Source organism: Medicago sativa, chromosome 2, assembly GCF_051527215.1.
Source record: "Medicago sativa cultivar Bolivia chromosome 2, Bolivia_mono, whole genome shotgun sequence".
Taxonomy (NCBI): Eukaryota; Viridiplantae; Streptophyta; class Magnoliopsida; order Fabales; family Fabaceae; genus Medicago; species Medicago sativa.
Genome location: NC_140750.1, coordinates 84,705,331 through 84,849,509, shown reverse-complemented (window position 1 = coordinate 84,849,509; position 144,179 = coordinate 84,705,331).

The following is a 144,179-nucleotide window of genomic DNA, read 5'->3' as shown; positions in this document are numbered from 1 at the left end:
AAAATCTCCCCGTTAATTTGGGACATTACTCGTTTTCGACCCTTTTTTACTAGGAAGGCCATAATGTGGCCGATTTGCATTGAATCTTAGCGTGTGACAATTCGTTGGATAGGTAAACAACATAAATACGACTTCCATGGGATATTTTTGCATTCTCTAAAAAATCAGCCAAAATGGGGGTTAAGAAAATATCCTCGTTAATTTGGGACATTACTGGTTTTCGACCCTTTTTTAGTAGGAAGGCCATAATGGGGCCGAGTTGCATTGAATCTTAGCGTGTGACAATTCGTTGGATAGGTAAACAACATAACTACGACTCCATGGGATATTTTTGCATTCTCTAAAAATTCGGCCGAAATGGAGGTTAAGAAAATCTCCTCGTTAATTTAGGACATTACTCGTTTTCGACCCATTTTTACTAGGAAGGCCATAAAGTGGCCGATTTGTATTGAATCTTAGCATGTGACAATTCGTTGGATAGGTAAACAACATAACTACGACTTCCATGGGATATTTTTGCATTCTCTAAAAATTCGGCCAAAATGGAGGTTAAGAAAATCTCCTCGTTAATTTAGGACATTACTCGTTTTCGACCCATTTTTACTAGGAAGGCCATAAAGTGGCCGATTTGTATTGAATCTTAGCGTGTGACAATTTGTTGGATAGGTAAACAACATAACTACGACTTCCATGGGATATTTTTGCATTCTCTAAAAATTCAGCCAAAATGGGGGTTAAGAAAATATCCCGTTAATTTTTGACATTACTCGTTTTCGACCCTTTTTTAGTAGGAAGGCCATAATGTGGCCGATTTGCATTGAATCTTAGCGTGTGACAATTCGTTGGATAGGTAAACAACATAACTATGACTTCCATGGGATATTTTTGCATTCTCTAAAAATTCAGCCAAAATGGGGGTTAAGAAAATATCCTCGTTAATTTGGGACATTACTCGTTTTCGACCCTTTTTTAGTAGGAAGGCCATAATGTGGCCGATTTGCATTGAATCTTAGCGTGTGACAATTCGTTGGATAGGTAAACAACATAACTACGACTTCCATGGGATATTTTTGCATTCTCTAAAAAATCGGCCAAAATGGGGGTTAAGAAAATATCCTCGTTAATTTGGGACATTACTGGTTTTCGACCCTTTTTTAGTAGGAAGGCCATAATGTGGCCGAGTTGCATTGAATCTTAGCGTGTGACAATTCGTTGGATAGGTAAACAACATAACTACGACTTCCATGGGATATTTTTGCAATCTCTAAAAATTCAGCCAAAATGGAGGTTAAGAAAATCCCCTCGTTAATTTAGGACATTACTCGTTTTCGACCCTTTTTTACAAGGAAGGTCATAAAGTGGCCGGTTTGTATTGAATCTTAGTATGGGACAATTCGTTGGATAGGTAAACAACATAGCTACGACTTCCATGGGATATTTTTGCATTTTTTAAAAATTCAGCCAAAATGGAGGTTAAGAAAATCTCCCCGTTAATTTGGGACATTACTCGTTTTCGACCCTTTTTTACTAGGAAGGCCATAATGTGGCCGATTTGCATTGAATCTTAGCGTGTGACAATTCGTTGGATAGGTAAACAACATAAATACGACTTCCATGGGATATTTTTGCATTCTCTAAAAAATCAGCCAAAATGGGGGTTAAGAAAATATCCTCGTTAATTTGGGACATTACTGGTTTTCGACCCTTTTTTAGTAGGAAGGCCATAATGGGGCCGAGTTGCATTGAATCTTAGCGTGTGACAATTCGTTGGATAGGTAAACAACATAACTACGACTCCATGGGATATTTTTGCATTCTCTAAAAATTCGGCCGAAATGGAGGTTAAGAAAATCTCCTCGTTAATTTAGGACATTACTCGTTTTCGACCCATTTTTACTAGGAAGGCCATAAAGTGGCCGATTTGTATTGAATCTTAGCATGTGACAATTCGTTGGATAGGTAAACAACATAACTACGACTTCCATGGGATATTTTTGCATTCTCTAAAAATTCGGCCAAAATGGAGGTTAAGAAAATCTCCTCGTTAATTTAGGACATTACTCGTTTTCGACCCATTTTTACTAGGAAGGCCATAAAGTGGCCGATTTGTATTGAATCTTAGCGTGTGACAATTTGTTGGATAGGTAAACAACATAACTACGACTTCCATGGGATATTTTTGCATTCTCTAAAAATTCAGCCAAAATGGGGGTTAAGAAAATATCCCGTTAATTTTTGACATTACTCGTTTTCGACCCTTTTTTAGTAGGAAGGCCATAATGTGGCCGATTTGCATTGAATCTTAGCGTGTGACAATTCGTTGGATAGGTAAACAACATAACTATGACTTCCATGGGATATTTTTGCATTCTCTAAAAATTCAGCCAAAATGGGGGTTAAGAAAATATCCTCGTTAATTTGGGACATTACTCGTTTTCGACCCTTTTTTAGTAGGAAGGCCATAATGTGGCCGATTTGCATTGAATCTTAGCGTGTGACAATTCGTTGGATAGGTAAACAACATAACTACGACTTCCATGGGATATTTTTGCATTCTCTAAAAAATCGGCCAAAATGGGGGTTAAGAAAATATCCTCGTTAATTTGGGACATTACTGGTTTTCGACCCTTTTTTAGTAGGAAGGCCATAATGTGGCCGAGTTGCATTGAATCTTAGCGTGTGACAATTCGTTGGATAGGTAAACAACATAACTACGACTTCCATGGGATATTTTTGCAATCTCTAAAAATTCAGCCAAAATGGAGGTTAAGAAAATCCCCTCGTTAATTTAGGACATTACTCGTTTTCGACCCTTTTTTACAAGGAAGGTCATAAAGTGGCCGGTTTGTATTGAATCTTAGTATGGGACAATTCGTTGGATAGGTAAACAACATAGCTACGACTTCCATGGGATATTTTTGCATTTTTTAAAAATTCAGCCAAAATGGAGGTTAAGAAAATCTCCCCGTTAATTTGGGACATTACTCGTTTTCGACCCTTTTTTACTAGGAAGGCCATAATGTGGCCGATTTGCATTGAATCTTAGCGTGTGACAATTCGTTGGATAGGTAAACAACATAAATACGACTTCCATGGGATATTTTTGCATTCTCTAAAAAATCAGCCAAAATGGGGGTTAAGAAAATATCCTCGTTAATTTGGGACATTACTGGTTTTCGACCCTTTTTTAGTAGGAAGGCCATAATGGGGCCGAGTTGCATTGAATCTTAGCGTGTGACAATTCGTTGGATAGGTAAACAACATAACAATGACTTCCATGGGATATTTTTGCATTCTTTAAAAATTCAGCCAAAATGGGGGTTAAGAAAATATCCTCGTTAATTTGGGACATTACTCGTTTTCGACCCTTTTTTAGTAGGAAGGCCATAATGTGGCCGATTTGCATTGAATCTTAGCGTGTGACAATTCGTTGGATAGGTAAACAACATAACTACGACTTCCATGGGATATTTTTGCATTCTCTAAAAATTCAGCCAAATTGGGGGTTAAGAAAATCTCCTCGTTAATTTGGGACATTACTCGTTTTCGACCCTTTTTTAGTAGGAAGGCCATAATGTGGCCGATTTGCATTGAATCTTAGCGTGTGACAATTCGTTGGATAGGTAAACAACATAACTACGACTTCCATGGGATATTTTTGCATTCTCTAAAAATTCAGCCAAAATGGGGGTTAAGAAAATATCCTCGTTAATTTTTGACATTACTCGTTTTCGACCCTTTTTTAGTAGGAAGGCCATAATGTGGCCGATTTGCATTGAATCTTAGCGTGTGACAATTCGTTGGATAGGTAAACAACATAACTATGACTTCCATGGGATATTTTTGCATTCTCTAAAAATTCAGCCAAAATGGGGGTTAAGAAAATATCCTCGTTAATTTGGGACATTACTTGTTTTCGACCCTTTTTTAGTAGGAAGGCCATAATGTGGCCGATTTGCATTGAATCTTAGCGTGTGACAATTCGTTGGATAGGTAAACAACATAACTACGACTTCCATGGGATATTTTTGCATTCTCTAAAAAATCAGCCAAAATGGGGGTTAAGAAAATATCCTCGTTAATTTGGGACATTACTGGTTTTCGACCCTTTTTTAGTAGGAAGGCCATAATGTGGCCGAGTTGCATTGAATCTTAGCGTGTGACAATTCGTTGGATAGGTAAACAACATAACTACGACTTCCATGGGATATTTTTGCATTCTCTAAAAATTCAGCCAAAATGGAGGTTAAGAAAATCCCCTCGTTAATTTAGGACATTACTCGTTTTCGACCCTTTTTTATAAGGAAGGTCATAAAGTGGCCGGTTTGTATTGAATCTTAGTATGAGACAATTCGTTGGATAGGTAAACAACATAGCTACGACTTCCATCGGATATTTTTGCATTTTTTAAAAATTCAGCCAAAATGGAGGTTAAGAAAATCTCCTCGTTAATTTGGGACATTACTCGTTTTCGACCCTTTTTTACTAGGAAGGCCATAATGTGGCCGATTTGCATTGAATCTTAGCGTGTGACAATTCGTTGGATAGGTAAACAACATAACAATGACTTCCATGGGATATTTTTGCATTCTTTAAAAATTCAGCCAAAATGGGGGTTAAGAAAATATCCTCGTTAATTTGGGACATTACTCGTTTTCGACCCTTTTTTAGTAGGAAGGCCATAATGTGGCCGATTTGCATTGAATCTTAGCGTGTGACAATTCGTTGGATAGGTAAACAACATAACTATGACTTCCATGGGATATTTTTGCATTCTCTAAAAATTCAGCCAAAATGGGGGTTAAGAAAATCTCCTCGTTAATTTGGGACATTACTCGTTTTCGACCCTTTTTTAGTAGGAAGGCCATAATGTGGCCGATTTGCATTGAATCTTAGCGTGTGACAATTCGTTGGATAGGTAAACAACATAACTACGACTTCCATGGGATATTTTTGCATTCTCTAAAAATTCAGCCAAAATGGGGGTTAAGAAAATATCCTCGTTAATTTTTGACATTACTCGTTTTCGACCCTTTTTTAGTAGGAAGGCCATAATGTGGCCGATTTGCATTGAATCTTAGCGTGTGACAATTCGTTGGATAGGTAAACAACATAACTATGACTTCCATGGGATATTTTTGCATTCTCTAAAAATTCAGCCAAAATGGGGGTTAAGAAAATATCCTCGTTAATTTGGGACATTACTCGTTTTCGACCCTTTTTTAGTAGGAAGGCCATAATGTGGCCGATTTGCATTGAATCTTAGCGTGTGACAATTCGTTGGATAGGTAAACAACATAACTACGACTTCCATGGGATATTTTTGCATTCTCTAAAAAATCAGCCAAAATGGGGGTTAAGAAAATATCCTCGTTAATTTGGGACATTACTGGTTTTCGACCCTTTTTTAGTAGGAAGGCCATAATGTGGCCGAGTTGCATTGAATCTTAGCGTGTGACAATTCGTTGGATAGGTAAACAACATAACTACGACTTCCATGGGATATTTTTGCATTCTCTAAAAATTCAGCCAAAATGGAGGTTAAGAAAATCCCCTCGTTAATTTAGGACATTACTCGTTTTCGACCCTTTTTTATAAGGAAGGTCATAAAGTGGCCGGTTTGTATTGAATCTTAGTATGGGACAATTCGTTGGATAGGTAAACAACATAGCTACGACTTCCATCGGATATTTTTGCATTTTTTAAAAATTCAGCCAAAATGGAGGTTAAGAAAATCTCCTCGTTAATTTGGGACATTACTCGTTTTCGACCCTTTTTTACTAGGAAGGCCATAATGTGGCCGATTTGCATTGAATCTTAGCGTGTGACAATTCGTTGGATAGGTAAACAACATAACAATGACTTCCATGGGATATTTTTGCATTCTTTAAAAATTCAGCCAAAATGGGGGTTAAGAAAATATCCTCGTTAATTTGGGACATTACTCGTTTTCGACCCTTTTTTAGTAGGAAGGCCATAATGTGGCCGATTTGCATTGAATCTTAGCGTGTGACAATTCGTTGGATAGGTAAACAACATAACTATGACTTCCATGGGATATTTTTGCATTCTCTAAAAATTCAGCCAAAATGGGGGTTAAGAAAATCTCCTCGTTAATTTGGGACATTACTCGTTTTCGACCCTTTTTTAGTAGGAAGGCCATAATGTGGCCGATTTGCATTGAATCTTAGCGTGTGACAATTCGTTGGATAGGTAAACAACATAACTACGACTTCCATGGGATATTTTTGCATTCTCTAAAAATTCAGCCAAAATGGGGGTTAAGAAAATATCCTCGTTAATTTTTGACATTACTCGTTTTCGACCCTTTTTTAGTAGGAAGGCCATAATGTGGCCGATTTGCATTGAATCTTAGCGTGTGACAATTCGTTGGATAGGTAAACAACATAACTATGACTTCCATGGGATATTTTTGCATTCTCTAAAAAATCAGCCAAAATGGGGGTTAAGAAAATATCCTCGTTAATTTGGGACATTACTGGTTTTCGACCCTTTTTTAGTAGGAAGGCCATAATGTGGCCGAGTTGCATTGAATCTTAGCGTGTGACAATTCGTTGGATAGGTAAACAACATAACTACGACTTCCATGGGATATTTTTGCATTCTCTAAAAATTCAGCCAAAATGGAGGTTAAGAAAATCCCCTCGTTAATTTAGGACATTACTCGTTTTCGACCCTTTTTTATAAGGAAGGTCATAAAGTGGCCGGTTTGTATTGAATCTTAGTATGGGACAATTCGTTGGATAGGTAAACAACATAGCTACGACTTCCATGGGATATTTTTGCATTTTTTAAAAATTCAGCCAAAATGGAGGTTAAGAAAATCTCCCCGTTAATTTGGGACATTACTCGTTTTCGACCCTTTTTTACTAGGAAGGCCATAATGTGGCCGATTTGCATTGAATCTTAGCGTGTGACAATTCGTTGGATAGGTAAACAACATAACTACGACTTCCATGGGATATTTTTGCATTCTCTAAAAAATCAGCCAAAATGGGGGTTAAGAAAATATCCTCGTTAATTTGGGACATTACTGGTTTTCGACCCTTTTTTAGTAGGAAGGCCATAATGTGGCCGAGTTGCATTGAATCTTAGCGTGTGACAATTCGTTGGATAGGTAAACAACATAACAATGACTTCCATGGGATATTTTTGCATTCTTTAAAAATTCAGCCAAAATGGGGGTTAAGAAAATATCCTCGTTAATTTGGGACATTACTCGTTTCGACCCTTTTTTAGTAGGAAGGCCATAATGTGGCCGATTTGCATTAAATCTTAGCGTGTGACAATTCGTTGGATAGGTAAACAACATAACTATGACTTCCATGGGATATTTTTGCATTCTCTAAAAATTCAGCCAAAATGGGGGTTAAGAAAATCTCCTCGTTAATTTGGGACATTACTCGTTTTCGACCCTTTTTTAGTAGGAAGGCCATAATGTGGCCGATTTGCATTGAATCTTAGCGTGTGACAATTCGTTGGATAGGTAAACAACATAACTACGACTTCCATGGGATATTTTTGCATTCTCTAAAAATTCAGCCAAAATGGGGGTTAAGAAAATATCCTCGTTAATTTTTGACATTACTCGTTTTCGACCCTTTTTTAGTAGGAAGGCCATAATGTGGCCGATTTGCATTGAATCTTAGCGTGTGACAATTCGTTGGATAGGTAAACAACATAACTATGACTTCCATGGGATATTTTTGCATTCTCTAAAAATTCAGCCAAAATGGGGGTTAAGAAAATATCCTCGTTAATTTGGGACATTACTCGTTTTCGACCCTTTTTTAGTAGGAAGGCCATAATGTGGCCGATTTGCATTGAATCTTAGCGTGTGACAATTCGTTGGATAGGTAAACAACATAACTACGACTTCCATGGGATATTTTTGCATTCTCTAAAAAATCAGCCAAAATGGGGGTTAAGAAAATATCCTCGTTAATTTGGGACATTACTGGTTTTCGACCCTTTTTTAGTAGGAAGGCCATAATGTGGCCGAGTTGCATTGAATCTTAGCGTGTGACAATTCGTTGGATAGGTAAACAACATAACTACGACTTCCATGGGATATTTTTGCATTCTCTAAAAATTCAGCCAAAATGGAGGTTAAGAAAATCCCCTCGTTAATTTAGGACATTACTCGTTTTCGACCCTTTTTTATAAGGAAGGTCATAAAGTGGCCGGTTTGTATTGAATCTTAGTATGGGACAATTCGTTGGATAGGTAAACAACATAGCTACGACTTCCATCGGATATTTTTGCATTTTTTAAAAATTCAGCCAAAATGGAGGTTAAGAAAATCTCCTCGTTAATTTGGGACATTACTCGTTTTCGACCCTTTTTTACTAGGAAGGCCATAATGTGGCCGATTTGCATTGAATCTTAGCGTGTGACAATTCGTTGGATAGGTAAACAACATAACAATGACTTCCATGGGATATTTTTGCATTCTTTAAAAATTCAGCCAAAATGGGGGTTAAGAAAATATCCTCGTTAATTTGGGACATTACTCGTTTTCGACCCTTTTTTAGTAGGAAGGCCATAATGTGGCCGATTTGCATTGAATCTTAGCGTGTGACAATTCGTTGGATAGGTAAACAACATAACTATGACTTCCATGGGATATTTTTGCATTCTCTAAAAATTCAGCCAAAATGGGGGTTAAGAAAATCTCCTCGTTAATTTGGGACATTACTCGTTTTCGACCCTTTTTTAGTAGGAAGGCCATAATGTGGCCGATTTGCATTGAATCTTAGCGTGTGACAATTCGTTGGATAGGTAAACAACATAGCTACGACTTCCATGGGATATTTTTGCATTTTTTAAAAATTCAGCCAAAATGGAGGTTAAGAAAATCTCCCCGTTAATTTGGGACATTACTCGTTTTCGACCCTTTTTTACTAGGAAGGCCATAATGTGGCCGATTTGCATTGAATCTTAGCGTGTGACAATTCGTTGGATAGGTAAACAACATAACTACGACTTCCATGGGATATTTTTGCATTCTCTAAAAAATCAGCCAAAATGGGGGTTAAGAAAATATCCTCGTTAATTTGGGACATTACTGGTTTTCGACCCTTTTTTAGTAGGAAGGCCATAATGTGGCCGAGTTGCATTGAATCTTAGCGTGTGACAATTCGTTGGATAGGTAAACAACATAACAATGACTTCCATGGGATATTTTTGCATTCTTTAAAAATTCAGCCAAAATGGGGGTTAAGAAAATATCCTCGTTAATTTGGGACATTACTCGTTTCGACCCTTTTTTAGTAGGAAGGCCATAATGTGGCCGATTTGCATTAAATCTTAGCGTGTGACAATTCGTTGGATAGGTAAACAACATAACTATGACTTCCATGGGATATTTTTGCATTCTCTAAAAATTCAGCCAAAATGGGGGTTAAGAAAATCTCCTCGTTAATTTGGGACATTACTCGTTTTCGACCCTTTTTTAGTAGGAAGGCCATAATGTGGCCGATTTGCATTGAATCTTAGCGTGTGACAATTCGTTGGATAGGTAAACAACATAACTACGACTTCCATGGGATATTTTTGCATTCTCTAAAAAATCAGCCAAAATGGGGGTTAAGAAAATATCCTCGTTAATTTGGGACATTACTGGTTTTCGACGATTTTTTAGTAGGAAGGCCATAATGTGGCCGAGTTGCATTGAATCTTAGCGTGTGACAATTCGTTGGATAGGTAAACAACATAACTACGACTTCCATGGGATATTTTTGCATTCTCTAAAAATTCAGCCAAAATGGAGGTTAAGAAAATCCCCTCGTTAATTTAGGACATTACTCGTTTTCGACCCTTTTTTATAAGGAAGGTCATAAAGTGGCCGGTTTGTATTGAATCTTAGTATGGGACAATTCGTTGGATAGGTAAACAACATAGCTACGACTTCCATGGGATATTTTTGCATTTTTTAAAAATTCAGCCAAAATGGAGGTTAAGAAAATCTCCCCGTTAATTTGGGACATTACTCGTTTTCGACCCTTTTTTACTAGGAAGGCCATAATGTGGCCGATTTGCATTGAATCTTAGCGTGTGACAATTCGTTGGATAGGTAAACAACATAGCTACGACTTCCATGGGATATTTTTGCATTCTCTAAAAATTCAGCCAAAATGGAGGTTAAGAAAATCCCCTCGTTAATTTAGGACATTACTCGTTTTCGACCCTTTTTTATAAGGAAGGTCATAAAGTGGCCGGTTTGTATTGAATCTTAGTATGGGACAATTCGTTGGATAGGTAAACAACATAGCTACGACTTCCATGGGATATTTTTGCATTTTTTAAAAATTCAGCCAAAATGGAGGTTAAGAAAATCTCCCCGTTAATTTGGGACATTACTCGTTTTCGACCCTTTTTTACTAGGAAGGCCATAATGTGGCCGATTTGCATTGAATCTTAGCGTGTGACAATTCGTTGGATAGGTAAACAACATAACTACGACTTCCATGGGATATTTTTGCATTCTCTAAAAAATCAGCCAAAATGGGGGTTAAGAAAATATCCTCGTTAATTTGGGACATTACTGGTTTTCGACCCTTTTTTAGTAGGAAGGCCATAATGTGGCCGAGTTGCATTGAATCTTAGCGTGTGACAATTCGTTGGATAGGTAAACAACATAACAATGACTTCCATGGGATATTTTTGCATTCTTTAAAAATTCAGCCAAAATGGGGGTTAAGAAAATATCCTCGTTAATTTGGGACATTACTCGTTTCGACCCTTTTTTAGTAGGAAGGCCATAATGTGGCCGATTTGCATTAAATCTTAGCGTGTGACAATTCGTTGGATAGGTAAACAACATAACTATGACTTCCATGGGATATTTTTGCATTCTCTAAAAATTCAGCCAAAATGGGGGTTAAGAAAATCTCCTCGTTAATTTGGGACATTACTCGTTTTCGACCCTTTTTTAGTAGGAAGGCCATAATGTGGCCGATTTGCATTGAATCTTAGCGTGTGACAATTCGTTGGATAGGTAAACAACATAACTACGACTTCCATGGGATATTTTTGCATTCTCTAAAAAATCAGCCAAAATGGGGGTTAAGAAAATATCCTCGTTAATTTGGGACATTACTGGTTTTCGACGATTTTTTAGTAGGAAGGCCATAATGTGGCCGAGTTGCATTGAATCTTAGCGTGTGACAATTCGTTGGATAGGTAAACAACATAACTACGACTTCCATGGGATATTTTTGCATTCTCTAAAAATTCAGCCAAAATGGAGGTTAAGAAAATCCCCTCGTTAATTTAGGACATTACTCGTTTTCGACCCTTTTTTATAAGGAAGGTCATAAAGTGGCCGGTTTGTATTGAATCTTAGTATGGGACAATTCGTTGGATAGGTAAACAACATAGCTACGACTTCCATGGGATATTTTTGCATTTTTTAAAAATTCAGCCAAAATAGAGGTTAAGAAAATCTCCCCGTTAATTTGGGACATTACTCGTTTTCGACCCTTTTTTACTAGGAAGGCCATAATGTGGCCGATTTGCATTGAATCTTAGCGTGTGACAATTCGTTGGATAGGTAAACAACATAACTACGACTTCCATGGGATATTTTTGCATTCTCTAAAAAATCAGCCAAAATGGGGGTTAAGAAAATATCCTCGTTAATTTGGGACATTACTGGTTTTCGACCCTTTTTTAGTAGGAAGGCCATAATGTGGCCGAGTTGCATTGAATCTTAGCGTGTGACAATTCGTTGGATAGGTAAACAACATAACAATGACTTCCATGGGATATTTTTGCATTCTTTAAAAATTCAGCCAAAATGGGGGTTAAGAAAATATCCTCGTTAATTTGGGACATTACTCGTTTTCGACCCTTTTTTAGTAGGAAGGCCATAATGTGGCCGATTTGCATTGAATCTTAGCGTGTGACAATTCGTTGGATAGGTAAACAACATAACTATGACTTCCATGGGATATTTTTGCATTCTCTAAAAATTCAGCCAAAATGGGGGTTAAGAAAATCTCCTCGTTAATTTGGGACATTACTCGTTTTCGACCCTTTTTTAGTAGGAAGGCCATAATGTGGCCGATTTGCATTGAATCTTAGCGTGTGACAATTCGTTGGATAGGTAAACAACATAACTACGACTTCCATGGGATATTTTTGCATTCTCTAAAAATTCAGCCAAAATGGGGGTTAAGAAAATATCCTCGTTAATTTTTGACATTACTCGTTTTCGACCCTTTTTTAGTAGGAAGGCCATAATGTGGCCGATTTGCATTGAATCTTAGCGTGTGACAATTTGTTGGATAGGTAAACAACATAACTATGACTTCCATGGGATATTTTTGCATTCTCTAAAAATTCAGCCAAAATGGGGGTTAAGAAAATATCCTCGTTAATTTGGGACATTACTCGTTTTCGACCCTTTTTTAGTAGGAAGGCCATAATGTGGCCGATTTGCATTGAATCTTAGGGTGTGACAATTCGTTGGATAGGTAAACAACATAACTACGACTTCCATGGGATATTTTTCCGTTCTCTAAAAAATCAGCCAAAATGGGGGTTAAGAAAATATCCTCGTTAATTTGGGACATTACTGGTTTTCGACCCTTTTTTAGTATGAAGGCCATAATGTGGCCGAGTTGAATTGAATCTTAGCGTGTGACAATTCGTTGGATAGGTAAACAACATAACTACGACTTCCATGGGATATTTTTGCATTCTCTAAAAATTCAGCCAAAATGGAGGTTAAGAAAATCCCCTCGTTAATTTAGGACATTACTCGTTTTCGACCCTTTTTTATAAGGAAGGTCATAAAGTGGCCGGTTTGTATTGAATCTTAGTATGGGACAATTCGTTGGATAGGTAAACAACATAGCTACGACTTCCATCGGATATTTTTGCATTTTTTAAAAATTCAGCCAAAATGGAGGTTAAGAAAATCTCCTCGTTAATTTGGGACATTACTCGTTTTCGACCCTTTTATACTAGGAAGGCCATAATGTGGCCGATTTGCATTGAATCTTAGCGTGTGACAATTCGTTGGATAGGTAAACAACATAACAATGACTTCCATGGGATATTTTTGCATTCTTTAAAAATTCAGCCAAAATGGGGGTTAAGAAAATATCCTCGTTAATTTGGGACATTACTCGTTTTCGACCCTTTTTTAGTAGGAAGGCCATAATGTGGCCGATTTGCATTGAATCTTAGCATGTGACAATTCGTTGGATAGGTAAACAACATAACTACGACTTCCATGGGATATTTTTGCATTCTCTAAAAATTCAGCCAAAATGGGGGTTAAGAAAATATCCTCGTTAATTTTTGACATTACTCGTTTTCGACCCTTTTTTAGTAGGAAGGCCATAATGTGGCCGATTTGCATTGAATCTTAGCGTGTGACAATTCGTTGGATAGGTAAACAACATAACTACGACTTCCATGGGATATTTTTGCATTCTCTAAAAATTCAGCCAAAATGGGGGTTAAGAAAATATCCTCGTTAATTTGGGACATTACTCGTTTTCGACCCTTTTTTAGTAGGAAGGCCATAATGTGGCCGATTTGCATTGAATCTTAGCGTGTGACAATTCGTTGGATAGGTAAACAACATAACTACGACTTCCATGGGATATTTTTGCATTCTCTAAAAAATCAGCCAAAATGGGGGTTAAGAAAATATCCTCGTTAATTTGGGACATTACTGGTTTTCGACCCTTTTTTAGTAGGAAGGCCATAATGTGGCCGAGTTGCATTGAATCTTAGCGTGTGACAATTCGTTGGATAGGTAAACAACATAACTACGACTTCCATGGGATATTTTTGCATTCTCTAAAAATTCAGCCAAAATGGAGGTTAAGAAAATCCCCTCGTTAATTTAGGACATTACTCGTTTTCGACCCTTTTTTATAAGGAAGGTCATAAAGTGGCCGGTTTGTATTGAATCTTAGTATGGGACAATTCGTTGGATAGGTAAACAACATAGCTACGACTTCCATGGGATATTTTTGCATTTTTTAAAAATTCAGCCAAAATGGAGGTTAAGAAAATCTCCCCGTTAATTTGGGACATTACTCGTTTTCGACCCTTTTTTACTAGGAAGGCCATAATGTGGCCGATTTGCATTGAATCTTAGCGTGTGACAATTCGTTGGATAGGTAAACAACATAACTACGACTTCCATGGGATATTTTTGCATTCTCTAAAAAATCAGCCAAAATGGGGGTTAAGAAAATATCCTCGTTAATTTGGGACATTACTGGTTTTCGACCCTTTTTTAGTAGGAAGGCCATAATGTGGCCGAGTTGCATTGAATCTTAGCGTGTGACAATTCGTTGGATAGGTAAACAACATAACTACGACTTCCATGGGATATTTTTGCATTCTCTAAAAATTCAGCCAATATGGAGGTTAAGAAAATCCCCTCGTTAATTTAGGACATTACTCGTTTTCGACCCTTTTTTATAAGGAAGGTCATAAAGTGGCCGGTTTGTATTGAATCTTAGTATGGGACAATTCGTTGGATAGGTAAACAACATAGCTACGACTTCCATCGGATATTTTTGCATTTTTTAAAAATTCAGCCAAAATGGAGGTTAAGAAAATCTCTTCGTTAATTTGGGACATTACTCGTTTTCGACCCTTTTTTCCTAGGAAGGCCATAATGTGGCCGATTTGCATTGAATCTTAGCGTGTGACAATTCGTTGGATAGGTAAACAACATAACAATGACTTCCATGGGATATTTTTGCATTCTCTAAAAATTCAGCCAAAATGGGGGTTAAGAAAATATCCTCGTTAATTTGGGACATTACTCGTTTTCGACCCTTTTTTAGTAGGAAGGCCATAATGTGGCCGATTTGCATTGAATCTTAGCGTGTGACAATTCGTTGGATAGGTAAACAACATAACTACGACTTCCATGGGATATTTTTGCATTCTCTAAAAATTCAGCCAAAATGGGTTAAGAAAATATCCTCGTTAATTTTTGACATTACTCGTTTTCGACCCTTTTTTAGTAGGAAGGCCATAATGTGGCCGATTTGCATTGAATCTTAGCGTGTGACAATTCGTTGGATAGGTAAACAACATAACTATGACTTCCATGGGATATTTTTGCATTCTCTAAAAATTCAGCCAAAATGGGGGTTAAGAAAATATCCTCGTTAATTTGGGACATTACTCGTTTTCGACCCTTTTTTAGTAGGAAGGCCATAATGTGGCCGATTTGCATTGAATCTTAGCGTGTGACAATTCGTTGGATAGGTAAACAACATAACTACGACTTCCATGGGATATTTTTGCATTCTCTAAAAAATCAGCCAAAATGGGGGTTAAGAAAATATCCTCGTTAATTTGGGACATTACTGGTTTTCGACCCTTTTTTAGTAGGAAGGCCATAATGTGGCCGAGTTGCATTGAATCTTAGCGTGTGACAATTCGTTGGATAGGTAAACAACATAACTACGACTTCCATGGGATATTTTTGCATTTTTTAAAAATTCAGCCAAAATGGAGGTTAAGAAAATCTCCCCGTTAATTTGGGACATTACTCGTTTTCGACCCTTTTTTACTAGGAAGGCCATAATGTGGCCGATTTGCATTGAATCTTAGCGTGTGACAATTCGTTGGATAGGTAAACAACATAACTACGACTTCCATGGGATATTTTTGCATTCTCTAAAAAATCAGCCAAAATGGGGGTTAAGAAAATATCCTCGTTAATTTGGGACATTACTGGTTTTCGACCCTTTTTTAGTAGGAAGGCCATAATGTGGCCGAGTTGCATTGAATCTTAGCGTGTGACAATTCGTTGGATAGGTAAACAACATAACTACGACTTCCATGGGATATTTTTGCATTCTCTAAAAATTCAGCCAAAATGGAGGTTAAGAAAATCCCCTCGTTAATTTAGGACATTACTCGTTTTCGACCCTTTTTTATAAGGAAGGTCATAAAGTGGCCGGTTTGTATTGAATCTTAGTATGGGACAATTCGTTGGATAGGTAAACAACATAGCTACGACTTCCATCGGATATTTTTGCATTTTTTAAAAATTCAGCCAAAATGGAGGTTAAGAAAATCTCCTCGTTAATTTGGGACATTACTCGTTTTCGACCCTTTTTTCCTAGGAAGGCCATAATGTGGCCGATTTGCATTGAATCTTAGCGTGTGACAATTCGTTGGATAGGTAAACAACATAACAATGACTTCCATGGGATATTTTTGGATTCTCTAAAAATTCAGCCAAAATGGGGGTTAAGAAAATATCCTCGTTAATTTGGGACATTACTCGTTTTCGACCCTTTTTTAGTAGGAAGGCCATAATGTGGCCGATTTGCATTGAATCTTAGCGTGTGACAATTCGTTGGATAGGTAAACAACATAACTACGACTTCCATGGGATATTTTTGCATTCTCTAAAAATTCAGCCAAAATGGGGGTTAAGAAAATATCCTCGTTAATTTTTGACATTACTCGTTTTCGACCCTTTTTTAGTAGGAAGGCCATAATGTGGCCGATTTGCATTGAATCTTAGCGTGTGACAATTCGTTGGATAGGTAAACAACATAACTATGACTTCCATGGGATATTTTTGCATTCTCTAAAAATTCAGCCAAAATGGGGGTTAAGAAAATATCCTCGTTAATTTGGGACATTACTCGTTTTCGACCCTTTTTTAGTAGGAAGGCCATAATGTGGCCGATTTGCATTGAATCTTAGCGTGTGACAATTCGTTGGATAGGTAAACAACATAACTACGACTTCCATGGGATATTTTTGCATTCTCTAAAAATTCAGCCAAAATGGGGGTTAAGAAAATATCCTCGTTAATTTTTGACATTACTCGTTTTCGACCCTTTTTTAGTAGGAAGGCCATAATGTGGCCGATTTGCATTGAATCTCAGCGTGTGACAATTCGTTGGATAGGTAAACAAGATAACTATGACTTCCATGGGATATTTTTGCATTCTCTAAAAATTCAGCCAAAATGGGGGTTAAGAAAATATCCTCGTTAATTTGGGACATTACTCGTTTTCGACCCTTTTTTAGTAGGAAGGCCATAATGTGGCCGATTTGCATTGAATCTTAGCGTGTGACAATTCGTTGGATAGGTAAACAACATAACTACGACTTCCATGGGATATTTTTGCATTCTCTAAAAAATCAGCCAAAATGGGGGTTAAGAAAATATCCTCGTTAATTTGGGACATTACTGGTTTTCGACCCTTTTTTAGTAGGAAGGCCATAATGTGGCCGAGTTGCATTGAATCTTAGCGTGTGACAATTCGTTGGATAGGTAAACAACATAACTGCGACTTCCATGGGATATTTTTGCATTCTCTAAAAATTCAGCCAAAATGGAGGTTAAGAAAATCCCCTCGTTAATTTAGGACATTACTCGTTTTCGACCCTTTTTTATAAGGAAGGTCATAAAGTGGCCGGTTTGTATTGAATCTTAGTATGGGACAATTCGTTGGATAGGTAAACAACATAGCTACGACTTCCATGGGATATTTTTGCATTTTTTAAAAATTCAGCCAAAATGGAGGTTAAGAAAATCTCCCCGTTAATTTGGGACATTACTCGTTTTCGACCCTTTTTTACTAGGAAGGCCATAATGTGGCCGATTTGCATTGAATCTTAGCGTGTGACAATTCGTTGGATAGGTAAACAACATAACAATGACTTCCATGGGATATTTTTGCATTCTTTAAAAATTCAGCCAAAATGGGGGTTAAGAAAATATCCTCGTTAATTTGGGACATTACTCGTTTTCGACCCTTTTTTAGTAGGAAGGCCATAATGTGGCCGATTTGCATTGAATCTTAGCGTGTGACAATTCGTTGGATAGGTAAACAACATAACTATGACTTCCATGGGATATTTTTGCATTCTCTAAAAATTCAGCCAAAATGGGGGTTAAGAAAATCTCCTCGTTAATTTGGGACATTACTCGTTTTCGACCCTTTTTTAGTAGGAAGGCCATAATGTGGCCGATTTGCATTGAATCTTAGCGTGTGACAATTCGTTGGATAGGTAAACAACATAACTACGACTTCCATGGGATATTTTTGCATTCTCTAAAAATTCAGCCAAAATGGGGGTTAAGAAAATATCCTCGTTAATTTTTGACATTACTCGTTTTCGACCCTTTTTTAGTAGGAAGGCCATAATGTGGCCGATTTGCATTGAATCTTAGCGTGTGACAATTCGTTGGATAGGTAAACAACATAACTATGACTTCCATGGGATATTTTTGCATTCTCTAAAAATTCAGCCAAAATGGGGGTTAAGAAAATATCCTCGTTAATTTGGGACATTACTCGTTTTCGACCCTTTTTTAGTAGGAAGGCCATAATGTGGCCGATTTGCATTGAATCTTAGCGTGTGACAATTCGTTGGATAGGTAAACAACATAACTACGACTTCCATGGGATATTTTTGCATTCTCTAAAAAATCAGCCAAAATGGGGGTTAAGAAAATATCCTCGTTAATTTGGGACATTACTGGTTTTCGACCCTTTTTTAGTAGGAAGGCCATAATGTGGCCGAGTTGCATTGAATCTTAGCGTGTGACAATTCGTTGGATAGGTAAACAACATAACTACGACTTCCATGGGATATTTTTGCATTCTCTAAAAATTCAGCCAAAATGGAGGTTAAGAAAATCCCCTCGTTAATTTAGGACATTACTCGTTTTCGACCCTTTTTTATAAGGAAGGTCATAAAGTGGCCGGTTTGTATTGAATCTTAGTATGGGACAATTCTTTGGATAGGTAAACAACATAGCTACGACTTCCATCGGATATTTTTGCATTTTTTAAAAATTCAGCCAAAATGGAGGTTAAGAAAATCTCCTCGTTAATTTGGGACATTACTCGTTTTCGACCCTTTTTTCCTAGGAAGGCCATAATGTGGCCGATTTGCATTGAATCTTAGCGTGTGACAATTCGTTGGATAGGTAAACAACATAACAATGACTTCCATGGGATATTTTTGCATTCTCTAAAAATTCAGCCAAAATGGGGGTTAAGAAAATATCCTCGTTAATTTGGGACATTACTCGTTTTCGACCCTTTTTTAGTAGGAAGGCCATAATGTGGCCGATTTGCATTGAATCTTAGCGTGTGACAATTCGTTGGATAGGTAAACAACATAACTACGACTTCCATGGGATATTTTTGCATTCTCTAAAAATTCAGCCAAAATGGGGGTTAAGAAAATATCCTCGTTAATTTTTGACATTACTCGTTTTCGACCCTTTTTTAGTAGGAAGGCCATAATGTGGCCGATTTGCATTGAATCTTAGCGTGTGACAATTCGTTGGATAGGTAAACAACATAACTACGACTTCCATGGGATATTTTTGCATTCTCTAAAAATTCAGCCAAAATGGAGGTTAAGAAAATCCCCTCGTTAATTTAGGACATTACTCGTTTTCGACCCTTTTTTATAAGGAAGGTCATAAAGTGGCCGGTTTGTATTGAATCTTAGTATGGGACAATTCGTTGGATAGGTAAACAACATAGCTACGACTTCCATGGGATATTTTTGCATTTTTTAAAAATTCAGCCAAAATGGAGGTTAAGAAAATCTCCCCGTTAATTTGGGACATTACTCGTTTTCGACCAATTTTTACTAGGAAGGCCATAATGTGGCCGATTTGCATTGAATCTTAGCGTGTGACAATTCGTTGGATAGGTAAACAACATAACTACGACTTCCATGGGATATTTTTGCATTCTCTAAAAAATCAGCCAAAATGGGGGTTAAGAAAATATCCTCGTTAATTTGGGACATTACTGGTTTTCGACCCTTTTTTAGTAGGAAGGCCATAATGTGGCCGAGTTGCATTGAATCTTAGCGTGTGACAATTCGTTGGATAGGTAAACAACATAACTACGACTTCCATGGGATATTTTTGCATTCTCTAAAAATGCAGCCAAAATGGAGGTTAAGAAAATCCCCTCGTTAATTTAGGACATTACTCGTTTTCGACCCTTTTTTATAAGGAAGGTCATAAAGTGGCCGGTTTGTATTGAATCTTAGTATGGGACAATTCGTTGGATAGGTAAACAATATAGCTACGACTTCCATCGGATATTTTTGCATTTTTTAAAAATTCAGCCAAAATGGAGGTTAAGAAAATCTCCTCGTTAATTTGGGACATTACTCGTTTTCGACCCTTTTTTCCTAGGAAGGCCATAATGTGGCCGATTTGCATTGAATCTTAGCGTGTGACAATTCGTTGGATAGGTAAACAACATAACAATAACTTCCATGGGATATTTTTGCATTCTCTAAAAATTCAGCCAAAATGGGGGTTAAGAAAATATCCTCGTTAATTTGGGACATTACTCGTTTTCGACCCTTTTTTAGTAGGAAGGCCATAATGTGGCCGATTTGCATTGAATCTTAGCGTGTGACAATTCGTTGGATAGGTAAACAACATAACTACGACTTCCATGGGATATTTTTGCATTCTCTAAAAATTCAGCCAAAATGGGGGTTAAGAAAATATCCTCGTTAATTTTTGACATTACTCGTTTTCGACCCTTTTTTAGTAGGAAGGCCATAATGTGGCCGATTTGCATTGAATCTTAGCGTGTGACAATTCGTTGGATAGGTAAACAACATAACTACGACTTCCATGGGATATTTTTGCATTCTCTAAAAATTCAGCCAAAATGGAGGTTAAGAAAATCCCCTCGTTAATTTAGGACATTACTCGTTTTCGACCCTTTTTTATAAGGAAGGACATAAAGTGGCCGGTTTGTATTGAATCTTAGTATGGGACAATTCGTTGGATAGGTAAACAACATAGCTACGACTTCCATGGGATATTTTTGCATTTTTTAAAAATTCAGCCAAAATGGAGGTTAAGAAAATCTCCCCGTTAATTTGGGACATTACTCGTTTTCGACCAATTTTTACTAGGAAGGCCATAATGTGGCCGATTTGCATTGAATCTTAGCGTGTGACAATTCGTTGGATAGGTAAACAACATAACTACGACTTCCATGGGATATTTTTGCATTCTCTAAAAAATCAGCCAAAATGGGGGTTAAGAAAATATCCTCGTTAATTTGGGACATTACTGGTTTTCGACCCTTTTTTAGTAGGAAGGCCATAATGTGGCCGAGTTGCATTGAATCTTAGCGTGTGACAATTCGTTGGATAGGTAAACAACATAACTACGACTTCCATGGGATATTTTTGCATTCTCTAAAAATTCAGCCAAAATGGAGGTTAAGAAAATCCCCTCGTTAATTTAGGACATTACTCGTTTTCGACCCTTTTTTATAAGGAAGGTCATAAAGTGGCCGGTTTGTATTGAATCTTAGTATGGGACAATTCTTTGGATAGGTAAACAACATAGCTACGACTTCCATCGGATATTTTTGCATTTTTTAAAAATTCAGCCAAAATGGAGGTTAAGAAAATCTCCTCGTTAATTTGGGACATTACTCGTTTTCGACCCTTTTTTCCTAGGAAGGCCATAATGTGGCCGATTTGCATTGAATCTTAGCGTGTGACAATTCGTTGGATAGGTAAACAACATAACAATGACTTCCATGGGATATTTTTGCATTCTCTAAAAATTCAGCCAAAATGGGGGTTAAGAAAATATCCTCGTTAATTTGGGACATTACTCGTTTTCGACCCTTTTTTAGTAGGAAGGCCATAATGTGGCCGATTTGCATTGAATCTTAGCGTGTGACAATTCGTTGGATAGGTAAACAACATAACTACGACTTCCATGGGATATTTTTGCATTCTCTAAAAATTCAGCCAAAATGGGGGTTAAGAAAATATCCTCGTTAATTTTTGACATTACTCGTTTTCGACCCTTTTTTAGTAGGAAGGCCATAATGTGGCCGATTTGCATTGAATCTTAGCGTGTGACAATTCGTTGGATAGGTAAACAACATAACTACGACTTCCATGGGATATTTTTGCATTCTCTAAAAATTCAGCCAAAATGGAGGTTAAGAAAATCCCCTCGTTAATTTAGGACATTACTCGTTTTCGACCCTTTTTTATAAGGAAGGTCATAAAGTGGCCGGTTTGTATTGAATCTTAGTATGGGACAATTCGTTGGATAGGTAAACAACATAGCTACGACTTCCATGGGATATTTTTGCATTTTTTAAAAATTCAGCCAAAATGGAGGTTAAGAAAATCTCCCCGTTAATTTGGGACATTACTCGTTTTCGACCAATTTTTACTAGGAAGGCCATAATGTGGCCGATTTGCATTGAATCTTAGCGTGTGACAATTCGTTGGATAGGTAAACAACATAACTACGACTTCCATGGGATATTTTTGCATTCTCTAAAAAATCAGCCAAAATGGGGGTTAAGAAAATATCCTCGTTAATTTGGGACATTACTGGTTTTCGACCCTTTTTTAGTAGGAAGGCCATAATGTGGCCGAGTTGCATTGAATCTTAGCGTGTGACAATTCGTTGGATAGGTAAACAACATAACTACGACTTCCATGGGATATTTTTGCATTCTCTAAAAATGCAGCCAAAATGGAGGTTAAGAAAATCCCCTCGTTAATTTAGGACATTACTCGTTTTCGACCCTTTTTTATAAGGAAGGTCATAAAGTGGCCGGTTTGTATTGAATCTTAGTATGGGACAATTCGTTGGATAGGTAAACAACATAGCTACGACTTCCATCGGATATTTTTGCATTTTTTAAAAATTCAGCCAAAATGGAGGTTAAGAAAATCTCCTCGTTAATTTGGGACATTACTCGTTTTCGACCCTTTTTTCCTAGGAAGGCCATAATGTGGCCGATTTGCATTGAATCTTAGCGTGTGACAATTCGTTGGATAGGTAAACAACATAACAATAACTTCCATGGGATATTTTTGCATTCTCTAAAAATTCAGCCAAAATGGGGGTTAAGAAAATATCCTCGTTAATTTGGGACATTACTCGTTTTCGACCCTTTTTTAGTAGGAAGGCCATAATGTGGCCGATTTGCATTGAATCTTAGCGTGTGACAATTCGTTGGATAGGTAAACAACATAACTACGACTTCCATGGGATATTTTTGCATTCTCTAAAAATTCAGCCAAAATGGGGGTTAAGAAAATATCCTCGTTAATTTTTGACATTACTCGTTTTCGACCCTTTTTTAGTAGGAAGGCCATAATGTGGCCGATTTGCATTGAATCTTAGCGTGTGACAATTCGTTGGATAGGTAAACAACATAACTACGACTTCCATGGGATATTTTTGCATTCTCTAAAAATTCAGCCAAAATGGAGGTTAAGAAAATCCCCTCGTTAATTTAGGACATTACTCGTTTTCGACCCTTTTTTATAAGGAAGGACATAAAGTGGCCGGTTTGTATTGAATCTTAGTATGGGACAATTCGTTGGATAGGTAAACAACATAGCTACGACTTCCATGGGATATTTTTGCATTTTTTAAAAATTCAGCCAAAATGGAGGTTAAGAAAATCTCCCCGTTAATTTGGGACATTACTCGTTTTCGACCAATTTTTACTAGGAAGGCCATAATGTGGCCGATTTGCATTGAATCTTAGCGTGTGACAATTCGTTGGATAGGTAAACAACATAACTACGACTTCCATGGGATATTTTTGCATTCTCTAAAAAATCAGCCAAAATGGGGGTTAAGAAAATATCCTCGTTAATTTGGGACATTACTGGTTTTCGACCCTTTTTTAGTAGGAAGGCCATAATGTGGCCGAGTTGCATTGAATCTTAGCGTGTGACAATTCGTTGGATAGGTAAACAACATAACTACGACTTCCATGGGATATTTTTGCATTCTCTAAAAATTCAGCCAAAATGGAGGTTAAGAAAATCCCCTCGTTAATTTAGGACATTACTCGTTTTCGACCCTTTTTTATAAGGAAGGTCATAAAGTGGCCGGTTTGTATTGAATCTTAGTATGGGACAATTCGTTGGATAGGTAAACAACATAGCTACGACTTCCATCGGATATTTTTGCATTTTTTAAAAATTCAGCCAAAATGGAGGTTAAGAAAATCTCCTCGTTAATTTGGGACATTACTCGTTTTCGACCCTTTTTTCCTAGGAAGGCCATAATGTGGCCGATTTGCATTGAATCTTAGCGTGTGACAATTCGTTGGATAGGTAAACAACATAACAATGACTTCCATGGGATATTTTTGCATTCTCTAAAAATTCAGCCAAAATGGGGGTTAAGAAAATATCCTCGTTAATTTGGGACATTACTCGTTTTCGACCCTTTTTTAGTAGGAAGGCCATAATGTGGCCGATTTGCATTGAATCTTAGCGTGTGACAATTCGTTGGATAGGTAAACAACATAACTACGACTTCCATGGGATATTTTTGCATTCTCTAAAAATTCAGCCAAAATGGGGGTTAAGAAAATATCCTCGTTAATTTTTGACATTACTCGTTTTCGACCCTTTTTTAGTAGGAAGGCCATAATGTGGCCGATTTGCATTGAATCTTAGCGTGTGACAATTCGTTGGATAGGTAAACAACATAACTACGACTTCCATGGGATATTTTTGCATTCTCTAAAAATCAGCCAAAATGGGGGTTAAGAAAATATCCTCGTTAATTTGGGACATTACTGGTTTTCGACCCTTTTTTAGTAGGAAGGCCATAATGTGGCCGATTTGCATTGAATCTTAGCGTGTGACAATTCGTTGGATAGGTAAACAACATAACTACGACTTCCATGGGATATTTTTGCATTCTCTAAAAAATCAGCCAAAATGGGGGTTAAGAAAATATCCTCGTTAATTTGGGACATTACTGGTTTTCGACCCTTTTTTAGTAGGAAGGCCATAATGTGGCCGAGTTGCATTGAATCTTAGCGTGTGACAATTCGTTGGATAGGTAAACAACATAACTATGACTTCCATGGGATATTTTTGCATTCTCTAAAAATTCAGCCAAAATGGAGGTTAAGAAAATCCCCTCGTTAATTTAGGACATTACTCGTTTTCGACCCTTTTTTATAAGGAAGGTCATAAAGTGGCCGGTTTGTATTGAATCTTAGTATGGGACAATTCGTTGGATAGGTAAACAACATAGCTACGACTTCCATGGGATATTTTTGCATTTTTTAAAAATTCAGCCAAAATGGAGGTTAAGAAAATCTCCCCGTTAATTTGGGACATTACTCGTTTTCGACCCTTTTTTACTAGGAAGGCCATAATGTGGCCGATTTGCATTGAATCTTAGCGTGTGACAATTCGTTGGATAGGTAAACAACATAACTACGACTTCCATGGGATATTTTTGCATTCTCTAAAAAATCAGCCAAAATGGGGGTTAAGAAAATATCCTCGTTAATTTGGGACATTACTGGTTTTCGACCCTTTTTTAGTAGGAAGGCCATAATGTGGCCGAGTTGCATTGAATCTTAGCGTGTGACAATTCGTTGGATAGGTAAACAACATAACTACGACTTCCATGGGATATTTTTGCATTCTCTAAAAATTCAGCCAAAATGGAGGTTAAGAAAATCCCCTCGTTAATTTAGGACATTACTCGTTTTCGACCCTTTTTTATAAGGAAGGTCATAAAGTGGCCGGTTTGTATTGAATCTTAGTATGGGACAATTCGTTGGATAGGTAAACAACATAGCTACGACTTCCATCGGATATTTTTGCATTTTTTAAAAATTCAGCCAAAATGGAGGTTAAGAAAATCTCCTCGTTAATTTGGGACATTACTCGTTTTCGACCCTTTTTTACTAGGAAGGCCATAATGTGGCCGATTTGCATTGAATCTTAGCGTGTGACAATTCGTTGGATAGGTAAACAACATAACAATGACTTCCATGGGATATCTTTGCATTCTCTAAAAATTCAGCCAAAATGGGGGTTAAGAAAATATCCTCGTTAATTTGGGACATTACTCGTTTTCGACCCTTTTTTAGTAGGAAGGCCATAATGTGGCCGATTTGCATTGAATCTTAGCGTGTGACAATTCGTTGGATAGGTAAACAACATAACTATGACTTCCATGGGATATTTTTGCATTCTCTAAAAATTCAGCCAAAATGGGGGTTAAGAAAATCTCCTCGTTAATTTGGGACATTACTCGTTTTCGACCCTTTTTTAGTAGGAAGGCCATAATGTGGCCGATTTGCATTGAATCTTAGCGTGTGACAATTCGTTGGATAGGTAAACAACATAACTACGACTTCCATGGGATATTTTTGCATTCTCTAAAAATTCAGCCAAAATGGGGGTTAAGAAAATATCCTCGTTAATTTTTGACATTACTCGTTTTCGACCCTTTTTTAGTAGGAAGGCCATAATGTGGCCGATTTGCATTGAATCTTAGCGTGTGACAATACGTTGGATAGGAAAACAACATAACAATGACTTCCATGGGATATTTTTGCATTCTCTAAAAATTCAGCCAAAATGGGGGTTAAGAAAATATCCTCGTTAATTTGGGACATTACTCGTTTTCGACCCTTTTTTAGTAGGAAGGCCATAATGTGGCCGATTTGCATTGAATCTTAGCGTGTGACAATTCGTTGGATAGGTAAACAACATAACTATGACTTCCATGGGATATTTTTGCATTCTCTAAAAATTCAGCCAAAATGGGGGTTAAGAAAATCTCCTCGTTAATTTGGGACATTACTCGTTTTCGACCCTTTTTTAGTAGGAAGGCCATAATGTGGCCGATTTGCATTGAATCTTAGCGTGTGACAATTCGTTGGATAGGTAAACAACATAACTACGACTTCCATGGGATATTTTTGCATTCTCTAAAAATTCAGCCAAAATGGGGGTTAAGAAAATATCCTCGTTAATTTTTGACATTACTCGTTTTCGACCCTTTTTTAGTAGGAAGGCCATAATGTGGCCGATTTGCATTGAATCTTAGCGTGTGACAATTCGTTGGATAGGAAAACAACATAACAATGACTTCCATGGGATATTTTTGCATTCTCTAAAAATTCAGCCAAAATGGGGTTAAGAAAATATCCTCGTTAATTTGGGACATTACTCGTTTTCGACCCTTTTTTAGTAGGAAGGCCATAATGTGGCCGATTTGCATTGAATCTTAGCGTGTGACAATTCGTTGGATAGGTAAACAACATAACTATGACTTCCATGGGATATTTTTGCATTCTCTAAAAATTCAGCCAAAATGGGGGTTAAGAAAATCTCCTCGTTAATTTGGGACATTAATCGTTTTCGACCCTTTTTTAGTAGGAAGGCCATAATGTGGCCGATTTGCATTGAATCTTAGCGTGTGACAATTCGTTGGATAGGTAAACAACATAACTATGACTTCCATGGGATATTTTTGCATTCTCTAAAAATTCAGCCAAAATGGGGGTTAAGAAAATCTCCTCGTTAATTTGGGACATTACTCGTTTTCGACCCTTTTTTAGTAGGAAGGCCATAATGTGGCCGATTTGCATTGAATCTTAGCGTGTGACAATTCGTTGGATAGGTAAACAACATAACTACGACTTCCATGGGATATTTTTGCATTCTCTAAAAATTCAGCCAAAATGGGGGTTAAGAAAATATCCTCGTTAATTTTTGACATTACTCGTTTTCGACCCTTTTTTAGTAGGAAGGCCATAATGTGGCCGATTTGCATTGAATCTTAGCGTGTGACAATTCGTTGGATAGGAAAACAACATAACAATGACTTCCATGGGATATTTTTGCATTCTCTAAAAATTCAGCCAAAATGGGGTTAAGAAAATATCCTCGTTAATTTGGGACATTACTCGTTTTCGACCCTTTTTTAGTAGGAAGGCCATAATGTGGCCGATTTGCATTGAATCTTAGCGTGTGACAATTCGTTGGATAGGTAAACAACATAACTATGACTTCCATGGGATATTTTTGCATTCTCTAAAAATTCAGCCAAAATGGGGGTTAAGAAAATCTCCTCGTTAATTTGGGACATTAATCGTTTTCGACCCTTTTTTAGTAGGAAGGCCATAATGTGGCCGATTTGCATTGAATCTTAGCGTGTGACAATTCGTTGGATAGGTAAACAACATAACTACGACTTCCATGGGATATTTTTGCATTCTCTAAAAATTCAGCCAAAATGGGGGTTAAGAAAATATCCTCGTTAATATTTGACATTACTCGTTTTCGACCCTTTTTTAGTAGGAAGGCCATAATGTGGCCGATTTGCATTGAATCTTAGCGTGTGACAATTCGTTGGATAGGTAAACAACATAACTACGACTTCCATGGGATATTTTTGCATTCTCTAAAAATTCAGCCAAAATGGGGGTTAAGAAAATATCCTCGTTAATTTTTGACATTACTCGTTTTCGACCCTTTTTTAGTAGGAAGGCCATAATGTGGCCGATTTGCATTGAATCTTAGCGTGTGACAATTCGTTGGATAGGAAAACAACATAACAATGACTTCCATGGGATATTTTTGCATTCTCTAAAAATTCAGCAAAAATGGGGGTTAAGAAAATATCCTCGTTAATTTGGGACATTACTCGTTTTCGACCCTTTTTTAGTAGGAAGGCCATAATGTGGCCGATTTGCATTGAATCTTAGCGTGTGACAATTCGTTGGATAGGTAAACAACATAACTATGACTTCCATGGGATATTTTTGCATTCTCTAAAAATTCAGCCAAAATGGGGGTTAAGAAAATCTCCTCGTTAATTTGGGACATTACTCGTTTTCGACCCTTTTTTACTAGGAAGGCCATAATGTGGCCGATTTGCATTGAATCTTAGCGTGTGACAATTCGTTGGATAGGTAAACAACATAACTACGACTTCCATGGGATATTTTTGCATTCTCTAAAAATTCAGCCAAAATGGAGGTTAAGAAAATCCCCTCGTTAACTTAGGACATTACTCGTTTTCGACCCTTTTTTATAAGGAAGGCCATAAAGTGGCCGGTTTGTATTGAATCTTAGCATGGGACAATTCGTTGGATAGGTAAACAACATAGCTACGACTTCCATGGGATATTTTTGCATTTTTTAAAAATTCAGCCAAAATGGAGGTTAAGAAAATCTCCTCGTTAATTTGGGACATTACTCGTCTTCGACCCTTTTTTACTAGGAAGGCCATAATGTGGCCGAGTTGCATTGAATCTTAGCGTGTGACAATTCGTTGGATAGGTAAACAACATAACTACGACTTCCATGGGATATTTTTGCATTCTCTAAAAATTCAGCCAAAATGGAGGTTAAGAAAATCCCCTCGTTAATTTAGGACATTACTCGTTTTCGACCCTTTTTTACTAGGAAGGCCATAATGTGGCCGATTTGCATTGAATCTTAGCGTGTGACAATTCGTTGGATAGGTAAACAACATAACTACGACTTCCATGGGATATTTTTGTATTCTCTAAAAATTCAGCCAAAATGGGGGTTAAGAAAATATCCTCGTTAATTTGGGACATTACTCGTTTTCGACCCTTTTTTAGTAGGAAGGCCATAATGTGGCCGAGTTGCATTGAATCTTAGCGTGTGACAATTCGTTGGATAGGTAAACAACATAACTACGACTTCCATGGGATATTTTTGCATTCTCTAAAAATTCAGCCAAAATGGAGGTTAAGAAAATCCCCTCGTTAATTTAGGACATTATTCGTTTTCGACCCTTTTTTATAAGGAAGGCCATAAAGTGGCCGGTTTGTATTGAATCTTAGCATGGGACAATTCGTTGGATAGGTAAACAACATAGCTACGACTTCCATGGGATATTTTTGCATTTTTTAAAAATTCAGCCAAAATGGAGGTTAAGAAAATCTCCTCGTTAATTTGGGACATTACTCGTTTTCGACCCTTTTTTACTAGGAAGGCCATAATGTGGCCGATTTGCTTTGAATCTTAGCGTGTGACAATTCGTTGGATAGGTAAACAACATAACTACGACTTCCATGGGATATTTTTGCATTCTCTAAAAATTCAGCCAAAATGGGGGTTAAGAAAATATCCTCGTTAATTTGGGACATTACTCGTTTTCGACCCTTTTTTAGTAGGAAGGCCATAATGTGGCCGATTTGCATTGAATCTTAGCGTGTGACAATTCGTTGGATAGGTAAACAACATAACTACGACTTCCATGGGATATTTTTGCATTCTCTAAAAATTCAGCCAAAATGGAGGTTAAGAAAATCCCCTCGTTAACTTAGGACATTACTCGTTTTTGCCCCTTTTTTATAAGGATGGCCATAAAGTGGCCGGTTTGTATTGAATCTTAGCGTGGGACAATTCGTTGGATAGGTAAACAACATAGCTACGACTTCCATGGGATATTTTTGCATTTTTTAAAAATTCAGCCAAAATGGAGGTTAAGAAAATGTCCTCGTTAATTTGGGACATTACTCGTTTTCGACCCTTTTTTACTAGGAAGGCCATAATGTGGCCGATTTGCATTGAATCTTAGCGTGTGACAATTCGTTGGATAGGTAAACAACATAACTATGACTTCCATGGGATATTTTTGCATTCTCTAAAAATTCAGCCAAAATGGGGGTTAAGAAAATCTCCTCGTTAATTTGGGACATTACTCGTTTTCGACCCTTTTTTAGTAGGAAGGCCATAATGTGGCCGATTTGCATTGAATCTTAGCGTGTGACAATTCGTTGGATAGGTAAACAACATAACTACGACTTCCATGGGATATTTTTGCATTCTCTAAAAATTCAGCCAAAATGGGGGTTAAGAAAATATCCTCGTTAATTTGGGACATTACTCGTTTTCGACCCTTTTTTAGTTGGAAGGCCATAATGTGGCCGAGTTGCATTGAATCGTAGCGTGTGACAATTCGTTGGATAGGTAATCAACATAACTATGACTTCCATGGGATATTTTTGCATTCTCTAGAAATTCAGCCAAAATGGGGGTTAAGAAAATATCCTCGTTAATTTGGGACATTACTCGTTTTCGACCCTTTTTTAGTAGGAAGGCCATAATGTGGCCGATTTGCATTGAATCTTAGCGTGTGACAATTCGTTGGATAGGTAAACAACATAACTACGACTTCCATGGGATATTTTTGCATTCTCTAAAAATTCAGCCAAAATGGGGGTTAAGAAAATATCGTCGTTAATTTTTGACATTACTCGTTTTCGACCCTTTTTTAGTAGGAAGGCCATAATGTGGCCGATTTGCATTGAATCTTAGCGTGTGACAATTCGTTGGATAGGAAAACAACATAACAATGACTTCCATGGGATATTTTTGCATTCTCTAAAAATTCAGCCAAAATGGGGTTTAAGAAAATATCCTCGTTAATTTGGGACATTACTCGTTTTCGACCCTTTTTTAGTAGGAAGGCCATAATGTGGCCGATTTGCATTGAATCTTAGCGTGTGACAATTCGTTGGATAGGTAAACAACATAACTATGACTTCCATGGGATATTTTTGCATTCTCTAAAAATTCAGCCAAAATGGGGGTTAAGAAAATCTCCTCGTTAATTTGGGACATTACTCGTTTTCGACCCTTTTTTAGTAGGAAGGCCATAATGTGGCCGATTTGCATTGAATCTTAGCGTGTGACAATTCGTTGGATAGGTAAACAACATAACTATGACTTCCATGGGATATTTTTGCATTCTCTAAAAATTCAGCCAAAATGGGGGTTAAGAAAATCTCCTCGTTAATTTGGGACATTACTCGTTTTCGACCCTTTTTTAGTAGGAAGGCCATAATGTGGCCGATTTGCATTGAATCTTAGCGTGTGACAATTCGTTGGATAGGTAAACAACATAACTACGACTTCCATGGGATATTTTTGCATTCTCTAAAATTTCAGCCAAAATGGGGGTTAAGAAAATATCCTCGTTAATTTTTGACATTACTCGTTTTCGACCCTTTTTTAGTAGGAAGGCCATAATGTGGCCGATTTGCATTGAATCTTAGCGTGTGACAATTCGTTGGATAGGAAAACAACATAACAATGACTTCCATGGGATATTTTTGCATTCTCTAAAAATTCAGCCAAAATGGGGGTTAAGAAAATATCCTCGTTAATTTGGGACATTACTCGTTTTCGACCCTTTTTTAGTAGGAAGGCCATAATGTGGCCGATTTGCTTTGAATCTTAGCGTGTGACAATTCGTTGGATAGGTAAACAACATAACTATGACTTCCGTGGGATATTTTTGCATTCTCTAAAAATTCAGCCAAAATGGGGGTTAAGAAAATCCCCTCGTTAATTTAGGACATTACTCGTTTTCGACCCTTTTTTACTAGGAAGGCCATAATGTGGCCGATTTGCATTGAATCTTAGCGTGTGACAATTCGTTGGATAGGTAAACAACATAACTACGACTTCCATGGGATATTTTTGTATTCTCTAAAAATTCAGCCAAAATGGGGGTTAAGAAAATATCCTCGTTAATTTGGGACATTACTCGTTTTCGACCCTTTTTTAGTAGGAAGGCCATAATGTGGCCGAGTTGCATTGAATCTTAGCGTGTGACAATTCGTTGGATAGGTAAACAACATAACTACGACTTCCATGGGATATTTTTGCATTCTCTAAAAATTCAGCCAAAATGGAGGTTAAGAAAATCCCCTCGTTAATTTAGGACATTACTCGTTTTCGACCCTTTTTTACTAGGAAGGCCATAATGTGGCCGATTTGCATTGAATCTTAGCGTGTGACAATTCGTTGGATAGGTAAACAACATAACTACGACTTCCATGGGATATTTTTGTATTCTCTAAAAATTCAGCCAAAATGGGGGTTAAGAAAATATCCTCGTTAATTTGGGACATTACTCGTTTTCGACCCTTTTTTAGTAGGAAGGCCATAATGTGGCCGAGTTGCATTGAATCTTAGCGTGTGACAATTCGTTGGATAGGTAAACAACATAACTACGACTTCCATGGGATATTTTTGCATTCTCTAAAAATTCAGCCAAAATGGAGGTTAAGAAAATCCCCTCGTTAATTTAGGACATTACTCGTTTTCGACCCTTTTTTATAAGGAAGGCCATAAAGTGGCCGGTTTGTATTGAATCTTAGCATGGGACAATTCGTTGGATAGGTAAACAACATAGCTACGACTTCCATGGGATATTTTTGCATTTTTTAAAAATTCAGCCAAAATGGAGGTTAAGAAAATCTCCTCGTTAATTTGGGACATTACTCGTTTTCGACCCTTTTTTACTAGGAAGGCCATAATGTGGCCGATTTGCTTTGAATCTTAGCGTGTGACAATTCGTTGGATAGGTAAACAACATAACTACGACTTCCATGGGATATTTTTGCATTCTCTAAAAATTCAGCCAAAATGGGGGTTAAGAAAATATCCTCGTTAATTTGGGACATTACTCGTTTTCGACCCTTTTTTAGTAGGAAGGCCATAATGTGGCCGATTTGCATTGAATCTTAGCGTGTGACAATTCGTTGGATAGGTAAACAACATAACTACGACTTCCATGGGATATTTTTGCATTCTCTAAAAATTCAGCCAAAATGGAGGTTAAGAAAATCCCCTCGTTAACTTAGGACATTACTCGTTTTTGCCCCTTTTTTATAAGGATGGCCATAAAGTGGCCGGTTTGTATTGAATCTTAGCGTGGGACAATTCGTTGGATAGGTAAACAACATAGCTACGACTTCCATGGGATATTTTTGCATTTTTTAAAAATTCAGCCAAAATGGAGGTTAAGAAAATGTCCTCGTTAATTTGGGACATTACTCGTTTTCGACCCTTTTTTACTAGGAAGGCCATAATGTGGCCGATTTGCATTGAATCTTAGCGTGTGACAATTCGTTGGATAGGTAAACAACATAACTATGACTTCCATGGGATATTTTTGCATTCTCTAAAAATTCAGCCAAAATGGGGGTTAAGAAAATCTCCTCGTTAATTTGGGACATTACTCGTTTTCGACCCTTTTTTAGTAGGAAGGCCATAATGTGGCCGATTTGCATTGAATCTTAGCGTGTGACAATTCGTTGGATAGGTAAACAACATAACTACGACTTCCATGGGATATTTTTGCATTCTCTAAAAATTCAGCCAAAATGGGGGTTAAGAAAATATCCTCGTTAATTTGGGACATTACTCGTTTTCGACCCTTTTTTAGTTGGAAGGCCATAATGTGGCCGAGTTGCATTGAATCGTAGCGTGTGACAATTCGTTGGATAGGTAATCAACATAACTATGACTTCCATGGGATATTTTTGCATTCTCTAGAAATTCAGCCAAAATGGGGGTTAAGAAAATATCCTCGTTAATTTGGGACATTACTCGTTTTCGACCCTTTTTTAGTAGGAAGGCCATAATGTGGCCGATTTGCATTGAATCTTAGCGTGTGACAATTCGTTGGATAGGTAAACAACATAACTACGACTTCCATGGGATATTTTTGCATTCTCTAAAAATTCAGCCAAAATGGGGGTTAAGAAAATATCCTCGTTAATTTTTGACATTACTCGTTTTCGACCCTTTTTTAGTAGGAAGGCCATAATGTGGCCGATTTGCATTGAATCTTAGCGTGTGACAATTCGTTGGATAGGAAAACAACATAACAATGACTTCCATGGGATATTTTTGCATTCTCTAAAAATTCAGCCAAAATGGGGTTTAAGAAAATATCCTCGTTAATTTGGGACATTACTCGTTTTCGACCCTTTTTTAGTAGGAAGGCCATAATGTGGCCGATTTGCTTTGAATCTTAGCGTGTGACAATTCGTTGGATAGGTAAACAACATAACTATGACTTCCGTGGGATATTTTTGCATTCTCTAAAAATTCAGCCAAAATGGGGGTTAAGAAAATCCCCTCGTTAATTTAGGACATTACTCGTTTTCGACCCTTTTTTACTAGGAAGGCCATAATGTGGCCGATTTGCATTGAATCTTAGCGTGTGACAATTCGTTGGATAGGTAAACAACATAACTACGACTTCCATGGGATATTTTTGTATTCTCTAAAAATTCAGCCAAAATGGGGGTTAAGAAAATATCCTCGTTAATTTGGGACATTACTCGTTTTCGACCCTTTTTTAGTAGGAAGGCCATAATGTGGCCGAGTTGCATTGAATCTTAGCGTGTGACAATTCGTTGGATAGGTAAACAACATAACTACGACTTCCATGGGATATTTTTGCATTCTCTAAAAATTCAGCCAAAATGGAGGTTAAGAAAATCCCCTCGTTAATTTAGGACATTACTCGTTTTCGACCCTTTTTTACTAGGAAGGCCATAATGTGGCCGATTTGCATTGAATCTTAGCGTGTGACAATTCGTTGGATAGGTAAACAACATAACTACGACTTCCATGGGATATTTTTGTATTCTCTAAAAATTCAGCCAAAATGGGGGTTAAGAAAATATCCTCGTTAATTTTTGACATTACTCGTTTTCGACCCTTTTTTAGTAGGAAGGCCATAATGTGGCCGATTTGCATTGAATCTTAGCGTGTGACAATTCGTTGGATAGGAAAACAACATAACAATGACTTCCATGGGATATTTTTGCATTCTCTAAAAATTCAGCCAAAATGGGGTTTAAGAAAATATCCTCGTTAATTTGGGACATTACTCGTTTTCGACCCTTTTTTAGTAGGAAGGCCATAATGTGGCCGATTTGCTTTGAATCTTAGCGTGTGACAATTCGTTGGATAGGTAAACAACATAACTATGACTTCCGTGGGATATTTTTGCATTCTCTAAAAATTCAGCCAAAATGGGGGTTAAGAAAATCCCCTCGTTAATTTAGGACATTACTCGTTTTCGACCCTTTTTTACTAGGAAGGCCATAATGTGGCCGATTTGCATTGAATCTTAGCGTGTGACAATTCGTTGGATAGGTAAACAACATAACTACGACTTCCATGGGATATTTTTGTATTCTCTAAAATTTCAGCCAAAATGGGGGTTAAGAAAATATCCTCGTTAATTTGGGACATTACTCGTTTTCGACCCTTTTTTAGTAGGAAGGCCATAATGTGGCCGAGTTGCATTGAATCTTAGCGTGTGACAATTCGTTGGATAGGTAAACAACATAACTACGACTTCCATGGGATATTTTTGCATTCTCTAAAAATTCAGCCAAAATGGAGGTTAAGAAAATCCCCTCGTTAATTTAGGACATTACTCGTTTTCGACCCTTTTTTACTAGGAAGGCCATAATGTGGCCGATTTGCATTGAATCTTAGCGTGTGACAATTCGTTGGATAGGTAAACAACATAACTACGACTTCCATGGGATATTTTTGTATTCTCTAAAAATTCAGCCAAAATGGGGGTTAAGAAAATATCCTCGTTAATTTGGGACATTACTCGTTTTCGACCCTTTTTTAGTAGGAAGGCCATAATGTGGCCGAGTTGCATTGAATCTTAGCGTGTGACAATTCGTTGGATAGGTAAACAACATAACTACGACTTCCATGGGATATTTTTGCATTCTCTAAAAATTCAGCCAAAATGGAGGTTAAGAAAATCCCCTCGTTAATTTAGGACATTACTCGTTTTCGACCCTTTTTTATAAGGAAGGCCATAAAGTGGCCGGTTTGTATTGAATCTTAGCATGGGACAATTCGTTGGATAGGTAAACAACATAGCTACGACTTCCATGGGATATTTTTGCATTTTTTAAAAATTCAGCCAAAATGGAGGTTAAGAAAATCTCCTCGTTAATTTGGGACATTACTCGTTTTCGACCCTTTTTTACTAGGAAGGCCATAATGTGGCCGATTTGCTTTGAATCTTAGCGTGTGACAATTCGTTGGATAGGTAAACAACATAACTACGACTTCCATGGGATATTTTTGCATTCTCTAAAAATTCAGCCAAAATGGGGGTTAAGAAAATATCCTCGTTAATTTGGGACATTACTCGTTTTCGACCCTTTTTTAGTAGGAAGGCCATAATGTGGCCGATTTGCATTGAATCTTAGCGTGTGACAATTCGTTGGATAGGTAAACAACATAACTATGACTTCCATGGGATATTTTTGCATTCTCTAAAAATTCAGCCAAAATGGGGGTTAAGAAAATCTCCTCGTTAATTTGGGACATTACTCGTTTTCGACCCTTTTTTAGTAGGAAGGCCATAATGTGGCCGATTTGCATTGAATCTTAGCGTGTGACAATTCGTTGGATAGGTAAACAACATAACTACGACTTCCATGGGATATTTTTGCATTCTCTAAAAATTCAGCCAAAATGGGGGTTAAGAAAATATCCTCGTTAATTTGGGACATTACTCGTTTTCGACCCTTTTTTAGTTGGAAGGCCATAATGTGGCCGAGTTGCATTGAATCGTAGCGTGTGACAATTCGTTGGATAGGTAATCAACATAACTATGACTTCCATGGGATATTTTTGCATTCTCTAGAAATTCAGCCAAAATGGGGGTTAAGAAAATATCCTCGTTAATTTGGGACATTACTCGTTTTCGACCCTTTTTTAGTAGGAAGGCCATAATGTGGCCGATTTGCATTGAATCTTAGCGTGTGACAATTCGTTGGATAGGTAAACAACATAACTACGACTTCCATGGGATATTTTTGCATTCTCTAAAAATTCAGCCAAAATGGGGGTTAAGAAAATATCCTCGTTAATTTTTGACATTACTCGTTTTCGACCCTTTTTTAGTAGGAAGGCCATAATGTGGCCGATTTGCATTGAATCTTAGCGTGTGACAATTCGTTGGATAGGAAAACAACATAACAATGACTTCCATGGGATATTTTTGCATTCTCTAAAAATTCAGCCAAAATGGGGCTTAAGAAAATATCCTCGTTAATTTGGGACATTACTCGTTTTCGACCCTTTTTTAGTAGGAAGGCCATAATGTGGCCGATTTGCATTGAATCTTAGCGTGTGACAATTCGTTGGATAGGTAAACAACATAACTATGACTTCCATGGGATATTTTTGCATTCTCTAAAAATTCAGCCAAAATGGGGGTTAAGAAAATCTCCTCGTTAATTTGGGACATTACTCGTTTTCGACCCTTTTTTAGTAGGAAGGCCATAATGTGGCCGATTTGCATTGAATCTTAGCGTGTGACAATTCGTTGGATAGGTAAACAACATAACTACGACTTCCATGGGATATTTTTGCATTCTCTAAAATTTCAGCCAAAATGGGGGTTAAGAAAATATCCTCGTTAATTTTTGACATTGCTCGTTTTCGACCCTTTTTTAGTAGGAAGGCCATAATGTGGCCGATTTGCATTGAATCTTAGCGTGTGACAATTCGTTGGATAGGAAAACAACATAACAATGACTTCCATGGGATATTTTTGCATTCTCTAAAAATTCAGCCAAAATGGGGGTTAAGAAAATATCCTCGTTAATTTGGGACATTACTCGTTTTCGACCCTTTTTTAGTAGGAAGGCCATAATGTGGCCGATTTGCTTTGAATCTTAGCGTGTGACAATTCGTTGGATAGGTAAACAACATAACTATGACTTCCGTGGGATATTTTTGCATTCTCTAAAAATTCAGCCAAAATGGGGGTTAAGAAAATCTCCTCGTTAATTTGGGACATTACTCGTTTTCGACCCTTTTTTAGTAGGAAGGCCATAATGTGGCCGATTTGCATTGAATCTTAGCGTGTGACAATTCGTTGGATAGGTAAACAACATAACTACGACTTCCATGGGATATTTTTGCATTCTCTAAAAATTCAGCCAAAATGGGGGTTAAAAAAATATCCTCGTTAATTTTTGACATTACTCGTTTTCGACCCTTTTTTAGTAGGAAGGCCATAATGTGGCCGATTTGCATTGAATCTTAGCGTGTGACAATTCGTTGGATAGGTAAACAACATAACTATGACTTCCATGGGATATTTTTGCATTCTCTAAAAATTCAGCCAAAATGGGGGTTAAGAAAATATCCTCGTTAATTTGGGACATTACTCGTTTTCGACCCTTTTTTAGTAGGAAGGCCATAATGTGGCCGATTTGCATTGAATCTTAGCGTGTGACAATTCGTTGGATAGGTAAACAACATAACTACGACTTCCATGGGATATTTTTGCATTCTCTAAAATTTCAGCCAAAATGGGGGTTAAGAAAATATCCTCGTTAATTTTTGACATTACTCGTTTTCGACCCTTTTTTAGTAGGAAGGCCATAATGTGGCCGATTTGCATTGAATCTTAGCGTGTGACAATTCGTTGGATAGGAAAACAACATAACAATGACTTCCATGGGATATTTTTGCATTCTCTAAAAATTCAGCCAAAATGGGGGTTAAGAAAATATCCTCGTTAATTTGGGACATTACTCGTTTTCGACCCTTTTTTAGTAGGAAGGCCATAATGTGGCCGATTTGCTTTGAATCTTAGCGTGTGACAATTCGTTGGATAGGTAAACAACATAACTACGACTTCCATGGGATATTTTTGCATTCTCTAAAAATTCAGCCAAAATGGGGGTTAAGAAAATATCCTCGTTAATTTGGGACATTACTCGTTTTCGACCCTTTTTTAGTAGGAAGGCCATAATGTGGCCGATTTGCATTGAATCTTAGCGTGTGACAATTCGTTGGATAGGTAAACAACATAACTATGACTTCCATGGGATATTTTTGCATTCTCTAAAAATTCAGCCAAAATGGGGGTTAAGAAAATCTCCTCGTTAATTTGGGACATTACTCGTTTTCGACCCTTTTTTAGTAGGAAGGCCATAATGTGGCCGATTTGCATTGAATCTTAGCGTGTGACAATTCGTTGGATAGGTAAACAACATAACTACGACTTCCATGGGATATTTTTGCATTCTCTAAAAATTCAGCCAAAATGGGGGTTAAGAAAATATCCTCGTTAATTTGGGACATTACTCGTTTTCGACCCTTTTTTAGTTGGAAGGCCATAATGTGGCCGAGTTGCATTGAATCGTAGCGTGTGACAATTCGTTGGATAGGTAATCAACATAACTATGACTTCCATGGGATATTTTTGCATTCTCTAGAAATTCAGCCAAAATGGGGGTTAAGAAAATATCCTCGTTAATTTGGGACATTACTCGTTTTCGACCCTTTTTTAGTAGGAAGGCCATAATGTGGCCGATTTGCATTGAATCTTAGCGTGTGACAATTCGTTGGATAGGTAAACAACATAACTACGACTTCCATGGGATATTTTTGCATTCTCTAAAAATTCAGCCAAAATGGGGGTTAAGAAAATATCCTCGTTAATTTTTGACATTACTCGTTTTCGACCCTTTTTTAGTAGGAAGGCCATAATGTGGCCGATTTGCATTGAATCTTAGCGTGTGACAATTCGTTGGATAGGAAAACAACATAACAATGACTTCCATGGGATATTTTTGCATTCTCTAAAAATTCAGCCAAAATGGGGCTTAAGAAAATATCCTCGTTAATTTGGGACATTACTCGTTTTCGACCCTTTTTTAGTAGGAAGGCCATAATGTGGCCGATTTGCATTGAATCTTAGCGTGTGACAATTCGTTGGATAGGTAAACAACATAACTATGACTTCCATGGGATATTTTTGCATTCTCTAAAAATTCAGCCAAAATGGGGGTTAAGAAAATCTCCTCGTTAATTTGGGACATTACTCGTTTTCGACCCTTTTTTAGTAGGAAGGCCATAATGTGGCCGATTTGCATTGAATCTTAGCGTGTGACAATTCGTTGGATAGGTAAACAACATAACTACGACTTCCATGGGATATTTTTGCATTCTCTAAAATTTCAGCCAAAATGGGGGTTAAGAAAATATCCTCGTTAATTTTTGACATTGCTCGTTTTCGACCCTTTTTTAGTAGGAAGGCCATAATGTGGCCGATTTGCATTGAATCTTAGCGTGTGACAATTCGTTGGATAGGAAAACAACATAACAATGACTTCCATGGGATATTTTTGCATTCTCTAAAAATTCAGCCAAAATGGGGGTTAAGAAAATATCCTCGTTAATTTGGGACATTACTCGTTTTCGACCCTTTTTTAGTAGGAAGGCCATAATGTGGCCGATTTGCTTTGAATCTTAGCGTGTGACAATTCGTTGGATAGGTAAACAACATAACTATGACTTCCGTGGGATATTTTTGCATTCTCTAAAAATTCAGCCAAAATGGGGGTTAAGAAAATCTCCTCGTTAATTTGGGACATTACTCGTTTTCGACCCTTTTTTAGTAGGAAGGCCATAATGTGGCCGATTTGCATTGAATCTTAGCGTGTGACAATTCGTTGGATAGGTAAACAACATAACTACGACTTCCATGGGATATTTTTGCATTCTCTAAAAATTCAGCCAAAATGGGGGTTAAAAAAATATCCTCGTTAATTTTTGACATTACTCGTTTTCGACCCTTTTTTAGTAGGAAGGCCATAATGTGGCCGATTTGCATTGAATCTTAGCGTGTGACAATTCGTTGGATAGGTAAACAACATAACTATGACTTCCATGGGATATTTTTGCATTCTCTAAAAATTCAGCCAAAATGGGGGTTAAGAAAATATCCTCGTTAATTTGGGACATTACTCGTTTTCGACCCTTTTTTAGTAGGAAGGCCATAATGTGGCCGATTTGCATTGAATCTTAGCGTGTGACAATTCGTTGGATAGGTAAACAACATAACTACGACTTCCATGGGATATTTTTGCATTCTCTAAAATTTCAGCCAAAATGGGGGTTAAGAAAATATCCTCGTTAATTTTTGACATTACTCGTTTTCGACCCTTTTTTAGTAGGAAGGCCATAATGTGGCCGATTTGCATTGAATCTTAGCGTGTGACAATTCGTTGGATAGGAAAACAACATAACAATGACTTCCATGGGATATTTTTGCATTCTCTAAAAATTCAGCCAAAATGGGGGTTAAGAAAATATCCTCGTTAATTTGGGACATTACTCGTTTTCGACCCTTTTTTAGTAGGAAGGCCATAATGTGGCCGATTTGCTTTGAATCTTAGCGTGTGACAATTCGTTGGATAGGTAAACAACATAACTATGACTTCCGTGGGATATTTTTGCATTCTCTAAAAATTCAGCCAAAATGGGGGTTAAGAAAATCTCCTCGTTAATTTGGGACATTACTCGTTTTCGACCCTTTTTTAGTAGGAAGGCCATAATGTGGCCGATTTGCATTGAATCTTAGCGTGTGACAATTCGTTGGATAGGTAAACAACATAACTACGACTTCCATGGGATATTTTTGCATTCTCTAAAAATTCAGCCAAAATGGGGGTTAAGAAAATATCCTCGTTAATTTTTGACATTACTCGTTTTCGACCCTTTTTTAGTAGGAAGGCCATAATGTGGCCGATTTGCATTGAATCTTAGCGTGTGACAATTCGTTGGATAGGTAAACAACATAACTATGACTTCCATGGGATATTTTTGCATTCTCTAAAAATTCAGCCAAAATGGGGGTTAAGAAAATATCCTCGTTAATTTGGGACATTACTCGTTTTCGACCCTTTTTTAGTAGGAAGGCCATAATGTGGCCGATTTGCATTGAATCTTAGCGTGTGACAATTCGTTGGATAGGTAAACAACATAACTACGACTTCCATGGGATATTTTTGCATTCTCTAAAAATTCAGCCAAAATGGGGGTTAAGAAAATATCCTCGTTAATTTTTGACATTACTCGTTTTCGACCCTTTTTTAGTAGGAAGGCCATAATGTGGCCGATTTGCATTGAATCTTAGCGTGTGACAATTCGTTGGATAGGTAAACAACATAACTACGACTTCCATGGGATATTTTTGCATTCTCTAAAAATTCAGCCAAAATGGGGGTTAAGAAAATCTCCTCGTTAATTTGGGACATTACTCGTTTTCGACCCTTTTTTAGTAGGAAGGCCATAATGTGGCCGATTTGCATTGAATCTTAGCGTGTGACAATTCGTTGGATAGGTAAACAACATAACTACGACTTCCATGGGATATTTTTGCATTCTCTAAAAATTCAGCCAAAATGGGGGTTAAGAAAATCTCCTCGTTAATTTGGGACATTACTCGTTTTCGACCCTTTTTTAGTAGGAAGGCCATAATGTGGCCGATTTGCATTGAATCTTAGCGTGTGACAATTCGTTGGATAGGTAAACAACATAACTATGACTTCCGTGGGATATTTTTGCATTCTCTAAAAATTCAGCCAAAATGGGGGTTAAGAAAATCTCCTCGTTAATTTGGGACATTACTCGTTTTCGACCCTTTTTTAGTAGGAAGGCCATAATGTGGCCGATTTGCATTGAATCTTAGCGTGTGACAATTCGTTGGATAGGTAAACAACATAACTACGACTTCCATGGGATATTTTTGCATTCTCTAAAAATTCAGCCAAAATGGGGGTTAAAAAAATATCCTCGTTAATTTTTGACATTACTCGTTTTCGACCCTTTTTTAGTAGGAAGGCCATAATGTGGCCGATTTGCATTGAATCTTAGCGTGTGACAATTCGTTGGATAGGTAAACAACATAACTATGACTTCCATGGGATATTTTTGCATTCTCTAAAAATTCAGCCAAAATGGGGGTTAAGAAAATATCCTCGTTAATTTGGGACATTACTCGTTTTCGACCCTTTTTTAGTAGGAAGGCCATAATGTGGCCGATTTGCATTGAATCTTAGCGTGTGACAATTCGTTGGATAGGTAAACAACATAACTACGACTTCCATGGGATATTTTTGCATTCTCTAAAATTTCAGCCAAAATGGGGGTTAAGAAAATATCCTCGTTAATTTTTGACATTACTCGTTTTCGACCCTTTTTTAGTAGGAAGGCCATAATGTGGCCGATTTGCATTGAATCTTAGCGTGTGACAATTCGTTGGATAGGAAAACAACATAACAATGACTTCCATGGGATATTTTTGCATTCTCTAAAAATTCAGCCAAAATGGGGGTTAAGAAAATATCCTCGTTAATTTGGGACATTACTCGTTTTCGACCCTTTTTTAGTAGGAAGGCCATAATGTGGCCGATTTGCTTTGAATCTTAGCGTGTGACAATTCGTTGGATAGGTAAACAACATAACTATGACTTCCGTGGGATATTTTTGCATTCTCTAAAAATTCAGCCAAAATGGGGGTTAAGAAAATCTCCTCGTTAATTTGGGACATTACTCGTTTTCGACCCTTTTTTAGTAGGAAGGCCATAATGTGGCCGATTTGCATTGAATCTTAGCGTGTGACAATTCGTTGGATAGGTAAACAACATAACTACGACTTCCATGGGATATTTTTGCATTCTCTAAAAATTCAGCCAAAATGGGGGTTAAGAAAATATCCTCGTTAATTTTTGACATTACTCGTTTTCGACCCTTTTTTAGTAGGAAGGCCATAATGTGGCCGATTTGCATTGAATCTTAGCGTGTGACAATTCGTTGGATAGGTAAACAACATAACTATGACTTCCATGGGATATTTTTGCATTCTCTAAAAATTCAGCCAAAATGGGGGTTAAGAAAATATCCTCGTTAATTTGGGACATTACTCGTTTTCGACCCTTTTTTAGTAGGAAGGCCATAATGTGGCCGATTTGCATTGAATCTTAGCGTGTGACAATTCGTTGGATAGGTAAACAACATAACTACGACTTCCATGGGATATTTTTGCATTCTCTAAAAATTCAGCCAAAATGGGGGTTAAGAAAATATCCTCGTTAATTTTTGACATTACTCGTTTTCGACCCTTTTTTAGTAGGAAGGCCATAATGTGGCCGATTTGCATTGAATCTTAGCGTGTGACAATTCGTTGGATAGGTAAACAACATAACTATGACTTCCATGGGATATTTTTGCATTCTCTAAAAATTCAGCCAAAATGGGGGTTAAGAAAATATCCTCGTTAATTTGGGACATTACTCGTTTTCGACCCTTTTTTAGTAGGAAGGCCATAATGTGGCCGATTTGCATTGAATCTTAGCGTGTGACAATTCGTTGGATAGGTAAACAACATAACTACGACTTCCATGGGATATTTTTGCATTCTCTAAAAATTCAACCAAAATGGGGGTTAAGAAAATATCCTCGTTAATTTTTGACATTACTCGTTTTCGACCCTTTTTTAGTAGGAAGGCCATAATGTGGCCGATTTGCATTGAATCTTAGCGTGTGACAATTCGTTGGATAGGTAAACAACATAACTATGACTTCCATGGGATATTTTTGCATTCTCTAAAAATTCAGCCAAAATGGGGGTTAAGAAAATATCCTCGTTAATTTGGGACATTACTCGTTTTCGACCCTTTTTTAGTAGGAAGGCCATAATGTGGCCGATTTGCATTGAATCTTAGCGTTTGACAATTCGTTGGATAGGTAAACAACATAACTACGACTTCCATGGGATATTTTTGCATTCTCTAAAAATTCAGCCAAAATGGGGGTTAAGAAAATATCCTCGTTAATTTTTGACATTACTCGTTTTCGACCCTTTTTTAGTAGGAAGGCCATAATGTGGCCGATTTGCATTGAATCTTAGCGTGTGACAATTCGTTGGATAGGTAAACAACATAACTATGTCTTCCATGGGATATTTTTGCATTCTCTAAAAATTCAGCCAAAATGGGGGTTAAGAAAATCTCCTCGTTAATTTGGGACATTACTCGTTTTCGACCCTTTTTTAGTAGGAAGGCCATAATGTGGCCGATTTGCATTGAATCTTAGCGTGTGACAATTCGTTGGATAGGTAAACAACATAACTACGACTTCCATGGGATATTTTTGCATTCTCTAAAAATTCAGCCAAAATGGGGGTTAAGAAAATATCCTCGTTAATTTGGGACATTACTCGTTTTCGACCCTTTTTTAGTAGGAAGGCCATAATGTGGCCGAGTTGCATTGAATCGTAGCGTGTGACAATTCGTTGGATAGGTAAACAACATAACTACGACTTCCATGGGATATTTTTGCATTCTCTAAAAATTCAGCGAAAATGGAGGTTAAGAAAATCCCCTCGTTAACTTAGGACATTACTCGTTTTTGCCCCTTTTTTATAAGGATGGCCATAAAGTGGCCGGTTTGTATTGAATCTTAGCGTGGGACAATTCGTTGGATAGGTAAACAACATAGCTACGACTTCCATGGGATATTTTTGCATTTTTTAAAAATTCAGCCAAAATGGAGGTTAAGAAAATGTCCTCGTTAATTTGGGACATTACTCGTTTTCGACCCTTTTTTACTAGGAAGGCCATAATGTGGCCGATTTGCATTGAATCTTAGCGTGTGACAATTCGTTGGATAGGTAAACAACATAACTATGACTTCCATGGGATATTTTTGCATTCTCTAAAAATTCAGCCAAAATGGGGGTTAAGAAAATCTCCTCGTTAATTTGGGACATTACTCGTTTTCGACCCTTTTTTAGTAGGAAGGCCATAATGTGGCCGATTTGCATTGAATCTTAGCGTGTGACAATTCGTTGGATAGGTAAACAACATAACTACGACTTCCATGGGATATTTTTGCATTCTCTAAAAATTCAGCCAAAATGGGGGTTAAGAAAATATCCTCCTTAATTTGGGACATTACTCGTTTTCGACCCTTTTTTAGTTGGAAGGCCATAATGTGGCCGAGTTGCATTGAATCGTAGCGTGTGACAATTCGTTGGATAGGTAAACAACGTAACTATGACTTCCATGGGATATTTTTGCATTCTCTAAAAATTCAGCCAAAATGGGGGTTAAGAAAATCTCCTCGTTAATTTGGGACATTACTCGTTTTCGACCCTTTTTTAGTAGGAAGGCCATAATGTGGCCGATTTGCATTGAATCTTAGCGTGTGACAATTCGTTGGATAGGTAAACAACATAACTACGACTTCCATGGGATATTTTTGCATTCTCTAAAAATTCAGCCAAAATGGGGGTTAAGAAAATATCCTCGTTAATTTTTGACATTACTCGTTTTCGACCCTTTTTTAGTAGGAAGGCCATAATGTGGCCGATTTGCATTGAATCTTAGCGTGTGACAATTCGTTGGATAGGTAAACAACATAACTATGACTTCCATGGGATATTTTTGCATTCTCTAAAAATTCAGCCAAAATGGGGGTTAAGAAAATATCCTCGTTAATTTGGGACATTACTCGTTTTCGACCCTTTTTTAGTAGGAAGGCCATAATGTGGCCGATTTGCATTGAATCTTAGCGTGTGACAATTCGTTGGATAGGTAAACAACATAACTACGACTTCCATGGGATATTTTTGCATTCTCTAAAAATTCAGCCAAAATGGGGGTTAAGAAAATATCCTCGTTAATTTTTGACATTACTCGTTTTCGACCCTTTTTTAGTAGGAAGGCCATAATGTGGCCGATTTGCATTGAATCTTAGCGTGTGACAATTCGTTGGATAGGTAAACAACATAACTATGACTTCCATGGGATATTTTTGCATTCTCTAAAAATTCAGCCAAAATGGGGGTTAAGAAAATATCCTCGTTAATTTGGGACATTACTCGTTTTCGACCCTTTTTTAGTAGGAAGGCCATAATGTGGCCGATTTGCATTGAATCTTAGCGTGTGACAATTCGTTGGATAGGTAAACAACATAACTACGACTTCCATGGGATATTTTTGCATTCTCTAAAAATTCAACCAAAATGGGGGTTAAGAAAATATCCTCGTTAATTTTTGACATTACTCGTTTTCGACCCTTTTTTAGTAGGAAGGCCATAATGTGGCCGATTTGCATTGAATCTTAGCGTGTGACAATTCGTTGGATAGGTAAACAACATAACTATGACTTCCATGGGATATTTTTGCATTCTCTAAAAATTCAGCCAAAATGGGGGTTAAGAAAATATCCTCGTTAATTTGGGACATTACTCGTTTTCGACCCTTTTTTAGTAGGAAGGCCATAATGTGGCCGATTTGCATTGAATCTTAGCGTTTAACAATTCGTTGGATAGGTAAACAACATAACTACGACTTCCATGGGATATTTTTGCATTCTCTAAAAATTCAGCCAAAATGGGGGTTAAGAAAATATCCTCGTTAATTTTTGACATTACTCGTTTTCGACCCTTTTTTAGTAGGAAGGCCATAATGTGGCCGATTTGCATTGAATCTTAGCGTGTGACAATTCGTTGGATAGGTAAACAACATAACTATGACTTCCATGGGATATTTTTGCATTCTCTAAAAATTCAGCCAAAATGGGGGTTAAGAAAATCTCCTCGTTAATTTGGGACATTACTCGTTTTCGACCCTTTTTTAGTAGGAAGGCCATAATGTGGCCGATTTGCATTGAATCTTAGCGTGTGACAATTCGTTGGATAGGTAAACAACATAACTACGACTTCCATGGGATATTTTTGCATTCTCTAAAAATTCAGCCAAAATGGGGGTTAAGAAAATATCCTCGTTAATTTTTGACATTACTCGTTTTCGACCCTTTTTTAGTAGGAAGGCCATAATGTGGCCGATTTGCATTGAATCTTAGCGTGTGACAATTCGTTGGATAGGTAAACAACATAACTATGACTTCCATGGGATATTTTTGCATTCTCTAAAAATTCAGCCAAAATGGGGGTTAAGAAAATATCCTCGTTAATTTGGGACATTACTCGTTTTCGACCCTTTTTTAGTAGGAAGGCCATAATGTGGCCGATTTGCATTGAATCTTAGCGTGTGACAATTCGTTGGATAGGTAAACAACATAACTACGACTTCCATGGGATATTTTTGCATTCTCTAAAAATTCAGCCAAAATGGGGGTTAAGAAAATATCCTCGTTAATTTTTGACATTACTCGTTTTCGACCCTTTTTTAGTAGGAAGGCCATAATGTGGCCGATTTGCATTGAATCTTAGCGTGTGACAATTCGTTGGATAGGTAAACAACATAACTATGACTTCCATGGGATATTTTTGCATTCTCTAAAAATTCAGCCAAAATGGGGGTTAAGAAAATATCCTCGTTAATTTGGGACATTACTCGTTTTCGACCCTTTTTTAGTAGGAAGGCCATAATGTGGCCGATTTGCATTGAATCTTAGCGTGTGACAATTCGTTGGATAGGTAAACAACATAACTACGACTTCCATGGGATATTTTTGCATTCTCTAAAAATTCAACCAAAATGGGGGTTAAGAAAATATCCTCGTTAATTTTTGACATTACTCGTTTTCGACCCTTTTTTAGTAGGAAGGCCATAATGTGGCCGATTTGCATTGAATCTTAGCGTGTGACAATTCGTTGGATAGGTAAACAACATAACTATGACTTCCATGGGATATTTTTGCATTCTCTAAAAATTCAGCCAAAATGGGGGTTAAGAAAATATCCTCGTTAATTTGGGACATTACTCGTTTTCGACCCTTTTTTAGTAGGAAGGCCATAATGTGGCCGATTTGCATTGAATCTTAGCGTTTAACAATTCGTTGGATAGGTAAACAACATAACTACGACTTCCATGGGATATTTTTGCATTCTCTAAAAATTCAGCCAAAATGGGGGTTAAGAAAATATCCTCGTTAATTTTTGACATTACTCGTTTTCGACCCTTTTTTAGTAGGAAGGCCATAATGTGGCCGATTTGCATTGAATCTTAGCGTGTGACAATTCGTTGGATAGGTAAACAACATAACTATGACTTCCATGGGATATTTTTGCATTCTCTAAAAATTCAGCCAAAATGGGGGTTAAGAAAATCTCCTCGTTAATTTGGGACATTACTCGTTTTCGACCCTTTTTTAGTAGGAAGGCCATAATGTGGCCGATTTGCATTGAATCTTAGCGTGTGACAATTCGTTGGATAGGTAAACAACATAACTACGACTTCCATGGGATATTTTTGCATTCTCTAAAAATTCAGCCAAAATGGGGGTTAAGAAAATATCCTCGTTAATTTGGGACATTACTCGTTTTCGACCCTTTTTTAGTAGGAAGGCCATAATGTGGCCGAGTTGCATTGAATCGTAGCGTGTGACAATTCGTTGGATAGGTAAACAACATAACTACGACTTCCATGGGATATTTTTGCATTCTCTAAAAATTCAGCGAAAATGGAGGTTAAGAAAATCCCCTCGTTAACTTAGGACATTACTCGTTTTTGCCCCTTTTTTATAAGGATGGCCATAAAGTGGCCGGTTTGTATTGAATCTTAGCGTGGGACAATTCGTTGGATAGGTAAACAACATAGCTACGACTTCCATGGGATATTTTTGCATTTTTTAAAAATTCAGCCAAAATGGAGGTTAAGAAAATGTCCTCGTTAATTTGGGACATTACTCGTTTTCGACCCTTTTTTACTAGGAAGGCCATAATGTGGCCGATTTGCATTGAATCTTAGCGTGTGACAATTCGTTGGATAGGTAAACAACATAACTATGACTTCCATGGGATATTTTTGCATTCTCTAAAAATTCAGCCAAAATGGGGGTTAAGAAAATCTCCTCGTTAATTTGGGACATTACTCGTTTTCGACCCTTTTTTAGTAGGAAGGCCATAATGTGGCCGATTTGCATTGAATCTTAGCGTGTGACAATTCGTTGGATAGGTAAACAACATAACTACGACTTCCATGGGATATTTTTGCATTCTCTAAAAATTCAGCCAAAATGGGGGTTAAGAAAATATCCTCGTTAATTTGGGACATTACTCGTTTTCGACCCTTTTTTAGTTGGAAGGCCATAATGTGGCCGAGTTGCATTGAATCGTAGCGTGTGACAATTCGTTGGATAGGTAAACAACATAACTATGACTTCCATGGGATATTTTTGCATTCTCTAGAAATTCAGCCAAAATGGGGGTTAAGAAAATATCCTCGTTAATTTGGGACATTACTCGTTTTCGACCCTTTTTTAGTAGGAAGGCCATAATGTGGCCGATTTGCATTGAATCTTAGCGTGTGACAATTCGTTGGATAGGTAAACAACATAACTATGACTTCCATGGGATATTTTTGCATTCTCTAAAAATTCAGCCAAAATGGGGGTTAAGAAAATATCCTCGTTAATTTGGGACATTACTCGTTTTCGACCCTTTTTTAGTAGGAAGGCCATAATGTGGCCGATTTGCATTGAATCTTAGCGTTTGACAATTCGTTGGATAGGTAAACAACATAACTACGACTTCCATGGGATATTTTTGCATTCTCTAAAAATTCAGCCAAAATGGGGGTTAAGAAAATATCCTCGTTAATTTTTGACATTACTCGTTTTCGACCCTTTTTTAGTAGGAAGGCCATAATGTGGCCGATTTGCATTGAATCTTAGCGTGTGACAATTCGTTTGATAGGTAAACAACATAACTATGACTTCCATGGGATATTTTTGCATTCTCTAAAAATTCAGCCAAAATGGGGGTTAAGAAAATCTCCTCGTTAATTTGGGACATTACTCGTTTTCGACCCTTTTTTAGTAGGAAGGCCATAATGTGGCCGATTTGCATTGAATCTTAGCGTGTGACAATTCGTTGGATAGGTAAACAACATAACTACGACTTCCATGGGATATTTTTGCATTCTCTAAAAATTCAGCCAAAATGGGGGTTAAGAAAATATCCTCGTTAATTTGGGACATTACTCGTTTTCGACCCTTTTTTAGTAGGAAGGCCATAATGTGGCCGAGTTGCATTGAATCGTAGCGTGTGACAATTCGTTGGATAGGTAAACAACATAACTACGACTTCCATGGGATATTTTTGCATTCTCTAAAAATTCAGCGAAAATGGAGGTTAAGAAAATCCCCTCGTTAACTTAGGACATTACTCGTTTTTGCCCCTTTTTTATAAGGATGGCCATAAAGTGGCCGGTTTGTATTGAATCTTAGCGTGGGACAATTCGTTGGATAGGTAAACAACATAGCTACGACTTCCATGGGATATTTTTGCATTTTTTAAAAATTCAGCCAAAATGGAGGTTAAGAAAATGTCCTCGTTAATTTGGGACATTACTCGTTTTCGACCCTTTTTTACTAGGAAGGCCATAATGTGGCCGATTTGCATTGAATCTTAGCGTGTGACAATTCGTTGGATAGGTAAACAACATAACTATGACTTCCATGGGATATTTTTGCATTCTCTAAAAATTCAGCCAAAATGGGGGTTAAGAAAATCTCCTCGTTAATTTGGGACATTACTCGTTTTCGACCCTTTTTTAGTAGGAAGGCCATAATGTGGCCGATTTGCATTGAATCTTAGCGTGTGACAATTCGTTGGATAGGTAAACAACATAACTACGACTTCCATGGGATATTTTTGCATTCTCTAAAAATTCAGCCAAAATGGGGGTTAAGAAAATATCCTCGTTAATTTGGGACATTACTCGTTTTCGACCCTTTTTTAGTTGGAAGGCCATAATGTGGCCGAGTTGCATTGAATCGTAGCGTGTGACAATTCGTTGGATAGGTAAACAACATAACTATGACTTCCATGGGATATTTTTGCATTCTCTAGAAATTCAGCCAAAATGGGGGTTAAGAAAATATCCTCGTTAATTTGGGACATTACTCGTTTTCGACCCTTTTTTAGTAGGAAGGCCATAATGTGGCCGATTTGCATTGAATCTTAGCGTGTGACAATTCGTTGGATAGGTAAACAACATAACTATGACTTCCATGGGATATTTTTGCATTCTCTAAAAATTCAGCCAAAATGGGGGTTAAGAAAATATCCTCGTTAATTTGGGACATTACTCGTTTTCGACCCTTTTTTAGTAGGAAGGCCATAATGTGGCCGATTTGCATTGAATCTTAGCGTTTGACAATTCGTTGGATAGGTAAACAACATAACTACGACTTCCATGGGATATTTTTGCATTCTCTAAAAATTCAGCCAAAATGGGGGTTAAGAAAATATCCTCGTTAATTTTTGACATTACTCGTTTTCGACCCTTTTTTAGTAGGAAGGCCATAATGTGGCCGATTTGCATTGAATCTTAGCGTGTGACAATTCGTTGGATAGGTAAACAACATAACTATGACTTCCATGGGATATTTTTGCATTCTCTAAAAATTCAGCCAAAATGGGGGTTAAGAAAATCTCCTCGTTAATTTGGGACATTACTCGTTTTCGACCCTTTTTTAGTAGGAAGGCCATAATGTGGCCGATTTGCATTGAATCTTAGCGTGTGACAATTCGTTGGATAGGTAAACAACATAACTACGACTTCCATGGGATATTTTTGCATTCTCTAAAAATTCAGCCAAAATGGGGGTTAAGAAAATATCCTCGTTAATTTGGGACATTACTCGTTTTCGACCCTTTTTTAGTAGGAAGGCCATAATGTGGCCGAGTTGCATTGAATCGTAGCGTGTGACAATTCGTTGGATAGGTAAACAACATAACTACGACTTCCATGGGATATTTTTGCATTCTCTAAAAATTCAGCCAAAATGGAGGTTAAGAAAATCCCCTCGTTAACTTAGGACATTACTCGTTTTTGCCCCTTTTTTATAAGGATGGCCATAAAGTGGCCGGTTTGTATTGAATCTTAGCGTGGGACAATTCGTTGGATAGGTAAACAACATAGCTACGACTTCCATGGGATATTTTTGCATTTTTTAAAAATTCAGCCAAAATGGAGGTTAAGAAAATGTCCTCGTTAATTTGGGACATTACTCGTTTTCGACCCTTTTTTACTAGGAAGGCCATAATGTGGCCGATTTGCATTGAATCTTAGCGTGTGACAATTCGTTGGATAGGTAAACAACATAACTATGACTTCCATGGGATATTTTTGCATTCTCTAAAAATTCAGCCAAAATGGGGGTTAAGAAAATCTCCTCGTTAATTTGGGACATTACACGTTTTCGACCCTTTTTTAGTAGGAAGGCCATAATGTGGCCGATTTGCATTGAATCTTAGCGTGTGACAATTCGTTGGATAGGTAAACAACATAACTACGACTTCCATGGGATATTTTTGCATTCTCTAAAAATTCAGCCAAAATGGGGGTTAAGAAAATATCCTCGTTAATTTGGGACATTACTCGTTTTCGACCCTTTTTTAGTTGGAAGGCCATAATGTGGCCGAGTTGCATTGAATCGTAGCGTGTGACAATTCGTTGGATAGGTAAACAACATAACTATGACTTCCATGGGATATTTTTGCATTCTCTAGAAATTCAGCCAAAATGGGGGTTAAGAAAATATCCTCGTTAATTTGGGACATTACTCGTTTTCGACCCTTTTTTAGTAGGAAGGCCATAATGTGGCCGATTTGCATTGAATCTTAGCGTGTGACAATTCGTTGGATAGGTAAACAACATAACTACGACTTCCATGGGATATTTTTGCATTCTCTAAAAATTCAGCCAAAATGGGGGTTAAGAAAATATCCTCGTTAATTTTTGACATTACTCGTTTTCGACCCTTTTTTAGTAGGAAGGCCATAATGTGGCCGATTTGCATTGAATCTTAGCGTGTGACAATTCGTTGGATAGGAAAACAACATAACAATGACTTCCATGGGATATTTTTGCATTCTCTAAAAATTCAGCCAAAATGGGGTTTAAGAAAATATCCTCGTTAATTTGGGACATTACTCGTTTTCGACCCTTTTTTAGTAGGAAGGCCATAATGTGGCCGATTTGCATTGAATCTTAGCGTGTGACAATTCGTTGGATAGGTAAACAACATAACTATGACTTCCATGGGATATTTTTGCATTCTCTAAAAATTCAGCCAAAATGGGGGTTAAGAAAATCTCCTCGTTAATTTGGGACATTACTCGTTTTCGACCCTTTTTTAGTAGGAAGGCCATAATGTGGCCGATTTGCATTGAATCTTAGCGTGTGACAATTCGTTGGATAGGTAAACAACATAACTACGACTTCCATGGGATATTTTTGCATTCTCTAAAATTTCAGCCAAAATGGGGGTTAAGAAAATATCCTCGTTAATTTTTGACATTACTCGTTTTCGACCCTTTTTTAGTAGGAAGGCCATAATGTGGCCGATTTGCATTGAATCTTAGCGTGTGACAATTCGTTGGATAGGAAAACAACATAACAATGACTTCCATGGGATATTTTTGCATTCTCTAAAAATTCAGCCAAAATGGGGGTTAAGAAAATATCCTCGTTAATTTGGGACATTACTCGTTTTCGACCCTTTTTTAGTAGGAAGGCCATAATGTGGCCGATTTGCTTTGAATCTTAGCGTGTGACAATTCGTTGGATAGGTAAACAACATAACTATGACTTCCGTGGGATATTTTTGCATTCTCTAAAAATTCAGCCAAAATGGGGGTTAAGAAAATCTCCTCGTTAATTTGGGACATTACTCGTTTTCGACCCTTTTTTAGTAGGAAGGCCATAATGTGGCCGATTTGCATTGAATCTTAGCGTGTGACAATTCGTTGGATAGGTAAACAACATAACTACGACTTCCATGGGATATTTTTGCATTCTCTAAAAATTCAGCCAAAATGGGGGTTAAGAAAATATCCTCGTTAATTTTTGACATTACTCGTTTTCGACCCTTTTTTAGTAGGAAGGCCATAATGTGGCCGATTTGCATTGAATCTTAGCGTGTGACAATTCGTTGGATAGGTAAACAACATAACTATGACTTCCATGGGATATTTTTGCATTCTCTAAAAATTCAGCCAAAATGGGGGTTAAGAAAATATCCTCGTTAATTTTTGACATTACTCGTTTTCGACCCTTTTTTAGTAGGAAGGCCATAATGTGGCCGATTTGCATTGAATCTTAGCGTGTGACAATTCGTTGGATAGGTAAACAACATAACTATGACTTCCATGGGATATTTTTGCATTCTCTAAATATTCAGCCAAAATGGGGGTTAAGAAAATATCCTCGTTAATTTGGGACATTACTCGTTTTCGACCCTTTTTTAGTAGGAAGGCCATAATGTGGCCGATTTGCATTGAATCTTAGCGTTTGACAATTCGTTGGATAGGTAAACAACATAACTACGACTTCCATGGGATATTTTTGCATTCTCCAAAAATTCAGCCAAAATGGGGGTTAAGAAAATATCCTCGTTAATTTTTGACATTACTCGTTTTCGACCCTTTTTTAGTAGGAAGGCCATAATGTGGCCGATTTGCATTGAATCTTAGCGTGTGACAATTCGTTGGATAGGAAAACAACATAACAATGACTTCCATGGGATATTTTTGCATTCTCTAAAAATTCAGCCAAAATGGGGGTTAAGAAAATATCCTCGTTAATTTGGGACATTACTCGTTTTCGACCCTTTTTTAGTAGGAAGGCCATAATGTGGCCGATTTGCATTGAATCTTAGCGTGTGACAATTCGTTGGATAGGTAAACAACATAACTATGACTTCCATGGGATATTTTTGCATTCTCTAAAAATTCAGCCAAAATGGGGGTTAAGAAAATCTCCTCGTTAATTTGGGACATTACTCGTTTTCGACCCTTTTTTAGTAGGAAGGCCATAATGTGGCCGATTTGCATTGAATCTTAGCGTGTGACAATTCGTTGGATAGGTAAACAACATAACTACGACTTCCATGGGATATTTTTGCATTCTCTAAAAATTCAGCCAAAATGGGGGTTAAGAAAATATGCTCGTTAATTTGGGACATTACTCGTTTTCGACCCTTTTTTAGTAGGAAGGCCATAATGTGGCCGAGTTGCATTGAATCGTAGCGTGTGACAATTCGTTGGATAGGTAAACAACATAACTATGACTTCCATGGGATATTTTTGCATTCTCTAGAAATTCAGCCAAAATGGGGGTTAAGAAAATATCCTCGTTAATTTGGGACATTACTCGTTTTCGACCCTTTTTTAGTAGGAAGGCCATAATGTGGCCGATTTGCATTGAATCTTAGCGTGTGACAATTCGTTGGATAGGTAAACAACATAACTACGACTTCCATGGGATATTTTTGCATTCTCTAAAAATTCAGCCAAAATGGGGGTTAAGAAAATATCCTCGTTAATTTTTGACATTACTCGTTTTCGACCCTTTTTTCGTAGGAAGGCCATAATGTGGCCGATTTGCATTGAATCTTAGCGTGTGACAATTCGTTGGATAGGAAAACAACATAACAATGACTTCCATGGGATATTTTTGCATTCTCTAAAAATTCAGCCAAAATGGGGGTTAAGAAAATATCCTCGTTAATTTGGGACATTACTCGTTTTCGACCCTTTTTTAGTAGGAAGGCCATAATGTGGCCGATTTGCTTTGAATCTTAGCGTGTGACAATTTTTTGGATAGGTAAACAACATAACTATGACTTCCGTGGGATATTTTTGCATTCTCTAAAAATTCAGCCAAAATGGGGGTTAAGAAAATCTCCTCGTTAATTTGGGACATTACTCGTTTTCGACCCTTTTTTAGTAGGAAGGCCATAATGTGGCCGATTTGCATTGAATCTTAGCGTGTGACAATTCGTTGGATAGGTAAACAACATAACTACGACTTCCATGGGATATTTTTGCATTCTCTAAAAATTCAGCCAAAATGGGGGTTAAGAAAATATCCTCGTTAATTTTTGACATTACTCGTTTTCGACCCTTTTTAAGTAGGAAGGCCATAATGTGGCCGATTTGCATTGAATCTTAGCGTGTGACAATTCGTTGGATAAGTAAACAACATAACTATGACTTCCATGGGATATTTTTGCATTCTCTAAAAATTCAGCCAAAATGGGGGTTAAGAAAATCTCCTCGTTAATTTGGGACATTACTCGTTTTCGACCCTTTTTTAGTAGGAAGGCCATAATGTGGCCGATTTGCATTGAATCTTAGCGTGTGACAATTCGTTGGATAGGTAAACAACATAACTACGACTTCCATGGGATATTTTTGCATTCTCTAAAAATTCAGCCAAAATGGGGGTTAAGAAAATATCCTCGTTAATTTGGGACATTACTCGTTTTCGACCCTTTTTTAGTAGGAAGGCCATAATGTGGCCGATTTGCATTGAATCTTAGCGTGTGACAATTCGTTGGATAGGTAAACAACATAACTACGACTTCCATGGGATATTTTTGCATTCTCTAAAAATTCAGCCAAAATGGGGGTTAAGAAAATATCCTCGTTAATTTTTGACATTACTCGTTTTCGACCCTTTTTTAGTAGGAAGGCCATAATGTGGCCGATTTGCATTGAATCTTAGCGTGTGACAATTCGTTGGATAGGTAAACAACATAACTATGACTTCCATGGGATATTTTTGCATTCTCTAAAAATTCAGCCAAAATGGGGGTTAAGAAAATATCCTCGTTAATTTGGGACATTACTCGTTTTCGACCCTTTTTTAGTAGGAAGGCCATAATGTGGCCGATTTGCATTGAATCTTAGCGTTTGACAATTCGTTGGATAGGTAAACAACATAACTACGACTTCCATGGGATATTTTTGCATTCTCTAAAAATTCAGCCAAAATGGGGGTTAAGAAAATATCCTCGTTAATTTTTGACATTACTCGTTTTCGACCCTTTTTTAGTAGGAAGGCCAAAATGTGGCCGATTTGCATTGAATCTTAGCGTGTGACAATTCGTTGGATAGGAAAACAACATAACAATGACTTCCATGGGATATTTTTGCATTCTCTAAAAATTCAGCCAAAATGGGGGTTAAGAAAATATCCTCGTTAATTTGGGACATTACTCGTTTTCGACCCTTTTTTAGTAGGAAGGCCATAATGTGGCCGATTTGCATTGAATCTTAGCGTGTGACAATTCGTTGGATAGGTAAACAACATAACTACGACTTCCATGGGATATTTTTGCATTCTCTAAAAATTCAGCCAAAATGGGGGTTAAGAAAATATCCTCGTTAATTTGGGACATTACTCGTTTTCGACCCTTTTTTAGTAGGAAGGCCATAATGTGGCCTAGTTGCATTGAATCGTAGCGTGTGACAATTCGTTGGATAGGTAAACAACATAACTATGACTTCCATGGGATATTTTTGCATTCTCTAGAAATTCAGCCAAAATGGGGGTTAAGAAAATATCCTCGTTAATTTGGGACATTACTCGTTTTCGACCCTTTTTTAGTAGGAAGGCCATAATGTGGCCGATTTGCATTGAATCTTAGCGTGTGACAATTCGTTGGATAGGTAAACAACATAACTATGACTTCCATGAGATATTTTTGCATTCTCTAAAAATTCAGCCAAAATGGGGGTTAAGAAAATATCCTCGTTAATTTGGGACATTACTCGTTTTCGACCCTTTTTTAGTAGGAAGGCCATAATGTGGCCGATTTGCATTGAATCTTAGCGTGTGACAATTCGTTGGATAGGTAAACAACATAACTACGACTTCCATGGGATATTTTTGCATTCTCTAAAAATTCAGCCAAAATGGGGGTTAAGAAAATATCCTCGTTAATTTTTGACATTACTCGTTTTCGACCCTTTTTTAGTAGGAAGGCCATAATGTGGCCGATTTGCATTGAATCTTAGCGTGTGACAATTCGTTGGATAGGAAAACAACATAACAATGACTTCCATGGGATATTTTTGCATTCTCTAAAAATTCAGCCAAAATGGGGGTTAAGAAAATATCCTCGTTAATTTGGGACATTACTCGTTTTCGACCCTTTTTTAGTAGGAAGGCCATAATGTGGCCGATTTGCATTGAATCTTAGCGTGTGACAATTCGTTGGATAGGTAAACAACATAACTACGACTTCCATGGGATATTTTTGCATTCTCTAAAAATTCAGCCAAAATGGGGGTTAAGAAAATATCCTCGTTAATTTTTGACATTACTTGTTTTCGACCCTTTTTTAGTAGGAAGGCCATAATGTGGCCGATTTGCATTGAATCTTAGCGTGTGACAATTCATTGGATAGCTAAACAACATAACTATGACTTCCATGGGATATTTTTGCATTCTCTAAAAATTCAGCCAAAATGGGGGTTAAGAAAATATCCTCGTTAATTTGGGACATTACTCGTTTTCGACCCTTTTTTAGTAGGAAGGCCATAATGTGGCCGATTTGCATTGAATCTTAGCGTGTGACAATTCGTTGGATAGGTAAACAACATAACTACGACTTCCATGGGATATTTTTGCATTCTCTAAAAATTCAGCCAAAATGGGGGTTAAGAAAATCTCCTCGTTAATTTGGGACATTACTCGTTTTCGACCCTTTTTTAGTAGGAAGGCCATAATGTGGCCGATTTGAATTGAATCTTAGCGTGTGACAATTCGTTGGATAGGTAAACAACATAACTACGACTTCCATGGGATATTTTTGCATTCTCTAAAAATTCAGCCAAAATGGGGGTTAAGAAAATATCCTCGTTAATTTTTGACATTACTCGTTATCGACCCTTTTTTAGTAGGAAGGCCATAATGTGGCCGATTTGCATTGAATCTTAGCGTGTGACAATTTGTTGGATAGGAAATCAACATAACAATGACTTCCATGGGATATTTTTGCATTCTCTAAAAATTCAGCCAAAATGGGGGTTAAGAAAATATCCTCGTTAATTTGGGACATTACTCGTTTTCGACCCTTTTTTAGTAGGAAGGCCATAATGTGGCCGATTTGCATTGAATCTTAGCGTGTGACAATTCGTTGGATAGGTAAACAACATAACTATGACTTCCATGGGATATTTTTGCATTCTCTAAAAATTCAGCCAAAATGGGGGTTAAGAAAATCTCCTCGTTAATTTGGGACATTACTCGTTTTCGACCCTTTTTTAGTAGGAAGGCCATAATGTGGCCGATTTGCATTGAATCTTAGCGTGTGACAATTCGTTGGATAGGTAAACAACATAACTACGACTTCCATGGGATATTTTTGCATTCTCTAAAAATTCAGCCAAAATGGGGGTTAAGAAAATATCCTCGTTAATTTGGGACATTACTCGTTTTCGACCCTTTTTTAGTAGGAAGGCCATAATGTGGCCGATTTGCATTGAATCTTAGCGTGTGACAATTCGTTGGATAGGTAAACAACATAACTATGACTTCCATGGGATATTTTTGCATTCTCTAAAAATTCAGCCAAAATGGGGGTTAAGAAAATATCCTCGTTAATTTGGGACATTACTCGTTTTCGACCCTTTTTTAGTAGGAAGGCCATAATGTGGCCGATTTGCATTGAATCTTAGCGTGTGACAATTCGTTGGATAGGTAAACAACATAACTATGACTTCCATGGGATATTTTTGCATTCTCTAAAAATTCAGCCAAAATGGGGGTTAAGAAAATATCCTCGTTAATTTTTGACATTACTCGTTTTCGACCCTTTTTTAGTAGGAAGGATATAATGTGGCCGATTTACATTGAATCTTAGCGTGTGACAATTCGTTGGATAGGAAAACAACATAACAATGACTTCCATGGGATATTTTTGCATTCTCTAAAAATTCAGCCAAAATGGGGGTTAAGAAAATATCCTCGTTAATTTGGGACATTACTCGTTTTCGACCCTTTTTTAGTAGGAAGGCCATAATGTGGCCGATTTGCATTGAATCTTAGCGTGTGACAATTCGTTGAATAGGTAAACAACATAACTATGACTTCCATGGGATATTTTTGCATTCTCTAAAAATTCAGCCAAAATGGGGGTTAAGAAAATCTCCTCGTTAATTTGGGACATTACTCGTTTTCGACCCTTTTTTAGTAGGAAGGCCATAATGTGGCCGATTTGCATTGAATCTTAGCGTGTGACAATTCGTTGAATAGGAAAACAACATAACTACGACTTCCATGGGATATTTTTGCATTCTCTAAAAATTCAGCCAAAATGGGGGTTAAGAAAATATCCTCGTTAATTTGGGACATTACTCGTTTTCGACCCTTTTTTAGTAGGAAGGCCATAATGTGGCCGAGTTGCAATGAATCGTAGCGTGTGACAATTCGTTGGATAGGTAAACAACATAACTATGACTTCCATGGGATATTTTTGCATTCTCTAGAAATTCAGCCAAAATGGGGGTTAAGAAAATATCCTCGTTAATTTTTGACATTACTCGTTTTCGACCCTTTTTTAGTAGGAAGGCCATAATGTGGCCGATTTGCATTGAATCTTAGCGTGTGACAATTCGTTGGATAGGTAAACAACATAACTACGACTTCCATGGGATATTTTTGCATTCTCTAAAAATTCAGCCAAAATGGGGGTTAAGAAAATATCCTCGTTAATTTGGGACATTACTCGTTTTCGACCCTTTTTTAGTAGGAAGGCCATAATGTGGCCGATTTGCATTGAATCTTAGCGTGTGACAATTCGTTGGATAGGTAAACAACATAACTATGACTTCCATGGGATATTTTTGCATTCTCTAAAAATTCAGCCAAAATGGGGGTTAAGAAAATATCCTCGTTAATTTGGGACATTACTCGTTTTCGACCCTTTTTTAGTAGGAAGGCCATAATGTGGCCGATTTGCATTGAATCTTAGCGTGTGACAATTCGTTGGATAGGTAAACAACATAACTATGACTTCCATGGGATATTTTTGCATTCTCTAAAAATTCAGCCAAAATGGGGGTTAAGAAAATATCCTCGTTAATTTTTGACATTACTCGTTTTCGACCCTTTTTTAGTAGGAAGGATATAATGTGGCCGATTTGCATTGAATCTTAGCGTGTGACAATTCGTTGGATAGGAAAACAACATAACAATGACTTCCATGGGATATTTTTGCATTCTCTAAAAATTCAGCCAAAATGGGGGTTAAGAAAATATCCTCGTTAATTTGGGACATTACTCGTTTTCGACCCTTTTTTAGTAGGAAGGCCATAATGTGGCCGATTTGCATTGAATCTTAGCGTGTGACAATTCGTTGAATAGGTAAACAACATAACTATGACTTCCATGGGATATTTTTGCATTCTCTAAAAATTCAGCCAAAATGGGGGTTAAGAAAATCTCCTCGTTAATTTGGGACATTACTCGTTTTCGACCCTTTTTTAGTAGGAAGGCCATAATGTGGCCGATTTGCATTGAATCTTAGCGTGTGACAATTCGTTGGATAGGAAAACAACATAACTACGACTTCCATGGGATATTTTTGCATTCTCTAAAAATTCAGCCAAAATGGGGGTTAAGAAAATATCCTCGTTAATTTGGGACATTACTCGTTTTCGACCCTTTTTTAGTAGGAAGGCCATAATGTGGCCGAGTTGCATTGAATCGTAGCGTGTGACAATTCGTTGGATAGGTAAACAACATAACTATGACTTCCATGGGATATTTTTGCATTCTCTAGAAATTCAGCCAAAATGGGGGTTAAGAAAATATCCTCGTTAATTTTTGACATTACTCGTTTTCGACCCTTTTTTAGTAGGAAGGCCATAATGTGGCCGATTTGCATTGAATCTTAGCGTGTGACAATTCGTTGGATAGGTAAACAACATAACTACGACTTCCATGGGATATTTTTGCATTCTCTAAAAATTCAGCCAAAATGGGGGTTAAGAAAATATCCTCGTTAATTTTTGACATTACTCGTTTTCGACCCTTTTTTAGTAGGAAGGCCATAATGTGGCCGATTTGCATTGAATCTTAGCGTGTGACAATTCGTTGGATAGGTAAACAACATAACTATGACTTCCATGGGATATTTTTGCATTCTCTAAAAATTCAGCCAAAATGGGGGTTAAGAAAATATCCTCGTTAATTTGGGACATTACTCGTTTTGGACCCTTTTTTAGTAGGAAGGCCATAATGTGGCCGATTTGCATTGAATCTTAGCGTGTGACAATTCGTTGGATAGGTAAACAACATAACTATGACTTCCATGGGATATTTTTGCATTCTCTAAAAATTCAGCCAAAATGGGGGTTAAGAAAATATCCTCGTTAATTTGGGACATTACTCGTTTTCGACCCTTTTTTAGTAGGAAGGCCATAATGTGGCCGATTTGCATTGAATCTTAGCGTGTGACAATTCGTTGGATAGGTAAACAACATAACTACGACTTCCATGGGATATTTTTGCATTCTCTAAAAATTCAGCCAAAATGGGGGTTAAGAAAATATCCTCGTTAATTTTTGACATTACTCGTTTTCGACCCTTTTTTAGTAGGAAGGATATAATGTGGCCGATTTGCATTGAATCTTAGCGTGTGACAATTCGTTGGATAGGAAAACAACATAACAATGACTTCCATGGGATATTTTTGCATTCTCTAAAAATTCAGCCAAAATGGGGGTTAAGAAAATATCCTCGTTAATTTGGGACATTACTCGTTTTCGACCCTTTTTTAGTAGGAAGGCATAATGTGGCCGATTTGCATTGAATCTTAGCGTGTGACAATTCGTTGGATAGGAAAACAACATAACAATGACTTCCATGGGATATTTTTGCATTCTCTAAAAATTCAGCCAAAATGGGGGTTAAGAAAATATCCTCGTTAATTTGGGACATTACTCGTTTTCGACCCTTTTTTAGTAGGAAGGCCATAATGTGGCCGATTTGCATTGAATCTTAGCGTGTGACAATTCGTTGAATAGGTAAACAACATAACTATGACTTCCATGGGATATTTTTGCATTCTCTAAAAATTCAGCCAAAATGGGGGTTAAGAAAATCTCCTCGTTAATTTGGGACATTACTCGTTTTCGACCCTTTTTTAGTAGGAAGGCCATAATGTGGCCGATTTGCATTGAATCTTAGCGTGTGACAATTCGTTGGATAGGAAAACAACATAACTACGACTTCCATGGGATATTTTTGCATTCTCTAAAAATTCAGCCAAAATGGGGGTTAAGAAAATATCCTCGTTAATTTGGGACATTACTCGTTTTCGACCCTTTTTTAGTAGGAAGGCCATAATGTGGCCGAGTTGCATTGAATCGTAGCGTGTGACAATTCGTTGGATAGATAAACAACATAACTATGACTTCCATGGGATATTTTTGCATTCTCTAGAAATTCAGCCAAAATGGGGGTTAAGAAAATATCCTCGTTAATTTGGGACATTACTCGTTTTCGACCCTTTTTTAGTAGGAAGGCCATAATGTGGCCGATTTGCATTGAATCTTAGCGTGTGACAATTCGTTGGATAGGTAAACAACATAACTACGACTTCCATGGGATATTTTTGCATTCTCTAAAAATTCAGCCAAAATGGGGGTTAAGAAAATATCCTCGTTAATTTTTGACATTACTCGTTTTCGACCCTTTTTTAGTAGGAAGGATATAATGTGGCCGATTTGCATTGAATCTTAGCGTGTGACAATTCGTTGGATAGGAAAACAACATAACAATGACTTCCATGGGATATTTTTGCATTCTCTAAAAATTCAGCCAAAATGGGGGTTAAGAAAATATCCTCGTTAATTTGGGACATTACTCGTTTTTGACCCTTTTTTAGTAGGAAGGCCATAATGTGGCCGATTTGCATTGAATCTTAGCGTGTGACAATTCGTTGAATAGGTAAACAACATAACTATGACTTCCATGGGATATTTTTGCATTCTCTAAAAATTCAGCCAAAATGGGGGTTAAGAAAATCTCCTCGTTAATTTGGGACATTACTCGTTTTCGACCCTTTTTTAGTAGGAAGGCCATAATGTGGCCGATTTGCATTGAATCTTAGCGTGTGACAATTCGTTGGATAGGAAAACAACATAACTACGACTTCCATGGGATATTTTTGCATTCTCTAAAAATTCAGCCAAAATGGGGGTTAAGAAAATATCCTCGTTAATTTGGGACATTACTCGTTTTCGACCCTTTTTTAGTAGGAAGGCCATAATGTGGCCGAGTTGCATTGAATCGTAGCGTGTGACAATTCGTTGGATAGGTAAACAACATAACTATGACTTCCATGGGATATTTTTGCATTCTCTAGAAATTCAGCCAAAATGGGGGTTAAGAAAATATCCTCGTTAATTTGGGACATTACTCGTTTTCGACCCTTTTTTAGTAGGAAGGCCATAATGTGGCCGATTTGCATTGAATCTTAGCGTGTGACAATTCGTTGGATAGGTAAACAACATAACTACGACTTCCATGGGATATTTTTGCATTCTCTAAAAATTCAGCCAAAATGGGGGTTAAGAAAATATCCTCGTTAATTTTTGACATTACTCGTTTTCGACCCTTTTTTAGTAGGAAGGATATAATGTGGCCGATTTGCATTGAATCTTAGCGTGTGACAATTCGTTGGATAGGAAAACAACATAACAATGACTTCCATGGGATATTTTTGCATTCTCTAAAAATTCAGCCAAAATGGGGGTTAAGAAAATATCCTCGTTAATTTGGGACATTACTCGTTTTCGACCCTTTTTTAGTAGGAAGGCATAATGTGGCCGATTTGCATTGAATCTTAGCGTGTGACAATTCGTTGGATAGGAAAACAACATAACAATGACTTCCATGGGATATTTTTGCATTCTCTAAAAATTCAGCCAAAATGGGGGTTAAGAAAATATCCTCGTTAATTTGGGACATTACTCGTTTTCGACCCTTTTTTAGTAGGAAGGCCATAATGTGGCCGATTTGCATTGAATCTTAGCGTGTGACAATTCGTTGAATAGGTAAACAACATAACTATGACTTCCATGGGATATTTTTGCATTCTCTAAAAATTCAGCCAAAATGGGGGTTAAGAAAATCTCCTCGTTAATTTGGGACATTACTCGTTTTCGACCCTTTTTTAGTAGGAAGGCCATAATGTGGCCGATTTGCATTGAATCTTAGCGTGTGACAATTCGTTGGATAGGAAAACAACATAACTACGACTTCCATGGGATATTTTTGCATTCTCTAAAAATTCAGCCAAAATGGGGGTTAAGAAAATATCCTCGTTAATTTGGGACATTACTCGTTTTCGACCCTTTTTTAGTAGGAAGGCCATAATGTGGCCGAGTTGCATTGAATCGTAGCGTGTGACAATTCGTTGGATAGATAAACAACATAACTATGACTTCCATGGGATATTTTTGCATTCTCTAGAAATTCAGCCAAAATGGGGGTTAAGAAAATATCCTCGTTAATTTGGGACATTACTCGTTTTCGACCCTTTTTTAGTAGGAAGGCCATAATGTGGCCGATTTGCATTGAATCTTAGCGTGTGACAATTCGTTGGATAGGTAAACAACATAACTACGACTTCCATGGGATATTTTTGCATTCTCTAAAAATTCAGCCAAAATGGGGGTTAAGAAAATATCCTCGTTAATTTTTGACATTACTCGTTTTCGACCCTTTTTTAGTAGGAAGGATATAATGTGGCCGATTTGCATTGAATCTTAGCGTGTGACAATTCGTTGGATAGGAAAACAACATAACAATGACTTCCATGGGATATTTTTGCATTCTCTAAAAATTCAGCCAAAATGGGGGTTAAGAAAATATCCTCGTTAATTTGGGACATTACTCGTTTTCGACCCTTTTTTAGTAGGAAGGCCATAATGTGGCCGATTTGCATTGAATCTTAGCGTGTGACAATTCGTTGAATAGGTAAACAACATAACTATGACTTCCATGGGATATTTTTGCATTCTCTAAAAATTCAGCCAAAATGGGGGTTAAGAAAATCTCCTCGTTAATTTGGGACATTACTCGTTTTCGACCCTTTTTTAGTAGGAAGGCCATAATGTGGCCGATTTGCATTGAATCTTAGCGTGTGACAATTCGTTGGATAGGAAAACAACATAACTACGACTTCCATGGGATATTTTTGCATTCTCTAAAAATTCAGCCAAAATGGGGGTTAAGAAAATATCCTCGTTAATTTGGGACATTACTCGTTTTCGACCCTTTTTTAGTAGGAAGGCCATAATGTGGCCGAGTTGCATTGAATCGTAGCGTGTGACAATTCGTTGGATAGGTAAACAACATAACTATGACTTCCATGGGATATTTTTGCATTCTCTAGAAATTCAGCCAAAATGGGGGTTAAGAAAATATCCTCGTTAATTTGGGACATTACTCGTTTTCGACCCTTTTTTAGTAGGAAGGCCATAATGTGGCCGATTTGCATTGAATCTTAGCGTGTGACAATTCGTTGGATAGGTAAACAACATAACTACGACTTCCATGGGATATTTTTGCATTCTCTAAAAATTCAGCCAAAATGGGGGTTAAGAAAATATCCTCGTTAATTTTTGACATTACTCGTTTTCGACCCTTTTTTAGTAGGAAGGCCATAATGTGGCCGATTTGCATTGAATCTTAGCGTGTGACAATTCGTTGGATAGGTAAACAACATAACTATGACTTCCATGGGATATTTTTGCATTCTCTAAAAATTCAGCCAAAATGGGGGTTAAGAAAATATCCTCGTTAATTTGGGACATTACTCGTTTTGGACCCTTTTTTAGTAGGAAGGCCATAATGTGGCCGATTTGCATTGAATCTTAGCGTGTGACAATTCGTTGGATAGGTAAACAACATAACTACGACTTCCATGGGATATTTTTGCATTCTCTAAAAATTCAGCCAAAATGGGGGTTAAGAAAATATCCTCGTTAATTTTTGACATTACTCGTTTTCGACCCTTTTTTAGTAGGAAGGCCATAATGTGGCCGATTTGCATTGAATCTTAGCGTGTGACAATTCGTTGGATAGGAAAACAACATAACAATGACTTCCATGGGATATTTTTGCATTCTCTAAAAATTCAGCCAAAATGGGGGTTAAGAAAATATCCTCGTTAATTTGGGACATTACTCGTTTTCGACCCTTTTTTAGTAGGAAGGCCATAATGTGGCCGATTTGCATTGAATCTTAGCGTGTGACAATTCGTTGGATAGGTAAACAACATAACTACGACGTCCATGGGATATTTTTGCATTCTCTAAAAATTCAGCCAAAATGGGGGTTAAGAAAATATCCTCGTTAATTTGGGACATTACTCGTTTTCGACCCTTTTTTAGTAGGAAGGCCATAATGTGGCCGATTTGCATTGAATCTTAGCGTGTGACAATTCGTTGGATAGGTAAACAACATAACTACGACTTCCATGGGATATTTTTGCATTCTCTAAAAATTCAGCCAAAATGGGGGTTAAGAAAATATCCTCGTTAATTTTTGACATTACTTGTTTTCGACCCTTTTTTAGTAGGAAGGCCATAATGTGGCCGATTTGCATTGAATCTTAGCGTGTGACAATTCATTGGATAGGTAAACAACATAACTATGACTTCCATGGGATATTTTTGCATTTTCTAAAAATTCAGCCAAAATGGGGGTTAAGAAAATATCCTCGTTAATTTGGGACATTACTCGTTTTCGACCCTTTTTTAGTAGGAAGGCCATAATGTGGCCGATTTGCATTGAATCTTAGCGTGTGACAATTCGTTGGATAGGTAAACAACATAACTACGACTTCCATGGGATATTTTTGCATTCTCTAAAAATTCAGCCAAAATGGGGGTTAAGAAAATATCCTCGTTAATTTGGGACATTACTCGTTTTCGACCCTTTTTTAGTAGGAAGGCAATAATGTGGCCGACTTGCATTGAATCTTAGCGTGTGACAATTCGTTGGATAGGTAAACAACATAACTACGACTTCCATGGGATATTTTTGCATTCTCTAAAAATTCAGCCAAAATGGAGGTTAAGAAAATCCCCTCGTTAATTTAGGACATTACTCGTTTTCGACCCTTTTTTATAAGGAAGGCCATAAAGTGGCCGGTTTGTATTGAATCTTAGTATGGGACTATTCGTTGGATAGGTAAACAACATAGCTACGACTTCCATCGGATATTTTTTCATTTTTTAAAAATTCAGCCAAAATGGAGGTTAAGAAAATCTCCTCGTTAATTTGGGACATTACTCGTTTTCGACCCTTTTTTACTAGGAAGGCCATAATGTGGCCGATTTGCATTGAATCTTAGCGTGTGACAATTCGTTGGATAGGTAAACAACATAACTACGACTTCCATGGGATATTTTTGCATTCTCTAAAAATTCAGCCAAAATGGAGGTTAAGAAAATCCCCTCGTTAACTTAGGACATTACTCGTTTTCGACCCTTTTTTATAAGGAAGGCCATAATGTAGCCGGTTTGTATTGAATCTTAGCATGGGACAATTCGTTGGATAGGTAAACAACATAGCTACGACTTCCATGGGATTTTTTTGCATTTTTTAAAAATTCAGCCAAAATGGAGGTTAAGAAAATCTCCTCGTTAATTTGGGACATTACTCGTTTTCGACCGTTTTTTACTAGGAAGACCATAATGTGGCCGATTTGCATTGAATCTTAGCGTGTGACAATCCGTTGGATAGGTAAACAACATAACTACGACTTCCATGGGATATTTTTGCATTCTCTAAAAATTCAGCCAAAATGGGGTTTAAGAAAATATCCTCGTTAATTTGGGACATTACTCGTTTTCGACCCTTTTATAGTAGGAAGGCCATAATGTGGCCGAGTTGCATTGAATCTTAGCGTGTGACAATTCGTTGGATAGGTAAACAACATAACTACGACTTCCATGGGATATTTTTGCATTCTCTAAAAATTCAGACAAAATGGAGGTTAAGAAAATCCCCTCGTTAATTTAGGACATTACTCGTTTTCGACCCTTTTTTATAAGGAAGGCCATAAAGTGGCCGGTTTGTATTGAATCTTAGCATGGGACAATTCGTTGGATAGGTAAACAACATAGCTACGACTTCCATGGGATATTTTTGCATTTTTTAAAAATTCAGCCAAAATGGAGGTTAAGAAAATCTCCTCGTTAATTTGGGACTTTACTCGTTTTCGACCCTTTTTTACTAGGAAGGCCATAATGTGGCCGATTTGCATTGAATCTTAGCGTGTGACAATTCGTTGGATAGGTAAACAACATAACTATGACTTCCATGGGATATTTTTGCATTCTCTAAAAATTCAGCCAAAATGGGGGTTAAGAAAATATCCTCGTTAATTTTTGACATTACTTGTTTTCGACCCTTTTTTAGTAGGAAGGCCATAATGTGGCCGATTTGCATTGAATCTTAGCGTGTGACAATTCATTGGATAGGTAAACAACATAACTATGACTTCCATGGGATATTTTTGCATTCTCTAAAAATTCAGCCAAAATGGGGGTTAAGAAAATATCCTCGTTAATTTGGGACATTACTCGTTTTCGACCCTTTTTTAGTAGGAAGGCCATAATGTGGCCGATTTGCATTGAATCTTAGCGTGTGACAATTCGTTGGATAGGTAAACAACATAACTACGACTTCCATGGGATATTTTTGCATTCTCTAAAAATTCAGCCAAAATGGAGGTTAAGAAAATCCCCTCGTTAACTTAGGACATTACTCGTTTTCGACCCTTTTTTATAAGGAAGGCCATAAAGTAGCCGGTTTGTATTGAATCTTAGCATGGGACAATTCGTTGGATAGGTAAACAACATAGCTACGACTTCCATGGGATATTTTTGCATTTTTTAAAAATTCAGCCAAAATGGAGGTTAAGAAAATCTCCTCGTTAATTTGGGACATTACTCGTTTTCGACCCTTTTTTACTAGGAAGACCATAATGTGGCCGATTTGCATTGAATCTTAGCGTGTGACAATCCGTTGGATAGGTAAACAACATAACTACGACTTCCATGGGATATTTTTGCATTCTCTAAAAATTCAGCCAAAATGGGGTTTAAGAAAATATCCTCGTTAATTTGGGACATTACTCGTTTTCGACCCTTTTATAGTAGGAAGGCCATAATGTGGCCGAGTTGCATTGAATCTTAGCGTGTGACAATTCGTTGGATAGGTAAACAACATAACTACGACTTCCATGGGATATTTTTGCATTCTCTAAAAATTCAGACAAAATGGAGGTTAAGAAAATCCCCTCGTTAATTTAGGACATTACTCGTTTTCGACCCTTTTTTATAAGGAAGGCCATAAAGTGGCCGGTTTGTATTGAATCTTAGCATGGGACAATTCGTTGGATAGGTAAACAACATAGCTACGACTTCCATGGGATATTTTTGCATTTTTTAAAAATTCAGCCAAAATGGAGGTTAAGAAAATCTCCTCGTTAATTTGGGACTTTACTCGTTTTCGACCCTTTTTTACTAGGAAGGCCATAATGTGGCCGATTTGCATTGAATCTTAGCGTGTGACAATTCGTTGGATAGGTAAACAACATAACTATGACTTCCATGGGATATTTTTGCATTCTCTAAAAATTCAGCCAAAATGGGGGTTAAGAAAATATCCTCGTTAATTTTTGACATTACTTGTTTTCGACCCTTTTTTAGTAGGAAGGCCATAATGTGGCCGATTTGCATTGAATCTTAGCGTGTGACAATTCATTGGATAGGTAAACAACATAACTATGACTTCCATGGGATATTTTTGCATTCTCTAAAAATTCAGCCAAAATGGGGGTTAAGAAAATATCCTCGTTAATTTGGGACATTACTCGTTTTCGACCCTTTTTTAGTAGGAAGGCCATAATGTGGCCGATTTGCATTGAATCTTAGCGTGTGACAATTCGTTGGATAGGTAAACAACATAACTACGACTTCCATGGGATATTTTTGCATTCTCTAAAAATTCAGCCAAAATGGGGGTTAAGAAAATATCCTCGTTAATTTGGGACATTACTCGTTTTCGACCCTTTTTTAGTAGGAAGGCCATAATGTGGCCGACTTGCATTGAATCTTAGCGTGTGACAATTCGTTGGATAGGTAAACAACATAACTACGACTTCCATGGGATATTTTTGCATTCTCTAAAAATTCAGCCAAAATGGAGGTTAAGAAAATCCCCTCGTTAATTTAGGACATTACTCGTTTTCGACCCTTTTTTACTAGGAAGGCCATAATGTGGCCGATTTGCATTGAATCTTAGCGTGTGACAATTCGTTGGATAGGTAAACAACATAACTACGACTTCCATGGGATATTTTTGCATTCTCTAAAAATTCAGCCAAAATGGGGGTTAAGAAAATATCCTCGTTAATTTGGGACATTACTCGTTTTCGACCCTTTTTTAGTAGGAAGGCCATAATGTGGCCGATTTGCATTGAATCTTAGCGTGTGACAATTCATTGGATAGGTAAACAACATAACTATGACTTCCATGGGATATTTTTGCATTCTCTAAAAATTCAGCCAAAATGGGGGTTAAGAAAATATCCTCGTTAATTTGGGACATTACTCGTTTTCGACCCTTTTTTAGTAGGAAGGCCATAATGTGGCCGATTTGCATTGAATCTTAGCGTGTGACAATTCGTTGGATAGGTAAACAACATAACTACGACTTCCATGGGATATTTTTGCATTCTCTAAAAATTCAGCCAAAATGGGGGTTAAGAAAATATCCTCGTTAATTTGGGACATTACTCGTTTTCGACCCTTTTTTAGTAGGAAGGCCATAATGTGGCCGATTTGCATTGAATCTTAGCGTGTGACAATTCGTTGGATAGGTAAACAACATAACTACGACTTCCATGGGATATTTTTGCATTCTCTAAAAATTCAGCCAAAATGGGGGTTAAGAAAATATCCTCGTTAATTTTTGACATTACTTGTTTTCGACCCTTTTTTAGTAGGAAGGCCATAATGTGGCCGATTTGCATTGAATCTTAGCGTGTGACAATTCATTGGATAGGTAAACAACATAACTATGACTTCCATGGGATATTTTTGCATTCTCTAAAAATTCAGCCAAAATGGGGGTTAAGAAAATATCCTCGTTAATTTGGGACATTACTCGTTTTCGACCCTTTTTTAGTAGGAAGGCCATAATGTGGCCGATTTGCATTGAATCTTAGCGTGTGACAATTCGTTGGATAGGTAAACAACATAACTACGACTTCCATGGGATATTTTTGCATTCTCTAAAAATTCAGCCAAAATGGGGGTTAAGAAAATATCCTCGTTAATTTGGGACATTACTCGTTTTCGACCCTTTTTTAGTAGGAAGGCCATAATGTGGCCGACTTGCATTGAATCTTAGCGTGTGACAATTCGTTGGATAGGTAAACAACATAACTACGACTTCCATGGGATATTTTTGCATTCTCTAAAAATTCAGCCAAAATGGAGGTTAAGAAAATCCCCTCGTTAATTTAGGACATTACTCGTTTTCGACCCTTTTTTATAAGGAAGGCCATAAAGTGTCCGGTTTGTATTGAATCTTAGTATGGGACTATTCGTTGGATAGGTAAACAACATAGCTACGACTTCCATCGGATATTTTTTCATTTTTTAAAAATTCAGCCAAAATGGAGGTTAAGAAAATCTCCTCGTTAATTTGGGACATTACTCGTTTTCGACCCTTTTTTACTAGGAAGGCCATAATGTGGCCGATTTGCATTGAATCTTAGCGTGTGACAATTCGTTGGATAGGTAAACAACATAACTACGACTTCCATGGGATATTTTTGCATTCTCTAAAAATTCAGCCAAAATGGGGGTTAAGAAAATATCCTCGTTAATTTGGGACATTACTCGTTTTCGACCCTTTTTTAGTAGGAAGGCCATAATGTGGCCGACTTGCATTGAATCTTAGCGTGTGACAATTCGTTGGATAGGTAAACAACATAACTACGACTTCCATGGGATATTTTTGCATTCTCTAAAAATTCAGCCAAAATGGAGGTTAAGAAAATCCCCTCGTTAATTTAGGACATTACTCGTTTTCGACCCTTTTTTATAAGGAAGGCCATAAAGTGTCCGGTTTGTATTGAATCTTAGTATGGGACTATTCGTTGGATAGGTAAACAACATAGCTACGACTTCCATCGGATATTTTTTCATTTTTTAAAAATTCAGCCAAAATGGAGGTTAAGAAAATCTCCTCGTTAATTTGGGACATTACTCGTTTTCGACCCTTTTTTACTAGGAAGGCCATAATGTGGCCGATTTGCATTGAATCTTAGCGTGTGACAATTCGTTGGATAGGTAAACAACATAACTACGACTTCCATGGGATATTTTTGCATTCTCTAAAAATTCAGCCAAAATGGAGGTTAAGAAAATCCCCTCGTTAATTTAGGACATTACTCGTTTTCGACCCTTTTTTATAAGGAAGGCCATAAAGTGTCCGGTTTGTATTGAATCTTAGTATGGGACTATTCGTTGGATAGGTAAACAACATAGCTACGACTTCCATCGGATATTTTTTCATTTTTTAAAAATTCAGCCAAAATGGAGGTTAAGAAAATCTCCTCGTTAATTTGGGACATTACTCGTTTTCGACCCTTTTTTACTAGGAAGGCCATAATGTGGCCGATTTGCATTGAATCTTAGCGTGTGACAATTCGTTGGATAGGTAAACAACATAACTACGACTTCCATGGGATATTTTTGCATTTTCTAAAAATTCAGCCAAAATGGAGGTTAAGAAAATCCCCTCGTTAACTTAGGACATTACTCGTTTTCGACCCTTTTTTATAAGGAAGGCCATAAAGTAGCCGGTTTGTATTGAATCTTAGCATGGGACAATTCGTTGGATAGGTAAACAACATAGCTACGACTTCCATGGGATATTTTTGCATTTTTTAAAAATTCAGCCAAAATGGAGGTTAAGAAAATCTCCTCGTTAATTTGGGACATTACTCGTTTTCGACCCTTTTTTACTAGGAAGACCATAATGTGGCCGATTTGCATTGAATCTTAGCGTGTGACAATCCGTTGGATAGGTAAACAACATAACTACGACTTCCATGGGATATTTTTGCATTCTCTAAAAATTCAGCCAAAATGGGGGTTAAGAAAATATCCTCGTTAATTTTTGACATTACTTGTTTTCGACCCTTTTTTAGTAGGAAGGCCATAATGTGGCCGATTTGCATTGAATCTTAGCGTGTGACAATTCATTGGATAGGTAAACAACATAACTATGACTTCCATGGGATATTTTTGCATTCTCTAAAAATTCAGCCAAAATGGGGGTTAAGAAAATATCCTCGTTAATTTGGGACATTACTCGTTTTCGACCCTTTTTTAGTAGGAAGGCCATAATGTGGCCGATTTGCATTGAATCTTAGCGTGTGACAATTCGTTGGATAGGTAAACAACATAACTACGACTTCCATGGGATATTTTTGCATTCTCTAAAAATTCAGCCAAAATGGGGGTTAAGAAAATATCCTCGTTAATTTGGGACATTACTCGTTTTCGACCCTTTTTTAGTAGGAAGGCCATAATGTGGCCGACTTGCATTGAATCTTAGCGTGTGACAATTCGTTGGATAGGTAAACAACATAACTACGACTTCCATGGGATATTTTTGCATTCTCTAAAAATTCAGCCAAAATGGAGGTTAAGAAAATCCCCTCGTTAATTTAGGACATTACTCGTTTTCGACCCTTTTTTATAAGGAAGGCCATAAAGTGGCCGGTTTGTATTGAATCTTAGTATGGGACAATTCGTTGGATAGGTAAACAACATAGCTACGACTTCCATCGGATATTTTTGCATTTTTTAAAAATTCAGCCAAAATGGAGGTTAAGAAAATCTCCTCGTTAATTTGGGACATTACTCGTTTTCGACCCTTTTTTACTAGGAAGGCCATAATGTGGCCGATTTGCATTGAATCTTAGCGTGTGACAATTCGTTGGATAGGTAAACAACATAACTACGACTTCCATGGGATATTTTTGCATTCTCTAAAAATTCAGCCAAAATGGGGGTTAAGAAAATATCCTCGTTAATTTGGGACATTACTCGTTTTCGACCCTTTTTTAGTAGGAAGGCCATAATGTGGCCGACTTGCATTGAATCTTAGCGTGTGACAATTCGTTGGATAGGTAAACAACATAACTACGACTTCCATGGGATATTTTTGCATTCTCTAAAAATTCAGCCAAAATGGAGGTTAAGAAAATCCCCTCGTTAATTTAGGACATTACTCGTTTTCGACCCTTTTTTATAAGGAAGGCCATAAAGTGGCCGGTTTGTATTGAATCTTAGTATGGGACAATTCGTTGGATAGGTAAACAACATAGCTACGACTTCCATCGGATATTTTTGCATTTTTTAAAAATTCAGCCAAAATGGAGGTTAAGAAAATCTCCTCGTTAATTTGGGACATTACTCGTTTTCGACCCTTTTTTACTAGGAAGGCCATAATGTGGCCGATTTGCATTGAATCTTAGCGTGTGACAATTCGTTGGATAGGTAAACAACATAACTACGACTTCCATGGGATATTTTTGCATTTTTTAAAAATTCAGCCAAAATGCGGGTTAAGAAAATCTCCTCGTTAATTTGGGACATTACTCGTTTTCGACCCTTTTTTACTAGGAAGGCCATAATGTGGCCGAGTTGCATTGAATCTTAGCGTGTGACAATTCGTTGGATAGGTAAACAACATAACTACGACTTCCATGGGATATTTTTGCATTCTCTAAAAATTCAGCCAAAATGGGGGTTAAGAAAATATCCTCGTTAATTTTTGACATTACTTGTTTTCGACCCTTTTTTAGTAGGAAGGCCATAATGTGGCCGATTTGCATTGAATCTTAGCGTGTGACAATTCATTGGATAGGTAAACAACATAACTATGACTTCCATGGGATATTTTTGCATTCTCTAAAAATTCAGCCAAAATGGGGGTTAAGAAAATATCCTCGTTAATTTGGGACATTACTCGTTTTCGACCCTTTTTTAGTAGGAAGGCCATAATGTGGCCGATTTGCATTGAATCTTAGCGTGTGACAATTCGTTGGATAGGTAAACAACATAACTACGACTTCCATGGGATATTTTTGCATTCTCTAAAAATTCAGCCAAAATGGGGGTTAAGAAAATATCCTCGTTAATTTGGGACATTACTCGTTTTCGACCCTTTTTTAGTAGGAAGGCCATAATGTGGCCGACTTGCATTGAATCTTAGCGTGTGACAATTCGTTGGATAGGTAAACAACATAACTACGACTTCCATGGGATATTTTTGCATTCTCTAAAAATTCAGCCAAAATGGAGGTTAAGAAAATCCCCTCGTTAATTTAGGACATTACTCGTTTTCGACCCTTTTTTATAAGGAAGGCCATAAAGTGGCCGGTTTGTATTGAATCTTAGTATGGGACAATTCGTTGGATAGGTAAACAACATAGCTACGACTTCCATCGGATATTTTTGCATTTTTTAAAAATTCAGCCAAAATGGAGGTTAAGAAAATCTCCTCGTTAATTTGGGACATTACTCGTTTTCGACCCTTTTTTACTAGGAAGGCCATAATGTGGCCGATTTGCATTGAATCTTAGCGTGTGACAATTCGTTGGATAGGTAAACAACATAACTACGACTTCCATGGGATATTTTTGCATTCTCTAAAAATTCAGCCAAAATGGGGGTTAAGAAAATATCCTCGTTAATTTGGGACATTACTCGTTTTCGACCCTTTTTTAGTAGGAAGGCCATAATGTGGCCGACTTGCATTGAATCTTAGCGTGTGACAATTCGTTGGATAGGTAAACAACATAACTACGACTTCCATGGGATATTTTTGCATTCTCTAAAAATTCAGCCAAAATGGAGGTTAAGAAAATCCCCTCGTTAATTTAGGACATTACTCGTTTTCGACCCTTTTTTATAAGGAAGGCCATAAAGTGGCCGGTTTGTATTGAATCTTAGTATGGGACAATTCGTTGGATAGGTAAACAACATAGCTACGACTTCCATCGGATATTTTTGCATTTTTTAAAAATTCAGCCAAAATGGAGGTTAAGAAAATCTCCTCGTTAATTTGGGACATTACTCGTTTTCGACCCTTTTTTACTAGGAAGGCCATAATGTGGCCGATTTGCATTGAATCTTAGCGTGTGACAATTCGTTGGATAGGTAAACAACATAACTACGACTTCCATGGGATATTTTTGCATTCTCTAAAAATTCAGCCAAAATGCGGGTTAAGAAAATATCCTCGTTAATTTGGGACATTACTCGTTTTCGACCCTTTTTTAGTAGGAAGGCCATAATGTGGCCGAGTTGCATTGAATCTTAGCGTGTGACAATTCGTTGGATAGGTAAACAACATAACTACGACTTCCATGGGATATTTTTGCATTCTCTAAAAATTCAGCCAAAATGGAGGTTAAGAAAATCCCCTCGTTAATTTAGGACATTACTCGTTTTCGACCCTTTTTTATAAGGAAGGCCATAAAGTGGCCGGTTTGTATTGAATCTTAGCATGGGACAATTCGTTGGATAGGTAAACAACATAGCTACGACTTCCATGGGATATTTTTGCATTTTTTAAAATTTCAGCCAAAATGGAGGTTAAGAAAATCTCCTCGTTAATTTGGGACATTACTCGTTTTCGACCCTTTTTTACTAGGAAGGCCATAATGTGGCCGATTTGCATTGAATCTTAGCGTGTGACAATTCGTTGGATAGGTAAACAACATAACTATGACTTCCATGGGATATTTTTGCATTCTCTAAAAATTCAGCCAAAATGGGGGTTAAGAAAATATCCTCGTTAATTTGGGACATTACTCGTTTTCGACCCTTTTTTAGTAGGAAGGCCATAATGTGGCCGATTTGCATTGAATCTTAGCGTGTGACAATTCGTTGGATAGGTAAACAACATAACTACGACTTCCATGGGATATTTTTGCATTCTCTAAAAATTCAGCCAAAATGGAGGTTAAGAAAATCCCCTCGTTAACTTAGGACATTACTCGTTTTCGACCCTTTTTTACTAGGAAGTCCATAATGTGGCCGATTTGCATTGAATCTTACCGTGTGACAATTTGTTGGATAGGTAAACAACATAACTATGACTTCCATGGGATATGTTTGCATTCTCTAAAAAGTCAGCCAAAATGGGGCTTAAGAAAATATCCTCGTTAATTTTTGACATTACTCGTTTTCGACCCTTTTTTAGTAGGAAGGCCATAATGTGGCCGATTTGCATTGAATCTTAGCGTGTGACAATTCGTTGGATAGGTAAACAACCTAACAATGACTTCCATGGGATATTTTTGCATTCTCTAAAAATTCAGCCAAAATGGGGGTTAAGAAAATATCCTCGTTAATTTGGGACATTACTCGTTTTCGACCCTTTTTTAGTAGGAAGGCCATAATGTGGCCGATTTGCATTGAATCTTAGCGTGTGACAATTCGTTGGATAGGTAAACAACATAACTACGACTTCCATGGGATATTTTTGCATTCTCTAAAAATTCAGCCAAAATGGGGGTTAAGAAAATATCCTCGTTAATTTTTGACATTACTCGTTTTCGACCCTTTTTTAGTAGGAAGGCCATAATGTGGCCGATTTGCATTGAATCTTAGCGTGTGACAATTCGTTGGATAGGTAAACAACATAACTATGACTTCCATGGGATATTTTTGCATTCTCTAAAAATTCAGCCAAAATGGGGGTTAAGAAAATATCCTCGTTAATTTGGGACATTACTCGTTTTCGAACCTTTTTTAGTAGGAAGGCCATAATGTGGCCGATTTGCATTGAATCTTAGCGTGTGACAATTCGTTGGATAGGTAAACAACATAACTACGACTTCCATGGGATATTTTTGCATTCTCTAAAAATTCAGCCAAAATGGGGGTTAAGAAAATATCCTCGTTAATTTGGGACATTACTCGTTTTCGACCCTTTTTTAGTAGGAAGGCCATAATGTGGCCGACTTGCATTGAATCTTAGCGTGTGACAATTCGTTGGATAGGTAAACAACATAACTACGACTTCCATGGGATATTTTTGCATTCTCTAAAAATTCAGCCAAAATGGAGGTTAAGAAAATCCCCTAGTTAACTTAGGACATTACTCGTTTTTGACCCTTTTTTATAAGGAAGGACATAAAGTGGCCGGTTTGTATTGAATCTTAGCATGGGACAATTCGTTGGATAGGTAAACAACATAGCTACGACTTCCATGGGATATTTTTGCATTTTTTAAAAATTCAGCCAAAATGGAGGTTAAGAAAATCTCCTCGTTAATTTGGGACATTACTCGTTTTCGACCCTTTTTTACTAGGAAGGCCATAATGTGGCCGATTTGCATTGAATCTTAGCGTGTGACAATTCGTTGGATAGGTAAACAACATAACTACGACTTCCTTGGGATATTTTTGCATTCTCTAAAAATTCAGCCAAAATGGAGGTTAAGAAAATCCCCTCGTTAATTTAGGACATTACTCGTTTTCAACCCTTTTTTACTAGGAAGGCCATAATGTGGCCGATTTGCATTGAATCTTAGCGTGTGACAATTCGTTGGATAGGTATACAACATAACTATGACTTCCATGGGATATGTTTGCATTCTCTAAAAATTCAGCCAAAATGGGGCTTAAGAAAATATCCTCGTTAATTTTTGACATTACTCGTTTTCGACCCTTTTTTAGTAGGAAGGCCATAATGTGGCCGATTTGCATTGAATCTTAGCGTGTGACAATTCGTTGGATAGGTAAACAACCTAACAATGACTTCCATGGGATATTTTTGCATTCTCTAAAAATTCAGCCAAAATGGAGGTTAAGAAAATCTCCTCGTTAATTTGGGACATTACTCGTTTTCGACCCTTTTTTACTAGGAAGGCCATAATGTGGCCGATTTGCATTGAATCTTAGCGTGTGACAATTCGTTGGATAGGTAAACAACATAACTACGACTTCCATGGGATATTTTTGCATTCTCTAAAAATTCAGCCAAAATGGGGGTTAAGAAAATATCCTCGTTAATTTGGGACATTACTCGTTTTCGACCCTTTTTTAGTAGGAAGGCCATAATGTGGCCGAGTTGCATTGAATCTTAGCGTGTGACAATTCGTTGGATAGGTAAACAACATAACTACGACTTCCATGGGATATTTTTGCATTCTCTAAAAATTCAGCCAAAATGGAGGTTAAGAAAATCCCCTCGTTAATTTAGGACATTACTCGTTTTCGACCCTTTTTTATAAGGAAGGCCATAAAGTGGCCGGTTTGTATTGAATCTTAGCATGGGACAATTCGTTGGATAGGTAAACAACATAGCTACGACTTCCATGGGATATTTTTGCATTTTTTAAAATTTCAGCCAAAATGGAGGTTAAGAAAATCTCCTCGTTAATTTGGGACATTACTCGTTTTCGACCCTTTTTTACTAGGAAGGCCATAATGTGGCCGATTTGCATTGAATCTTAGCGTGTGACAATTCGTTGGATAGGTAAACAACATAACTACGACTTCCATGGGATATTTTTGCATTCTCTAAAAATTCAGCCAAAATGGGGGTTAAGAAAATATCCTCGTTAATTTGGGACATTACTCGTTTTCGACCCTTTTTTAGTAGGAAGGCCATAATGTGGCCGATTTGCATTGAATCTTAGCGTGTGACAATTCGTTGGATAGGTAAACAACATAACTACGACTTCCATGGGATATTTTTGCATTCTCTAAAAATTCAGCCAAAATGGGGGTTAAGAAAATATCCTCGTTAATTTGGGACATTACTCGTTTTCGACCCTTTTTTAGTAGGAAGGCCATAATGTGGCCGATTTGCATTGAATCTTAGCGTGTGACAATTCGTTGGATAGGTAAACAACATAACTACGACTTCCATGGGATATTTTTGCATTCTCTAAAAATTCAGCCAAAATGGAGGTTAAGAAAATCTCCTCGTTAATTTGGGACATTACTCGTTTTCGACCCTTTTTTACTAGGAAGGCCATAATGTGGCCGATTTGCATTGAATCTTAGCGTGTGACAATTCGTTGGATAGGTAAACAACATAACTACGACTTCCATGGGATATTTTTGCATTCTCTAAAAATTCAGCCAAAATGGGGGTTAAGAAAATATCCTCGTTAATTTGGGACATTACTCGTTTTCGACCCTTTTTTAGTAGGAAGGCCATAATGTGGCCGATTTGCATTGAATCTTAGCGTGTGACAATTCGTTGGATAGGTAAACAACATAACTACGACTTCCATGGGATATTTTTGCATTCTCTAAAAATTCAGCCAAAATGGAGGTTAAGAAAATCTCCTCGTTAATTTGGGACATTACTCGTTTTCGACCCTTTTTTACTAGGAAGGCCATAATGTGGCCGATTTGCATTGAATCTTAGCGTGTGACAATTCGTTGGATAGGTAAACAACATAACTACGACTTCCATGGGATATTTTTGCATTCTCTAAAAATTCAGCCAAAATGGGGGTTAAGAAAATATCCTCGTTAATTTGGGACATTACTCGTTTTCGACCCTTTTTTAGTAGGAAGGCCATAATGTGGCCGATTTGCATTGAATCTTAGCGTGTGACAATTCGTTGGATAGGTAAACAACATAACTACGACTTCCATGGGATATTTTTGCATTCTCTAAAAATTCAGCCAAAATGGAGGTTAAGAAAATCTCCTCGTTAATTTGGGACATTACTCGTTTTCGACCCTTTTTTACTAGGAAGGCCATAATGTGGCCGATTTGCATTGAATCTTAGCGTGTGACAATTCGTTGGATAGGTAAACAACATAACTACGACTTCCATGGGATATTTTTGCATTCTCTAAAAATTCAGCCAAAATGGGGGTTAAGAAAATATCCTCGTTAATTTGGGACATTACTCGTTTTCGACCCTTTTTTAGTAGGAAGGCCATAATGTGGCCGAGTTGCATTGAATCTTAGCGTGTGACAATTCGTTGGATAGGTAAACAACATAACTACGACTTCCATGGGATATTTTTGCATTCTCTAAAAATTCAGCCAAAATGGAGGTTAAGAAAATCCCCTCGTTAATTTAGGACATTACTCGTTTTCGACCCTTTTTTATAAGGAAGGCCATAAAGTGGCCGGTTTGTATTGAATCTTAGCATGGGACAATTCGTTGGATAGGTAAACAACATAGCTACGACTTCCATGGGATATTTTTGCATTTTTTAAAATTTCAGCCAAAATGGAGGTTAAGAAAATCTCCTCGTTAATTTGGGACATTACTCGTTTTCGACCCTTTTTTACTAGGAAGGCCATAATGTGGCCGATTTGCATTGAATCTTAGCGTGTGACAATTCGTTGGATAGGTAAACAACATAACTACGACTTCCATGGGATATTTTTGCATTCTCTAAAAATTCAGCCAAAATGGGGGTTAAGAAAATATCCTCGTTAATTTGGGACATTACTCGTTTTCGACCCTTTTTTAGTAGGAAGGCCATAATGTGGCCGATTTGCATTGAATCTTAGCGTGTGACAATTCGTTGGATAGGTAAACAACATAACTACGACTTCCATGGGATATTTTTGCATTCTCTAAAAATTCAGCCAAAATGGGGGTTAAGAAAATATCCTCGTTAATTTGGGACATTACTCGTTTTCGACCCTTTTTTAGTAGGAAGGCCATAATGTGGCCGATTTGCATTGAATCTTAGCGTGTGACAATTCGTTGGATAGGTAAACAACATAACTACGACTTCCATGGGATATTTTTGCATTCTCTAAAAATTCAGCCAAAATGGGGGTTAAGAAAATATCCTCGTTAATTTGGGACATTACTCGTTTTCGACCCTTTTTTAGTAGGAAGGCCATAATGTGGCCGATTTGCATTGAATCTTAGCGTGTGACAATTCGTTGGATAGGTAAACAACATAACTACGACTTCCATGGGATATTTTTGCATTCTCTAAAAATTCAGCCAAAATGGAGGTTAAGAAAATCTCCTCGTTAATTTGGGACATTACTCGTTTTCGACCCTTTTTTACTAGGAAGGCCATAATGTGGCCGATTTGCATTGAATCTTAGCGTGTGACAATTCGTTGGATAGGTAAACAACATAACTACGACTTCCATGGGATATTTTTGCATTCTCTAAAAATTCAGCCAAAATGGGGGTTAAGAAAATATCCTCGTTAATTTGGGACATTACTCGTTTTCGACCCTTTTTTAGTAGGAAGGCCATAATGTGGCCGACTTGCATTGAATCTTAGCGTGTGACAATTCGTTGGATAGGTAAACAACATAACTACGACTTCCATGGGATATTTTTGCATTCTCTAAAAATTCAGCCAAAATGGAGGTTAAGAAAATCCCCTCGTTAATTTAGGACATTACTCGTTTTCGACCCTTTTTTATAAGGAAGGCCATAAAGTGGCCGGTTTGTATTGAATCTTAGTATGGGACAATTCGTTGGATAGGTAAACAACATAGCTACGACTTCCATCGGATATTTTTGCATTTTTTAAAAATTCAGCCAAAATGGAGGTTAAGAAAATCTCCTCGTTAATTTGGGACATTACTCGTTTTCGACCCTTTTTTACTAGGAAGGCCATAATGTGGCCGATTTGCATTGAATCTTAGCGTGTGACAATTCGTTGGATAGGTAAACAACATAACTACGACTTCCATGGGATATTTTTGCATTCTCTAAAAATTCAGCCAAAATGGGGGTTAAGAAAATATCCTCGTTAATTTGGGACATTACTCGTTTTCGACCCTTTTTTAGTAGGAAGGCCATAATGTGGCCGAGTTGCATTGAATCTTAGCGTGTGACAATTCGTTGGATAGGTAAACAACATAACTACGACTTCCATGGGATATTTTTGCATTCTCTAAAAATTCAGCCAAAATGGAGGTTAAGAAAATCCCCTCGTTAATTTAGGACATTACTCGTTTTCGACCCTTTTTTATAAGGAAGGCCATAAAGTGGCCGGTTTGTATTGAATCTTAGCATGGGACAATTCGTTGGATAGGTAAACAACATAGCTACGACTTCCATGGGATATTTTTGCATTTTTTAAAATTTCAGCCAAAATGGAGGTTAAGAAAATCTCCTCGTTAATTTGGGACATTACTCGTTTTCGACCCTTTTTTACTAGGAAGGCCATAATGTGGCCGATTTGCATTGAATCTTAGCGTGTGACAATTCGTTGGATAGGTAAACAACATAACTACGACTTCCATGGGATATTTTTGCATTCTCTAAGAATTCAGCCAAAATGGAGGTTAAGAAAATCCCCTCGTTAACTTAGGACATTACTCGTTTTCGACCCTTTTTTACTAGGAAGTCCATAATGTGGCCGATTTGCATTGAATCTTACCGTGTGACAATTTGTTGGATAGGTAAACAACATAACTATGACTTCCATGGGATATGTTTGCATTCTCTAAAAATTCAGCCAAAATGGGGCTTAAGAAAATATCCTCGTTAATTTTTGACATTACTCGTTTTCGACCCTTTTTTAGTAGGAAGGCCATAATGTGGCCGATTTGCATTGAATCTTAGCGTGTGACAATTCGTTGGATAGGTAAACAACCTAACAATGACTTCCATGGGATATTTTTGCATTCTCTAAAAATTCAGCCAAAATGGGGGTTAAGAAAATATCCTCGTTAATTTGGGACATTACTCGTTTTCGACCCTTTTTTAGTAGGAAGGCCGTAATGTGGCCGATTTGCATTGAATCTTAGCGTGTGACAATTCGTTGGATAGGTAAACAACATAACTACGACTTCCATGGGATATTTTTGCATTCTCTAAAAATTCAGCCAAAATGGGGGTTAAGAAAATATCCTCGTTAATTTTTGACATTACTCGTTTTCGACCCTTTTATAGTAGGAAGGCCATAATGTGGCCGATTTGCATTGAATCTTAGCGTGTGACAATTCGTTGGATAGGTAAACAACATAACTACGACTTCCATGGGATATTTTTGCATTCTCTAAAAATTCAGCCAAAATGGGGGTTAAGAAAATATCCTCGTTAATTTGGGACATTACTCGTTTTCGACCCTTTTTTAGTAGGAAGGCCATAATGTGGCCGACTTGCATTGAATCTTAGCGTGTGACAATTCGTTGGATAGGTAAACAACATAACTACGACTTCCATGGGATATTTTTGCATTCTCTAAAAATTCAGCCAAAATGGAGGTTAAGAAAATCCCCTTGTTAACTTAGGACATTACTCGTTTTTGACCCTTTTTTATAAGGAAGGCCATAAAGTGGCCGGTTTGTATTGAATCTTAGCATGGGACAATTCGTTGGATAGGTAAACAACATAGCTACGACTTCCATGGGATATTTTTGCATTTTTTAAAAATTCAGCCAAAATGGAGGTTAAGAAAATCTCCTCGTTAATTTGGGACATTACTCGTTTTCGACCCTTTTTTACTAGGAAGGCCATAATGTGGCCGATTTGCATTGAATCTTAGCGTGTGACAATTCGTTGGATAGGTAAACAACATAACTACGACTTCCATGGGATATTTTTGCATTCTCTAAAAATTCAGCCAAAATGGGGGTTAAGAAAATATCCTCGTTAATTTGGGACATTACTCGTTTTCGACCCTTTTTTAGTAGGAAGGCTATAATGTGGCCGAGTTGCATTGAATCTTAGCGTGTGACAATTCGTTGGATAGGTAAACAACATAACTACGACTTCCTTGGGATATTTTTGCATTCTCTAAAAATTCAGCCAAAATGGAGGTTAAGAAAATCCCCTCGTTAATTTAGGACATTACTCGTTTTCAACCCTTTTTTACTAGGAAGGCCATAATGTGGCCGATTTGCATTGAATCTTAGCGTGTGACAATTCGTTGGATAGGTATACAACATAACTATGACTTCCATGGGATATGTTTGCATTCTCTAAAAATTCAGCCAAAATGGGGCTTAAGAAAATATCCTCGTTAATTTTTGACATTACTCGTTTTCGACCCTTTTTTAGTAGGAAGGCCATAATGTGGCCGATTTGCATTGAATCTTAGCGTGTGACAATTCGTTGGATAGGTAAACAACCTAACAATGACTTCCATGGGATATTTTTGCATTCTCTAAAAATTCAGCCAAAATGGGGGTTAAGAAAATATCCTCGTTAATTTGGGACATTACTCGTTTTCGACCCTTTTTTAGTAGGAAGGCCATAATGTGGCCGATTTGCATTGAATCTTAGCGTGTGACAATTCGTTGGATAGGTAAACAACATAACTACGACTTCCATGGGATATTTTTGCATTCTCTAAAAATTCAGCCAAAATGGAGGTTAAGAAAATCCCCTCGTTAATTTAGGACATTACTCGTTTTCGACCCTTTTTTATAAGGAAGGTCATAAAGTGGCCGGTTTGTATTGAATCTTAGTATGGGACAATTCGTTGGATAGGTAAACAACCTAACAATGACTTCCATGGGATATTTTTGCATTCTCTAAAAATTCAGCCAAAATGGGGGTTAAGAAAATATCCTCGTTAATTTGGGACATTACTCGTTTTCGACCCTTTTTTAGTAGGAAGGCCGTAATGTGGCCGATTTGCATTGAATCTTAGCGTGTGACAATTCGTTGGATAGGTAAACAACATAACTACGACTTCCATGGGATATTTTTGCATTCTCTAAAAATTCAGCCAAAATGGGGGTTAAGAAAATATCCTCGTTAATTTTTGACATTACTCGTTTTCGACCCTTTTATAGTAGGAAGGCCATAATGTGGCCGATTTGCATTGAATCTTAGCGTGTGACAATTCGTTGGATAGGTAAACAACATAACTACGACTTCCATGGGATATTTTTGCATTCTCTAAAAATTCAGCCAAAATGGGGGTTAAGAAAATATCCTCGTTAATTTGGGACATTACTCGTTTTCGACCCTTTTTTAGTAGGAAGGCCATAATGTGGCCGACTTGCATTGAATCTTAGCGTGTGACAATTCGTTGGATAGGTAAACAACATAACTACGACTTCCATGGGATATTTTTGCATTCTCTAAAAATTCAGCCAAAATGGAGGTTAAGAAAATCCCCTTGTTAACTTAGGACATTACTCGTTTTTGACCCTTTTTTATAAGGAAGGCCATAAAGTGGCCGGTTTGTATTGAATCTTAGCATGGGACAATTCGTTGGATAGGTAAACAACATAGCTACGACTTCCATGGGATATTTTTGCATTTTTTAAAAATTCAGCCAAAATGGAGGTTAAGAAAATCTCCTCGTTAATTTGGGACATTACTCGTTTTCGACCCTTTTTTACTAGGAAGGCCATAATGTGGCCGATTTGCATTGAATCTTAGCGTGTGACAATTCGTTGGATAGGTAAACAACATAACTACGACTTCCATGGGATATTTTTGCATTCTCTAAAAATTCAGCCAAAATGGGGGTTAAGAAAATATCCTCGTTAATTTGGGACATTACTCGTTTTCGACCCTTTTTTAGTAGGAAGGCCATAATGTGGCCGATTTGCATTGAATCTTAGCGTGTGACAATTCGTTGGATAGGTAAACAACATAACTACGACTTCCATGGGATATTTTTGCATTCTCTAAAAATTCAGCCAAAATGGAGGTTAAGAAAATCCCCTCGTTAATTTAGGACATTACTCGTTTTCGACCCTTTTTTATAAGGAAGGTCATAAAGTGGCCGGTTTGTATTGAATCTTAGTATGGGACAATTCGTTGGATAGGTAAACAACATAGCTACGACTTCCATGGGATATTTTTGCATTTTTTAAAAATTCAGCCAAAATGGGGGTTAAGAAAATATCCTCGTTAATTTGGGACATTACTCGTTTTCGACCCTTTTTTACTAGGAAGGCCATAATGTGGCCGATTTGCATTGAATCTTAGCGTGTGACAATTCGTTGGATAGGTAAACAACATAACTACGACTTCCATGGGATATTTTTGCATTCTCTAAGAATTCAGCCAAAATGGAGGTTAAGAAAATCCCCTCGTTAACTTAGGACATTACTCGTTTTCGACCCTTTTTTACTAGGAAGTCCATAATGTGGCCGATTTGCATTGAATCTTACCGTGTGACAATTTGTTGGATAGGTAAACAACATAACTATGACTTCCATGGGATATGTTTGCATTCTCTAAAAATTCAGCCAAAATGGGGCTTAAGAAAATATCCTCGTTAATTTTTGACATTACTCGTTTTCGACCCTTTTTTAGTAGGAAGGCCATAATGTGGCCGATTTGCATTGAATCTTAGCGTGTGACAATTCGTTGGATAGGTAAACAACCTAACAATGACTTCCATGGGATATTTTTGCATTCTCTAAAAATTCAGCCAAAATGGGGGTTAAGAAAATATCCTCGTTAATTTGGGACATTACTCGTTTTCGACCCTTTTTTAGTAGGAAGGCCGTAATGTGGCCGATTTGCATTGAATCTTAGCGTGTGACAATTCGTTGGATAGGTAAACAACATAACTACGACTTCCATGGGATATTTTTGCATTCTCTAAAAATTCAGCCAAAATGGGGGTTAAGAAAATATCCTCGTTAATTTTTGACATTACTCGTTTTCGACCCTTTTATAGTAGGAAGGCCATAATGTGGCCGATTTGCATTGAATCTTAGCGTGTGACAATTCGTTGGATAGGTAAACAACATAACTACGACTTCCATGGGATATTTTTGCATTCTCTAAAAATTCAGCCAAAATGGGGGTTAAGAAAATATCCTCGTTAATTTGGGACATTACTCGTTTTCGACCCTTTTTTAGTAGGAAGGCCATAATGTGGCCGACTTGCATTGAATCTTAGCGTGTGACAATTCGTTGGATAGGTAAACAACATAACTACGACTTCCATGGGATATTTTTGCATTCTCTAAAAATTCAGCCAAAATGGAGGTTAAGAAAATCCCCTTGTTAACTTAGGACATTACTCGTTTTTGACCCTTTTTTATAAGGAAGGCCATAAAGTGGCCGGTTTGTATTGAATCTTAGCATGGGACAATTCGTTGGATAGGTAAACAACATAGCTACGACTTCCATGGGATATTTTTGCATTTTTTAAAAATTCAGCCAAAATGGAGGTTAAGAAAATCTCCTCGTTAATTTGGGACATTACTCGTTTTCGACCCTTTTTTACTAGGAAGGCCATAATGTGGCCGATTTGCATTGAATCTTAGCGTGTGACAATTCGTTGGATAGGTAAACAACATAACTACGACTTCCATGGGATATTTTTGCATTCTCTAAAAATTCAGCCAAAATGGGGGTTAAGAAAATATCCTCGTTAATTTGGGACATTACTCGTTTTCGACCCTTTTTTAGTAGGAAGGCTATAATGTGGCCGAGTTGCATTGAATCTTAGCGTGTGACAATTCGTTGGATAGGTAAACAACATAACTACGACTTCCTTGGGATATTTTTGCATTCTCTAAAAATTCAGCCAAAATGGAGGTTAAGAAAATCCCCTCGTTAATTTAGGACATTACTCGTTTTCAACCCTTTTTTACTAGGAAGGCCATAATGTGGCCGATTTGCATTGAATCTTAGCGTGTGACAATTCGTTGGATAGGTATACAACATAACTATGACTTCCATGGGATATGTTTGCATTCTCTAAAAATTCAGCCAAAATGGGGCTTAAGAAAATATCCTCGTTAATTTTTGACATTACTCGTTTTCGACCCTTTTTTAGTAGGAAGGCCATAATGTGGCCGATTTGCATTGAATCTTAGCGTGTGACAATTCGTTGGATAGGTAAACAACCTAACAATGACTTCCATGGGATATTTTTGCATTCTCTAAAAATTCAGCCAAAATGGGGGTTAAGAAAATATCCTCGTTAATTTGGGACATTACTCGTTTTCGACCCTTTTTTAGTAGGAAGGCCATAATGTGGCCGATTTGCATTGAATCTTAGCGTGTGACAATTCGTTGGATAGGTAAACAACATAACTACGACTTCCATGGGATATTTTTGCATTCTCTAAAAATTCAGCCAAAATGGAGGTTAAGAAAATCCCCTCGTTAATTTAGGACATTACTCGTTTTCGACCCTTTTTTATAAGGAAGGTCATAAAGTGGCCGGTTTGTATTGAATCTTAGTATGGGACAATTCGTTGGATAGGTAAACAACATAGCTACGACTTCCATGGGATATTTTTGCATTTTTTAAAAATTCAGCCAAAATGGGGGTTAAGAAAATATCCTCGTTAATTTGGGACATTACTCGTTTTCGACCCTTTTTTACTAGGAAGGCCATAATGTGGCCGATTTGCATTGAATCTTAGCGTGTGACAATTCGTTGGATAGGTAAACAACATAACTACGACTTCCATGGGATATTTTTGCATTCTCTAAGAATTCAGCCAAAATGGAGGTTAAGAAAATCCCCTCGTTAACTTAGGACATTACTCGTTTTCGACCCTTTTTTACTAGGAAGTCCATAATGTGGCCGATTTGCATTGAATCTTACCGTGTGACAATTTGTTGGATAGGTAAACAACATAACTATGACTTCCATGGGATATGTTTGCATTCTCTAAAAATTCAGCCAAAATGGGGCTTAAGAAAATATCCTCGTTAATTTTTGACATTACTCGTTTTCGACCCTTTTTTAGTAGGAAGGCCATAATGTGGCCGATTTGCATTGAATCTTAGCGTGTGACAATTCGTTGGATAGGTAAACAACCTAACAATGACTTCCATGGGATATTTTTGCATTCTCTAAAAATTCAGCCAAAATGGGGGTTAAGAAAATATCCTCGTTAATTTGGGACATTACTCGTTTTCGACCCTTTTTTAGTAGGAAGGCCGTAATGTGGCCGATTTGCATTGAATCTTAGCGTGTGACAATTCGTTGGATAGGTAAACAACATAACTACGACTTCCATGGGATATTTTTGCATTCTCTAAAAATTCAGCCAAAATGGGGGTTAAGAAAATATCCTCGTTAATTTTTGACATTACTCGTTTTCGACCCTTTTATAGTAGGAAGGCCATAATGTGGCCGATTTGCATTGAATCTTAGCGTGTGACAATTCGTTGGATAGGTAAACAACATAACTACGACTTCCATGGGATATTTTTGCATTCTCTAAAAATTCAGCCAAAATGGGGGTTAAGAAAATATCCTCGTTAATTTGGGACATTACTCGTTTTCGACCCTTTTTTAGTAGGAAGGCCATAATGTGGCCGACTTGCATTGAATCTTAGCGTGTGACAATTCGTTGGATAGGTAAACAACATAACTACGACTTCCATGGGATATTTTTGCATTCTCTAAAAATTCAGCCAAAATGGAGGTTAAGAAAATCCCCTTGTTAACTTAGGACATTACTCGTTTTTGACCCTTTTTTATAAGGAAGGCCATAAAGTGGCCGGTTTGTATTGAATCTTAGCATGGGACAATTCGTTGGATAGGTAAACAACATAGCTACGACTTCCATGGGATATTTTTGCATTTTTTAAAAATTCAGCCAAAATGGAGGTTAAGAAAATCTCCTCGTTAATTTGGGACATTACTCGTTTTCGACCCTTTTTTACTAGGAAGGCCATAATGTGGCCGATTTGCATTGAATCTTAGCGTGTGACAATTCGTTGGATAGGTAAACAACATAACTACGACTTCCATGGGATATTTTTGCATTCTCTAAAAATTCAGCCAAAATGGGGGTTAAGAAAATATCCTCGTTAATTTGGGACATTACTCGTTTTCGACCCTTTTTTAGTAGGAAGGCTATAATGTGGCCGAGTTGCATTGAATCTTAGCGTGTGACAATTCGTTGGATAGGTAAACAACATAACTACGACTTCCTTGGGATATTTTTGCATTCTCTAAAAATTCAGCCAAAATGGAGGTTAAGAAAATCCCCTCGTTAATTTAGGACATTACTCGTTTTCAACCCTTTTTTACTAGGAAGGCCATAATGTGGCCGATTTGCATTGAATCTTAGCGTGTGACAATTCGTTGGATAGGTATACAACATAACTATGACTTCCATGGGATATGTTTGCATTCTCTAAAAATTCAGCCAAAATGGGGCTTAAGAAAATATCCTCGTTAATTTTTGACATTACTCGTTTTCGACCCTTTTTTAGTAGGAAGGCCATAATGTGGCCGATTTGCATTGAATCTTAGCGTGTGACAATTCGTTGGATAGGTAAACAACCTAACAATGACTTCCATGGGATATTTTTGCATTCTCTAAAAATTCAGCCAAAATGGGGGTTAAGAAAATATCCTCGTTAATTTGGGACATTACTCGTTTTCGACCCTTTTTTAGTAGGAAGGCCATAATGTGGCCGATTTGCATTGAATCTTAGCGTGTGACAATTCGTTGGATAGGTAAACAACATAACTACGACTTCCATGGGATATTTTTGCATTCTCTAAAAATTCAGCCAAAATGGGGGTTAAGAAAATATCCTCGTTAATTTTTGACATTACTCGTTTTCGACCCTTTTTTAGTAGGAAGGCCATAATGTGGCCGATTTGCATTGAATCTTAGCGTGTGACAATTCGTTGGATAGGTAAACAACATAACTATGACTTCCATGGGATATTTTTGCATTCTCTAAAAATTCAGCCAAAATGGGGGTTAAGAAAATATCCTCGTTAATTTGGGACATTACTCGTTTTCGACCCTTTTTTAGTAGGAAGGCCATAATGTGGCCGATTTGCATTGAATCTTAGCGTGTGACAATTCGTTGGATAGGTAAACAACATAACTACGACTTCCATGGGATATTTTTGCATTCTCTAAAAATTCAGCCAAAATGGGGGTTAAGAAAATATCCTCGTTAATTTGGGACATTACTCGTTTTCGACCCTTTTTTAGTAGGAAGGCCATAATGTGGCCGATTTGCATTGAATCTTAGCGTGTGACAATTCGTTGGATAGGTAAACAACATAACTACGACTTCCATGGGATATTTTTGCATTCTCTAAAAATTCAGCCAAAATGGGGGTTAAGAAAATATCCTCGTTAATTTTTGACATTACTCGTTTTCGACCCTTTTTTAGTAGGAAGGCCATAATGTGGCCGATTTGCATTGAATCTTACCGTGTGACAATTTGTTGGATAGGTAAACAACATAACTATGACTTCCATGGGATATGTTTGCATTCTCTAAAAATTCAGCCAAAATGGGGCTTAAGAAAATATCCTCGTTAATTTTTGACATTACTCGTTTTCGACCCTTTTTTAGTAGGAAGGCCATAATGTGGCCGATTTGCATTGAATCTTAGCGTGTGACAATTCGTTGGATAGGTAAACAACCTAACAATGACTTCCATGGGATATTTTTGCATTCTCTAAAAATTCAGCCAAAATGGGGGTTAGGAAAATATCCTCGTTAATTTGGGACATTACTCGTTTTCGACCCTTTTTTAGTAGGAAGGCCATAATGTGGCCGATTTGCATTGAATCTTAGCGTGTGACAATTCGTTGGATAGGTAAACAACATAACTACGACTTCCATGGGATATTTTTGCATTCTCTAAAAATTCAGCCAAAATGGGGGTTAAGAAAATATCCTCGTTAATTTTTGACATTACTCGTTTTCGACCCTTTTTTAGTAGGAAGGCCATAATGTGGCCGATTTGCATTGAATCTTAGCGTGTGACAATTCGTTGGATAGGTAAACAACATAACTACGACTTCCATGGGATATTTTTGCATTCTCTAAAAATTCAGCCAAAATGGGGGTTAAGAAAATATCCTCGTTAATTTGGGACATTACTCGTTTTCGACCCTTTTTTAGTAGGAAGGCTATAATGTGGCCGAGTTGCATTGAATCTTAGCGTGTGACAATTCGTTGGATAGGTAAACAACATAACTACGACTTCCTTGGGATATTTTTGCATTCTCTAAAAATTCAGCCAAAATGGAGGTTAAGAAAATCCCCTCGTTAATTTAGGACATTACTCGTTTTCAACCCTTTTTTACTAGGAAGGCCATAATGTGGCCGATTTGCATTGAATCTTAGCGTGTGACAATTCGTTGGATAGGTATACAACATAACTATGACTTCCATAGGATATGTTTGCATTCTCTAAAAATTCAGCCAAAATGGGGCTTAAGAAAATATCCTCGTTAATTTTTGACATTACTCGTTTTCGACCCTTTTTTAGTAGGAAGGCCATAATGTGGCCGATTTGCATTGAATCTTAGCGTGTGACAATTCGTTGGATAGGTAAACAACCTAACAATGACTTCCATGGGATATTTTTGCATTCTCTAAAAATTCAGCCAAAATGGGGGTTAAGAAAATATCCTCGTTAATTTGGGACATTACTCGTTTTCGACCCTTTTTTAGTAGGAAGGCCATAATGTGGCCGATTTGCATTGAATCTTAGTGTGTGACAATTCGTTGGATAGGTAAACAACATAACTACGACTTCCATGGGATATTTTTGCATTCTCTAAAAATTCAGCCAAAATGGGGGTTAAGAAAATATCCTCGTTAATTTTTGACATTACTCGTTTTCGACCCTTTTTTAGTAGGAAGGCCATAATGTGGCCGATTTGCATTGAATCTTAGCGTGTGACAATTCGTTGGATAGGTAAACAACATAACTATGACTTCCATGGGATATTTTTGCATTCTCTAAAAATTCAGCCAAAATGGGGGTTAAGAAAATATCCTCGTTAATTTGGGACATTACTCGTTTTCGACCCTTTTTTAGTAGGAAGGCCATAATGTGGCCGATTTGCATTGAATCTTAGCGTGTGACAATTCGTTGGATAGGTAAACAACATAACTACGACTTCCTTGGGATATTTTTGCATTCTCTAAAAATTCAGCCAAAATGGAGGTTAAGAAAATCCCCTCGTTAATTTAGGACATTACTCGTTTTCAACCCTTTTTTACTAGGAAGGCCATAATGTGGCCGATTTGCATTGAATCTTAGCGTGTGACAATTCGTTGGATAGGTATACAACATAACTATGACTTCCATAGGATATGTTTGCATTCTCTAAAAATTCAGCCAAAATGGGGCTTAAGAAAATATCCTCGTTAATTTTTGACATTACTCGTTTTCGACCCTTTTTTAGTAGGAAGGCCATAATGTGGCCGATTTGCATTGAATCTTAGCGTGTGACAATTCGTTGGATAGGTAAACAACCTAACAATGACTTCCATGGGATATTTTTGCATTCTCTAAAAATTCAGCCAAAATGGGGGTTAAGAAAATATCCTCGTTAATTTGGGACATTACTCGTTTTCGACCCTTTTTTAGTAGGAAGGCCATAATGTGGCCGATTTGCATTGAATCTTAGTGTGTGACAATTCGTTGGATAGGTAAACAACATAACTACGACTTCCATGGGATATTTTTGCATTCTCTAAAAATTCAGCCAAAATGGGGGTTAAGAAAATATCCTCGTTAATTTTTGACATTACTCGTTTTCGACCCTTTTTTAGTAGGAAGGCCATAATGTGGCCGATTTGCATTGAATCTTAGCGTGTGACAATTCGTTGGATAGGTAAACAACATAACTATGACTTCCATGGGATATTTTTGCATTCTCTAAAAATTCAGCCAAAATGGGGGTTAAGAAAATATCCTCGTTAATTTGGGACATTACTCGTTTTCGACCCTTTTTTAGTAGGAAGGCCATAATGTGGCCGATTTGCATTGAATCTTAGCGTGTGACAATTCGTTGGATAGGTAAACAACATAACTACGACTTCCATGGGATATTTTTGCATTCTCTAAAAATTCAGCCAAAATGGGGGTTAAGAAAATATCCTCGTTAATTTGGGACATTACTCGTTTTCGACCCTTTTTAGTAGGAAGGCCATAATGTGGCCGATTTGCATTGAATCTTAGCGTGTGACAATTCGTTGGATAGGTAAACAACATAACTACGACTTCCATGGGATATTTTTGCATTCTCTAAAAATTCAGCCAAAATGGGGGTTAAGAAAATATCCTCGTTAATTTTTGACATTACTCGTTTTCGACCCTTTTTTAGTAGGAAGGCCATAATGTGGCCGATTTGCATTGAATCTTACCGTGTGACAATTTGTTGGATAGGTAAACAACATAACTATGACTTCCATGGGATATGTTTGCATTCTCTAAAAATTCAGCCAAAATGGGGCTTAAGAAAATATCCTCGTTAATTTTTGACATTACTCGTTTTCGACCCTTTTTTAGTAGGAAGGCCATAATGTGGCCGATTTGCATTGAATCTTAGCGTGTGACAATTCGTTGGATAGGTAAACAACCTAACAATGACTTCCATGGGATATTTTTGCATTCTCTAAAAATTCAGCCAAAATGGGGCTTAAGAAAATATCCTCGTTAATTTTTGACATTACTCGTTTTCGACCCTTTTTTAGTAGGAAGGCCATAATGTGGCCGATTTGCATTGAATCTTAGCGTGTGACAATTCGTTGGATAGGTAAACAACCTAACAATGACTTCCATGGGATATTTTTGCATTCTCTAAAAATTCAGCCAAAATGGGGGTTAAGAAAATATCCTCGTTAATTTGGGACATTACTCGTTTTCGACCCTTTTTTAGTAGGAAGGCCATAATGTGGCCGATTTGCATTGAATCTTAGTGTGTGACAATTCGTTGGATAGGTAAACAACATAACTACGACTTCCATGGGATATTTTTGCATTCTCTAAAAATTCAGCCAAAATGGGGGTTAAGAAAATATCCTCGTTAATTTTTGACATTACTCGTTTTCGACCCTTTTTTAGTAGGAAGGCCATAATGTGGCCGATTTGCATTGAATCTTAGCGTGTGACAATTCGTTGGATAGGTAAACAACATAACTATGACTTCCATGGGATATTTTTGCATTCTCTAAAAATTCAGCCAAAATGGGGGTTAAGAAAATATCCTCGTTAATTTGGGACATTACTCGTTTTCGACCCTTTTTTAGTAGGAAGGCCATAATGTGGCCGATTTGCATTGAATCTTAGCGTGTGACAATTCGTTGGATAGGTAAACAACATAACTACGACTTCCTTGGGATATTTTTGCATTCTCTAAAAATTCAGCCAAAATGGAGGTTAAGAAAATCCCCTCGTTAATTTAGGACATTACTCGTTTTCAACCCTTTTTTACTAGGAAGGCCATAATGTGGCCGATTTGCATTGAATCTTAGCGTGTGACAATTCGTTGGATAGGTATACAACATAACTATGTCTTCCATAGGATATGTTTGCATTCTCTAAAAATTCAGCCAAAATGGGGCTTAAGAAAATATCCTCGTTAATTTTTGACATTACTCGTTTTCGACCCTTTTTTAGTAGGAAGGCCATAATGTGGCCGATTTACATTGAATCTTAGCGTGTGACAATTCGTTGGATAGGTAAACAACCTAACAATGACTTCCATGGGATATTTTTGCATTCTCTAAAAATTCAGCCAAAATGGGGGTTAAGAAAATATCCTCGTTAATTTGGGACATTACTCGTTTTCGACCCTTTTTTAGTAGGAAGGCCATAATGTGGCCGATTTGCATTGAATCTTAGTGTGTGACAATTCGTTGGATAGGTAAACAACATAACTACGACTTCCATGGGATATTTTTGCATTCTCTAAAAATTCAGCCAAAATGGGGGTTAAGAAAATATCCTCGTTAATTTTTGACATTACTCGTTTTCGACCCTTTTTTAGTAGGAAGGCCATAATGTGGCCGATTTGCATTGAATCTTAGCGTGTGACAATTCGTTGGATAGGTAAACAACATAACTATGACTTCCATGGGATATTTTTGCATTCTCTAAAAATTCAGCCAAAATGGGGGTTAAGAAAATATCCTCGTTAATTTGGGACATTACTCGTTTTCGACCCTTTTTTAGTAGGAAGGCCATAATGTGGCCGATTTGCATTGAATCTTAGCGTGTGACAATTCGTTGGATAGGTAAACAACATAACTACGACTTCCATGGGATATTTTTGCATTCTCTAAAAATTCAGCCAAAATGGGGGTTAAGAAAATATCCTCGTTAATTTGGGACATTACTCGTTTTCGACCCTTTTTAGTAGGAAGGCCATAATGTGGCCGATTTGCATTGAATCTTAGCGTGTGACAATTCGTTGGATAGGTAAACAACATAACTACGACTTCCATGGGATATTTTTGCATTCTCTAAAAATTCAGCCAAAATGGGGGTTAAGAAAATATCCTCGTTAATTTTTGACATTACTCGTTTTCGACCCTTTTTTAGTAGGAAGGCCATAATGTGGCCGATTTGCATTGAATCTTACCGTGTGACAATTTGTTGGATAGGTAAACAACATAACTATGACTTCCATGGGATATGTTTGCATTCTCTAAAAATTCAGCCAAAATGGGGCTTAAGAAAATATCCTCGTTAATTTTTGACATTACTCGTTTTCGACCCTTTTTTAGTAGGAAGGCCATAATGTGGCCGATTTGCATTGAATCTTAGCGTGTGACAATTCGTTGGATAGGTAAACAACCTAACAATGACTTCCATGGGATATTTTTGCATTCTCTAAAAATTCAGCCAAAATGGGGGTTAAGAAAATATCCTCGTTAATTTGGGACATTACTCGTTTTCGACCCTTTTTTAGTAGGAAGGCCATAATGTGGCCGATTTGCATTGAATCTTAGCGTGTGACAATTCGTTGGATAGGTAAACAACATAACTATGACTTCCATGGGATATTTTTGCATTCTCTAAAAATTCAGCCAAAATGGGGGTTAAGAAAATATCCTCGTTAATTTTTGACATTACTCGTTTTCGACCCTTTTTTAGTAGGAAGGCCATAATGTGGCCGATTTGCATTGAATCTTAGCGTGTGACAATTCGTTGGATAGGTAAACAACATAACTATGACTTCCATGGGATATTTTTGCATTCTCTAAAAATTCAGCCAAAATGGGGGTTAAGAAAATATCCTCGTTAATTTGGGACATTACTCGTTTTCGACCCTTTTTTAGTAGGAAGGCCATAATGTGGCCGATTTGCATTGAATCTTAGCGTGTGACAATTCGTTGGATAGGTAAACAACATAACTACGACTTCCATGGGATATTTTTGCATTCTCTAAAAATTCAGCCAAAATGGGGGTTAAGAAAATATCCTCGTTAATTTGGGACATTACTCGTTTTCGACCCTTTTTTAGTAGGAAGGCCATAATGTGGCCGACTTGCATTGAATCTTAGCGTGTGACAATTCGTTGGATAGGTAAACAACATAACTACGACTTCCATGGGATATTTTTGCATTCTCTAAAAATTCAGCCAAAATGGAGGTTAAGAAAATCCCCTTGTTAACTTAGGACATTACTCGTTTTTGACCCTTTTTTATAAGGAAGGCCATAAAGTGGCCGGTTTGTATTGAATCTTAGCATGGGACAATTCGTTGGATAGGTAAACAACATAGCTACGACTTCCATGGGATATTTTTGCATTTTTTAAAAATTCAGCCAAAATGGAGGTTAAGAAAATCTCCTCGTTAATTTGGGACATTACTCGTTTTCGACCCTTTTTTACTAGGAAGGCCTTAATGTGGCCGATTTGCATTGAATCTTAGCGTGTGACAATTCGTTGGATAGGTAAACAACATAACTACGACTTCCATGGGATATTTTTGCATTCTCTAAAAATTCAGCCAAAATGGGGGTTAAGAAAATATCCTCGTTAATTTGGGACATTACTCGTTTTCGGCCCTTTTTTAGTAGGAAGGCCATAATGTGGCCGATTTGCATTGAATCTTAGCGTGTGACAATTCGTTGGATAGGTAAACAACATAACTACGACTTCCATGGGATATTTTTGCATTCTCTAAAAATTCAGCCAAAATGGGGGTTAAGAAAATATCCTCGTTAATTTGGGACATTACTCGTTTTCGACCCTTATTTAGTAGGAAGGCCATAATGTGGCCGATTTGCATTGAATCTTACCGTGTGACAATTTGTTGGATAGGTAAACAACATAACTATGACTTCCATGGGATATGTTTGCATTCTCTAAAAATTCAGCCAAAATGGGGCTTAAGAAAATATCCTCGTTAATTTTTGACATTACTCGTTTTCGACCCTTTTTTAGTAGGAAGGCCATAATGTGGCCGATTTGCATTGAATCTTAGCGTGTGACAATTCGTTGGATAGGTAAACAACCTAACAATGACTTCCATGGGATATTTTTGCATTCTCTAAAAATTCAGCCAAAATGGGGGTTAAGAAAATATCCTCGTTAATTTGGGACATTACTCGTTTTCGACCCTTTTTTAGTAGGAAGGCCATAATGTGGCCGATTTGCATTGAATCTTAGCGTGTGAAAATTCGTTGGATAGGTAAACAACATAACTACGACTTCCATGGGATATTTTTGCATTCTCTAAAAATTCAGCCAAAATGGGGGTTAAGAAAATATCCTCGTTAATTTTTGACATTACTCGTTTTCGACCCTTTTTTAGTAGGAAGGCCATAATGTGGCCGATTTGCATTGAATCTTAGCGTGTGACAATTCGTTGGATAGGTAAACAACATAACTATGACTTCCATGGGATATTTTTGCATTCTCTAAAAATTCAGCCAAAATGGGGGTTAAGAAAATATCCTCGTTAATTTGGGACATTACTCGTTTTCGACCCTTTTTTAGTAGGAAGGCCATAATGTGGCCGATTTGCATTGAATCTTAGCGTGTGACAATTCGTTGGATAGGTAAACAACATAACTACGACTTCCATGGGATATTTTTGCATTCTCTAAAAATTCAGCCAAAATGGGGGTTAAGAAAATATCCTCGTTAATTTGGGACATTACTCGTTTTCGACCCTTTTTTAGTAGGAAGGCCATAATGTGGCCGACTTGCATTGAATTTTAGCGTGTGACAATTCGTTGGATAGGTAAACAACATAACTACGACTTCCATGGGATATTTTTGCATTCTCTAAAAATTCAGCCAAAATGGAGGTTAAGAAAATCCCCTTGTTAACTTAGGACATTACTCGTTTTTGACCCTTTTTTATAAGGAAGGCCATAAAGTGGCCGGTTTGTATTGAATCTTAGCATGGGACAATTCGTTGGATAGGTAAACAACATAGCTACGACTTCCATGGGATATTTTTGCATTTTTTAAAAATTCAGCCAAAATGGAGGTTAAGAAAATCTCCTCGTTAATTTGGGACATTACTCGTTTTCGACCCTTTTTTACTAGGAAGGCCTTAATGTGGCCGATTTGCATTGAATCTTAGCGTGTGACAATTCGTTGGATAGGTAAACAACATAACTACGACTTCCATGGGATATTTTTGCATTCTCTAAAAATTCAGCCAAAATGGGGGTTAAGAAAATATCCTCGTTAATTTGGGACATTACTCGTTTTCGACCCTTTTTTAGTAGGAAGGCCATAATGTGGCCGATTTGCATTGAATCTTAGCGTGTGACAATTCGTTGGATAGGTAAACAACATAACTACGACTTCCATGGGATATTTTTGCATTCTCTAAAAATTCAGCCAAAATGGGGGTTAAGAAAATATCCTCGTTAATTTTTGACATTACTCGTTTTCGACCCTTTTTTAGTAGGAAGGCCATAATGTGGCCGATTTGCATTGAATCTTACCATGTGACAATTTGTTGGATAGGTAAACAACATAACTATGACTTCCATGGGATATGTTTGCATTCTCTAAAAATTCAGCCAAAATGGGGCTTAAGAAAATATCCTCGTTAATTTTTGACATTACTCGTTTTCGACCCTTTTTTAGTAGGAAGGCCATAATGTGGCCGATTTGCATTGAATCTTAGCGTGTGACAATTCGTTGGATAGGTAAACAACCTAACAATGACTTCCATGGGATATTTTTGCATTCTCTAAAAATTCAGCCAAAATGGGGGTTAAGAAAATATCCTCGTTAATTTGGGACATTACTCGTTTTCGACCCTTTTTTAGTAGGAAGGCCATAATGTGGCCGATTTGCATTGAATCTTAGCGTGTGAAAATTCGTTGGATAGGTAAACAACATAACTACGACTTCCATGGGATATTTTTGCATTCTCTAAAAATTCAGCCAAAATGGGGGTTAAGAAAATATCCTCGTTAATTTTTGACATTACTCGTTTTCGACCCTTTTTTAGTAGGAAGGCCATAATGTGGCCGATTTGCATTGAATCTTAGCGTGTGACAATTCGTTGGATAGGTAAACAACATAACTATGACTTCCATGGGATATTTTTGCATTCTCTAAAAATTCAGCCAAAATGGGGGTTAAGAAAATATCCTCGTTAATTTGGGACATTACTCGTTTTCGACCCTTTTTTAGTAGGAAGGCCATAATGTGGCCGATTTGCATTGAATCTTAGCGTGTGACAATTCGTTGGATAGGTAAACAACATAACTACGACTTCCATGGGATATTTTTGCATTCTCTAAAAATTCAGCCAAAATGGGGGTTAAGAAAATATCCTCGTTAATTTGGGACATTACTCGTTTTCGACCCTTTTTTAGTAGGAAGGCCATAATGTGGCCGACTTGCATTGAATTTTAGCGTGTGACAATTCGTTGGATAGGTAAACAACATAACTACGACTTCCATGGGATATTTTTGCATTCTCTAAAAATTCAGCCAAAATGGAGGTTAAGAAAATCCCCTTGTTAACTTAGGACATTACTCGTTTTTGACCCTTTTTTATAAGGAAGGCCATAAAGTGGCCGGTTTGTATTGAATCTTAGCATGGGACAATTCGTTGGATAGGTAAACAACATAGCTACGACTTCCATGGGATATTTTTGCATTTTTTAAAAATTCAGCCAAAATGGAGGTTAAGAAAATCTCCTCGTTAATTTGGGACATTACTCGTTTTCGACCCTTTTTTACTAGGAAGGCCTTAATGTGGCCGATTTGCATTGAATCTTAGCGTGTGACAATTCGTTGGATAGGTAAACAACATAACTACGACTTCCATGGGATATTTTTGCATTCTCTAAAAATTCAGCCAAAATGGGGGTTAAGAAAATATCCTCGTTAATTTGGGACATTACTCGTTTTCGACCCTTTTTTAGTAGGAAGGCCATAATGTGGCCGATTTGCATTGAATCTTAGCGTGTGACAATTCGTTGGATAGGTAAACAACATAACTACGACTTCCATGGGATATTTTTGCATTCTCTAAAAATTCAGCCAAAATGGGGGTTAAGAAAATATCCTCGTTAATTTTTGACATTACTCGTTTTCGACCCTTTTTTAGTAGGAAGGCCATAATGTGGCCGATTTGCATTGAATCTTACCATGTGACAATTTGTTGGATAGGTAAACAACATAACTATGACTTCCATGGGATATGTTTGCATTCTCTAAAAATTCAGCCAAAATGGGGCTTAAGAAAATATCCTCGTTAATTTTTGACATTACTCGTTTTCGACCCTTTTTTAGTAGGAAGGCCATAATGTGGCCGATTTGCATTGAATCTTAGCGTGTGACAATTCGTTGGATAGGTAAACAACCTAACAATGACTTCCATGGGATATTTTTGCATTCTCTAAAAATTCAGCCAAAATGGGGGTTAAGAAAATATCCTCGTTAATTTGGGACATTACTCGTTTTCGACCCTTTTTTAGTAGGAAGGCCATAATGTGGCCGATTTGCATTGAATCTTAGCGTGTGACAATTCGTTGGATAGGTAAACAACATAACTATGACTTCCATGGGATATTTTTGCATTCTCTAAAAATTCAGCCAAAATGGGGGTTAAGAAAATATCCTCGTTAATTTTTGACATTACTCGTTTTCGACCCTTTTTTAGTAGGAAGGCCATAATGTGGCCGATTTGCATTGAATCTTAGCGTGTGACAATTCGTTGGATAGGTAAACAACATAACTATGACTTCCATGGGATATTTTTGCATTCTCTAAAAATTCAGCCAAAATGGGGGTTAAGAAAATATCCTCGTTAATTTGGGACATTACTCGTTTTCGACCCTTTTTTAGTAGGAAGGCCATAATGTGGCCGATTTGCATTGAATCTTAGCGTGTGACAATTCGTTGGATAGGTAAACAACATAACTACGACTTCCATGGGATATTTTTGCATTCTCTAAAAATTCAGCCAAAATGGGGGTTAAGAAAATATCCTCGTTAATTTGGGACATTACTCGTTTTCGACCCTTTTTTAGTAGGAAGGCCATAATGTGGCCGACTTGCATTGAATCTTAGCGTGTGACAATTCGTTGGATAGGTAAACAACATAACTACGACTTCCATGGGATATTTTTGCATTCTCTAAAAATTCAGCCAAAATGGAGGTTAAGAAAATCCCCTTGTTAACTTAGGACATTACTCGTTTTTGACCCTTTTTTATAAGGAAGGCCATAAAGTGGCCGGTTTGTATTGAATCTTAGCATGGGACAATTCGTTGGATAGGTAAACAACATAGCTACGACTTCCATGGGATATTTTTGCATTTTTTAAAAATTCAGCCAAAATGGAGGTTAAGAAAATCTCCTCGTTAATTTGGGACATTACTCGTTTTCGACCCTTTTTTAGTAGGAAGGCCATAATGTGGCCGATTTGCATTGAATCTTAGCGTGTGACAATTCGTTGGATAGGTAAACAACATAACTACGACTTCCATGGGATATTTTTGCATTCTCTAAAAATTCAGCCAAAATGGGGGTTAAGAAAATATCCTCGTTAATTTGGGACATTACTCGTTTTCGACCCTTATTTAGTAGGAAGGCCATAATGTGGCCGATTTGCATTGAATCTTACCGTGTGACAATTTGTTGGATAGGTAAACAACATAACTATGACTTCCATGGGATATGTTTGCATTCTCTAAAAATTCAGCCAAAATGGGGCTTAAGAAAATATCCTCGTTAATTTTTGACATTACTCGTTTTCGACCCTTTTTTAGTAGGAAGGTCATAATGTGGCCGATTTGCATTGAATCTTAGCGTGTGACAATTCGTTGGATAGGTAAACAACCTAACAATGACTTCCATGGGATATTTTTGCATTCTCTAAAAATTCAGCCAAAATGGGGGTTAAGAAAATATCCTCGTTAATTTGGGACATTACTCGTTTTCGACCCTTTTTTAGTAGGAAGGCCATAATGTGGCCGATTTGCATTGAATCTTAGCGTGTGAAAATTCGTTGGATAGGTAAACAACATAACTACGACTTCCATGGGATATTTTTGCATTCTCTAAAAATTCAGCCAAAATGGGGGTTAAGAAAATATCCTCGTTAATTTTTGACATTACTCGTTTTCGACCCTTTTTTAGTAGGAAGGCCATAATGTGGCCGATTTGCATTGAATCTTAGCGTGTGACAATTCGTTGGATAGGTAAACAACATAACTATGACTTCCATGGGATATTTTTGCATTCTCTAAAAATTCAGCCAAAATGGGGGTTAAGAAAATATCCTCGTTAATTTGGGACATTACTCGTTTTCGACCCTTTTTTAGTAGGAAGGCCATAATGTGGCCGATTTGCATTGAATCTTAGCGTGTGACAATTCGTTGGATAGGTAAACAACATAACTACGACTTCCATGGGATATTTTTGCATTCTCTAAAAATTCAGCCAAAATGGGGGTTAAGAAAATATCCTCGTTAATTTGGGACATTACTCGTTTTCGACCCTTTTTTAGTAGGAAGGCCATAATGTGGCCGACTTGCATTGAATCTTAGCGTGTGACAATTCGTTGGATAGGTAAACAACATAACTACGACTTCCATGGGATATTTTTGCATTCTCTAAAAATTCAGCCAAAATGGAGGTTAAGAAAATCCCCTTGTTAACTTAGGACATTACTCGTTTTTGACCCTTTTTTATAAGGAAGGCCATAAAGTGGCCGGTTTGTATTGAATCTTAGCATGGGACAATTCGTTGGATAGGTAAACAACATAGCTACGACTTCCATGGGATATTTTTGCATTTTTTAAAAATTCAGCCAAAATGGAGGTTAAGAAAATCTCCTCGTTAATTTGGGACATTACTCGTTTTCGACCCTTTTTTACTAGGAAGGCCTTAATGTGGCCGATTTGCATTGAATCTTAGCGTGTGACAATTCGTTGGATAGGTAAACAACATAACTACGACTTCCATGGGATATTTTTGCATTCTCTAAAAATTCAGCCAAAATGGGGGTTAAGAAAATATCCTCGTTAATTTGGGACATTACTCGTTTTCGACCCTTTTTTAGTAGGAAGGCCATAATGTGGCCGATTTGCATTGAATCTTAGCGTGTGACAATTCGTTGGATAGGTAAACAACATAACTACGACTTCCATGGGATATTTTTGCATTCTCTAAAAATTCAGCCAAAATGGGGGTTAAGAAAATATCCTCGTTAATTTGGGACATTACTCGTTTTCGACCCTTTTTTAGTAGGAAGGCCATAATGTGGCCGATTTGCATTGAATCTTAGCGTGTGACAATTCGTTGGATAGGTAAACAACATAACTACGACTTCCATGGGATATTTTTGCATTCTCTAAAAATTCAGCCAAAATGGGGGTTAAGAAAATATCCTCGTTAATTTTTGACATTACTCGTTTTCGACCCTTTTTTAGTAGGAAGGCCATAATGTGGCCGATTTGCATTGAATCTTAGCGTGTGACAATTCGTTGGATAGGTAAACAACATAACTATGACTTCCATGGGATATTTTTGCATTCTCTAAAAATTCAGCCAAAATGGGGGTTAAGAAAATATCCTCGTTAATTTGGGACATTACTCGTTTTCGACCCTTTTTTAGTAGGAAGGCCATAATGTGGCCGATTTGCATTGAATCTTAGCGTGTGACAATTCGTTGGATAGGTAAACAACATAACTACGACTTCCATGGGATATTTTTGCATTCTCTAAAAATTCAGCCAAAATGGGGGTTAAGAAAATATCCTCGTTAATTTGGGACATTACTCGTTTTCGACCCTTTTTTAGTAGGAAGGCCATAATGTGGCCGACTTGCATTGAATCTTAGCGTGTGACAATTCGTTGGATAGGTAAACAACATAACTACGACTTCCATGGGATATTTTTGCATTCTCTAAAAATTCAGCCAAAATGGAGGTTAAGAAAATCCCCTTGTTAACTTAGGACATTACTCGTTTTTGACCCTTTTTTATAAGGAAGGCCATAAAGTGGCCGGTTTGTATTGAATCTTAGCATGGGACAATTCGTTGGATAGGTAAACAACATAGCTACGACTTCCATGGGATATTTTTGCATTTTTTAAAAATTCAGCCAAAATGGAGGTTAAGAAAATCTCCTCGTTAATTTGGGACATTACTCGTTTTCGACCCTTTTTTACTAGGAAGGCCATAATGTGGCCGAGTTGCATTGAATCTTAGCGTGTGACAATTCGTTGGATAGGTAAACAACATAACTACGACTTCCTTGGGATATTTTTGCATTCTCTAAAAATTCAGCCAAAATGGAGGTTAAGAAAATCCCCTCGTTAATTTAGGACATTACTCGTTTTCAACCCTTTTTTACTAGGAAGGCCATAATGTGGCCGATTTGCATTGAATCTTAGCGTGTGACAATTCGTTGGATAGGTATACAACATAACTATGACTTCCATGGGATATTTTTGCATTCTCTAAAAATTCAGCCAAAATGGGGGTTAAGAAAATATCCTCGTTAATTTGGGACATTACTCGTTTTCGACCCTTCTTTAGTAGGAAGGCCATAATGTGGCCGATTTGCATTGAATCTTAGCGTGTGACAATTCGTTGGATAGGTAAACAACATAACTACGACTTCCATGGGATATTTTTGCATTCTCTAAAAATTCAGCCAAAATGGAGGTTAAGAAAATCCCCTCGTTAACTTAGGACATTACTCGTTTTTGACTCTTTTTTACAAGGAAGGCCATAAAGTGGCCGGTTTGTATTGAATCTTAGCATGGGACAATTCGTTGGATAGGTAAACAACATAGCTACGACTTCCATGGGATATTTTTGCATTTTTTAAAAATTCAGCCAAAATGGAGGTTAAGAAAATCTCCTCGTTAATTTGGGACATTGCTCGTTTTCGACCCTTTTTTACTAGGAAGGCCATAATGTGGCCGATTTGCATTGAATCTTAGCGTGTGACAATTTGTTGGATAGGTAAACAACATAACTATGACTTCCATGGGATATTTTTGCATTCTCTAAAAATTCAGCCAAAATGGGGGTTAAGAAAATATCCTCGTTAATTTGGGACATTACTCGTTTTCGACCCTTTTTTAGTAGGAAGGCCATAATGTAGCCGATTTGCATTGAATCTTAGCGTGTGACAATTCGTTGGATATGTAAACAACATAACTACGACTTCCATGGGATATTTTTGCATTCTCTAAAAATTCAGCCAAAATGGAGGTTAAGAAAATCCCCTCGTTAATTTAGGACATTACTCGTTTTCGACCCTTTTTTATAAGGAAGGCCATAAAGTGGCCGGTTTGTATGGAATCTTAGCATGGGACAATTCGTTGGATAGGTAAACAACATAGCTACGACTTCCATGGGATATTTTTGCATTTTTTAAAAATTCAGCCAAAATGGACGTTAAGAAAATCTCCTCGTTAATTTGGGACATTACTCGTTTTCGACCCTTTTTTACTAGGAAGGCCATAATGTGGCTGACTTGCATTGAATCTTAGCGTGTGACAATTCGTTGGATAGGTAAACAACATAACTACGACTTCCATGGGATATTTTTGCATTCTCTAAAAATTCAGCCAAAATGGAGGTTAAGAAAATCCCCTCGTTAACTTAGGACATTACTCGTTTTTGACCCTTTTTTATAAGGAAGGCCATAAAGTGGCCGGTTTGTATTGAATCTTAGCATGGGACAATTCGTTGGATAGGTAAACAACATAGCTACGACTTCCATGGGATATTTTTGCATTTTTTAAAAATTCAGCCAAAATGGAGGTTAAGAAAATCTCCTCGTTAATTTGGGACATTACTCGTTTTCGACCCTTTTTTACTAGGAAGGCCATAATGTGGCCGATTTGCATTGAATCTTAGCGTGTGACAATTCGTTGGATAGGTAAACAACATAACTACGACTTCCATGGGATATTTTTGCATTCTCTAAAAATTCAGCCAAAATGGGGGTTAAGAAAATATCCTCGTTAATTTGGGACATTACTCGTTTTCGACCCTTTTTTAGTAGGAAGGCTATAATGTGGCCGAGTTGCATTGAATCTTAGCGTGTGACAATTCGTTGGATAGGTAAACAACATAACTACGACTTCCATGGGATATTTTTGCATTCTCTAAAAATTCAGCCAAAATGGAGGTTAAGAAAATCCCCTCGTTAATTTAGGACATTACTCGTTTTCAACCCTTTTTTACTAGGAAGGCCATAATGTGGCCGATTTGCATTGAATCTTAGCGTGTGACAATTCGTTGGATAGGTATACAACATAACTATGACTTCCATGGGATATTTTTGCATTCTCTAAAAATTCAGCCAAAATGGGGGTTAAGAAAATATCCTCGTTAATTTGGGACATTACTCGTTTTCGACCCTTCTTTAGTAGGAAGGCCATAATGTGGCCGATTTGCATTGAATCTTAGCGTGTGACAATTCGTTGGATAGGTAAACAACATAACTACGACTTCCATGGGATATTTTTGCATTCTCTAAAAATTCAGCCAAAATGGAGGTTAAGAAAATCCCCTCGTTAACTTAGGACATTACTCGTTTTTGACCCTTTTTTATAAGGAAGGCCATAAAGTGGCCGGTTTGTATTGAATCTTAGCATGGGACAATTCGTTGGATAGGTAAACAACATAGCTACGACTTCCATGGGATATTTTTGCATTTTTTAAAAATTCAGCCAAAATGGAGGTTAAGAAAATCTCCTCGTTAATTTGGGACATTACTCGTTTTCGACCCTTTTTTACTAGGAAGGCCATAATGTGGCCGATTTGCATTGAATCTTAGCGTGTGACAATTTGTTGGATAGGTAAACAACATAACTATGACTTCCATGGGATATTTTTGCATTCTCTAAAAATTCAGCCAAAATGGGGGTTAAGAAAATATCCTCGTTAATTTGGGACATTACTCGTTTTCGACCCTTTTTTAGTAGGAAGGCCATAATGTAGCCGATTTGCATTGAATCTTAGCGTGTGACAATTCGTTGGATATGTAAACAACATAACTACGACTTCCATGGGATATTTTTGCATTTTTTAAAAATTCAGCCAAAATGGAGGTTAAGAAAATCTCCTCGTTAATTTGGGACATTACTCGTTTTCGACCCTTTTTTTACTAGGAAGGCCATAATGTGGCCGACTTGCATTGAATCTTAGCGTGTGACAATTCGTTGGATAGGTAAACAACATAACTACGACTTCCATGGGATATTTTTGCATTCTCTAAAAATTCAGCCAAAATGGAGGTTATGAAAATCCCCTCGTTAACTTAGGACATTACTCGTTTTTGACCCTTTTTTATAAGGAAGGCCATAAAGTGGCCGGTTTGTATTGAATCTTAGCATGGGACAATTCGTTGGATAGGTAAACAACATAGCTACGACTTCCATGGGATATTTTTGCATTTTTTAAAAATTCAGCCAAAATGGAGGTTAAGAAAATCTCCTCGTTAATTTGGGACATTACTCGTTTTCGACCCTTTTTTACTAGGAAGGCCATAATATGGCCGATTTGCATTGAATCTTAGCGTGTGACAATTCGTTGGATAGGTAAACAACATAACTACGACTTCCATGGGATATTTTTGCATTCTCTAAAAATTCAGCCAAAATGGAGGTTAAGAAAATCTCCTCGTTAATTTGGGACATTACTCGTTTTCGACCCTTTTTTTACTAGGAAGGCCATAATGTGGCCGACTTGCATTGAATCTTAGCGTGTGACAATTCGTTGGATAGGTAAACAACATAACTACGACTTCCATGGGATATTTTTGCATTCTCTAAAAATTCAGCCAAAATGGAGGTTATGAAAATCCCCTCGTTAACTTAGGACATTACTCGTTTTTGACCCTTTTTTATAAGGAAGGCCATAAAGTGGCCGGTTTGTATTGAATCTTAGCATGGGACAATTCGTTGGATAGGTAAACAACATAGCTACGACTTCCATGGGATATTTTTGCATTTTTTAAAAATTCAGCCAAAATGGAGGTTAAGAAAATCTCCTCGTTAATTTGGGACATTACTCGTTTTCGACCCTTTTTTACTAGGAAGGCCATAATATGGCCGATTTGCATTGAATCTTAGCGTGTGACAATTCGTTGGATAGGTAAACAACATAACTACGACTTCCATGGGATATTTTTGCATTCTCTAAAAATTCAGCCAAAATGGAGGTTAAGAAAATCCCCTCGTTAATTTAGGACATTACTCGTTTTCAACCCTTTTTTACTAGGAAGGCCATAATGTGGCCGATTTGCATTGAATCTTAGCGTGTGACAATTCGTTGGATAGGTAAACAACATAACTACGACTTCCATGGGATATTTTTGCATTCTCTAAAAATTCAGCCAAAATGGAGGTTAAGAAAATCCCCTCGTTAACTTAGGACATTACTCGTTTTTGACCCTTTTTTATAAGGAAGGCCATAAAGTGGCCGGATTGTATTGAATCTTAGCATGGGACAATTCGTTGGATAGCTAAACAACATAGCTACGACTTCCATGGGATATTTTTGCATTTTTTAAAAATTCAGCCAAAATGGAGGTTAAGAAAATCTCCCCGTTAATTTGGGACATTACTCGTTTTCGACCCTTTTTTACTAGGAAGGCCATAATGTGGCCGATTTGCATTGAATCTTAGCGTGTGACAATTCGTTGGATAGGTAAACAACATAACTACGACTGCCATGGGATATTTTTGCATTCTCTAAAAATTCAGCCAAAATGGGGGTTAAGAAAATATCCTCGTTAATTTGGGACATTACTCGTTTTCGACCCTTTTTTAGTAGGAAGTCCATAATGTGGCCGAGTTGCATTGAATCTTAGCGTGTGACAATTCGTTGGATAGGTAAACAACATAACTACGACTTCCATGGGATATTTTTGCATTCTCTAAAAATTCAGCCAAAATGGAGGTTAAGAAAATCCCCTCGTTAATTTAGGACATTACTCGTTTTCGACCCTTTTTTATAAGGAAGGCCATAAAGTGGCCGGTTTGTATTGAATCTTAGCATGGGACAATTCGTTGGATAGGTAAACAACATAGCTACGACTTCCATGGGATATTTTTGCATTTTTTAAAAATTCAGCCAAAATGGAGGTTAAGAAAATCTCCTCGTTAATTTGGGACATTACTCGTTTTCGACCCTTTTTTACTAGGAAGGCCATAATGTGGCCGATTTGCATTGAATCTTAGCGTGTGACAATTCGTTGGATAGGTAAACAACATAACTACGACTTCCATGGGATATTTTTGCATTCTCTAAAAATTCAGCCAAAATGGGGGTTAAGAAAATATCCTCGTTAATTTGGGACATTACTCGTTTTCGACCCTTTTTTAGTAGGAAGTCCATAATGTGGCCGAGTTGCATTGAATCTTAGCGTGTGACAATTCGTTGGATAGGTAAACAACATAACTACGACTTCCATGGGATATTTTTGCATTCTCTAAAAATTCAGCCAAAATGGAGGTTAAGAAAATCCCCTCGTTAATTTAGGACATTACTCGTTTTCGACCCTTTTTTATAAGGAAGGCCATAAAGTGGCCGGTTTGTATTGAATCTTAGCATGGGACAATTCGTTGGATAGGTAAACAACATAGCTACGACTTCCATGTGATATTTTTGCATTTTTTAAAAATTCAGCCAAAATGGAGGTTAAGAAAATCTCCTCGTTAATTTGGGACATTACTCGTTTTCGACCCTTTTTTACTAGGAAGGCCATAATGTGGCCGATTTGCATTGAATCTTAGCGTGTGACAATTCATTGGATAGGTAAACAACATAACTACGACTTCCATGGGATATTTTTGCATTCTCTAAAAATTCAGCCAAAATGGGGGTTAAGAAAATATCCTCGTTAATTTGGGACATTACTCGTTTTCGACCCTTTTTTAGTAGGAAGGCCATAATGTGGCCGAGTTGCATTGAATCTTAGCGTGTGACAATTCGTTGGATAGGTAAACAACATAACTACGACTTCCATGGGATATTTTTGCATTCTCTAAAAATTCAGCCAAAATGGAGGTTAAGAAAATCCCCTCGTTAATTTAGGACATTACTCGTTTTCGACCCTTTTTTATAAGGAAGCCCATAAAGTGGCCGGTTTGTATTGAATCTTAGCATGGGACAATTCGTTGGATAGGTAAACAACATAGCTACGACTTCCATGGGATATTTTTGCATTCTCTAAAAATTCAGCCAAAATGGAGGTTAAGAAAATCTCCTCGTTAATTTGGGACATTACTCGTTTTCGACCCTTTTTTACTAGGAAGGCCATAATGTGGCCGATTTGCATTGAATCTTAGCGTGTGACAATTTGTTGGATAGGTAAACAACATAACTATGACTTCCATGGGATATTTTTGCATTCTCTAAAAATTCAGCCAAAATGGGGGTTAAGAAAATATCCTCGTTAATTTTTGACATTACTCGTTTTCGACCCTTTTTTAGTAGGAAGGCCATAATGTGGCCGATTTGCATTGAATCTTAGCGTGTGACAATTCGTTGGATAGGTAAACAACATAACCATGACTTCCATGGGATATTTTTGCATTCTCTAAAAATTCAGCCAAAATGGGGGTTAAGAAAATATCCTCGTTAATTTGGGATATTACTCGTTTTCGACCCTTTTTTAGTAGGAAGGCCATAATGTGGCCGATTTGCATTGAATCTTAGCGTGTGACAATTCGTTGGATAGGTAAACAACATAACTACGACTTCCATGGGATATTTTTGCATTCTCTAAAAATTCAGCCAAAATGGGGGTTAAGAAAATATCCTCGTTAATTTGGGACATTACTCGTTTTCGACCCTTCTTTAGTAGGAAGGCCATAATGTGGCCGATTTGCATTGAATCTTAGCGTGTGACAATTCGTTGGATAGGTAAACAACATAACTACGACTTCCATGGGATATTTTTGCATTCTCTAAAAATTCAGCCAAAATGGAGGTTAAGAAAATCCCCTCGTTAACTTAGGACATTACTCGTTTTTGACCCTTTTTTATAAGGAATGCCATAAAGTGGCCGGTTTGTATTGAATCTTAGCATGGGACAATTCGTTGGATAGGTAAACAACATAGCTACGACTTCCATGGGATATTTTTGCATTTTTTAAAAATTCAGCCAAAATGGAGGTTAAGAAAATCTCCTCGTTAATTTGGGACATTACTCGTTTTCGACCCTTTTTTACTAGGAAGGCCATAATGTGGCCGATTTGCATTGAATCTTAGCGTGTGACAATTCGTTGGATAGGTAAACAACATAACTACGACTTCCATGGGATATTTTTGCATTCTCTAAAAATTCAGCCAAAATGGGGGTTAAGAAAATATCATCGTTAATTTGGGACATTACTCGTTTTCGAAACTTTTTTAGTAGGAAGGCCATAATGTGGCCGAGTTGCATTGAATCTTAGCGTGTGACAATTCGTTGGATAGGTAAACAACATAACTACGACTTCCATGGGATATTTTTGCATTCTCTAAAAATTCAGCCAAAATGGAGGTTAAGAAAATCCCCTCGTTAATTTAGGACATTACTCGTTTTCGACCCTTTTTTATAAGGAAGGCCATAAAGTGGCCGGTTTGTATTGAATCTTAGCATGGGACAATTCGTTGGATAGGTAAACAACATAGCTACGACTTCCATGGGATATTTTTGCATTTTTTAAAAATTCAGCCAAAATGGAGGTTAAGAAAATCTCCTCGTTAATTTGGGACATTACTCGTTTTCGACCCTTTTTTACTAGGAAGGCCATAATGTGGCCGATTTGCATTGAATCTTAGCGTGTGACAATTTGTTGGATAGGTAAACAACATAACCATGACTTCCATGGGATATTTTTGCATTCTCTAAAAATTCAGCCAAAATGGGGGTTAAGAAAATATCCTCGTTAATTTGGGACATTACTCGTTTTCGACCCTTTTTTAGTAGGAAGGCCATAATGTAGCCGATTTGCATTGAATCTTAGCGTGTGACAATTCGTTGGATATGTAAACAACATAACTACGACTTCCATGGGATATTTTTGCATTCTCTAAAAATTCAGCCAAAATGGAGGTTAAGAAAATCCCCTCGTTAATTTAGGACATTACTCGTTTTCGACCCTTTTTTATAAGGAAGGCCATAAAGTGGCCGGTTTGTATTGAATCTTAGCATGGGACAATTCGTTGGATAGGTAAACAACATAGCTACGACTTCCATGGGATATTTTTGCATTTTTTAAAAATTCAGCCAAAATGGAGGTTAAGAAAATCTCCTCGTTAATTTGGGACATTACTCGTTTTCGACCCTTTTTTACTAGGAAAGCCATAATGTGGCCGATTTGCATTGAATCTTAGCGTGTGACAATTTGTTGGATAGGTAAACAACATAACTATGACTTCCATGGGATATTTTTGCATTCTCTAAAAATTCAGCCAAAATGGGGGTTAAGAAAATATCCTCGTTAATTTGGGACATTACTCGTTTTCGACCCTTTTTTAGTAGGAAGGCCATAATGTAGCCGATTTGCATTGAATCTTAGCGTGTGACAATTCGTTGGATATGTAAACAACATAACTACGACTTCCATGGGATATTTTTGCATTCTCTAAAAATTCAGACAAAATGGAGGTTAAGAAAATCCCCTCGTTAATTTAGGACATTACTCGTTTTCGACCCTTTTTTATAAGGAAGGCCATAAAGTGGCCGGTTTGTATTGAATCTTAGCATGGGACAATTCGTTGGATAGGTAAACAACATAGCTACGACTTCCATGGGATATTTTTGCATTTTTTAAAAATTCAGCCAAAATGGAGGTTAAGAAAATCTCCTCGTTAATTTGGGACATTACTCGTTTTCGACCCTTTTTTACTAGGAAGGCCATAATGTGGCCGATTTGCATTGAATCTTAGCGTGTGACAATTCGTTGGATAGGTAAACAACATAACTATGACTTCCATGGGATATTTTTGCATTCTCTAAAAATTCAGCCAAAATGGGGGTTAAGAAAATATCCTCGTTAATTTGGGACATTACTCGTTTTCGACCCTTTTTTAGTAGGAAGGCCATAATGTAGCCGATTTGCATTGAATCTTAGCGTGTGAATATTCGTTGGATAGGTAAACAGCATAACTACGACTTCCATGGGATATTTTTGCATTCTCTAAAAATTCAGCCAAAATGGAGGTTAAGAAAATCCCCTCGTTAATTTAGGACATTACTCGTTTTCGACCCTTTTTTATAAGGAAGGCCATAAAGTGGCCGGTTTGTATTGAATCTTAGCATGGGACAATTCGTTGGATAGGTAAACAACATAGCTACGACTTCCATGGGATATTTTTGCATTTTTTAAAAATTCAGCCAAAATGGAGGTTAAGAAAATCTCCTCGTTAATTTGGGACATTACTCGTTTTCGACCCTTTTTTACTAGGAAGGCCATAATGTGGCCGAGTTGCATTGAATCTTAGCGTGTGACAATTCGTTGGATAGGTAAACAACATAGCTACGACTTCCATGGGATATTTTTGCATTTTTTAAAAATTCAGCCAAAATGGAGGTTAAGAAAATCTCCTCGTTAATTTGGGACATTACTCGTTTTCGACCCTTTTTTAGTAGGAAGGCCATAATGTAGCCGATTTGCATTGAATCTTAGCGTGTGAATATTCGTTGGATAGGTAAACAGCATAACTACGACTTCCATGGGATATTTTTGCATTCTCTAAAAATTCAGCCAAAATGGAGGTTAAGAAAATCCCCTCGTTAATTTAGGACATTACTCGTTTTCGACCCTTTTTTATAAGGAAGGCCATAAAGTGGCCGGTTTGTATTGAATCTTAGCATGGGACAATTCGTTGGATAGGTAAACAACATAGCTACGACTTCCATGGGATATTTTTGCATTTTTTAAAAATTCAGCCAAAATGGAGGTTAAGAAAATCTCCTCGTTAATTTGGGACATTACTCGTTTTTGACCCTTTTTTACTAGGAAAGCCATAATGTGGCCGATTTGCATTGAATCTTAGCGTGTGACAATTTGTTGGATAGGTAAACAACATAACTATGACTTCCATGGGATATTTTTGCATTCTCTAAAAATTCAGCCAAAATGGGGGTTAAGAAAATATCCTCGTTAATTTGGGACATTACTCGTTTTCGACCCTTTTTTAGTAGGAAGGCCATAATGTAGCCGATTTGCATTGAATCTTAGCGTGTGACAATTCGTTGGATATGTAAACAACATAACTACGACTTCCATGGGATATTTTTGCATTCTCTAAAAATTCAGACAAAATGGAGGTTAAGAAAATCCCCTCGTTAATTTAGGACATTACTCGTTTTCGACCCTTTTTTATAAGGAAGGCCATAAAGTGGCCGGTTTGTATTGAATCTTAGCATGGGACAATTCGTTGGATAGGTAAACAACATAGCTACGACTTCCATGGGATATTTTTGCATTTTTTAAAAATTCAACCAAAATGGAGGTTAAGAAAATCTCCTCGTTAATTTGGGACATTACTCGTTTTCGACCCTTTTTTACTAGGAAGGCCATAATGTGGCCGATTTGCATTGAATCTTAGCGTGTGACAATTCGTTGGATAGGTAAACAACATAACTATGACTTCCATGGGATATTTTTGCATTCTCTAAAAATTCAGCCAAAATGGGGGTTAAGAAAATATCCTCGTTAATTTGGGACATTACTCGTTTTCGACCCTTTTTTAGTAGGAAGGCCATAATGTAGCCGATTTGCATTGAATCTTAGCGTGTGAATATTCGTTGGATAGGTAAACAGCATAACTACGACTTCCATGGGATATTTTTGCATTCTCTAAAAATTCAGCCAAAATGGAGGTTAAGAAAATCCCCTCGTTAATTTAGGACATTACTCGTTTTCGACCCTTTTTTATAAGGAAGGCCATAAAGTGGCCGGTTTGTATTGAATCTTAGCATGGGACAATTCGTTGGATAGGTAAACAACATAGCTACGACTTCCATGGGATATTTTTGCATTTTTTAAAAATTCAGCCAAAATGGAGGTTAAGAAAATCTCCTCGTTAATTTGGGACATTACTCGTTTTCGACCCTTTTTTAGTAGGAAGGCCATAATGTAGCCGATTTGCATTGAATCTTAGCGTGTGACAATTTGTTGGATAGGTAAACAACATAACTATGACTTCCATGGGATATTTTTGCATTCTCTAAAAATTCAGCCAAAATGGGGGTTAAGAAAATATCCTCGTTAATTTGGGACATTACTCGTTTTCGACCCTTTTTTAGTAGGAAGGCCATAATGTAGCCGATTTGCATTGAATCTTAGCGTGTGACAATTCGTTGGATAGGTAAACAACATAACTACGACTTCCATGGGATATTTTTGCATTCTCTAAAAATTCAGCCAAAATGGAGGTTAAGAAAATCCCCTCGTTAATTTAGGACATTACTCGTTTTCGACCCCTTTTTTATAAGGAAGGCCATAAAGTGGCCGTTTTGTATTGAATCTTAGCATGGGACAATTCGTTGGATAGGTAAACAACATAGCTACGACTTCCATGGGATATTTTTGCATTTTTTAAAAATTCAGCCAAAATGGAGGTTAAGAAAATCTCCTCGTTAATTTGGGACATTACTCGTTTTCGACCCTTTTTTACTAGGAAGGCCATAATGTGGCCGATTTGCATTGAATCTTAGCGTGTGACAATTCGTTGGATAGGTAAACAACATAACTACGACTTCCATGGGATATTTTTGCATTCTCTAAAAATTCAGCCAAAATGGGGGTTAAGAAAATATCATCGTTAATTTGGGACATTACTCGTTTTCGAAACTTTTTTAGTAGGAAGGCCATAATGTGGCCGAGTTGCATTGAATCTTAGCGTGTGACAATTCGTTGGATAGGTAAACAACATAACTACGACTTCCATGGGATATTTTTGCATTCTCTAAAAATTCAGCCAAAATGGAGGTTAAGAAAATCCCCTCGTTAATTTAGGACATTACTCGTTTTCGACCCTTTTTTATAAGGAAGGCCATAAAGTGGCCGGTTTGTATTGAATCTTAGCATGGGACAATTCGTTGGATAGGTAAACAACATAGCTACGACTTCCATGGGATATTTTTGCATTTTTTAAAAATTCAGCCAAAATGGAGGTTAAGAAAATCTCCTCGTTAATTTGGGACATTACTCGTTTTCGACCCTTTTTTACTAGGAAGGCCATAATGTGGCCGATTTGCATTGAATCTTAGCGTGTGACAATTTGTTGGATAGGTAAACAACATAACCATGACTTCCATGGGATATTTTTGCATTCTCTAAAAATTCAGCCAAAATGGGGGTTAAGAAAATATCCTCGTTAATTTGGGACATTACTCGTTTTCGACCCTTTTTTAGTAGGAAGGCCATAATGTAGCCGATTTGCATTGAATCTTAGCGTGTGACAATTCGTTGGATATGTAAACAACATAACTACGACTTCCATGGGATATTTTTGCATTCTCTAAAAATTCAGCCAAAATGGAGGTTAAGAAAATCCCCTCGTTAATTTGGGACATTACTCGTTTTCGACCCTTTTTTAGTAGGAAGGCCATAATGTCGCCGATTTGCATTGAATCTTAGCGTGTGACAATTCGTTGGATAGGTAAACAACATAACTACGACTTCCATGGGATATTTTTGCATTCTCTAAAAATTCAGCCAAAATGGAGGTTAAGAAAATCCCCTCGTTAATTTAGGACATTACTCGTTTTCGACCCCTTTTTTATAAGGAAGGCCATAAAGTGGCCGTTTTGTATTGAATCTTAGCATGGGACAATTCGTTGGATAGGTAAACAACATAGCTACGACTTCCATGGGATATTTTTGCATTTTTTAAAAATTCAGCCAAAATGGAGGTTAAGAAAATCTCCTCGTTAATTTGGGACATTACTCGTTTTCGACCCTTTTTTACTAGGACGGCCATAATGTGGCCGATTTGCATTGAATCTTAGCGTGTGACAATTCGTTGGATAGGTAAACAACATAACTATGACTTCCATGGGATATTTTTGCATTCTCTAAAAATTCAGCCAAAATGGGGGTTAAGAAAATATCCTCTTTAATTTGGGACATTACTCGTTTTCGACCCTTTTTTAGTAGGAAGGCCATAATGTGGCCGAGTTGCATTGAATCTTAGCGTGTGACAATTCGTTGGATAGGAAAACAACATAACTACGACTTCCATGGGATATTTTTGCATTCTCTAAAAATTCAGACAAAATGGAGGTTAAGAAAATCCCCTCGTTAATTTAGGACATTACTCGTTTTCGACCCTTTTTTATAAGGAAGGCCATAAAGTGGCCGGTTTGTATTGAATCTTAGCATGGGACAATTCGTTGGATAGGTAAACAACATAGCTACGACTTCCATGGGATATTTTTGCATTTTTTAAAAATTCAGCCAAAATGGAGGTTAAGAAAATCTCCTCGTTAATTTGGGACATTACTCGTTTTCGACCCTTTTTTACTAGGAAGGCCATAATGTGGCCGATTTGCATTGAATCTTAGCGTGTGACAATTTGTTGGATAGGTAAACAACATAACCATGACTTCCATGGGATATTTTTGCATTCTCTAAAAATTCAGCCAAAATGGGGGTTAAGAAAATATCCTCGTTAATTTGGGACATTACTCGTTTTCGACCCTTTTTTAGTAGGAAGGCCATAATGTAGCCGATTTGCATTGAATCTTAGCGTGTGACAATTCGTTGGATATGTAAACAACATAACTACGACTTCCATGGGATATTTTTGCATTCTCTAAAAATTCAGCCAAAATGGAGGTTAAGAAAATCCCCTCGTTAATTTGGGACATTACTCGTTTTCGACCCTTTTTTAGTAGGAAGGCCATAATGTCGCCGATTTGCATTGAATCTTAGCGTGTGACAATTCATTGGATAGGTAAACAACATAACTACGACTTCCATGGGATATTTTTGCATTCTCTAAAAATTCAGCCAAAATGGAGGTTAAGAAAATCCCCTCGTTAATTTAGGACATTACTCGTTTTCGACCCCTTTTTTATAAGGAAGGCCATAAAGTGGCCGTTTTGTATTGAATCTTAGCATGGGACAATTCGTTGGATAGGTAAACAACATAGCTACGACTTCCATGGGATATTTTTGCATTTTTTAAAAATTCAGCCAAAATGGAGGTTAAGAAAATCTCCTCGTTAATTTGGGACATTACTCGTTTTCGACCCTTTTTTACTAGGACGGCCATAATGTGGCCGATTTGCATTGAATCTTAGCGTGTGACAATTCGTTGGATAGGTAAACAACATAACTATGACTTCCATGGGATATTTTTGCATTCTCTAAAAATTCAGCCAAAATGGGGGTTAAGAAAATATCCTCTTTAATTTGGGACATTACTCGTTTTCGACCCTTTTTTAGTAGGAAGGCCATAATGTGGCCGAGTTGCATTGAATCTTAGCGTGTGACAATTCGTTGGATAGGAAAACAACATAACTACGACTTCCATGGGATATTTTTGCATTCTCTAAAAATTCAGACAAAATGGAGGTTAAGAAAATCCCCTCGTTAATTTAGGACATTACTCGTTTTCGACCCTTTTTTATAAGGAAGGCCATAAAGTGGCCGGTTTGTATTGAATCTTAGCATGGGACAATTCGTTGGATAGGTAAACAACATAGCTACGACTTCCATGGGATATTTTTGCATTTTTTAAAAATTCAGCCAAAATGGAGGTTAAGAAAATCTCCTCGTTAATTTGGGACATTACTCGTTTTCGACCCTTTTTTACTAGGAAGGCCATAATGTGGCCGATTTGCATTGAATCTTAGCGTGTGACAATTCGTTGGATAGGTAAACAACATAACTATGACTTACATGGGATATTTTTGCATTCTCTAAAAATTCAGCCAAAATGGGGGTTAAGAAAATATCCTCGTTAATTTGGGACATTACTCGTTTTCGACCCTTTTTTAGTAGGAAGGCCATAATGTAGCCGATTTGCATTGAATCTTAGCGTGTGAATATTCGTTGGATAGGTAAACAACATAACTACGACTTCCATGGGATATTTTTGCATTCTCTAAAAATTCAGCCAAAATGGAGGTTAAGAAAATCCCCTCGTTAATTTAGGACATTACTCGTTTTCGACCCTTTTTTATAAGGAAGGCCATAAAGTGGCCGGTTTGTATTGAATCTTAGCATGGGACAATTCGTTGGATAGGTAAACAACATAGGTACGACTTCCATGGGATATTTTTGCATTTTTTAAAAATTCAGCCAAAATGGAGGTTAAGAAAATCTCCTCGTTAATTTGGGACATTACTCGTTTTCGACCCTTTTTTACTAGGAAGGCCATAATGTGGCCGATTTGCATTGAATCTTAGCGTGTGACAATTTGTTGGATAGGTAAACAACATAACTATGACTTCCATGGGATATTTTTGCATTCTCTAAAAATTCAGCCAAAATGGGGGTTAAGAAAATATCCTCGTTAATTTGGGACATTACTCGTTTTCGACCCTTTTTTAGTAGGAAGGCCATAATGTCGCCGATTTGCATTGAATCTTAGCGTGTGACAATTCGTTGGATAGGTAAACAACATAACTACGACTTCCATGGGATATTTTTGCATTCTCTAAAAATTCAGCCAAAATGGAGGTTAAGAAAATCCCCTCGTTAATTTAGGACATTACTCGTTTTCGACCCCTTTTTTATAAGGAAGGCCATAAAGTGGCCGTTTTGTATTGAATCTTAGCATGGGACAATTCGTTGGATAGGTAAACAACATAGCTACGACTTCCATGGGATATTTTTGCATTTTTTAAAAATTCAGCCAAAATGGAGGTTAAGAAAATCTCCTCGTTAATTTGGGACATTACTCGTTTTCGACCTTTTTTTACTAGGACGGCCATAATGTGGCCGATTTGCATTGAATCTTAGCGTGTGACAATTCGTTGGATAGGTAAACAACATAACTATGACTTCCATGGGATATTTTTGCATTCTCTAAAAATTCAGCCAAAATGGAGGTTAAGAAAATCCCCTCGTTAATTTAGGACATTACTCGTTTTCGACCCTTTTTTATAAGGAAGGCCATAAAGTGGCCGGTTTGTATTGAATCTTAGCATGGGACAATTCGTTGGATAGGTAAACAACATAGGTACGACTTCCATGGGATATTTTTGCATTTTTTAAAAATTCAGCCAAAATGGAGGTTAAGAAAATCTCCTCGTTAATTTGGGACATTACTCGTTTTCGACCCTTTTTTACTAGGAAGGCCATAATGTGGCCGATTTGCATTGAATCTTAGCGTGTGACAATTTGTTGGATAGGTAAACAACATAACTATGACTTCCATGGGATATTTTTGCATTCTCTAAAAATTCAGCCAAAATGGGGGTTAAGAAAATATCCTCGTTAATTTGGGACATTACTCGTTTTCGACCCTTTTTTAGTAGGAAGGCCATAATGTCGCCGATTTGCATTGAATCTTAGCGTGTGACAATTCGTTGGATAGGTAAACAACATAACTACGACTTCCATGGGATATTTTTGCATTCTCTAAAAATTCAGCCAAAATGGAGGTTAAGAAAATCCCCTCGTTAATTTAGGACATTACTCGTTTTCGACCCCTTTTTTATAAGGAAGGCCATAAAGTGGCCGTTTTGTATTGAATCTTAGCATGGGACAATTCGTTGGATAGGTAAACAACATAGCTACGACTTCCATGGGATATTTTTGCATTTTTTAAAAATTCAGCCAAAATGGAGGTTAAGAAAATCTCCTCGTTAATTTGGGACATTACTCGTTTTCGACCCTTTTTTACTAGGAAGGCCATAATGTGGCCGATTTGCATTGAATCTTAGCGTGTGACAATTTGTTGGATAGGTAAACAACATAACCATGACTTCCATGGGATATTTTTGCATTCTCTAAAAATTCAGCCAAAATGGGGGTTAAGAAAATATCCTCGTTAATTTGGGACATTACTCGTTTTCGACCCTTTTTTAGTAGGAAGGCCATAATGTAGCCGATTTGCATTGAATCTTAGCGTGTGACAATTCGTTGGATATGTAAACAACATAACTACGACTTCCATGGGATATTTTTGCATTCTCTAAAAATTCAGCCAAAATGGAGGTTAAGAAAATCCCCTCGTTAATTTAGGACATTACTCGTTTTCGACCCTTTTTTATAAGGAAGGCCATAAAGTGGCCGGTTTGTATTGAATCTTAGCATGGGACAATTCGTTGGATAGGTAAACAACATAGCTACGACTTCCATGGGATATTTTTACATTTTTTAAAAATTCAGCCAAAATGGAGGTTAAGAAAATCTCCTCGTTAATTTGGGACATTACTCGTTTTCGACCCTTTTTTACTAGGACGGCCATAATGTGGCCGATTTGCATTGAATCTTAGCGTGTGACAATTCGTTGGATAGGTAAACAACATAACTATGACTTCCATGGGATATTTTTGCATTCTCTAAAAATTCAGCCAAAATGGGGGTTAAGAAAATATCCTCGTTAATTTGGGACATTACTCGTTTTCGACCCTTTTTTAGTAGGAAGGCCATAATGTGGCCGAGTTGCATTGAATCTTAGCGTGTGACAATTCGTTGGATAGGTAAACAACATAACTACGACTTCCATGGGATATTTTTGCATTCTCTAAAAATTCAGCCAAAATGGAGGTTAAGAAAATCCCCTCGTTAATTTAGGACATTACTAGTTTTCGACCCTTTTTTATAAGGAAGGCCATAAAGTGGCCGGTTTGTATTGAATCTTAGCATGGGACAATTCGTTGGATAGGTAAACAACATAGCTACGACTTCCATGGGATATTTTTGCATTTTTTAAAAATTCAGCCAATATGGAGGTTAAGAAAATCTCCTCGTTAATTTGGGACATTACTCGTTTTCGACCCTTTTTTACTAGGAAGGCCATAATGTGGCCGATTTGCATTGAATCTTAGCGTGTGACAATTCGTTGGATAGGTAAACAACATAACTATGACTTCCTTGGGATATTTTTGCATTCTCTAAAAGTTCAGCCAAAATGGGGGTTAAGAAAATATCCTCGTTAATTTTGGACATTACTCGTTTTCGACCCTTTTTTAGTAGGAAGGCCATAATGTGGCCGATTTGCATTGAATCTTAGCGTGTGACAATTCGTTGGATAGGTAAACAACATAACTACGACTTCCATGGGATATTTTTGCATTCTCTAAAAATTCAGCCAAAATGGAGGTTAAGAAAATCCCCTCGTTAATTTAGGACATTACTAGTTTTCGACCCTTTTTTATAAGGAAGGCCATAAAGTGGCCGGTTTGTATTGAATCTTAGCATGGGACAATTCGTTGGATAGGTAAACAACATAGCTACGACTTCCATGGGATATTTTTGCATTTTTTAAAAATTCAGCCAATATGGAGGTTAAGAAAATCTCCTCGTTAATTTGGGACATTACTCGTTTTCGACCCTTTTTTACTAGGAAGGCCATAATGTGGCCGATTTGCATTGAATCTTAGCGTGTGACAATTCGTTGGATAGGTAAACAACATAACTATGAATTCCTTGGGATATTTTTGCATTCTCTAAAAATTCAGCCAAAATGGGGGTTAAGAAAATATCCTCGTTAATTTGGGACATTACTCGTTTTCGACCCTTTTTTAGTAGGAAGGCCATAATGTGGCCGATTTGCATTGAATCTTAGCGTGTGACAATTCGTTGGATAGGTAAACAACATAACTACGACTTCCATGGGATATTTTTGCATTCTCTAAAAATTCAGCCAAAATGGAGGTTAAGAAAATCCCCTCGTTAACTTAGGACATTACTCGTTTTTGACCCTTTTTTATAAGGAAGGCCATAAAGTGGCCGGTTTGTATTGAATCTTAGCATGGGACAATTCGTTGGATAGGTAAACAACATAGCTACGACTTCCATGGGATATTTTTGCATTTTTTAAAAGTTCAGCCAAAATGGAGGTTAAGAAAATCTCCTCGTTAATTTGGGACATTACTCGTTTTCGACCCTTTTTTACTAGGAAGGCCATAATGTGGCCGATTTGCATTGAATCTTAGCGTGTGACAATTCGTTGGATAGGTAAACAACATAACTAGGACTTCCATGGGATATTTTTGCATTTTTTAAAAATTCAGCCAATATGGAGGTTAAGAAAATCTCCTCGTTAATTTGGGACATTACTCGTTTTCGACCCTTTTTTACTAGGAAGGCCATAATGTGGCCGATTTGCATTGAATCTTAGCGTGTGACAATTCGTTGGATAGGTAAACAACATAACTATGACTTCCTTGGGATATTTTTGCATTCTCTAAAAATTCAGCCAAAATGGGGGTTAAGAAAATATCCTCGTTAATTTGGGACATTACTCGTTTTCGACCCTTTTTTAGTAGGAAGGCCATAATGTGGCCGATTTGCATTGAATCTTAGCGTGTGACAATTCGTTGGATAGGTAAACAACATAACTATGACTTCCTTGGGATATTTTTGCATTCTCTAAAAATTCAGCCAAAATGGGGGTTAAGAAAATATCCTCGTTAATTTGGGACATTACTAGTTTTCGACCCTTTTTTATAAGGAAGGCCATAAAGTGGCCGGTTTGTATTGAATCTTAGCATGGGACAATTCGTTGGATAGGTAAACAACATAGCTACGACTTCCATGGGATATTTTTGCATTTTTTAAAAATTCAGCCAATATGGAGGTTAAGAAAATCTCCTCGTTAATTTGGGACATTACTCGTTTTCGACCCTTTTTTACTAGGAAGGCCATAATGTGGTCGATTTGCATTGAATCTTAGCGTGTGACAATTCGTTGGATAGGTAAACAACATAACTATGACTTCCTTGGGATATTTTTGCATTCTCTAAAAATTCAGCCAAAATGGGGGTTAAGAAAATATCCTCGTTAATTTGGGACATTACTCGTTTTCGACCCTTTTTTAGTAGGAAGGCCATAATGTGGCCGATTTGCATTGAATCTTAGCGTGTGACAATTCGTTGGATAGGTAAACAACATAACTACGACTTCCATGGGATATTTTTGCATTCTCTAAAAATTCAGCCAAAATGGAGGTTAAGAAAATCCCCTCGTTAACTTAGGACATTACTCGTTTTTGACCCTTTTTTATAAGGAAGGCCATAAAGTGGCCGGTTTGTATTGAATCTTAGCATGGGACAATTCGTTGGATAGGTAAACAACATAGCTACGACTTCCATGGGATATTTTTGCATTTTTTAAAAGTTCAGCCAAAATGGAGGTTAAGAAAATCTCCTCGTTAATTTGGGACATTACTCGTTTTCGACCCTTTTTTACTAGGAAGGCCATAATGTGGCCGATTTGCATTGAATCTTAGCGTGTGACAATTCGTTGGATAGGTAAACAACATAACTAGGACTTCCATGGGATATTTTTGCATTTTTTAAAAATTCAGCCAATATGGAGGTTAAGAAAATCTCCTCGTTAATTTGGGACATTACTCGTTTTCGACCCTTTTTTACTAGGAAGGCCATAATGTGGCCGATTTGCATTGAATCTTAGCGTGTGACAATTCGTTGGATAGGTAAACAACATAACTATGACTTCCTTGGGATATTTTTGCATTCTCTAAAAATTCAGCCAAAATGGGGGTTAAGAAAATATCCTCGTTAATTTGGGACATTACTCGTTTTCGACCCTTTTTTAGTAGGAAGGCCATAATGTGGCCGATTTGCATTGAATCTTAGCGTGTGACAATTCGTTGGATAGGTAAACAACATAACTAGGACTTCCATGGGATATTTTTGCATTTTTTAAAAATTCAGCCAAAATGGAGGTTAAGAAAATCTCCTCGTTAATTTGGGACATTACTAGTTTTCGACCCTTTTTTATAAGGAAGGCCATAAAGTGGCCGGTTTGTATTGAATCTTAGCATGGGACAATTCGTTGGATAGGTAAACAACATAGCTACGACTTCCATGGGATATTTTTGCATTTTTTAAAAATTCAGCCAATATGGAGGTTAAGAAAATCTCCTCGTTAATTTGGGACATTACTCGTTTTCGACCCTTTTTTAGTAGGAAGGCCATAATGTGGCCGATTTGCATTGAATCTTAGCGTGTGACAATTCGTTGGATAGGTAAACAACATAACTATGACTTCCTTGGGATATTTTTGCATTTTTTAAAAGTTCAGCCAAAATGGAGGTTAAGAAAATCTCCTCGTTAATTTGGGACATTACTCGTTTTCGACCCTTTTTTACTAGGAAGGCCATAATGTGGCCGATTTGCATTGAATCTTAGCGTGTGACAATTCGTTGGATAGGTAAACAACATAACTAGGACTTCCATGGGATATTTTTGCATTTTTTAAAAATTCAGCCAATATGGAGGTTAAGAAAATCTCCTCGTTAATTTGGGACATTACTCGTTTTCGACCCTTTTTTACTAGGAAGGCCATAATGTGGCCGATTTGCATTGAATCTTAGCGTGTGACAATTCGTTGGATAGGTAAACAACATAACTATGACTTCCTTGGGATATTTTTGCATTCTCTAAAAATTCAGCCAAAATGGGGGTTAAGAAAATATCCTCGTTAATTTGGGACATTACTCGTTTTCGACCCTTTTTTAGTAGGAAGGCCATAATGTGGCCGATTTGCATTGAATCTTAGCGTGTGACAATTCGTTGGATAGGTAAACAACATAACTATGACTTCCTTGGGATATTTTTGCATTCTCTAAAAATTCAGCCAAAATGGGGGTTAAGAAAATATCCTCGTTAATTTGGGACATTACTAGTTTTCGACCCTTTTTTATAAGGAAGGCCATAAAGTGGCCGGTTTGTATTGAATCTTAGCATGGGACAATTCGTTGGATAGGTAAACAACATAGCTACGACTTCCATGGGATATTTTTGCATTTTTTAAAAATTCAGCCAATATGGAGGTTAAGAAAATCTCCTCGTTAATTTGGGACATTACTCGTTTTCGACCCTTTTTTACTAGGAAGGCCATAATGTGGTCGATTTGCATTGAATCTTAGCGTGTGACAATTCGTTGGATAGGTAAACAACATAACTATGACTTCCTTGGGATATTTTTGCATTCTCTAAAAATTCAGCCAAAATGGGGGTTAAGAAAATATCCTCGTTAATTTGGGACATTACTCGTTTTCGACCCTTTTTTAGTAGGAAGGCCATAATGTGGCCGATTTGCATTGAATCTTAGCGTGTGACAATTCGTTGGATAGGTAAACAACATAACTACGACTTCCATGGGATATTTTTGCATTCTCTAAAAATTCAGCCAAAATGGAGGTTAAGAAAATCCCCTCGTTAACTTAGGACATTACTCGTTTTTGACCCTTTTTTATAAGGAAGGCCATAAAGTGGCCGGTTTGTATTGAATCTTAGCATGGGACAATTCGTTGGCTAGGTAAACAACATAGCTACGACTTCCATGGGATATTTTTGCATTTTTTAAAAGTTCAGCCAAAATGGAGGTTAAGAAAATCTCCTCGTTAATTTGGGACATTACTCGTTTTCGACCCTTTTTTACTAGGAAGGCCATAATGTGGCCGATTTGCATTGAATCTTAGCGGTTGACAATTCGTTGGATAGGTAAACAACATAACTAGGACTTCCATGGGATATTTTTGCATTTTTTAAAAATTCAGCCAATATGGAGGTTAAGAAAATCTCCTCGTTAATTTGGGACATTACTCGTTTTCGACCCTTTTTTACTAGGAAGGCCATAATGTGGCCGATTTGCATTGAATCTTAGCGTGTGACAATTCGTTGGATAGGTAAACAACATAACTATGACTTCCTTGGGATATTTTTGCATTCTCTAAAAATTCAGCCAAAATGGGGGTTAAGAAAATATCCTCGTTAATTTGGGACATTACTCGTTTTCGACCCTTTTTTAGTAGGAAGGCCATAATGTGGCCGATTTGCATTGAATCTTAGCGTGTGACAATTCGTTGGATAGGTAAACAACATAACTACGACTTCCATGGGATATTTTTGCATTCTCTAAAAATTCAGCCAAAATGGAGGTTAAGAAAATCCCCTCGTTAACTTAGGACATTACTCGTTTTTGACCCTTTTTTATAAGGAAGGCCATAAAGTGGCCGGTTTGTATTGAATCTTAGCATGGGACAATTCGTTGGATAGGTAAACAACATAGCTACGACTTCCATGGGATATTTTTGCATTTTTTAAAAGTTCAGCCAAAATGGAGGTTAAGAAAATCTCCTCGTTAATTTGGGACATTACTCGTTTTCGACCCTTTTTTACTAGGAAGGCCATAATGTGGCCGATTTGCATTGAATCTTAGCGTGTGACAATTCGTTGGATAGGTAAACAACATAACTATGACTTCCTTGGGATATTTTTGCATTCTCTAAAAATTCAGCCAAAATGGGGGTTAAGAAAATATCCTCGTTAATTTGGGACATTACTCGTTTTCGACCCTTTTTTAGTAGGAAGGCCATAATGTGGCCGATTTGCATTGAATCTTAGCGTGTGACAATTCGTTGGATAGGTAAACAACATAACTACGACTTCCATGGGATATTTTTGCATTCTCTAAAAATTCAGCCAAAATGGAGGTTAAGAAAATCCCCTCGTTAACTTAGGACATTACTCGTTTTTGACCCTTTTTTATAAGGAAGGCCATAAAGTGGCCGGTTTGTATTGAATCTTAGCATGGGACAATTCGTTGGATAGGTAAACAACATAGCTACGACTTCCATGGGATATTTTTGCATTTTTTAAAAGTTCAGCCAAAATGGAGGTTAAGAAAATCTCCTCGTTAATTTGGGACATTACTCGTTTTCGACCCTTTTTTACTAGGAAGGCCATAATGTGGCCGATTTGCATTGAATCTTAGCGTGTGACAATTCGTTGGATAGGTAAACAACATAACTAGGACTTCCATGGGATATTTTTGCATTTTTTAAAAATTCAGCCAATATGGAGGTTAAGAAAATCTCCTCGTTAATTTGGGACATTACTCGTTTTCGACCCTTTTTTACTAGGAAGGCCATAATGTGGCCGATTTGCATTGAATCTTAGCGTGTGACAATTCGTTGGATAGGTAAACAACATAACTATGACTTCCTTGGGATATTTTTGCATTCTCTAAAAATTCAGCCAAAATGGGGGTTAAGAAAATATCCTCGTTAATTTGGGACATTACTCGTTTTCGACCCTTTTTTAGTAGGAAGGCCATAATGTGGCCGATTTGCATTGAATCTTAGCGTGTGACAATTCGTTGGATAGGTAAACAACATAACTACGACTTCCATGGGATATTTTTGCATTCTCTAAAAATTCAGCCAAAATGGAGGTTAAGAAAATCCCCTCGTTAACTTAGGACATTACTCGTTTTTGACCCTTTTTTATAAGGAAGGCCATAAAGTGGCCGGTTTGTATTGAATCTTGGCATGGGACAATTCGTTGGATAGGTAAACAACATAGCTACGACTTCCATGGGATATTTTTGCATTTTTTAAAAGTTCAGCCAAAATGGAGGTTAAGAAAATCTCCTCGTTAATTTGGGACATTACTCGTTTTCGACCCTTTTTTACTAGGAAGGCCATAATGTGGCCGATTTGCATTGAATCTTAGCGTGTGACAATTCGTTGGATAGGTAAACAACATAACTAGGACTTCCATGGGATATTTTTGCATTTTTTAAAAATTCAGCCAATATGGAGGTTAAGAAAATCTCCTCGTTAATTTGGGACATTACTCGTTTTCGACCCTTTTTTACTAGGAAGGCCATAATGTGGCCGATTTGCATTGAATCTTAGCGTGTGACAATTCGTTGGATAGGTAAACAACATAACTATGACTTCCTTGGGATATTTTTGCATTCTCTAAAAATTCCGCCAAAATGGGGGTTAAGAAAATATCCTCGTTAATTTGGGACATTACTCGTTTTCGACCCTTTTTTAGTAGGAAGGCCATAATGTGGCCGATTTGCATTGAATCTTAGCGTGTGACAATTCGTTGGATAGGTAAACAACATAACTACGACTTCCATGGGATATTTTTGCATTCTCTAAAAATTCAGCCAAAATGGAGGTTAAGAAAATCCCCTCGTTAACTTAGGACATTACTCGTTTTTGACCCTTTTTTATAAGGAAGGCCATAAAGTGGCGGGTTTGTATTGAATCTTAGCATGGGACAATTCGTTGGATAGGTAAACAACATAGCTACGACTTCCATGGGATATTTTTGCATTTTTTAAAAATTCAGCCAATATGGAGGTTAAGAAAATCTCCTCGTTAATTTGGGACATTACTCGTTTTCGACCCTTTTTTACTAGGAAGGCCATAATGTGGCCGATTTGCATTGAATCTTAGCGTGTGACAATTCGTTGGATAGGTAAACAACATAACTATGACTTCCTTGGGATATTTTTGCATTCTCTAAAAATTCAGCCAAAATGGGGGTTAAGAAAATATCCTCGTTAATTTGGGACATTACTCGTTTTCGACCCTTTTTTAGTAGGAAGGCCATAATGTGGCCGATTTGCATTGAATCTTAGCGTGTGACAATTCGTTGGATAGGTAAACAACATAACTACGACTTCCATGGGATATTTTTGCATTCTCTAAAAATTCAGCCAAAATGGAGGTTAAGAAAATCCCCTCGTTAACTTAGGACATTACTCGTTTTTGACCCTTTTTTATAAGGAAGGCCATAAAGTGGCCGGTTTGTATTGAATCTTAGCATGGGACAATTCGTTGGATAGGTAAACAACATAGCTACGACTTCCATGGGATATTTTTGCATTTTTTAAAAGTTCAGCCAAAATGGAGGTTAAGAAAATCTCCTCGTTAATTTGGGACATTACTCGTTTTCGACCCTTTTTTACTAGGAAGGCCATAATGTGGCCGATTTGCATTGAATCTTAGCGTGTGACAATTCGTTGGATAGGTAAACAACATAACTAGGACTTCCATGGGATATTTTTGCATTTTTTAAAAATTCAGCCAATATGGAGGTTAAGAAAATCTCCTCGTTAATTTGGGACATTACTCGTTTTCGACCCTTTTTTACTAGGAAGGCCATAATGTGGCCGATTTGCATTGAATCTTAGCGTGTGACAATTCGTTGGATAGGTAAACAACATAACTATGACTTCCTTGGGATATTTTTGCATTCTCTAAAAATTCAGCCAAAATGGGGGTTAAGAAAATATCCTCGTTAATTTGGGACATTACTCGTTTTCGACCCTTTTTTAGTAGGAAGGCCATAATGTGGCCGATTTGCATTGAATCTTAGCGTGTGACAATTCGTTGGATAGGTAAACAACATAACTACGACTTCCATGGGATATTTTTGCATTCTCTAAAAATTCAGCCAAAATGGAGGTTAAGAAAATCCCCTCGTTAACTTAGGACATTACTCGTTTTTGACCCTTTTTTATAAGGAAGGCCATAAAGTGGCCGGTTTGTATTGAATCTTAGCATGGGACAATTCGTTGGATAGGTAAACAACATAGCTACGACTTCCATGGGATATTTTTGCATTTTTTAAAAGTTCAGCCAAAATGGAGGTTAAGAAAATCTCCTCGTTAATTTGGGACATTACTCGTTTTCGACCCTTTTTTACTAGGAAGGCCATAATGTGGCCGATTTGCATTGAATCTTAGCGTGTGACAATTCGTTGGATAGGTAAACAACATAACTAGGACTTCCATGGGATATTTTTGCATTTTTTAAAAATTCAGCCAATATGGAGGTTAAGAAAATCTCCTCGTTAATTTGGGACATTACTCGTTTTCGACCCTTTTTTACTAGGAAGGCCATAATGTGGCCGATTTGCATTGAATCTTAGCGTGTGACAATTCGTTGGATAGGTAAACAACATAACTATGACTTCCTTGGGATATTTTTGCATTCTCTAAAAATTCAGCCAAAATGGGGGTTAAGAAAATATCCTCGTTAATTTGGGACATTACTCGTTTTCGACCCTTTTTTAGTAGGAAGGCCATAATGTGGCCGATTTGCATTGAATCTTAGCGTGTGACAATTCGTTGGATAGGTAAACAACATAACTACGACTTCCATGGGATATTTTTGCATTCTCTAAAAATTCAGCCAAAATGGAGGTTAAGAAAATCCCCTCGTTAACTTAGGACATTACTCGTTTTTGACCCTTTTTTATAAGGAAGGCCATAAAGTGGCCGGTTTGTATTGAATCTTAGCATGGGACAATTCGTTGGATAGGTAAACAACATAGCTACGACTTCCATGGGATATTTTTGCATTTTTTAAAAGTTCAGCCAAAATGGAGGTTAAGAAAATCTCCTCGTTAATTTGGGACATTACTCGTTTTCGACCCTTTTTTACTAGGAAGGCCATAATGTGGCCGATTTGCATTGAATCTTAGCGTGTGACAATTCGTTGGATAGGTAAACAACATAACTACGACTTCCATGGGATATTTTTGCATTTTTTAAAAATTCAGCCAATATGGAGGTTAAGAAAATCTCCTCGTTAATTTGGGACATTACTCGTTTTCGACCCTTTTTTACTAGGAAGGCCATAATGTGGCCGATTTGCATTGAATCTTAGCGTGTGACAATTCGTTGGATAGGTAAACAACATAACTATGACTTCCTTGGGATATTTTTGCATTCTCTAAAAATTCAGCCAAAATGGGGGTTAAGAAAATATCCTCGTTAATTTGGGACATTACTCGTTTTCGACCCTTTTTTAGTAGGAAGGCCATAATGTGGCCGATTTGCATTGAATCTTAGCGTGTGACAATTCGTTGGATAGGTAAACAACATAACTACGACTTCCATGGGATATTTTTGCATTCTCTAAAAATTCAGCCAAAATGGAGGTTAAGAAAATCCCCTCGTTAACTTAGGACATTACTCGTTTTTGACCCTTTTTTATAAGGAAGGCCATAAAGTGGCCGGTTTGTATTGAATCTTAGCATGGGACAATTTGTTGGATAGGTAAACAACATAGCTACGACTTCCATGGGATATTTTTGCATTTTTTAAAAGTTCAGCCAAAATGGAGGTTAAGAAAATCTCCTCGTTAATTTGGGACATTACTCGTTTTCGACCCTTTTTTACTAGGAAGGCCATAATGTGGCCGATTTGCATTGAATCTTAGCGTGTGACAATTCGTTGGATAGGTAAACAACATAACTAGGACTTCCATGGGATATTTTTGCATTTTTTAAAAATTCAGCCAATATGGAGGTTAAGAAAATCTCCTCGTTAATTTGGGACATTACTCGTTTTCGACCCTTTTTTACTAGGAAGGCCATAATGTGGCCGATTTGCATTGAATCTTAGCGTGTGACAATTCGTTGGATAGGTAAACAACATAACTATGACTTCCTTGGGATATTTTTGCATTCTCTAAAAATTCAGCCAAAATGGGGGTTAAGAAAATATCCTCGTTAATTTGGGACATTACTCGTTTTCGACCCTTTTTTAGTAGGAAGGCCATAATGTGGCCGATTTGCATTGAATCTTAGCGTGTGACAATTCGTTGGATAGGTAAACAACATAACTACGACTTCCATGGGATATTTTTGCATTCTCTAAAAATTCAGCCAAAATGGAGGTTAAGAAAATCCCCTCGTTAACTTAGGACATTACTCGTTTTTGACCCTTTTTTATAAGGAAGGCCATAAAGTGGCCGGTTTGTATTGAATCTTAGCATGGGACAATTCGTTGGATAGGTAAACAACATAGCTACGACTTCCATGGGATATTTTTGCATTTTTTAAAAGTTCAGCCAAAATGGAGGTTAAGAAAATCTCCTCGTTAATTTGGGACATTACTCGTTTTCGACCCTTTTTTACTAGGAAGGCCATAATGTGGCCGATTTGCATTGAATCTTAGCGTGTGACAATTCGTTGGATAGGTAAACAACATAACTACGACTTCCATGGGATATTTTTGCATTTTTTAAAAATTCAGCCAATATGGAGGTTAAGAAAATCTCCTCGTTAATTTGGGACATTACTCGTTTTCGACCCTTTTTTACTAGGAAGGCCATAATGTGGCCGATTTGCATTGAATCTTAGCGTGTGACAATTCGTTGGATAGGTAAACAACATAACTATGACTTCCTTGGGATATTTTTGCATTCTCTAAAAATTCAGCCAAAATGGGGGTTAAGAAAATATCCTCGTTAATTTGGGACATTACTCGTTTTCGACCCTTTTTTAGTAGGAAGGCCATAATGTGGCCGATTTGCATTGAATCTTAGCGTGTGACAATTCGTTGGATAGGTAAACAACATAACTACGACTTCCATGGGATATTTTTGCATTCTCTAAAAATTCAGCCAAAATGGAGGTTAAGAAAATCCCCTCGTTAACTTAGGACATTACTCGTTTTTGACCCTTTTTTATAAGGAAGGCCATAAAGTGGCCGATTTGCATTGAATCTTAGCGTGTGACAATTCGTTGGATAGGTAAACAACATAGCTACGACTTCCATGGGATATTTTTGCATTTTTTAAAAATTCAGCCAATATGGAGGTTAAGAAAATCTCCTCGTTAATTTGGGACATTACTCGTTTTCGACCCTTTTTTACTAGGAAGGCCATAATGTGGCCGATTTGCATTGAATCTTAGCGTGTGACAATTCGTTGGATAGGTAAACAAGATAACTAGGACTTCCATGGGATATTTTTGCATTTTTTAAAAATTCAGCCAATATGGAGGTTAAGAAAATCTCCTCGTTAATTTGGGACATTACTCGTTTTCGACCCTTTTTTACTAGGAAGGCCATAATGTGGCCGATTTGCATTGAATCTTAGCGTGTGACAATTCGTTGGATAGGTAAACAACATAACTATGACTTCCTTGGGATATTTTTGCATTCTCTAAAAATTCAGCCAAAATGGGGGTTAAGAAAATATCCTCGTTAATTTGGGACATTACTCGTTTTCGACCCTTTTTTAGTAGGAAGGCCATAATGTGGCCGATTTGCATTGAATCTTAGCGTGTGACAATTCGTTGGATAGGTAAACAACATAACTACGACTTCCATGGGATATTTTTGCATTCTCTAAAAATTCAGCCAAAATGGAGGTTAAGAAAATCCCCTCGTTAACTTAGGACATTACTCGTTTTTGACCCTTTTTTATAAGGAAGGCCATAAAGTGGCCGGTTTGTATTGAATCTTAGCATGGGACAATTCGTTGGATAGGTAAACAACATAGCTACGACTTCCATGGGATATTTTTGCATTTTTTAAAAGTTCAGCCAAAATGGAGGTTAAGAAAATCTCCTCGTTAATTTGGGACATTACTCGTTTTCGACCCTTTTTTACTAGGAAGGCCATAATGTGGCCGATTTGCATTGAATCTTAGCGTGTGACAATTCGTTGGATAGGTAAACAACATAACTACGACTTCCATGGGATATTTTTGCATTTTTTAAAAATTCAGCCAATATGGAGGTTAAGAAAATCTCCTCGTTAATTTGGGACATTACTCGTTTTCGACCCTTTTTTACTAGGAAGGCCATAATGTGGCCGATTTGCATTGAATCTTAGCGTGTGACAATTCGTTGGATAGGTAAACAACATAACTATGACTTCCTTGGGATATTTTTGCATTCTCTAAAAATTCAGCCAAAATGGGGGTTAAGAAAATATCCTCGTTAATTTGGGACATTACTCGTTTTCGACCCTTTTTTAGTAGGAAGGCCATAATGTGGCCGATTTGCATTGAATCTTAGCGTGTGACAATTCGTTGGATAGGTAAACAACATAACTACGACTTCCATGGGATATTTTTGCATTTTCTAAAAATTCAGCCAAAATGGAGGTTAAGAAAATCCCCTCGTTAACTTAGGACATTACTCGTTTTTGACCCTTTTTTATAAGGAAGGCCATAAAGTGGCCGATTTGCATTGAATCTTAGCGTGTGACAATTCGTTGGATAGGTAAACAACATAGCTACGACTTCCATGGGATATTTTTGCATTTTTTAAAAATTCAGCCAATATGGAGGTTAAGAAAATCTCCTCGTTAATTTGGGACATTACTCGTTTTCGACCCTTTTTTACTAGGAAGGCCATAATGTGGCCGATTTGCATTGAATCTTAGCGTGTGACAATTCGTTTGATAGGAAAACAACATAACTATGACTTCCTTGGGATATTTTTGCATTCTCTAAAAATTCAGCCAAAATGGGGGTTAAGAAAATATCCTCGTTAATTTGGGACATTACTCGTTTTCGACCCTTTTTTAGTAGGAAGGCCATAATGTGGCCGATTTGCATTGAATCTTAGCGTGTGACAATTCGTTGGATATGTAAACAACATAACTACGACTTCCATGGGATATTTTTGCATTCTCTAAAAATTCAGCCAAAATGGAGGTTAAGAAAATCCCCTCGTTAACTTAGGACATTACTCGTTTTTGACCCTTTTTTATAAGGAAGGCCATAAAGTGGCCGGTTTGTATTGAATCTTAGCATGGGACAATTCGTTGGATAGGTAAACAACATAGCTACGACTTCCATGGGATATTTTTGCATTTTATAAAAATTCAGCCAATATGGAGGTTAAGAAAATCTCCTCGTTAATTTGGGACATTACTCGTTTTCGACCCTTTTTTACTAGGAAGGCCATAATGTGGCCGATTTGCATTGAATCTTAGCGTGTGGCAATTCGTTGGATAGGTAAACAACATAACTATGACTTCCTTGGGATATTTTTGCATTCTCTAAAAATTCAGCCAAAATGGGGGTTAAGAAAATATCCTCGTTAATTTGGGACATTACTCGTTTTCGACCCTTTTTTAGTAGGAAGGCCATAATGTGGCCGATTTGCATTGAATCTTAGCGTGTGACAATTCGTTGGATAGGTAAACAACATAACTACGACTTCCATGGGATATTTTTGCATTCTCTAAAAATTCAGCCAAAATGGAGGTTAAGAAAATCCCCTCGTTAACTTAGGACATTACTCGTTTTTGACCCTTTTTTATAAGGAAGGCCATAAAGTGGCCGGTTTGTATTGAATCTTAGCATGGGACAATTCGTTGGATAGGTAAACAACATAGCTACGACTTCCATAGGATATTTTTGCATTTTTTAAAAGTTCAGCCAAAATGGAGGTCAAGAAAATCTCCTCGTTAATTTGGGACATTACTCGTTTTCGACCCTTTTTTACTAGGAAGGCCATAATGTGGCCGATTTGCATTGAATCTTAGCGTGTGACAATTCGTTGGATAGTTAAACAACATAACTAGGACTTCCATGGGATATTTTTGCATTTTTTAAAAATTCAGCCAATATGGAGGTTAAGAAAATCTCCTCGTTAATTTGGGACATTACTCGTTTTCGACCCTTTTTTACTAGGAAGGCCATAATGTGGCCGATTTGCATTGAATCTTAGCGTGTGACAATTCGTTGGATAGGTAAACAACATAACTACGACTTCCTTGGGATATTTTTGCATTCTCTAAAAATTCAGCCAAAATGGGGGTTAAGAAAATATCATCGTTAATTTGGGACATTACTCGTTTTCGACCCTTTTTTAGTAGGAAGGCCATAATGTGGCCGATTTGCATTGAATCTTAGCGTGTGACAATTCGTTGGATAGGTAAACAACATAACTACGACTTCCATGGGATATTTTTGCATTCTCTAAAAATTCAGCCAAAATGGAGGTTAAGAAAATCCCCTCGTTAACTTAGGACATTACTCGTTTTTGACCCTTTTTTATAAGGAAGGCCATAAAGTGGCCGGTTTGTATTGAATCTTAGCATGGGACAATTCGTTGGATAGGTAAACAACATAGCTACGACTTCCATGGGATATTTTTGCATTTTATAAAAATTCAGCCAATATGGAGGTTAAGAAAATCTCCTCGTTAATTTGGGACATTACTCGTTTTCGACCCTTTTTTACTAGGAAGGCCATAATGTGGCCGATTTGCATTGAATCTTAGCGTGTGGCAATTCGTTGGATAGGTAAACAACATAACTATGACTTCCTTGGGATATTTTTGCATTCTCTAAAAATTCAGCCAAAATGGGGGTTAAGAAAATATCCTCGTTAATTTGGGACATTACTCGTTTTCGACCCTTTTTTAGTAGGAAGGCCATAATGTGGCCGATTTGCATTGAATCTTAGCGTGTGACAATTCGTTGGATAGGTAAACAACATAACTACGACTTCCATGGGATATTTTTGCATTCTCTAAAAATTCAGCCAAAATGGAGGTTAAGAAAATCCCCTCGTTAACTTAGGACATTACTCGTTTTTGACCCTTTTTTATAAGGAAGGCCATAAAGTGGCCGGTTTGTATTGAATCTTAGCATGGGACAATTCGTTGGATAGGTAAACAACATAGCTACGACTTCCATGGGATATTTTTGCATTTTTTAAAAGTTCAGCCAAAATGGAGGTCAAGAAAATCTCCTCGTTAATTTGGGACATTACTCGTTTTCGACCCTTTTTTACTAGGAAGGCCATAATGTGGCCGATTTGCATTGAATCTTAGCGTGTGACAATTCGTTGGATAGTTAAACAACATAACTAGGACTTCCATGGGATATTTTTGCATTTTTTAAAAATTCAGCCAATATGGAGGTTAAGAAAATCTCCTCGTTAATTTGGGACATTACTCGTTTTCGACCCTTTTTTACTAGGAAGGCCATAATGTGGCCGATTTGCATTGAATCTTAGCGTGTGACAATTCGTTGGATAGGTAAACAACATAACTACGACTTCCTTGGGATATTTTTGCATTCTCTAAAAATTCAGCCAAAATGGGGGTTAAGAAAATATCATCGTTAATTTGGGACATTACTCGTTTTCGACCCTTTTTTAGTAGGAAGGCCATAATGTGGCCGATTTGCATTGAATCTTAGCGTGTGACAATTCGTTGGATAGGTAAACAACATAACTACGACTTCCATGGGATATTTTTGCATTCTCTAAAAATTCAGCCAAAATGGAGGTTAAGAAAATCCCCTCGTTAACTTAGGACATTACTCGTTTTTGACCCTTTTTTATAAGGAAGGCCATAAAGTGGCCGGTTTGTATTGAATCTTAGCATGGGACAATTCGTTGGATAGGTAAACAACATAGCTACGACTTCCATGGGATATTTTTGCATTTTATAAAAATTCAGCCAATATGGAGGTTAAGAAAATCTCCTCGTTAATTTGGGACATTACTCGTTTTCGACCCTTTTTTACTAGGAAGGCCATAATGTGGCCGATTTGCATTGAATCTTAGCGTGTGGCAATTCGTTGGATAGGTAAACAACATAACTATGACTTCCTTGGGATATTTTTGCATTCTCTAAAAATTCAGCCAAAATGGGGGTTAAGAAAATATCCTCGTTAATTTGGGACATTACTCGTTTTCGACCCTTTTTTAGTAGGAAGGCCATAATGTGGCCGATTTGCATTGAATCTTAGCGTGTGACAATTCGTTGGATAGGTAAACAACATAACTACGACTTCCATGGGATATTTTTGCATTCTCTAAAAATTCAGCCAAAATGGAGGTTAAGAAAATCCCCTCGTTAACTTAGGACATTACTCGTTTTTGACCCTTTTTTATAAGGAAGGCCATAAAGTGGCCGGTTTGTATTGAATCTTAGCATGGGACAATTCGTTGGATAGGTAAACAACATAGCTACGACTTCCATGGGATATTTTTGCATTTTTTAAAAGTTCAGCCAAAATGGAGGTCAAGAAAATCTCCTCGTTAATTTGGGACATTACTCGTTTTCGACCCTTTTTTACTAGGAAGGCCATAATGTGGCCGATTTGCATTGAATCTTAGCGTGTGACAATTCGTTGGATAGTTAAACAACATAACTAGGACTTCCATGGGATATTTTTGCATTTTTTAAAAATTCAGCCAATATGGAGGTTAAGAAAATCTCCTCGTTAATTTGGGACATTACTCGTTTTCGACCCTTTTTTACTAGGAAGGCCATAATGTGGCCGATTTGCATTGAATCTTAGCGTGTGACAATTCGTTGGATAGGTAAACAACATAACTACGACTTCCTTGGGATATTTTTGCATTCTCTAAAAATTCAGCCAAAATGGGGGTTAAGAAAATATCCTCGTTAATTTGGGACATTACTCGTTTTCGACCCTTTTTTAGTAGGAAGGCCATAATGTGGCCGATTTGCATTGAATCTTAGCGTGTGACAATTCGTTGGATAGGTAAACAACATAACTACGACTTCCATGGGATATTTTTGCATTCTCTAAAAATTCAGCCAAAATGGAGGTTAAGAAAATCCCCTCGTTAACTTAGGACATTACTCGTTTTTGACCCTTTTTTATAAGGAAGGCCATAAAGTGGCCGGTTTGTATTGAATCTTAGCATGGGACAATTCGTTGGATAGGTAAACAACATAGCTACGACTTCCATGGGATATTTTTGCATTTTTTAAAAGTTCAGCCAAAATGGAGGTTAAGAAAATCTCCTCGTTAATTTGGGACATTACTCGTTTTCGACCCTTTTTTACTAGGAAGGCCATAATGTGGCCGATTTGCATTGAATCTTAGCGTGTGACAATTCGTTGGATAGGTAAACAACATAACTAGGACTTCCATGGGATATTTTTGCATTTTTTAAAAATTCAGCCAATATGGAGGTTAAGAAAATCTCCTCGTTAATTTGGGACATTACTCGTTTTCGACCCTTTTTTACTAGGAAGGCCATAATGTGGCCGA